General features: G+C 36.3%; 3 protein-coding genes across 3 annotated transcripts; all 3 read left to right on the plus strand.

Annotated features, from left to right (window-relative positions):
• The first annotated feature begins 13,267 nt into the window (after positions 1 to 13,267).
• On the plus strand, positions 13,268 to 60,061 carry LOC140171680 (uncharacterized). Its single transcript, XM_072194973.1, has 15 exons — positions 13,268 to 13,422; positions 20,799 to 20,909; positions 25,435 to 25,551; positions 26,666 to 26,785; positions 27,424 to 27,531; positions 29,949 to 30,053; positions 30,976 to 31,011; positions 35,595 to 35,651; positions 37,040 to 38,612; positions 41,638 to 41,999; positions 57,507 to 57,754; positions 58,273 to 58,386; positions 58,603 to 58,741; positions 59,045 to 59,338; positions 59,929 to 60,061. The coding sequence occupies exons 1-15, from the start codon at positions 13,347 to 13,349 to the stop codon at positions 59,970 to 59,972; spliced, it is 3,504 nt and encodes a 1,167-aa protein (XP_072051074.1). The 5' UTR covers positions 13,268 to 13,346; the 3' UTR covers positions 59,973 to 60,061.
• LOC140171681 (uncharacterized) lies at positions 59,926 to 79,311 on the plus strand. Its single transcript, XM_072194974.1, has 12 exons — positions 59,926 to 60,187; positions 61,151 to 61,300; positions 62,158 to 62,338; positions 63,139 to 63,207; positions 64,600 to 64,659; positions 65,736 to 66,035; positions 66,986 to 67,045; positions 70,832 to 71,125; positions 71,257 to 71,331; positions 75,590 to 75,667; positions 76,368 to 76,639; positions 77,471 to 79,311. The coding sequence occupies exons 1-12, from the start codon at positions 60,053 to 60,055 to the stop codon at positions 77,768 to 77,770; spliced, it is 1,974 nt and encodes a 657-aa protein (XP_072051075.1). The 5' UTR covers positions 59,926 to 60,052; the 3' UTR covers positions 77,771 to 79,311.
• A 14,570-nt stretch (positions 79,312 to 93,881) lies between these two features.
• LOC140172224 (uncharacterized) lies at positions 93,882 to 97,367 on the plus strand. The gene is made up of 6 exons (XM_072195535.1): positions 93,882 to 94,143; positions 94,507 to 94,608; positions 94,835 to 94,976; positions 95,480 to 95,688; positions 96,760 to 96,861; positions 97,185 to 97,367. Exons 1-6 carry the CDS (start codon positions 93,973 to 93,975, stop codon positions 97,338 to 97,340), a joined length of 882 nt encoding a protein of 293 aa, XP_072051636.1. The 5' UTR covers positions 93,882 to 93,972; the 3' UTR covers positions 97,341 to 97,367.
• The last annotated feature ends 7,630 nt before the right edge of the window (positions 97,368 to 104,997 follow it).

Consider the following 104,997-nt stretch of genomic DNA (forward strand, 5'->3'; position numbering starts at 1 on the left):
GCTTCAAATTAATTATGCCTTTACCCTCAAGAAACTTAAAAATAAAATGAGCTCAATGAATGATTGTACCTTCAACTTGGTGCACATGACCATGATCACCGTCCATTTTCTCTTTCCATCACGAGTGTCCAAATACAAGATGCAACTAAAGTATTGGTTAATATCACAAAATAGCCATAATCATGTATGCAACATGTATATTTACAGAGCTCTATATCTCTATTGCAACGCGTGATATAGCAAATGACTAAATGAAAAGCTTGCACAGACAGTCAGGGTCATGTCATATATTCATTGTGTAAAGATATGAATAGTAACCCGTGCATTTTGTTTACACACTGAATAATAATTTCGTTCCACTTGCATGGGTTTCGTGACCTGGAATTGCCACAGGCCAGCCACGCGGTTTTAAAATATGGACATTTAAAAAAAAAAAAAAAAAAAAGGGGGATCCAAACTTTCTGTGTTCCCCAATTACCCTGTGTACAACTTAACGGAAACACCACAGGGGAAAGAAAATAAAATCGCTAAATATTGTTCTACCCATAATATATTATTTTCAATCAATTGAGAATCAAAATTACACGTACACGTAGAAGAAAACATTGGCGTAAAACACGCAACATCTCAATTGTGATGTGATCAAACAAAATCAGTCGGAAGTCGGATATATTGATCTTCACATAAAATAGGAAAAAACAAAGATAATAATTTCTTTTGTTGCATATTGTTTTGGAAACACTTCAACTGCTCATATCTTTGGAACTAAATGTTCAATTTCAATGGAGTTTTCTGCAAAATGTAGCTAGTTTGCAAATGCTTGATATAATCGATTAAGAACCTGAATATTCAATATACCGATTTTGCTTGATCACACCACAATTTTGTCTTATACTGTAAAATCAATTATGTTGCATATTATAATTGAAGACCGAATTAAAAAGACTAGTTTGCCTCTGACGTCAGAGCAAAATCACGGCGTGATTGGTTGCTGACCTGCGCAGTACGGCATTTTTGGTCTGGTTGACAAGACGTCATGCTAGTCTTTTTAATTCGATCTGCAATTATAATAACATGTATACCACCATAAAATATTCATATAGGTTAATAAATGAGTGTCACTTGTTGTGAGTTTGTACAAAATAATGCACGCGTACTGAGATGTCGATGCCGAAGGGGGGCAGTGCATTAGACGTATCAACATCTCAGAACAAGTGCATTATTTATTTCTCGAGCAACTAGTGATACGCATTTATTAATCTATTTAATACACGAAAAAAATCCCGTGATTTTTGCTATTTTTAAAACAAAATTGTCACTAAAAATGTTGGAAAATGCAAGCAAATATAAATACATCCACCCGCAAGAAAAATGAACGCGTCCGAAAGCACTGCGGGATACTACGCGGAGTGCGCGCCCGAGCAATTATACACTGAATATTTATGCACGGCTAGTAATTTATTAACGTTTGCTCTGATTGGTTCACACTATCTAGGAGTGTATGAACATGCATTTAAATATTATACGGAAATTTGCATGGTAATGATGAAATTGTATTGCTAAAAGGCGAGCTAAAAGGAAAGTAAATAGTTAAGTTCACTTGACGAACTTTACCCTCATTAACTATGAACGCGCTGCAGAAGTGAACACGGATAACCTCTATTGTAACACTAGATAGAGGAGGCGCATAGCTACACACGGCCCTGCAAAGTGCTAGTACTTCAAAGTGTTCATAGTTCTGGTCGCTAGGGTTCAACTCCCCGCACAGGCATAGAATACTACGTAATATGTATCATGTTCGCTTCCATCTAGCGATCAATAACCTGAAAACCCCATATGTATTCCAATTCAATGCACAAGCTCATACACCTGTGGTTCTTTGATGTAACTGCTTACAATAGAAACACTGATCAATAATGAACGTTGGTCAAAAGACGAGCTTACTGAAGTGAAAAATTATGTACATGCAGAATCATCTTTTATGCATATTGCCTTGCAAATCATAAAAAGAGATTACTTGATCAACTCAAATAATTTTATTAGCGTTATTTATAAACCATATTTCAATATTTCTAAATGTTTTATATGTCTTTTGACCTAGAAATGTATGAATTTGATGCGAAATCGTGATGAAAAATAATGTTTTATCGGTCAGATTCAGAAAGAGAAAATCTCATTACACTCGTTAATTACATCATAATCCAAACATAGATGTTCAAGTTCATAAAGAATGTTACAAACTGTTATATGTTTGCTATTTTGTATTACTCTGTAGGGAATGTGTTTTATCGTTAAAATCGGATATGAAAAACTATCATAAGTACAGCACAAACGGGCATCACTATTTGTGTGCATAATACAAATTTACGAATTATATAGAAGTGACATATGACACTTATAAAAGCTGTATCTTGAAAAGGAGATTACTCTGATGCTAGAATTTCGGCATGGAAACTCATGTGAAATGAAGAAAAATATTTCTGATTGATTTTATGTGTCTTTTGAGCTTTAAATGTTTCAAAATGTCAAAATCAACAAAATTCGATTAATTATGATGTCATCAACATGACATTAATATTCATGAGGAATAATTATTGCTCCCTCAATTAAGAAATGATTAACAAATGGTTGGATTTCATCGCACGACCTTCTAGTAACTGTATCTAGAAATTTATGATAGTTACTTGCCCATTTTTGCGGGAAACAAGCTTTTTCTATGGTTACTGACCAGCTCATTAGCGCGGTTCATCAGACATTGGGACATTCTTTACCGTGAGATTACCGCCCTCTGTTGATGACAGGGCTTCGAACTCTTATCAAGACGATATAAGAAATGCAGGGTACATCCAAGGTCAAAGGTCTTTTAATCCATATTTGGCGTTGTTCTGGGACTGATTATATTTCGCATTACTTTGTTGAGTTTTATGTATCACATGCATTTTGATGATTGATGCAAATTAAATATGAATGAATGAATGAATGAATGAATGAATGAATGAATGAATGAATGAATGAATGAAAAGAACTTCTTTTTAGCCTGTTTCAACACAAAAGTGAAAAAGTTCGTAAAATTGTTTTGACTCGAGTCATTATTATAGAGGTTATCCACGTTACTCATGTGTGACTTTTAACAAGAGGCGCTGGTTCCCGTATACTATTCCTCATTCAAACCTGTTCAATGCACGACCTCGGAGTTACTTGCATGACTTTGGCGGGCTATTTTGAAACAGTGATGGCTGCACATGCAGGTACTTCTTTTGAAAGTCATAAACAAGGTATAGAAGTCGCTGATAGGATATGCAGCTTGTAGAATGTGAAACAGCTTCAACAATGGTTCGCTGCATAATGGTAAAAATAGCCTTGACCTAAAAAATCGTGAGAGGTACCATATTTACGGATTCGGGCTAAATTTAAAATTAATATAAAACGTTTGTTTTTTTTGATCGATTACAAAATTAATTTTTGTCGTATAAAGAAATTGTATCTGGTGTGAATTACACTACAGTTTTTATTCCTACAAGGAGATACGAAACGCATTATAGAGGTACAAAATTGATACGAGCGAATACGAGAAAATCCCATAGACTTTACACGTGCCGACGAGAAGATACGAAACGCATTATAGAGGTACAAAATTGATACGAGCGAATACGAGAAAATCCCATAGACTTTACACGTGCCGACGAGGAGATACGAAACGCATTATAGAGGTACAAAATTGATACGGTTTTATTTTTTCTCTGCTTTATTATCCTTAAAAGTATTTGCGGGTTAATCTTCGTTGCCTTCGTCCATGGCAGACTCCTCGACGTTTTCTTCGTCATCGTACTGAAACATCCCGTCAAATTTAGATCGATGTTTGGCCATCGTTCTCTTCACGGCTTTGTCCACCTCGATCCCTTTGTCCATTTTTTCCTCGAGATCGTCCGTGATATCCGTATAAACGTTGTCGTCTTTGAGACGGGCGTGGTTCCGCAGGAACGTGCGGTACTGTTCGAAAAAGTCGCGTTTGACGGCCCATACGGTCTTAAGGTAGGCCTTTTCCCTGGCCATCTCCGGGTCCATGCCCTCCTCGACGTACTTTCCGTATTTTTCTCTCCTCATATCTTCCGTAGCTTCTTTAGCTCCCTGGTACCATTCCTTATAAGCCTCGTTATCTTCCAGTTCGTCGCTAGAAGACTCTCGGTCCGAGCCCTCGTGATCTTCGCCCTCTGAGTCGTCGGAACTTTCCTCCTCCTCCTCATCTTCTACTTCTTCTTCTTCAGGGTGCACGTGTCGCTCGTGTCTTTGAAGATCGTACTTGCGTGAGAATGTCCTATCGCTATCGCACCGCACGGCCCTGCATTTCTTATATCGTCTTGATAAGAGTTCGAAGCCCTGTCATCAACAGAGGGCGGTAATCTCACGGTAAAGAATGTCCCAATGTCTGATGAACCGCGCTAATGAGCTGGTCAGTAACCATAGAAAAAGCTTGTTTCCCGCAAAAATGGGCAAGTAACTATCATAAATTTCTAGATACAGTTACTAGAAGGTCGTGCGATGAAATCCAACCATTTGTTAATCATATTTCTTAATTGAGGGAGCAATAATTATTCCTCATGAATATTAATGTCATGTTGATGACATCATAATTAATCGAATTTTGTTGATTTTGACATTTTGAAACATTTAAAGCTCAAAAGACACATAAAATCAATCAGAAATATATTTCTTCATTTCACATGAGTTTCCATGCCGAAATTCTAGCATCAGAGTAATCTCCTTTTCAAGATACAGCTTTTATAAGTGTCATATGTCACTTCTATATAATTCGTAAATTTGTATTATGCACACAAATAGTGATGCCCGTTTGTGCTGTACTTATGATAGTTTTTCATATCCGATTTTAACGATAAAACACATTCCCTACAGAGTAATACAAAATAGCAAACATATAACAGTTTGTAACATTCTTTATGAACTTGAACATCTATGTTTGGATTCTGATGTAATTAACGAGTGTAATGAGATTTTCTCTTTCTGAATCTGACCGATAAAACATTATTTTTCATCACGATTTCGCATCAAATTCATACATTTCTAGGTCAAAAGACATATAAAACATTTAGAAATATTGAAATATGGTTTATAAATAACGCTAATAAAATTATTTGAGTTGATCAAGTAATCTCTGTTTATGATTTGCAAGGCAATATGCATAAAAGATGATTCTGCATGTACATAATTTTTCACTTCAGTAAGCTCGTCTTTTGACCAACGTTCGTTATTGATCAGTGTTTCTATTGTAAGCAGTTACATCAAAGAACCACAGGTGTATGAGCTTGTGCATTGAATTGGAATACATATGGGGTTTTCAGGTTATTGATCGCTAGATGGAAGCGAACATGATACATATTACGTAGTATTCTATGCCTGTGCGGGGAGTTGAACCCTAGCGACCAGAACTATGAACACTTTGAAGTACTAGCACTTTGCAGGGCCGTGACCGGGAACAATCGTAAGATTTAAAAGTATTCATGTTGACTCTTTGAATGTTAAGATCGAAATGACCAAATGTTTAAACATGACTAGCTTATATTAGGTTTTGCGTTACGCATTTCTTTGCGCATTTTGACGCATTTGGTTACGCAATCCATTACGCATTGACGCATTTGGTTACGCAATCCATTACGCATTGACGCATTTGGTTACGCAATCCATTACGAATTGACGCATTTGGTTACGCATTTTACGCAATCCATTACGCATTGACGCATTTGGTTACGCATTTTACGCAATCCATTACGCATTGACGCATTTTTACGCAATTCGTTGGGTAATCTACGCATCAACGCGCAACGAAAAAGCGTAAGGGCGTAATGAAAATGCGTAAATTACGCAGCGAATTGCGTAAAAATGCGTCAATGTGTAATGGATTGCGTAAAATGCGTAACCAAATGCGTCAATGCGTAATGGATTGCGTAAAATGCGTAACCAAATGCGTCAATGCGTAATGGATTGCGTAACAAAATGCGTCAATGCGTAATGGATTGCGTAACCAAATGCGTCAATGCGTAATGGATTGCGTAACCAAATGCGTCAAAATGCGCAAAGAAATGCGTAACGCAAAACCTAATATAAGCTAGTCATGTTTAACCATTTGGTCATTTCGATCTTAACATTCAAAGAGTCAACATGAATACTTTTAAATCTTACGATTGTTCCCGGTGCGATAGGACATTCTCACGCAAGTACGATCTCCAAAGACACGAGCGACACGTGCACCCTGAAGAAGAAGAAGTAGAAGATGAGGAGGAGGAGGAAAGTTCCGACGACTCAGAGGGCGAAGATCACGAGGGCTCGGACCGAGAGTCTTCTAGCGACGAACTGGAAGATAACGAGGCTTAGGAATGGTACCAGGGAACTAAAGAAGCTACGGAAGATATGAGGAGAGAAAAATACGAACAGTACGTCGAGGAGGGCATGGACCCGGAGATGGCCAGGGAAAAGGCCTACCTTAAGACCGTATGGGCCGTCAAACGCGACTTTTTCGAACAGTACCGCACGTTCCTGCGGAGCCACGCCCGTCTCAAAGACGACAACGTTTATACGGATATCACGGACGATCTCGAGGAAAAAATGGACAAAGGGATCGAGGTGGACAAAGCCGTGAAGAGAACGATGGCCAAACATCGATCTAAATTTGACGGGATGTTTCAGTACGATGACGAAGAAAACGTCGAGGAGTCTGCCATGGACGAAGGCAACGAAGATTAACCCGCAAATACTTTTAAGGATAATAAAGCAGAGAAAAAATAAAACCGTATCAATTTTGTACCTCTATAATGCGTTTCGTATCTCCTCGTCGGCACGTGTAAAGTCTATGGGATTTTCTCGTATTCGCTCGTATCAATTTTGTACCTCTATAATGCGTTTCGTATCTTCTCGTCGGCACGTGTAAAGTCTATGGGATTTTCTCGTATTCGCTCGTATCAATTTTGTACCTCTATAATGCGTTTCGTATCTCCTTGTAGGAATAAAAACTGTAGTGTAATTCACACCAGATACAATTTCTTTATACGACAAAAATTAATTTTTGTAATCGATCAAAAAAAAAAAAACGTTTTATACTAATTTTAAATTTAGCCCGAATCCGTAAATATGGTACCTCTCACGATTTTTTAGGTCAAGGCTATTTTTACCATTATGCAGCGAACCATTGTTGAAGCTGTTTCACATTCTACAAGCTGCATATCCTATCAGCGACTGCTATACCTTGTTTATGACTTTCAAAAGAAGTACCTGCATGTGCAGCCATCACTGTTTCAAAATAGCCCGCCAAAGTCATGCAAGTAACTCCGAGGTCGTGCATCGAATTGGTTTGAATGAGGAATACTACGGGAACCAGCGCCTCTTGTTAAAAGTCACACATGAGTAACGTGGATAACCTCTATAATAATGACTCGAGTCAAAACAATTTTACGAACTTTTTCACTTTTGTGTTGAAACAGGCTAAAAAGAAGTTCTTTTCATTCATTCATTCATTCATTCATTCATTCATTCATTCATTCATATTTAATTTGCATCAATCATCAAAATGCATGTGATACATAAAACTCAACAAAGTAATGCGAAATATAATCAGTCCCAGAACAACGCCAAATATGGATTAAAAGACCTTTGACCTTGGATGTACAACAGCATGTTATGATCTAATGGGAAACTGTGCACATCAACAAACACCATTTCTATCAAAAAGGCAACGTCTGATAAAATTTGAAACCACATAAATTACTAGAGTTGGTTCTTCTCTTGGATTTGGACCAAGCTTTAGAATATCGAATGTTGCGTTTTGATATAAAACAAACCAGAAATTTATCACCCATTGTAAAAGATATGGAACATGTACCGAATACATGTACATACATTGGCTGACCTTGTGGATTTCCTGGCCCAGCCATGCTAACCACATAAGGAGATTATACGATTAACCTAGTGCAGCTATTGTCATAGCAGGGTATTATTATGTAATACTCCTGATCCATATTTGGCGTTCTCTTGGACTGATAATACAATCAAGAATCAATCGTATAATTAAGTACCAATACAATATCAAGTAGTTACAATTAAATCAATATAATATAAATCAATACAATAACATAATAATGCATGCTTAAACAGACTACATTTGATAGTAGTAGTATTAGTAGTAGTAGTAGTAGTAGTAATAATGATAATAATAATAATAATAATAATAATAATAATAATAATAATAATAATAATTATAATAATAATAATAATAATAATACTAATAATAATAATAATAATAATAATTCGGTGGGTACTATTGTAAGAATGCAAGCAGTATAGAAGACAAAGGGAACACAATACAAAAGAGGGGATAGCAGTGAAGTAAAATTAGAAATTAAAAATCAAACTCTTTAATCAAGTATTTTACGTCATAACAGTAACGGGTTTGTCAACAGTGCATCAAAACCTTTAGAATAGTTCTATTTTTATGAAAATTATGGCTCCTGCTATCCCAATCGGCTTCAAAACATAATATTTTATCTAAATAATGAAAAAGTCTGATTTCTGATTTCTCAATCTAATTGTCATTTTTCTGAATGTAATGATTAGTAGGCTTATAAAATTATATACTTCTGCGCAGCTATGAAGAATTGGACATGGTATCGTACAGGATGTCCCTGAAAGAACTGTATCGTCGGAAACAGTTTTTCGGGGGGGGGTGTTGGGGGTATTTTAACGCATACACCAAACATAACCAAATAACCGATGTGTTTTAAGGATTGTATCAGCTATCACTTGTTGGAATTGACAGCTCCGTTATTGAAATAAAAGAATTTTACGAAACTACCTCATTTTCTATCCATTTCACGGAGTGAAATATCTATAAAACACAATAGACGCCTCATTCGCTGATGATGCGCAGTGGTTAGCACCCCGAATACAGATCATCGATTGATATTTGAATCCGTGGAAAGCTTTGAAAATGAGGAAGTTTCGTAAAAAAGTAAGATCAAATAAAGGAGAAAGTAAGTATAATCATAATTTTATAATCATAACTTTTATTTAGTGATGTATTATTGTACTTATGAATTTAAAATAAATTAAGGGCTGGGGTATGAACGTTTGGACAGTATTTATTTTGGGACATTAGAGCACATCAGACATATCGAATTGCATTCTGAATACGAAGAATGTCATTCTGATATCAAATAATTTTGATTTTTTGAAATTCGCAATTTAATACACATTTTATGGCAAATCATTAAAATTGATATTTTTGATATTTAACAGTACTTGAAGTAAACTTTACAAATCTGATGATTTATACTTAAAGTGTATGTAGGTGGGATGAAAAGCCGACGATCAATTGAAAATTTTGACCTTTCGTATTGAAGATATGGATTTTTTTTCTCAAAACACCAATAAAAATTAGGTCTTTTGGGAAAAAAATCCATATATTCAATATGAAAGGTCAAATTTTTCAATTGACCGTCGGCTTTTCATCCCTGCTACACACACTTTAAGAATATGTCATTAGATTTATATAATTTACTTCGAGGACTGTTATATATCAAAAATTTGAAAAATATCAAATTTTTATAATTTGTCATAAAATTTGTATTATATTGTGATTTTCAAAAATGAAAATTATTTGATATCAGAAAGACATGCTTCGTATTCAGAATGCAATTGATAGGTCTGAGGTGCTCTCATGTCCCACAAAAAATACTGTCGAAACGCAATAAACGCTCATGTTAGATCCCTTAATGAAATAACTTAATTACCTACCTATTCACAACCAGGTATCCATGTTATATCTATTAGATCTATCCAATTGCAAAAATCTATCCAATTGCCAAAATTGAGATATACGTTCAGTGCTATATATAAATGGCACAAAAATAGATTGCAATGGTATGAGATAAACAAATATCAAGGCCAAGTTTTCAAATTGAATATCAAAGAAATCCAGCTGTACGAGAAAACTTGCCGACAAAATTAGAGGAATAATAAAAGATGAACAAAAAAATATCAACATCTTCATTGTAAAACGTATTTTGTCTACATATTTCCCTTTGTATGATCCTACATTTTTTCTAAATTTACTCCTGGCACATATCATTTTGAAACAGATCCTTGTATTGCAATATAGGCTTATAAAAACACAAATAAGATTAACCCCAGTAAACAATCCAATTGAGTAAAAAGACCATACAGAGGATCCCACTACTTCAATGGTTTGTGTATGTGCCGTAAAAACATGTCTAGAAGTAGTTGATAATGTGGTATTGAGCGGCTCTGCTATTGTTTTATATTTTGTATTTTTAAAAATTGGCAAATGAACACAGAATCGTGACAAGGGGTGGTAACTAAGGTAACTATATATCCGTAAAGTATTCGGTAAAATGCTGTACGTGATTGCAAGAATAAACCATACACCTGATATATACTTGGTTTTGTACGACGGACGCACGACTTTCAATGTATGAATACAAGCCCAATACCTTTCAGTACTTATCAGCGTGGAAAAAAATAATGATGATTCAATTGAAAAGATTGCTGAAAATCCTGCAACTCTACAGAAGATACTTCTGTGCCATTCTATTGCATAAAGTGGAAAAGTTTCTCCATAATATAAATCAGCAAAAACAATCGCGAAAATATAAAAGCCCATTGTTAAGTTGCAAAATGCGAGAATTGTAATAAAAAATATTTCGTTCACTTTAAACGTATTTCGCGATTTTACACTAAATATCAGCATAAATCCATTTTGCAACAATGATAAAACTCCGACTATATATAAGAACACTCTATGCCATGTTTTTAGGATCAATGATCCACATTGTGAAAAGGGGGACTCTATTCTTTTCGGAATACAATTTGCAGAGGTAACAGAGCAGCATAAAGACTCATCGTCTACATAAATGTACGTACTGTTATTTAACAAATTCAAGGCGCTTTTTATCAGATGTTCGAAACTATTGTCAGTCACATCAAGAAATTCAAGTTTTGATAATTGTTTGAATACATCTGCAGGTAAGCTGGTCAACATATTTCCATGCAGGACCAACGCTCGCAAATCCCGTAAATCATTAAAGAGGGTTTCGTCAAGTATAGATATGTGATTTGCAGCTAAATCAAGTATCTGTAATTCATCTAATCCGCTAATGATGCTAGAGTTAAGTTGATGAAGTGTGTTATCGTGTAGATCTAGAGTAGATAAAGTTATAAACCAACTGAAACAACCTGGTGTCAGTTCAATCAGAAAATTGATGCTTAAATTAAGAGTGCGAAGACTTTTAAGACCATCAAATGATTTCAGATGAATTGATGATAAATGATTATTACTTACATCTAATATTTTCAACTCAACGCAGTTATTAAAGGAACCAGGTGCGATATCATTTATTTGGTTATTTTTCAGTGAGAGTAAAATCAAATTACTTGAATTGATAAAACTACTCGCGTCAATTGATACAATATTGTTGCTTTCAAGAAACAGTACTTGTAGGTTTACAACGCCATCGAATTCATTTCCTTTGAGTTCGGATATCATATTTTCATTTAGATAAATATGTTGCAAGCTAGTCAAACCATAAAATGTACCGCTATTGATTTCTGACAATTTGTTGTGCGACAGGTCGAGAATAAGCAAATCCTTGAGTCCACTGAATGCCTCTTGTTGAAGTTCTGATATCGCATTTTCAGCCAAAAAAAGGATATTCCCATCTTCAAATTTCATAAAGAATGTTGGCTGCACGTATCTTATCATCTTTTTGGAAAGGTCAAGGGCGTTCAAATTACTTGCCGTGTCAATACCAGAAGAAGAGTTAAGTTGCGAATTATAAACGAGAAAGATACTCGTGTTCAATTCCTTGTCTGGACAGTTCACTTCGAAACTGTGATGGGAAAAACTACATGAACAGTTTGACAAGCAATCTGGAAAAACAAACAGAATAGCATCGCTGGAGGACGAAAAGGTTAATATTGGCAGCTCCTTAAGTTCATATGTTACAAATGCTAATTTCAAAGACGGACTTTCCTCCATTAGTTCATCAAATGTTACTCTTTTGTGTCCAACGTAGTGTACAGATTCGTATTCATTGAGACTCGAACACTTAGCGTCATAATAATTGGAGAAATTACGTTCAGGATGAAAAGATTGCAGTTTTATTTTAGCAAATGTATTTGAATGATGGATTTCCAGTCGACCACTATCAAAAATGGCGGTACACGTGTCTGGTGTTTCAGTCATTGCAATCACATTTCCGTTCATGCAGCAAGTATCGTTGAGTTCATGAACAATGTAGAGAAAATTGTTTCTTGCCCAATCAGACCGAACCTCTAAAATTGCATGTATTGACATTTGTGGAACAGTCGTGATCTTGACGTTTTGGCAGCCATCGCTATGGTTTAAATGTAGCCAATATGGCATACTGTCATACAAGTGAACTGGGTGAATATCACAAAGTAGGCTCACATCTGCATTTAATCCTGCAGACAGCAGACTACCACAGCATAAACTATTGTAGAATAACCACAGCCAACAAAGTGTGGAAAAAATCTTGTGTAAACTTTGACAGGCTATATTCGACGCCATCGTTTGCACGTTGTGTGCAACTGAACAACAACTGAATTGATGTTTCACGAAGTTGATTTAAAAAAAAAGGTAGCTGCCTGCGTCGAGTATCGCTCTTACGCTCGTTTTTTTGCTGTTGTCGAACAACCACCAAAATATCTCCTCCAATGTCAACACGATATGATTATTACTATGCTTATGAGCCAAGTGACGAAGGTACCCAACCATATTATGATTACAAGGTGTTCCATAAAACATTTAGCATTGATCATGTTGATGCACCACATTTAACGGTTTATCACTACACTTTGTCCTAAGCGTCATCCTCCTTAAATAATTAACAGCTATATATATTCTGACATTTACTACGAAAAATAATGATTTGTGCATCCAGTAGAAGACGATCCTGCAGAGAAAGCAATAGTCGAGGATAGATATATTTGACGACCCAGTATGACCGTGACGTTGTGTATTAATGCATTTTTATCTTTAAATAATAGAGGTGGGTATGTAGTTTTGGGACATATTGTATAGTCTCGTGACAAAAATGCCGATTATTTTATCAAGTAAAAGTTTACGGGTCAATTATTACATTGAAATGTGACAAAGCTGGTTATGAACTTCTACTCTGACGTATGCCGTTGAACTTTCTTTCATTACGTACATTTTGATGAAGAATACTATGTCAGAATGTTAGACCTGTTGTGTGTAAAGAATAGGCTAATTTGATTTGAAGTCCACGCAATTCACTGTAAAAATGTATGGATATCAGCGCAGTTTTGCTCATATCGCAGTTCTTGTACTTATTGTCTCTGGGGCACAAGGAGAGAAAGGTAGGAAGAGATATGGTTTTGATTAACAATATTGTAAAAGATGGCGTTTGGAGTCTTATTTCTTACCAAGGTCATTGTGTTCGTTCTGATGAAAACTAACAAAATAATTACCCAGGTAAATACTGTGCTATACTTTTCAAACGTTCAAGTTGCGCCGGCAATTTTGAGTATATATGCTGGCAACTTATATATTTCATTTAATTTGAATTCGATTCTGCTATTTGCCATGCAGAATTTTGAAAGGACCAAAAAATTGCCCCATGGGATCGTACGGTGGCAAAATTTAATATATTCCATATACGAGTGGATATTATTCCAATTATACAGCGTGTCCCAAAAGTAACTTAACATTGTGAATTTGCAATATCTCAAATAGTTCCTACTTGATACCAAAATGGATAACATATTCACATAGATTGATCTTTTAGAATTATTCTGATACCAAAAACAGCATTATTGATGACCCCTTGACTTTACTGTGCGACTGTACATTATGTGTGTATCAAACCCACAAAGCAAGCTCATATGTTCTTTGTTCAAGTATATGAATGATGTGCTTCCCTGAACGATAGAGTTGGTTCACTCACTGCACACGCTACATTTTAGGTATGAACATTCGTGTAGCGTAAGCGTGACTGCTGTTTTAGATTATAATTAGGATCTATTGACAATATTAAACTTAAATTAACTTTAAAACAGTTGAAGTGAAGATGAAGTTTCCTATCGATCAACGGATTCAGATCGTATGGTTCTTAATTTGCCGAGACTAAGTCGGAGAAACTCACTCAAGCAAAGTTTAAGGAACATTTTAATGTAAATTATGCACCCATCTGAAATACAATCCAACTACTAGTGCAGAAACTCCTATCAACTGGATCTGTTCATGATCTATTGGGCAGGATGTGGAAGAACAGGAAGATCGGCTACAAACATCGATGTCATACGAAGAGCAGCAAAGCCCAAGACGATCAGTACGTCGACTTTCAATGGAGAACAGCGTACAACTGTTCATCGAATCCTCAGAAAAGATCTTTCCATATAAAAGCCAGAAAACACGAAATGAAGATTACGCATTAAAAACAAACAATCAATCAAACAAACATAGCAAAATTTAACAAAACAGATTTTAAAACGATAACACGTTATATCGTGTTATCACGTCTCAAATGCGTTTATAAAAGTGGGTTTTACGGTACGGTAGATATCCGTTAATTTCATACCAAAGGGTCATGACCACATAGGCATGTTTGGTATCAAAACATTTCTAAAAGAATTATCTACATACTGTGCAATTTTTGTAACAACACTATTAACCCAACGCAAGTTATGGCCAGTTTACAATGTTAAGTTACTTTTGGGACACCCTGTACTTTCAAGCATGTCACGTTATTCGCTTGGTCACATGGAGCACAAAAAGTCAACCAAACTACTCCAATTTGAGCTAATTTGTGTAAAATTACAAAAAAAAATTGTCGTATGGTTTATGAGGTGTTTTATTGAAATACGAGCAAACAAATTATGCCCAAACAAATTTTTGGCATATGGTCGAATCCAACCAAAAGTGTACACGGCATGTTCCGGGCCTTAACTTAAAAGTATTAATTAATTGCCTTCGTTTTTGTATTGGGTTTATTCGTTTAAAAACATCTACATCAGTTATGAAAAGCAGTCATTGGATTGAATCTATATTGATTTCTTGAAAGGTGTGTATTCAAAGATTGCCTGTTCAATTTTTCACATATTTGTACATAATTATGCATTTTTTGTGATAATTTTTTGAGTGGTATTTTTTTACATTACCTACGAATACAATTTTTCATAGCACTAGATATATCTTTAAAAATGGAAATCACTAATAAATGCGCGATTGATGTTCAATACTGAAATGCATTGCATTCGGACATCTTTATTATTTTGTTTAGCTGCCAGAAATCCTAAATGGCACAAAGGTAGGTTTGGTAAAAAATATGCATTACCTCCGAATACATGTTAAAAGCTCTGTCATTTCCACAAACTGAGAGAATAGTAAATTATATTTAAGCAATATGTGCATTGTAATGCACTCTTTAATACTACCAAGTTTCAATAGCCTGTATTTAACCATTTATGAGATATTAACAAAATAAGTAAGTATTCGTAGGTACCTTTCGGTAGCTGAATGTTGCCTACAAAATACAATTTGACATCATGACCCATGCCCACCTTGCAACACTGAATACAGCTTAATTGTTGAAAAATATGTACTGAAATAGACGACGGTCTGCTCATTTGAAAGAAAACTCAGACTCGAAGAAGATTAGAAGGGGATAAGTATTTGGATTTGTCAGCTGTCATGTGTGCTTCATTTTAAACGTTTACTGACCTTCTGATTTCTGAGTAATTTGTGTCCAAATTGATTTATTCGAAGGTAACTTTTGACGTTTTCGCTAACCCAGCAAACACAAAAACGTTTTAAAAACGTTTTAAATAAGTTATATTTTGGCTTTTGGTTTAGGTAAAAACGTTTTAATAACATTAAAATGTCGGGTTATATAAAGGTCGTGAAAACGTTTTGAAACGTTTTTCATGAAAACACACTACAACGATATTTTTTAAATGTTTTCAAAATGGTATTATAAACTATTTTTGCAAACATTTTTTACCAAACATTTTGTCAATACTTAAATAACATCATGTTAAAATATTTGCACCCAGCAAACACAGAAATGTTCTTAAAATGTATTTATCAAAACGTTTTAATAACATTTAAATGTCGGGTCATGAAAACGTTTTTAAAACGTTATTGAAAATATTTTGGGCAAACGTTTTTCGCAAAATATTTTTTCAACCCCAAAATAACATTTTGTTTAGAATGTTTTGCATTAAGTTTTCGAAAACGTTTTTGGAATGTTATTAAAACGTTTTTATACCCTTTATATAACCCGACATTTAAACTTTTTCTGTAAAACATTTTGTGTTTGCTGGGCAGTAGATTGTCAAAAAATGTTTTTTAATGTTATGAAAACGTTTTATACCCTTTAAATACCCTTTATATAACCCGACATTTAAACGTTTCCTGACAACCTTTTATAACCTTTTGCGAATGATGTCGAAAACGTTTTGTGTTTGCTGGGAAGGTTACCTAGGAATACCATGGACAAAAACGACTTTTCTCATTGTCTCATGATCTAGACAACACATTTGTGGACCCTTGTATAAAGCTAATTATAGTTACCCTCAAACGAAAGGCCACAAGACGTAACTGACTCCAAGATGGACTTCACAAGTCTGCAATAACGGTTTTAAGCGATTTGTGTGAAATTAAGCAAATTAAAGTCACTTTAGTGCCTTTGTTTCTTACTTCAATTCCTCTTTCAACCACTGTGAACCGACATTATAATTACATGATAGGGTCTCAAGTATCAATAAACGCACAAAGAGAAAATAATACATTTCAAAGTGCTTTATAAAATGAAGATTTGATTGCGATATCCACCAAAAGTCTAATTCTTACCTACAAATACTGAAATGTTACTTACGAATACAGCATAATACATGACATGTGTAATGAAGTGTCCCTACCAATGGAAATTAATTGTCAAAAACTTTAAGAGGTACCCCCGGACAATATTATTACCCATATACGGATTCATTCAACAATTATTTATTATGTAAATTTACTGTTTATCTACTTGTATATCAAAATGAAGTGTTCAAAATCTTGCTAAAAGCATCAAAAATTTGTAATCTAAGGTAATGGCATTTATTCATTTGTACGTACCATCTGAAAGAGATCTAAAAACTACCATTTTATTCATTCATTATCATAATAGCAAAATTTGAACCTCTAAACTCAATATAGATATGGTTAAATCGCTCGTGTTACCTACGAATACCCGGGTTTCTTCACCTATCATTTTATAAAGCGTTAGGTGTATGCGTATAATTCCTAATATTCCTGAAAACAGATATCCCACTCGTTCTTATACAATATGTAAACTGCTTCATACTCATTTGATAAGTAAAATACTGAAACTGACCTAAACTCCATTTTCAAAAATAAACTATTATAAATTGACTAAGATCATATTGATCGCGTTATTAAAATAAAAACAAATATTTTCTGGTTGAGCTAGCATTTTCCTGACGCCCTGTGGTCTACATTACACGAAAAAAACGTTAATTGGAATATTCCATTTGTTTTAGGTGGATTAGTATTGCGATAGTGAAAGCATCCTAGTGGTATTCGTAGGTAACATTGGGTTTTGATGTCACATTTACTATCACACGTCCTGGATTTATTTTTCAAGATTAGTGATGGCACTTTTGGTTCAACATGCCATCAATCAATGGGCAAAAGGAAAAAAATTGTGGAGACATTTTTATTTTAGACTTTTATTTTTGGCCCGTGGACACTTTTGGTTGAATTCAACCATATAAGCCCTTGAGCATAATGATCTGTAATAGTCAGTACTCAGGTCACGCTCAGCGCGTAGTTTAACCTCGATTTGTTTTCCATGGAGTCATTCAGGTTTTGAAATAGATCGTAAAGGGCTACACATAATTGCATTATATCATTTGCCGAATACCAAATACGGTAGGTGGAAATAAACTTATATTTCGGTTCGGTAGATTAAGGACCTCTGCGGCCATCATAATGTTATTCTGAAAATTATATCATTAAATGGTGAGTTTCGTCTTCGAAAAGTAACAAATTTCATCACTTTGTAGCTCAGTAAGAAAAAAAAACCAACAAAATATACATCGGATGAAATAGTGATCCTTTGGATAAATAAAATTTCGTGTACGTAAAGGCGCAAATCTCTTAAGAAAGTCAAGACCACGAAAGTCGCAGAACTGCTTCATTTCATAGCAGCAAAAAACCCACAAATACGCCATTTACAATACATGGTATTCACGCATTCCTAGTCGATCGGCATGGTTGGTCAAGCTTTATGAAGATCGCTTTATTATCTAGCCTCGAAATAGTTACAGCCATGAAGCTAGTAAATCCTGGAGGTGCCTATTTGATTTTCCGAAAGCTATTCATCGAAAGGTACCTTTTGTTCATGACAAAAGAGTTCCGCCATTAAATCGGTAACTGACCTGACAGCGTACACTTTACCAGGCAGAGTACTGTCAATAGGTGATCAAACGAAAGTCGCGTGAAAGCGCCTACTTGTTTGAAAGGTACTTTTTGTTATCATAAAGCCCAAGCATACTGCAGTTACTGTCCGTTTTCCTATACATAATACACAGTGCTCTTTCCCATTGACGCGTGACCTCTACAAATAGCCTACGTTAAAAGAATGGGGATATGCCTAGTTAACGTCGCTGTGTAAAAAATAACCGGCCAATATTAAAAGTACTCTTCTAAAATTCTAGACAATATAGTTTTGTAACATGTCCTAAATTTTTAGCTAATTTAGATGTTTGGAAATATTCGTACTTTGGTGTTTTAGGAATGATATGTAAACGACAGATAACACCAAAAAATATGAAGAAATTATTTCCAAACCGTGTTAAGTCTGCAAACCACCATGCTTCTCATTTTCAAGAACGCTGGTTAATAATAAGCAGAGTTTTGTCTCATTTCGTAAACAAAAGCCCACACAGAATTGTTCTCTAGCGCTCGCTTTATAATCGTTCACCCAACTGAAACTATAATCCCAGCCATTGCTCCATTGTACGTGTAAAAGCAGAAACATATGATGTGTGTATTTAACCAGAGAAGATATGATTTAATCAGTTGAGCTGCTTTCAATGAGTGTTATCTTGGTTTAATAGCTTTTAATGGGGTTTAAGTCCTGCAAAGGTCGAATTGAATTCTACTGTAGACATGACTGCATCATGGGGTGTGATTAAATAGCTACAAGCACAAAAGGCAAATTTTAGCCGCCGATGTACAGTTCGGTATCACCCACCTGACTTTAAATAAATTGAATGCTCTTGCTGATGATCGTTTCGATCTAATTTTATTTCAAGAAGGACCATACTGCAGTTACTGTCCGTTTTCCTATACACAATACACAGTGCTCTTTCCCATTGACGCGTGACCTTTACAAATAGCCCTACGTTAAAAGTATGGGGATATGACTAGTTAACGTCGCTGTATGAAAAATAACTGGCCAATATTAAAAGTACTCTTCTAAAGTTCTAGAAAATATAGTTTTTAACATGTCCTAAATTTTTAGCTAATTTAGATGTTTGGAAATATTCGTACTTTGGTGTTTTAGTTAATGTTATAGGTAATAGTACATTGCCTAGTTAACGTCGCTGTGTAAAAAATAACCGGCCAATATTAAAAGTACTCTTCTAAAATTCTAGACAATATAGTTTTGTAACATGTCCTGAATTTTTAGCTAATTTAGGTGTTTGGAGAGGTCGTACTTTTGTGTTTTAGGAAGGATATGTAAACGACAGATAACACCAAAAATATGAAGAAATTATTTCCAAACCGTGTTAAGTCAACAATCATTATGTTGCTCATTTTCAAGAATGCTGCTGGTTTACAAAAAGCACGCCATTGTTTCATTTCGTGAACAAAAGTACACATACCATTGTTTCCTTTCGTTTCCTTTATAATCGGTTACCCAACTGAAGCTATAATACGCAAACTTTATTGCGATATCGCACATGAAAACAGTCACATGTGCACAGCCAGAGAAGATCCGATTTAATCAGTTGAGCTGTTTCAATGAGTGTTATCTTGATTTAATAGCTTTTAATGGGGTTAAGTCCTGCAAAGGTCGAGATGAATTCTACTGTAGACATGACTGCATCATGCTCTACTTGAATGGAATAGTTTTACTATGAGACACACATCTGAGTTAGAGTAAACAAAAATCTTTGAAGGGCCAAAATAAAATATTCAGTGGTTTAAAAGCACTTTGAAGGTAGAACATAATTATGTACTTGATCAATTTGCATGAAAAAAAATACAGGAGAGAGGTATTGATGAACAGTATGATATTCCGTAACGTTTAGTAACAAATTCAGGGTTCCTAGTGCGGTGGGGCGTCCGGAGTGATACAAATTTAATGTTAACATTGAATGAATGCGAAAGTAAGAATATGCGTTTCTAGTAATTAATGCGTCGGACTCTACCTGAAACCTAGCCTGAGTCCAACGGCCTCCAATAATCCTCGCCAATTGAGGGGTGATACTGCTATTAATTTTTTTAGTGTCTGCCCGTTGTGTGTAACTTTATCAACAAGCATATCAGCAATATTACAAGGAATTAAATTAATGTAATGAGTATTCATGATAAACGTAAAAAATCTGATGGTGAATTTATCATTTAATAGATTAGTAAATCTTACACCGGGACAAAAGCAGATTATTATAACGAGCTATCATTATTGTTATGATGTCACTTTGATTTCTCGCCCTTACAGAACTATTTGAGGAGAACCTTCACGATGGATACATTGCAATTTCATTCTCTTTATTTGTTGTAGCGGTGATGATTTCAGCACTTCTTCTAGTTTCTCGCACTACTCGTAAAGGTAAGCTTTTTCCTCAAACAATCCAAAAATCTTGTGGACCGACAGATTTGCTGTTCCCTGACCTGGTGAAGTTCATCTCATTATCTTACTATTTCTAGGCTGATCATCTTTCTGTTAGTCAGTCGAAGTTTTATTATTCAGTGAATCCTTTAATATCATAATGCACACACTCAGAACAATACTGACCATCCTCTATTGTTATGCATAGTCTTGCTAAAAGTCGATCGATAATGCTGAAATCAAAACAATTCTGAGATACACCTTTTTGCTATGAAATTAATTTTCTCGGTCAAATAAAAAATAATAATTTAATTTTTTTCAGTAATGTCACTTATATAAAAACATCCATGACTGAAAATAAGCTCTGCAAAAATAAACATTTAAAACAAACCCGAGCATATAGGCCCAACCAGTTATCAGATTAGCTTGCCATTGTTAGGAATGAATAGAATAAATAACCTTAGTTCCAATGCAATGGTATTGCATTTCAATATAAAACATGATTAACAAATCGCCACTTGTATGCGCCTCATTGGGAGACATTTGGCTATTTCAGAAGCTTGTTTCATCGCCAATATGACAGACTTTTGCTTATAACTTGGCAACATGGTTAGTATACATTTCAATACAAGACTATTTTATGAGCCACTTACGCCTAGGCGTAAGTGCATATACACCAAACACAAGTCAATTGAAACCGTACAATTTACCGCGAATTTAGGACCGTAACTAACAAAAGGCTAGAATAAAAGATTGGTCACACCTGGGAGGCTACCACTTCAGAATAACAATGACTTACAAAAACGGATACGGAAACAGAAACTGAACAGATAAAACGACGGCATGTCCCTTTGCATTGAAAACAAGGATTACTCAAACCAGTAATTTGGTAGCCCGATACGCTGACGAAGTTACGTAATTAATGGGATTAATTACCATAGCAATATGTGAAAACAATTGTAAACATATCGCGCTGCACTACAAGCAGGTTACACTCATCACCTGTGTATGTCCGCAATCATAGATTAAATACAATACTGGTCTTTTCAAAGATACTAATCTTACAGGTGCAAGTGATTAGCATGATATGGTTCAATGCAGAGGTACCGCGTGAACATATCAGTGCAGCGCGATATGTTCAAAGTAATGTCAGTTAAAAACATATAGTGCTTGGATATAGCTTTTTAAAAAAATCTTCGTGTTAAAATTAGGTCCTGCCTCCCCCACCCAAATTTCTCTTTATACAATCTCGTTCCAAAATCATCCATGATTAATGTTATACACATGGGTACCTATAGTTTTTCTGTTATCTTATTGTTAATATGCTTCCTATGACGTATCTTCCATGGTATAATTATTTAGTGATTGTATCATTGTTTTTCCTTTGAAATTATTGGACTCGTATATACCTATTCCAATTCTATATTTTTCTTCTTATAGTGTATTATATTTTTGTAAACTACGGGGTGTCAACTAACTCACGCTATCGTTCTAGACTGGCATCCTCGTCTCTTTCATATGGTATTCCATTCACCTTCTATCATAATTATTATCATTATTATTATTATCAATATTACAATTATTATTATTTTCATTAATATTATTATTATTATCATCATTATTATTATATGTATAATATTTGGTGAATTTGCATGTTTGAGATGGAACCAATGAATCTGAAATCAGAAATCTGAGCAGAGTTTTAAGTACGACATTTTACTCAACATGGAAGGAGTAACCTGCAGCTATATGATGACACATCCAAAGTATTACTCAATATCAGTTGAGTCAAATACAGGTTGCTCAACAGTTGACATTTACTCAAATACAGAGCAAAATATTACTTCTTGTGAATTGAGTTGAGGTTTTACCACCCTCTTGAGCATTTTTGAGTAATAAAGGTCACAGTTCAACAGTTGAGTAAGGTTGAGTAACAGTTAACTCAACAAATGTTGAGTCATTTATTGACTCCTTTACTAAGTAAAATGTTTACTCAAAGGCATAGTAAAGTTGTTACTCAAATTTCGTTGAGTCAAGTTTACTCAACAAATGAGATGTGACCTTGAGATTGGAATTCCAATTTCCTTTCTCGCGAAGTAGAGCTAAGAGTAAAATTGTACGACCTTCTCTCCTTTGAGTCATTCCATGTCAACTCCTGGGATGTGCACCGCAGCACCTCTTCATTTTTTTTTTTTTTTTCTGTGTGGTGGTAGATATTGATGAGAAAGGTAAATCCTGAAATTTAGGGGGATCAGCGTAAAAAATGTGTCGCAACGCGAAAGACGATGTTTGGAGGTCCATAAATGTGTAAAGGAAACCTCCTACAACTTTGAAAAGTAAGTATCCTGGGGTACTTAATTGTGTAGAGTTCAAATCTGGCATCTGAAAACTTGTAAAACTTGAAAACTCCTTTACTTTAAAAGCTATAGGGCCCTCAAAATGCAACTTTGTCTATCCAGGACCAACTTCGGGGGATCAGAACTCCAAAAGTAAAAATAATCTTTCCGTCCATTTTTTTGCCAGTCGGAACCCTTTGGTAGGACATTACTCTTATCCAATATTGAGTCAATTAGAATAATTTTAGCTGAGATATTACCCATGCAAAACTCCAATAGTACATTTTTTGTACATTTTGACCCCCCTGAAAACCAATGTCAGACATTTTGCCCCACCATCAACTTCAGGTATGTTGAAAATATGTTCTTGCACAACATTTCTGAGAAATAGTGGCTTGGGGTCTTGATGACTTTGCTTTAAAAACATCAGTTAGGTTTGCCTACTCACATATGAGTCATTCCAGCCACATCAACAAAAAGGGTTGGTTGGTCAGTGGTCATCCCCTCAAATTTTGCTGAAAATCATTTCTAGCATACTTCTATGAGCATAATGAACACATAGAAAAAATGAATGCTCAAATCCAAGCGGTTTTGGAGATATGGCTTGTCAAAATTTGGCCCAGATCCCCACTTTTTGCTATAACTATCATGAAGTTGACATGCTAACCAACAGTAGAGACCTTGCGGAATGAAGTTACTTTAACTTTAACTTTAACGTCTAGAGGATTATAGAGGATTATGTATTCAAAACCACTCTGCCATTAAAGCCGCTTGAAGTTAAAGTTAACGCGAGAATCTATAGTGTGCCGTAAATTATGATGAAATACGTCATACTTTAGAACAATAGTTTGCCTATTTACTCATAGACTACATAATTACCACTTATGTATTATCTAGTTAATAGACCAATTATTGGAAATCTAATTTGGTTTGGGTAAAAAATATGCTACATGTTGCTGAAAATTACTGATTGAATTAAATCAAAATAAATTTTGTTCCAAACGTCACACTTGATATATAATTTTGTGTGTGCTCATGACGTACACCAAATCAGCTTGCGGAACCAAGTTTTTGGCTTGACTTCAACGCCAAGGGGATTAAGTTCCCGTAAAATGGTCTGGTTTTACTTGAGCCAGCAGTGTACGATACTTCTGGAAGAGTAAAGCAGGTGCATAACATTTTTATATATAACATGTCATAGGTTGTGCCTGGTAAGAGAGAGAGAGAGGGGGGGAGGGAGGATGCGAGGGGGGGCATTGGAAGTGGACAGGGAGGTGCTTTGCTGGTAGCCAAGGGGGTGGGGGGGGGGGGACATCTTCTCTTCCTTCTTGACCCTTCCCTTTTGGATGCTGGCCGCCGTGATATTTTACGCTTTTAGGCCTTTTTCTGCCATTTTAAGCCCATTTTTGTAAAAACGTTTCTCTTTGAGAATCGGCCCACGCCCTCCTAACAGAAAAAACCTGACAAAATCACTGGGGAGGGGGAAACAGGAGTGCGAGTGGGTAATTATAGGAGGATCAAGTTTGAGAGAGCGAGTACAGATAGAGGGGAGAAGGAGGGGAAAATAAGGAGAATGTAGGGAAGGGGAAACAGGAGGGGAAGGGGGAGAGAGATTCAGAAGGATGGGAAAGAAATAAAGAATATGTATTTCATTAGGCTTTGCGAAGTAAATTGGAATATGGAATTGACAAAGCTGACGAGCCTTTATTAAATAATATTATATATATATAGGCCTATAACTATCGTGAGAATATTAATTGAAACGTATAGGGCCTAGCTAGTTTCAAAATAATATGATAAGGAGATTAACGCTGGGTCCCGACATAATCCATGTTGAGTGGTATCGCGAGTTCATTCATGTTTACTCAAACGAAGCTCTTAAGGTAGAGTCTTTTGTCTTGAAGTGGGACTAATAACCATTTGACTAAACAAAAGAGAGACATTTGGATGTAGTTGGTAACAAGCTCTTACACATGCCCTTCTTTTGAACGCACATTGATACACATGTCCCGAGTTTAAGCAACAAGACGCTGTTGGTACAGAAACCAATCTGACGTTCGCGTTGAAGTGAATTTGAGCAAGAAATCCAATCAATATTTTTGAAGTTGCCGTTAAAGTTCCAGTAACTTCATTCCGCAAACTCTCTAGTAACTTAATATGCATTATTATTTCATCCGCTCTCCCACCAGCAATACGTTTGTTATTTTATCCGTGTCGAATCTGTTGGAACTGTGCTGCAATGTGTTTAAGGAGATACAAGCTTTATCGTGAAGACAAAACTCGAAGCAAAGGTCGCTACTATGCAGGTATTGGATTAGTAGCTATAACACACCCCACACACACACCTCCCACCCCACCACCCCCCCCCCCACACGACAAAGTTTGTTTCCAGTAGCAGGTCTGAAAAATGCAATCAATGTGCAATGCTGTTTTTTTATTTTTTATTTTTAATACAAAAAAACGTGTACAAAAAGAAACAAACACACGTAAACTTGGTATCCTTTTAACATTGATTAAAGTTAAAATTCTATTTGGGGGGGAGGTGATGGAATCTTACTGGGAGCGACAGGCTCTGATCTAAAAACAGTAACCAGGGTCAGCTCAGATGTATAAAATGCTTGGTGCTTATGAGAACAATATGTCAATCTATACCTTAACATCTGGTTGTTGTAAATCTAGATGATCGGAAATTTCCAAGACCCGCCTTCTTCTTCTTTAACGATTATCTCTTATAGACGGTCCAAAAGGCCCACTGGCTTTCGACTAGATAAGAGCCCAAATATATATATAATTGAATCTGTATTTATAAAAAAAAGAAATTAAAAAAAGATATGATAAAAAGTTGAAGAAACAAAATGTCTAAACAAGTTTCACACACATGATTTGGGATTTCCCTTTGTGCCGTTGGTTCTCAAATTCCATGTCATAGATTGAGCTCATGTATAGTGTGTTAATAAACCAGGAACCATCACAGTTCGTTGGTTAGTTAATGTCAGACTTGTTTGCTCCAGTGATTTATTAAAGATAAAAATTCCTTCACTGCTGATTGTCAATTATTTCTAGCTTGTTTCTTACATTTTCTTTCCTTTTTTCTGGTTTTAATGATTTTGAAACATGAATAAATATTTTAAAAAAACACGAAAAAAAAGCTCCCAGACAGCATTGCGTATGAGCTACTTGAAACAAAGTTTCTTGTTTGGCCTAAGACTGATAGCCTGAATATTTTTGTTCTTACCATACACTCCTACCTTAAGGACACCTTATGTCCGAAGTAACTAAATTAGTGGACTTATTAAAACCACCGTTTTTCATATTCAATTTCTTACCACTATGCTAATTTTTATTTACCTTTGTGCGTGAAAAAGTACCAACTTATCACACCATATTATGATATTTTCTCCCCAAATATAACCGCTATAGGACCAGTGAGAAAAGACCCGAAGTTCACTCGAGGCCAAAGTTACCATGGTTATGAAGGGCCAAGTTACGATTTACACAAGGTCAATTATACAAGAAAAGAACTGATAGAGCAACTATCTGGTAAGGATGCACTATATTTAAAACTATATCAGACAAAAAAATAAATCAATAAATCCAATTGCAAAAAATTGGCTAATTCATCCAAATTTTCAATAACCCAGTAGTCATATGTAACTCATGCCACTGAATTCAGCGCTTCTTTAGTCTTATACCTTAAAACGGTATTCAGGCAAATGTGCAGTGTCTTGTGTTGAGATAAAAATGAGCATCTGTAGTGAGAGTGAGTCATGATTATATGGATAGAGAGACTGTTTGATTCATATAGCTCCATATTGGGCTATATATATGGAGCCCCATGATCAGATCTATGTCCCAATTATGGCTGTCTCCCAATCAATCTATGGAGCCACTGTGACACCTCCATGCTGTAAGTGATGAATATGATCTTTAATTCGTGAAAAATAAATAAATAAATAAATAAATAAATAAATAAATAAATAAATAAATAAAATAAAATGACAAGTTGTTCATGCTCTCTATCGCATCTGGTCCATTGGAAACACTTTTAACCCATTGTCAAATTCAATATTTTTACCGCTATGTTCATTTTTATTTACCTTTGTGCGTGAAAAAAGTACCAACTTTATCACACCATACATGTATTATGATATTTTTTCCCTTTAATATAACCGCTATAGGACCAGTGAAGAAAGACCCGAAGATCACCCGAGGCCCAAGTTACGCTGGTTACGAAGAGCCAATTCGCGATTCAAACCAGTATTTTGAAGAACTAATAAGATTATCTGGTAAGGATGCATCAAATTTAAACCTATTCCAGACAGCAAAATAAATCCAGTTGCTCAAAAATGACCAGTTCATCCTCCAAATTTTCAATAACCCAGTAGTCACATGAAACTCATGCAACAGAATTCAGTGCTTCTTTGGTTTCTTTATTATTATATCTTAGAGTGGCATGCAGGCAAATGTGCAGTGACTTGTGCTAAGATATCAGCATCTCTACAGTCTGTCCACTCTGAAGTACAAAGATGCAATGCTCGCGTATTCAGCGCGTAAACAGTGCGCAGTGTTACGTCTCTGCTGAGGTATGCGTGCCTCCAATGTCGGCACAATGTGTGCGTCCGCGTCGGTACTTTGTACTTCAGAGTAGACTGACTGTAGTAAGAGTTAGTCGCCACTATGGATAGAGAGACTGTTCGATCCATAGAGTTACATATTGGTATAGACGAATCCAAGTAGCCAAGTCATGGTCAGGATTTGGTCGGACATCTTTGGGTAGCCGCTAGCACCAACCTGGTGTTTTGAGCGTCCGATTGTGCAAATAAAAGCCGCCTAACACCTAGAAAAGATGCAAGGACGAGGAGGGTTAATAGAATAATAGCTAATAATATATATAATGGAGATAATTCCGCAGGTAATCCCGTCGCATCCGTATTCATATACATAGTCCTTTTGCTCGCAAGTACATCAATGCATAGATACCGCGTATAGTTAATCCGATTATTATGTCACCTCAACAACGAATAGACCATGCTGTGTGTTTTGTCGAAGGGAACTGTATTGTGTTATTCTTTTGTCTACCTGTGTTTTCGCGGAAGGTGTAAAACGGGTGATGGAATGCAGTTTAAAATTTCCGCCAAGGCCGAATCATTTCACATTTTGAGTGCATTGTAGCCAACGGCTACCCAACTAAAGGCTGCTAGTCAGGTGTAGGAATGCGTGTATTTGGATTCGTCTATATATGGAGCTATATGGTTCGATCAAGGTAAACATCTCAAAAAAAGTAACTAACCCCCTTAAATAATGCCCATTATTAAAAAAAAAAAAGGGGGCTATTGTATTGCAAATCTGTAAAATGCGTTGGAAGTAGAATTTATATCTGCGTGTTTTGATATCTCATTTGATACGATAGCCCAGAAAACAATAAAACACCGGTCAATTTAATGTAGTGAGGTCCAGATTTGAAATTTTTACAATACAAAAACACTCAGATATCATCACACAGATTTCCTTCCATTACGCTGAATGCAAAATCAATAGAATTTACTGCAACTTTCAAATCTTGGGCTACATTGATTTAATTGTACGCTGTGACGTCAATATTTAGTCAATTGTTACAAATGAGGTGTCAAAATGTGCAGAAATAAATTCTGCTTCCAACGCATTTTACATATTTTTAATACAATCACCCGTTTTTGAATAATGGTCATTATTTAAGGGGTGTTAGTTACTTTTTGAGATGTTTATATTAGTATTGCATTGTATTTTGTTGCCAGGTTACGGAGTTTTGATTTTAGAAAGGTCCTCATCGTGTTTTCATTCATTCACCATTCATTCATTGCGTGAAACACTGTGTAGTGAAATGTAATAAATCTGTGTTTAAATTTTAGTGTGGAATCATATAAACAGTAGCGTAGCCAGTGGGGGAAGGGGGGGCAGAGAGCCTCCCCTAACAAAAAAAATAAAAGAGAAAAGTGCCCCTCAGAGAAAAATGAAAGAGAAAATCAGGAAGGCAAAGGAAAAGAAAAGGGGCAAGGACATAGGCGTAGATCCCGGGGGTGGGGTATAAATACCAGGAGGATGATCCATGCAATCATTCTCCCCAATGCTGACGCCTGTATGTGGGTTTTTGACCAACTTAACCTCATATTTGGCCATTTTAGCCCCCCCAAAGGCCACATTTTTGCGCGCTTCGCGCGAATTTTTCCCACTTTTGCGCCATATTTCAACAGTTTAGCTTCAAAATGGCAAATTTCTTTGACCTTTCCAATGGTACAATGCACAGTAATTTTCAATAATTTCTGAATAATGATTATAAATCCATATCACTTTACGATTTAATATGGCCAGAAACATTCTTGCTGCATCGTAACTCCAGGCCCTTGCAACTCCTATCATACACGTACCAGCGCGATACAAAAAGGTGTGGACACCGTCGGCTTCGGGCGCCGCCATTAGTATTGCTTATTGTTATAATTCATTTGTTTATGTTTCTTCTTATGTTTCTCTTATAACTATGACCATTTTATACATGTACCTTAATATTAACTGTCATGACTGTACCCGTTTGTTTGGTAAATTTGCATGAGATATTGATTAATTGAATAATTTCTAATTAATCCTTGGCGTCGCCATTACACAACATACACAAAAAAAGGTACCAATTTTACACCATATTGTTTTCCCCAAATTGTAACCATTATAGGACCAGTTAGAGAAGACTCGAAAGTCGTGCCATTGAAGTGTTACCAAGACCCAAGTATTAAACCAACATCCAAGTATACAACAGAACAACTAATAGGACAATCTGGTAAGGATGCATCAAATTTAAAACCTAGTCCAGACAGCATGATATATCTTTAAATCCAGTTGCAAAAATGGATACGGGTTAATCCATATTGTCTATGACCCAGTATCGATATAGTCACTTGTGCCCAACAGTAATCTTTGTTAAATATAACTCAATTTCCAATTTCCAACCTTTAGTTTATGAAACTCAAAGTGCTGCCCATGCCACCAACTTTTCCGCGCTGCATCGATTTATTTAAGACACTTCAAAATTCAGTGGCGGCGGGGAAGCATTAAAAACCAACAATCCAGATCCAACGTCTTGTACTTTAAAGTGTCGTCTTTAAAATGGTGCAAACATCATCAAAATCCGTTCACGTCTCTGAATTGGTATTGTACAAAATAGACTCATTAATTGTTTCGACCTTTCCAATGGGACAATGCACATTAAAAATAATTTCTGAATTGTAGTTTACAATGGAAGAAATAGAATTACATTGTTAACGACCAAATATTTCCATATGGTGGATGAACAAATAAACCAATCTCACAACGAATGTTGTTCACATCTTTCTCTTTGGGTTAACAATAATGTGAATATATCTGTTCAATTATTATTCCCATATTTCTCAAGCAAAAGCAGGGCTGGCTTTAAATTGAAATGGTTGAAATAATTGATTCTAAAGATATTGGTTCCATCGAAATGAAATGGTCTAGGCAAAATAAACAAAAATTGATAAATACCATTGTGATGTACCCTGAGTAATTTAATTTTGTTTACATTTAAAAGCTAATATTTTATGAAGGTTGAGAATCCCCTGTTAATGAGACACCCTGTATAAGTCGGCATTCTTTTTCTGATATAAAGTCTAATTTATCGAATTTTAAATATCTTTTCCTTCCATATTAAACGGATATACATGATAACACCAATCTATTTGAAGGACCAAGCCTATTAGATGACAATTCAGAGATTGTGGGTAAGTAGATTGAAACCCTAGCTGGGATTATTACGGTGTACCACGAGGGACATGTAAACTTCAATCACTTCATGCAAACTTCAATTACTTTTTGCAAACTTCAATCACTTTTTGCAAACTTCAATCACTTGTTTTGCTAACTTCAAACCCTTTTTTCACAAACTACAAACGCTTTTTTCGTTAAATTCAAACCCCTTTGTCGATAACTTCTAACTTCAAACCCGTTTTGCTAACATTAAACCCTTTTTCGCTAACTACAAACCCTTTATTTGCTTACTTCAAACCCTTTTTCGGTAACTTCAAGTTTAAACCCTTTTTTGTCTACATCAAACCCTTTTTAAGTAACTTCAAACCCTTTCAAAGACAACTGGTATGGCGACCCTATATAAACCCAAGTCACCCCAGTACAATGACAACTGGGCAACTACACATCGGATCACGCCACGCACCGACCGCCAGTCAGTGGTAAAGTCATTTTCGGCGCCGGGGTTTGACCCCGATTTGTTTTGCATGGAGTCATTTGGGTTTAGAATTAGATGGAAAAGAGGCACAAATAAATTGCAATATTACCTTTTCCAAATATCAAATTGTAAGAAATAAACACATATTTCGGCAGATAAAGGACCATTGCGTCCATACACACTGACGTTATTCTTAAAATTATGACATTTAATGGTGAGGTTTATAGTCAAAAAATGACACATATTTTGTATTATAGTTTGTAGCTATGTAACTAAACCCAACAAAATATAATAAATTTAGATATCGTATGAAAACTTGATCCTTTAGCTAAATAAAGTTTCGTGTACGTAAAGGCGAACATCTCTTAATAAGGCCACGCAAACCGTGGAACTGCTCGATTTCCCAGCAGCAAAAAAAACCCAAATACGCCATTTAAAATACACGGTGGTCCTCATTCTTAGTCGATCGGCATGGTTGGAGAGAGAATGTAGTTTCTCCCCCCCCCCCCCCCCAACAAAAACACAATCCCCTTCCCTAAAGATGAAAATGTCGGGTTACGCCACTGGCGCCTAGAGTCAGCAGTGGTATAACCAGAAAGGGGCATTCCCTTCACTGAGAAGCCATGCCTCACCAAATGAAGCACAGTGTCAACACCCTGTATTATAAATATTTTTTCCATACAGCTCAATACTCCGTTGGAATCAATATTCTATTATTGACACAGATAAAGAAAGTTTACATATGCATTGTGTTATAGGACATGCACCTGGAACTTAACTGAATGGGCTAAACGTGTTCCTTTATACCTATAAAGTATAATTGTAATTCTCAAAATTAAATATATCACAATTTTTACTTTGGATTTCAAAATCTTTACTTATAAAATGCAGTAAAGACATCCACAGCAAGCTGCAAGGCCCCGCTAATTAGTGTATTGCTTTTCGAGTTAGTGTACTGGAAACAAAACCCTGGTTTTACCTGAAAACAAATCGATTTTTCTTGTAATAGAAACATCATATGGGGTACTAGAGCATGCACAAATCGTAATAATGTGTAGAATATAGAAACTCTGTGGTATCTCATATGATAGTCATGGTATGCTTAGCCTGAGTCGCTCGGCCTATCTCGAACAAAATCGCCATGAGTAGCTGTTGAAAAACGAGAGGATTCGCTTTACTATCACGGGAAGCTATAGGGATGATGAAGATGTGTGAAGCACGGTAAGTAAAGATTCAATGGAGCATATGTAGTTTCCGCTCCATGTCAGTACTCTGACTGGTTACGCCATTGAGAGCCGGTTGACATTGACCAATAGAATGAAGTGTAAAGTTCCACCACACGCACTAATGCCACATTCTTATCCTTACAGGTCTTGTGGTCCCTGAGTGATGTAGTGAAGAGTGTTGCCCCCCTCCCAAAAAAAATGTAATAAATCTAGTTACGCCACTGGTGTCAAGTTCCACCTAATGCACAGCCGTAATATTATATTGTACGCTAGCGCCACATTGCTTTCTTATTGCGTATCATGAGTCTAGAAATTATTGACTGAAATTAGCGAAAAGTGCTTAAGTTAACGAAAGTGATTGAAGTAAGCAAAAACGATTGAAGTTTGCAAAAAGTGATTGAAATTTGCAAAAAGTGATTGAAGTTTGCATGTCCTTCGTGGAACAAGCACAAATAAACTCCTCAACAAAAGTTTGGAAAGTGTTTTCAAGCATCTGTATCTCCAATTATTTGTGACATATTCATATCGTGTTGCATATCACTGGATAGCTACAATACTCTCCTTTACAGTGACACCCCATTTGAAACAATAACATTTTTCACGGCTGAGTACATGCCTTGTGATTGTAGTGGGGTCTCAAAATGAATTTGCCAAATTGACCATTATTCTGTGCAGCAAGCTGCAATCTCATAACTTCACAAGCTGGGACCTAATGCAATCCTCCAAGATGACACCGCTCGTCCCGCATAGCCACGGTAGTCAACGAATACCTACAGAATATGTAAGTAGAGTCAAAATGGCCTGCCATCAGGCCAGACCCGGGGGCCAGACCGCAACCCGATTGAACACTTGTGGGACCAGCTTGATCGCGCTGTGCGTGCCAAAGAAGCCCATGAATGACCTGCGACGAATCCTTGTGGAAGAATGGAATTCCATCCCACAGTAACGTGTAACCAGGTCGGTGAGCAGCATGAGGAGAAGGTGCCTGACTATTGTGGCTGCCTGTGGTTTTTCCACCCGCTATTGAGGTTAGTGGCTAGCTTTGTTTGAGCACAGAATAATGGTCAATTTGGCAAATTCATTTTGAGACCCCACTACATTCACAAGGCGTGTACTCAGCCGTGAAAAATGTCGTTGTTTCAAATGGGGTGTCATTGTAAAGGAGAGTATTGTAGCTATCCAGTGATATGCAACACGATATGAATATGTTTCAAATAATTGGAGATACAGATGCTTGAAAAAACTTTCCAAACTTTCGTTGAGGAGTTTATTACATTTCTGGGATCCGTGGGGCCAGACGCATAATTTGACATGTTTGAAAGTGCAATTGGAATAAAATTAATTTTTGCCCCCTATACGATCCTATGAGGGTCACTGTCTCAAAATATTGCTTGGCAGACAACAGATTCGAGTTCAGCATACCCAAATTAATAAATCAATCTAGTGTTGAGCGTTGTACGTCATAGAGCATTATTTTTATAACGATTTATTTACTTAAGGGATCTGGAATGAACGTTTTGAGCGTTTCGACAGTATTTTTTGTGGGACATGAGAGCACATCAGACATATCGAATTGCATTCTGTATAAAGAAGAATGTCTTTCTGATATCAAATAATTTTCAGTTGTTGAAATTCACGATATAGTACAAATTTTATGACAAATTATTAAAATTTGATATTTTTCACACTTTTGATATATAACAGTCCTCGAAGTAAACTTTATAAATCTAATGATATATTCTTAAAGTGTATGTAGCAGGGAGGAAAAGCCGACGGAAAATTTTGACCTTTCATATTGATTTAGATTTTTTCCCAAAAAGACCTAATTTTTTTTGGTGTTTTGGGGAAAAATCCATATCTTCAATACGAAAGGTCAAAATTTTAAATTGATCGTCGGCTTTTCATCCCACCTACATACACTTTAAGTATAAATCACCAGATTTATAAAGTTTACTTCGAGTACTGTTAATATCAAAAATATCAATTTTTAATCATTTGCCATAAAATTTCAAAAAATCAAAATTATTTGATATCAGAAGGACATTCTTCGTATTCAGAATGCAATTCGATATGTCTGATGTGCTCTAATGTCCCACAATAAATACTGTACAAACGTTCATACCCCATCCCTTAAGGTAAGCAACTATTTTAAACTGTTGCGATTTGGTAGTTCAGAGCATCTTGCAAATGACAGTGAGGTATTGCATTGATCATTTCATAGCGAGTGTGTAGAAGAATTCAAATATCACAGATATATTTTTGTAGGTCCTGTTGTTCTTGAGTTATGTTGTAAAGAAGATTGAACACTTTTGTAAAACGTACATAACCCATTACCAACAATAAATCAAGCAAGTTTTCAAAGTATATGATTTGTAGAATGAACTTTTCCAAAACATCAAAGTGTTATTTTTCAATAAAATATTGATTTATATAATAAAAAGTATTGATTAGCAGTGACGTTGCTTACGAAACCATAATGGCGTCTTCTTTCAGCTTAGTGTTTGCAATCCTCCGGTCACATGAGCACACACTGGGTGGCCAAGTATCAACATCGTATTTTCTGCTTTTCGTAGGAGTTTGGGGATTTTGAGTCCAATATCAATTTACACGTATGCAATATTCAAAGTTCCACATCGTTTTTATTTAGCAACCATGGTCTTATTTGGACCTTAATTTGCAGATTATACTTAGCAGAAGATCGGAGTTAACTATATGAAAGGCATTACAGTCTTGGAAAAAGGTTTCAAAACGGGTTTCAAAAGGGCTCTTAAATGTCCTACGGTGAAAATTCTAGAACTTGAACCTTGAATTTGTGCTTTTGTTGGTAATCAAGGAATAATATTCGTCACTATAAGAAACTTTGTTTTATTAAATTAAAAACACGTTTTTGTTCCAGATCATACGGATATACTTATGCCCAACCTATTTGAAAGAGTGAACCTATTGCAAGATAGTAAGTACGAAATGTCAGGATGACGGCCAATATGTAGCTTATGGTAAAGGTCCCAGCAAACACAAACACGTTTTTAAAACGTTTTAAATAAGTTATATTTTGGCTTTTGGTTTAGGTAAAACGTTTTAATAACATTAAAATGTCGGGTTATATAAAGGTCATGATAACGTTTTAAAACGTTTTGTATGAAAACACACTACAACAATATTTTTTAATGTTTTCAAAAATGTTATTTTAAACTATTTTTGCAAACATTTTTGCCAAATATTTTGTCAATACTTAAATAACATTGTGTTAAAATATTTGAACCCAGCAAACACAGAAATGTTCTTAAAATGTTTTTTCAAAACCTTTTAATAACATTTAAATGTCGGGTTATATAAAGGTCATGAAAACGTTTTTAAAACGTTATTGCAAATATTTTGGGCAAACATTTGTCGCAAAATATTTTTTCAACCCCAAAATAACATTCTGTTTAGAATGTTTTGTATCAAGTTTTCAAGAATGTTTTTGGAATGTTATTAAAACGTTTTTATACCCTTTATATAACCCGACATTTAAACGTTTTATGTAAAATATTTTTGTTTGCTGAGCAGTAGATTATCAAAAAATGTTTTTTGAGGTTATGAAAACGTTTTATACTCTTAATATACCCTTTATATAACCCGACATTTAAACGTTTTCTGACAACCTTTTATAACCTTTTATGTTTGCTGGGGGTAGACCGATGGTAAAGAAGAATATTGATTATACCAGGAAAAATACAAGATGTTTCATTATAGTACTCAAATAATTGTTTTGTAATTCTAGGGGCGAGTTGCATTGTTAGGGGCGAGTTACGAATTATAACATTTTTTATAACATTATAAATAGGTTATAAACATGTTTTTGTTTTGGTCAAAACGTTTTGATAAGAAACATATTTTGGATTTTTGGTTGCCAAAACCAAGTAAATTTTTCACTCACTACTATATTTCGTCGTACACATCAGAGGACTTCATCAGGTATGACTGATATGGTCATCTGATTCACTTCCCCGGCAAACAAGCTTGAGTAGTTTCCAGTGCTCCTTGTTCCTTAATCTCTTTTGCAGACTTCAGTATATCGTACACATGACTTAGAGGTAAGATGTATGTGCCCCTCTCTGTTTAAGTCTTGGTGCCCGTTTCCTTATTCCCATTGCTTTCCGAAATTCTCTAGACCTTTTGCCGTGCTCCCGCCCAAGAATCTTACATTCTTTCCAGTCTATAACATAGTTAGCTCTTGCAATGTGATCCAAAAAGAAGACAATAATCTATGTATAATGTTTATAATAATAAACAATTCATTGTTTTTCTTGGATTAATATTTAACTGAGCGACATAATATTTATATTTTTGACACTACAGGCCAATCGGAAACCTCTTTGTTATTTCCATTGCCATTTCCGACCTTGAGGATAATGATTAAACTTGGGAAGTTTGCACTAGATTGGTGTCTTCAAAGTGACGATGATTACGAGACCGAATTTGAAATGGAAGATGAAGAAGAAGAGCTGAATTCTCTGTGTGAGATAGGATTTCTCTCCAATCATGGAGCTTTTTATACATTTAGAATAAAATCTTTCCAAGAAGAATGTGCTGGAGAATATCTCGCCAATCTGGCCAATTCACCCGCTGAACATCTTCTAAGTTATAACGATATATTACAAGCATTAGATTACACGTCCTTGATACGTATCCACAGAGTTCTTCGGACAGCATGTACTTCAAGTAGAATGGCATGTTTTAGGATAATTCTGAGAATCGTGAAGATTTACCAACAGAACTCAAGCAACGGTGGTGATGATGATGACAAAGAAATGATTATGGAGAATCTTATTTTATTATGTTTGCAGCTGATCTTTGAAGGAAAGTATAGAGATGAATTCCATTCGGTTTTGATAACACTATTTCCCAGAAGTTGTATACAACTTTCCAAATTATCATTGACAGGTGCATTGGCTTACTTTCTTCGAAACCACGACGTTAACGCATTAAAAGTTACATCTACACATCGAAAAGAGATGAAATCTTCAGAAACTAACCTTTTGACTCTATTTCATGAAAAGGTCACAAGTCGATACGTGTCCATGAAAAAGAGGTTGAATTTCCACGAGTCGATGGATATTCAAACGTTATTCAAATCATTTAAGTTTTCAAACTTAATATCTTTAGTTTTGGAAGGAGTAAATCTTCGTGGTCAACTTGCTTACTTAATGAGAATCATTGGAAATGGTCACCTGCGATCACTTGAAGAACTGAGATTACCTTTTACTTATATAGATCAGGACGATGTACGCCAAATGGGGCCATTGGTAAGACTTGATAAGCTACAGGTCATCGATATATCGAACAATAAAGGTGGTTCTGGTTTACGCGTTGTGATAGATGCACTATGTGGAAAACGTCTACAAGAATTGGACATTTCTGACATGGATGCACCACCAGCAGCATTGAGCTATGTATTAAAGAAACTTTGCGGATTCAGTCATCTACAAAGAGTAAACTTGAAAGGTAACCAAATGAGTGAAAAAAATGGCAAGAATTTAGTGGCTGCTTTGAAAACAACATGCACTTTGACAAAGCTAAGCCTGTCGATTAGTAATATGCCTTCATACTTGATGTCAGAACTCGGAAAAGTCTTGCAATCTTTACAAAGTTTGCATAGCCTAAGTATCTATGACTTCCTCCTTGATCCGAAGGAATTTTTCAACATGATGTTGAAATTAATACCAAAGCTCCCTGCATTGAAGAATCTTCTTTTGGATACTAACATGGACATACCGTTTTCAATGATGGATAAGATATGGAGTAACTTTGTTCATGTTCTTCGTGCTTCCAAAAGCATTAAGAGCTTGACACTTCTTGGAATTAGTGTTGAGCACAACAGTTTACTTGATATTCTACAGTTCTGCCACAAGAACAATTATGCTTACTTTGGGTGAGTATAGCATGTTTCAAAAACATTTATAATACAAGTTGTATTAAAAGATACCCGTCAAGAGCCATTACAGGCCTTATGGATAACGAACACACGGGGCCCGTAAGTAATGACGTGCATGATTTCATAAGCGGAGGACGCAGTGGTGTAAATTTCTTTAGGACATTGGGAGAGTGGTGGAGGCTGGATGAAAATCCTTTTAAATTTCTTTAACACTTGCTAAAAGAAGTGCTAAATAACGTAAAACAAATTCCGGCGAAGTGCGTAAAAATTGTTAAATATAACTTTGAATGGAGTAGTTGCGTGAAAAGGGGTAATGTTGCACTTTTTGCGCGAGAAATATTTGCAATTGTTTGTTAAAATTGCCAAAATATGACATTCAAATGAGGGATTGCTGGTGGGTAACTTGGGAGTTGCGTTTCAAAGCGCGAAAACAATTGCACTTTGTCGGTCAAATATGAGCTTACATTTGGTCAGAAGCATAAACAATATGCATTATGGGGATGATTGTATTAATCACACACTCGTCGAATATTGAGGGATTCACCTCACTCCTACGAAAATACGGAATAAAGCCTAATAATCTCACCGTAAAACTTAAAGCGGTACAATTCATCTCCCATTAAAAAAATATGTTCCCACGATTACAAGATAATTATAGTGAAAATAACTTAAAGCGGTACAATTCATCTCCCATTAAAAAAATATGTTACCACGATTACAAGATAATTATAGTGAAAATAACTTAGAAAGTACGAGTGTTGCTAGGCATGTATCTTGTCTTCTTTTTTTACGAGCATGCTACATGATGCAGTCATGTCTACAGTAGAATTCATCTCGACCTTTGCAGGACTTTAACCCCATTAAAAGATATTAAACCAAGATAACACTCATTGAAGCAGCTCAACTGATTAAATCAGATCTTCTCTGGTTGTGCACAAGTGTCTGTTTTCAATGTGCGACATCGCAATAAAGCTGGTATTATAGCTTCAGTTGGGTAACCGATTATAAAGGAAACGAAAGGAAACAATGGTATGTGTACCTTTGTTCACGAAATGAGACAAAGACCTGCTTTTTGTTAACCAGCATTCTTCAAAATGAGCAACATAATGATTGTTGACTTAACACGGTTTGGAAATAATTTCTTCATATTTTTGGTGTTATCTGTCGTTTACATATCCTTCCTAAAACACAAAAGTGCGACCCTCTCCAAACATCTAAATTAGCTAAAAATTTAGGACATGTTACAAAACTATATTTTCTAGAACCTATTTAGAATAGTTAAAATGTAGCTTGTACCGTTTTTTGTGGCATCCTTCAGAAGTGAGCGGTCCGATACCAATATTTTCGGTCAAATCTCCATTCAATTAACACGGGGAGTTGGCTAACTATGCCTTGCCCTCACTCATATTTTACAAAAGTGCGACTATTTCTGAACATCTAACCTAGCTGTAATTTTAGGTCATGTTAGAGAAATATATTTGCTAGAAGTTTGGAGAATAGCTAAAATATTGGCTGGTTATTTTTCACACAGTGATGTTAACTAGGCAAGTGCCCATTCTTCCAACGTACATCATTTGTAGAGGTCACGCGTCAATGGTGAGAGCACTGTGTATTGTGTATAGGAAAACGGACAGTAACTGCAGTATGAATGTATCGTTTCTTGGTCTTTTTACGGGTCCATTAAATACTTTATAATTAACCTGTAAAGAGCAAAAAAAGTAGGAAAAAAGAGACGTTAACAGGCCCGTAAAAGTAAAAGAAGTGATACCTTAATGGGCCGTTAACGGTTCGGTTCGGATAGCGACGTTTTCACGTATTTTTGTTGGACCTGCATCAGACATATCGAATTGCATTTTGAATACGAGGAATGTCCTTCTGATATCAAATAATTTTGATATTTTGAAATTCGCGATATAATACACATTTTACGGCAAATGCTTAAAATTGATATTTTTTAAATTTAATAGTCCTCGAAGTAAATTGTATAAATCTAATGATATGCACTTAAAGTGTATGAAGCTGGGATGAACAGCCGTCCATCGTATAAAATTTTGACCTTTTGTATTGAAGATATAGGTTTTTCCCCAAAACACCAAAAAAATCTTTTTAGAAAAATGTAGATCTTAAAAATGCAAGGTCAAAATGTTCGATTGATCAACTTTTCATCCCACAGCCTACAGCTACACACACCTTAGAGTACATATAATTAGATTTAAAAAGTTTACTTCGAGGACGGTTCAATATCAAAAATATTAATATATTAATTTGTATTATGTCACGAATTTCAAATAATTAAACTTATTGGATATCAGAAGGACATTCCTCGTACTCAGAATGCAATTCGATATGTCTGATGTGCTCTCAGGTCCCACAAAAATACTGTGCAAACGTTGATATCCGATTCTTTACACAAAAAAAAGCTTTTAGGACTATAAGGCCAAAGGCCATTGGGGTATATTTTCTTTGCTTTATGTGCCCAATAAGGCACATTTGCTTTATTTCTGGCTGGCCCCCTAACACCCCGTACCAGGGTGTAACATAAGCCTACTCCTTTTAACATACCCCCTCCCTTTGTCGGTGATAATGAAATGATATATTAAAAGGGTTAATTGCCTGAAATTTGACAACTTCTCTGCAATCAACAGTTATGCATTCACTTTGTCTGATACAAAGACTCACTTTTCAGGAGAACCGTCAGTTTGCAGTGCTGGAACAAGTCTTCCGGTCTTTAAACCCATATTTACTTAAGTCCTATGTAATAAATATAATATTTAATTGCGTTATGTGCATAAAAATGTTACCTCTGTTATTTGATTAATAATTTTATATTTGCTATAAAAAATAAATAAAGTGTGATTGTCTGTCGCTTTGTCCTATTTTTCTTTTCTCCATGCTATCTGACTGACTGTTTCGGTCTGTCTTCGTGTCATGGTGCATGTTGGTCGATCTGTATATATTTGCCTCTATCTGTCTTATATTATCATATTTATGTTAAAGATTAATATTTGTATCACCAAAATAGGTACAGCAAACACCTTATCACTGGAAAACATTTTGCTATGAAGACTGGACTAACCACATTTGCACCAATCGCCACCATTTGCTATATCGATTCTTCAGGAGGCGAAGTAGCAATTTCCGATACAATAGGTCGACTGATAATTCCTGCGAATGCAATTGCACCGCACACTCTGATCAAGTTTAAAGTTGCTTTGGATGTGAAAGAAGATTACCCTCCGTTGAACGACGGGGAAATTATAGCAGGACCTTGTGTGGTAGTCGAGTCTTATCCGCAGTTGAAGTTCCTTAAACCTGTCCATTTGGTGTTAACTCACTATGCGAGATCATATGGCTTAAAAGTCTGGTATCAAACAACAGAAGCAGGTAAGTGTCCGTGCAGGTCAAAATTTGACCTGTTACCTTTTTGCTTATAACTCGAAAATGATACATCGCACAAAAATGTACAAGTATGCTTTTTCTGATTCCTAATGAGGCGTACATGTTTTAACACAGTCTATAAGCACTTTTGTAATTTGACCCTTTTACAAAGGGCCATGACTTTCCCCGCAGAACGGCTGGTCAGAGTACCTGTTTCCGTAGGTTTCTGTAACCAGCATACCTATGTACAAATTCTAATGATTTCTGCCATTAGCGAACTTCTCACTTGATCTGTGCAAAAACATATCCACCTCACTAAAAAGACGAATGGCATTATTGCTCAGTTGAAAAAATGACTAAGGGGAATTGGACAAAACAAAGAAAATAATAATTTTGCTCAGTTGAAAAACTGGCTAAGGGGAATTGGACAAAGCAAAGAAAATAATAACAAATTAGTGACTTTTAATTTAGGCTAGAAAATGTTGTCTCAAAGGGCCCGCGCGAGTCCTATTCAGCTGAAACGGCAAATTAGTTTAATGCTCAAAAATGCTATGTACTTTTAAACACTTGCAAATGACACTTAAATAATTTTTTTAATAAACCTTAACAAAGCCCAAACACAACAAACAAAACAGCATTCCGCATTCCGCATTACTTTTAGGTCTTTGAGACATAATTGTTTTGGCCTTACTCCCTGAGCCAATTTTGCCATGAAATGGCTTAGTATGCTATCGAGTAAACACAGTAAAATTGAAATTAAACTGGTGTAGGTTTAATTTGAAGCTTACATCAGATATTCAGATATCAGCACAAATAAATGTTTGTTTTGTTTTTTGAATATATTTGTTCACACCACTAAGCTTTCGCCATCTTGGGAATAGAAAAGACAATTTTTAAGCGGCTGATGTCAGACAGCAAGTTCTAACAATTTGCCCGGTTTTTTTTTCCTAGTTCTCTTTCGTAGCTCTTCTTCCCGTTAAATCAGTTATTCTTTGAGTTCATTACAGTAACCCACCTATATCTTAATATTCTTAGTGATATCTGTAATATTGTTTAAAGAATTAGAGAATAAAGGTATTGGATTTAGCCACTGGAGGGCATCTATCGTCTCACATAACACGGGCGAAGTCATTATTTGAAGTAAATTATTATTTACGCTAAAAATAATGATGTCGCCAGTGTTATATGAGACGATAGATGCACGACAGCGGCTAAAACAATACATTTATTCTCATTCTTAAACACTTCAATTCAAATAGAAATATCATAAGTATTACAAATTTCAATCAAATTAATTCCTATATTTTACAAGGAACTACCTAGAGCTTTAAATCGACCAGTCCCGTTGTTGCTTTGCGCCTCCGATAGGTCCAAATAATAGCGAGTACGCGTATCTCGTTGATGCACACGCACTGGCCCCTGTGATATCGTGTCATATCACACGGGTAAGAACCAATAAGATTGCAGGAACATTCTCAAGTGTTTAGTAATATATTATCAAGGTGTGTACCCTCAAGATTAATGACTCAAAAGCTTCATTCATCTTTTAAGGCCATATTATAACATTTGCTGATGAGGACGCTCTCAATATTTTTCAAAATTCTGTTTTTTACACAATTGTTATGTACTTCAGTAAACTAATATACCATGCAAAAATCAAGACTTTAGGTGCTGTAGTTTTGTCGAAATTCGAGATTTTTAATAAACCGCAGGAACCGTCGTTTTATTATTACGATGGAAATGTTAGTCGAACGCGTACACGTTGTGCATAACACGGTACGTACATGGCGTGCGGACAGTCGTGAAATATCAGAATAGCCGACATGACTTAAGTTCGAATGAGTGGCTCGCATTGGGGACATATGGTTAAATACCACTAATTATGTATTGCACGTGTTTCAATGGGAAAATGGCTAATTTCGGGTGATATTTTCTCATATTCAGAACTCTCACAGTTAAATGTCACTAATATCAGGTAAAACTATATGATTTTTCTTGTTTTAACGCATATGATTTTTCTTGTTTTAACGCACTGAACCGTAAGCACCTTAAAATGGCAGTGTGCCCTCGAAGCTGAAAGTTACAATATGGTAGGGCGAATATTGACTAAAAACAGAAGGCGTGCGTATGAATTTTGGTACTACATGTATTACAACAAAAATGTCATATAATGAGAGAAAATATACCATTTTGAAGTACTTTTTTGGCTATATAACTTGATCAATTTCAGCGATTTTAATGCAGTCTTTTCAGATGCCATGCAAAAAAAAAGTTATTCGTCGTATTTCCATGTATCGCCCAGGCCTAGTGGTATTTGTATTGCCTCATCTGTTTGGGCCCAAATTAAAAGAGGACATATCTGACAATGAAAACTAACATAAAATACAATTCTGTTCTTATGGAAATGTTATAATATGGCTTTAATATAGCATCATTTTCATAAAATTGATGGCGCCTTGCATGGCTGCTCCACTGACACATCGTCTCCGTTATTTATGAACTATATTTTGGTTTATGTGCCTTGTTTTGACATTTTGTGACTGTAACCTGTATTCGTGAGTACCCGTGCCAAAGTTTGAACTATTTTCATGCAATTATATAGCTGTCTACTTGAATATTTGAACAATTTTGCTGTCGCACATAGCTGGCCTATGTACGCTATTACGCCATTTGCAATATACTGTACCGGCCTATCAAGGGGGTGACACTAAATTCACGGTTGTTCTATTAGCAACGCAAAACCTATGAAAAATTCCGCTGGTTTACTAGCTAGAAAGTGAGGCCAGTTATCGATCCGTTATGAATAATTCATGTTCGACCCTTGGATCATGTTAATTGCTATTGGCAAATAACAACGTTGTTAGTTTTGCGAACTTTGCCTGTTCAATGAGAGTATAGCGCGCCCTCAATACATCTGGGCGCAAACCAGGCGAAAACGATCCAGTTTAATGAAATGGCGGACGGATATTCCCATCAGGCACCAGTGATATGTTTGTTTCAAAGAAAGTCTACTAATTTGATATGAAATGACATTTTGCAATAGCAAAGTCAAAATTAGGACTTGAGGTCAATAACATGAAGGAAATACGTGACAGAGGCAAGGTGTGAAACACAAGTAGTATTTGAAGTTAAAATAACCTTTGATACCCGACCTGACCTTCCATAGCTTTCCATCATGGCGCCTTATTCGTCTTTATGTATTTCTATATGCTCTCAAGTAAAATAAAATACCAATATGCACTAAGCAGACAGAATGTTACTTGGCTCCCAGCATGAATTATTGATTTTATACGGAGGTAAAGAAATACACAGTTGCCTGCAAGCCGTGCACCATACTCCAAATACTTCGGTAAATCTGAATAATGGTCACATGTAGACATATCATGTTTTCGGGAAATCACGTGGCAACATTTTAAGATTTCAGACTTGTTTACTAGTTAAATTGTCATTTGTACTGTTGATTATTTATCTTTGTTAATTAATATATATTTTAAATGCTGATAAATCGTGGTTGGCTGCCCATATTATATGTTAAATTCAATGTTTTATGAATATAATTCTACCACGCAGAGGGGTCACACAGCATAATTTCACACTACACGATTTAGCTAGATTTGGAGCTCTGCACTTCAAATTCACGTCAATTTCAAAGTTTATACACTTAATATATTTAATATAATACTTATTTTTTTGTTATAACAAAGTGGAACACGAAATGTACTAGCTTATTACCTATACAGAAAGGGGATTTATACACATTCACTCAGCAATTTGACATGCCTGGCGCATCAAGACATTCTCTGTCTGGATAACATGACTGTCGCCCTCAATACGTCTGGGCGCAAATTTAAATAACAATACGCTATTTACATATGAATGCGGCTTCATGCTAATGTCTAGTGCCGCTTCCAGGCCTATTCCGTGACTGTACTGTTATCAACCATTACATCGGTTGACCTCGACTTCTATGCAACATTAATCAAGCATCTGAAAGCATGTCGTACACCTACTCAAGAGAGGCACTTTTGAATATCGGTAGTCAATGCGTGAATAATGGTGTTGATCATAATGTTTGCGAAGTATTGAAAGACTGTAAGGTAGCCAAAGTTACACGCCGTGGTTGTAGAGCTGGCAGGAATAAACAGAGACTCATTAAAACGCATATTACTCCGCGTTTACCTGCGGTAAATCAAATCAAGGACAGTGGAGTTCGCCATGCTAATCTAAGAAAAGTGCCTATTCAGTATCGAAGTTACGTAATGTTACTATGTCAACGGGATCACGCGCTAGAGTAATGAACCACGATCGAAATGATCACCACATAAAGTATATGGCACTCGAAGGCATACTAAAGTAGCGTGATCCGGTAACCAAGAGAATTACGTAACCACTTCGATGCTGAATTGTCAGGCGGGTGAAAGTGCATAGGAACAATGCCGGAAACTACGTCACGCTATTGTTCGACTAAGGCTACATCATTTTTAACGCATGCGTGTTCGTCAATACAGCTTTAGTCTCCTCCACCTTCGCAACAGGGTACGTGGAGTGACTGGAATCACACTGACGGCGGAGGAGAATACTAGCTGGTCAGACAATTTAATTATATCAAGCATATAATACCTGTACAATCACCGTCATTTGATCGATTTACTACAGAATATATTGCATACACAAAATATAATTGTAAAATTGTAAACCTGTTAACTTATATATTTGTGTACTAAAGTATAAGGACACGTGAACAAAATCATGTCGAAGACAAAATGGCCGCTAATCCGCCTATTGTCTAGACCTAGGATACATATTTCACAAGAGGGCAGCAGTCTAGGATGCTTATCCCTTCGTATCGATCCCTGCTATTGTGACCGAGTCAAAATCTTGGGCTCTTCCCAAAGTTCCTCTTTGTAACCCTCGGTCATTAAATAATAAATGTGACGAGTTTAGTACTGTTATCCAAGAACTTGATGTTGACATTGCTGGTATATCAGAATCGTGGTTCAACGAAGATAATAAGCCCATATTGATCATTTTGAAATCAATAACTTAGTTCTTATTACCAAGAGTCGTACCGAAAAACGCGGGGGAGGAGTAGCGATATACGCCCGTGATGATCTGAGAGTACAAAGGGCTGACATCACTGTACCGGATAATTTGGAAGTGGTATGGGTGAAAGTTCGTCCCGAAAGACTACCTCGCAACATATCAGTACTATTCTACGCCATCATATATTCCCCACCCGATAGTCCTCTTCAAAATGAACTGATTGATCATTTGCTTGAAGGATTTGACACTATTCGCACTAAACATCCGTAAGCTGGGATCACTTTGTTTGGTGATACCAACCACCTTGATACCAACCAAATTTGTTATGGCAATGGTTTAATTCAAGTTGTTGACAAACCAACTCGCAAAGATGCAATTCTGGACAAAATAATCACCAATATGGCTGACTACTATCATGTGCCTGAAATGTGCTCTCCTATTGGAATGAGTGATCACTCGTCGGTCCTTTGGTCACCTAAAAATAATCGCACAAACTCAAATGCATCCCGGTCACGAGTCGTTCGACCAATGAGGGAGTCGTCAATCAGAGAGTTTGGACATTGAACCATCAATGGTCAGAAGTATATGACAAATCCAATACAGTTGACAAGTGTAATGCTTTCTATGACTCTCTCAATAATGCCATTGATACTCATCTGCCTACGAAGACTATCAAGCTTCATAACGATGATAAGCCTTGGATGTCAAGCTACATTAAGAGCCTCATCAGTGAGCGCCAGAAAGTGTTCCATTCAGAACATCGTTCAAGAAAGTGGAAGCGTCTTCGGAACAAAGTCAAGCGTGCTATATGTAAAGCAAAGAAAGACTATTATAGGAACCGTGTTCATAGGCAAAAACAAGCTAACCCTGCTCAATGGTATAAACAAATCAGAGTTATGACAAACCTTAATAAGACTGACTCAACTATCCAACCACCTCCAAATGTCAATTCCAACGACTGCAAAGCTGTTGCGGATAGCATCAATGATCACTTCGCTTCAATTTCTAAAGATCTGAAGCCTCTTGACATCGCGGAGTTACCAGCGTATAGACCGGATCCTAAGCCCTTCCCCATTGTTCAGGACTTCCAAGTTTATATTATGCTTCGTAAGACTAAAGCGGGTAAAGCTGGTGGTCCGGATGGTATTTCATCCAGGATAGTCAGAGACTTCGCGTATGAACTTAGCAAACCCTTAGCAAACATTCTGAATCAGTCTTATATAGAAGGGGTTTGCCCACCTCAGTGGAAGAGGGCAGTGGTGGTACCCATCCCCAAATCAAAACCTGCGGTGTGGGATAAACTAAGACCTGTGTCCCTCACATATCACTTCGCGAAAGTGGCTGAAGGCTTTATGGCAAATTGGCTGTTGGAAGACATGGAGAGCGGCATTGATCCAAACCAGTACGGAAATCGCAAGGGTGTCTCCACCACTCATTACTTGGTCAAGCTTTTAGATACTTTGCATGTGAACGCAGACAAACCTGGACACACAAGCACCGTTGCTATTACAGACTTCAGTAAAGCATTTGACCTAGTAGACCACCACATCCTCATGAACAAGTTAATCACCCTAGGCGTGCGCCCATCTTTTGTTACCTGGATTGCCAGCTTTTTAGTAGGGAACAATGTGTACGCTATCGCGGTCAAACTAGTGACTGGAAAAAGCTGAATGGTGGCGTGCCTCAGGGTACTCGCATTGGCCCACTCAGTTTCGTTGCAGTCGTAAATGACGCAGTTATTGATACCCCATTGGTAACATTGAAATACGTTGATCTATCAATTATAGAACCTAGATCGCGTGCTCAAACTTCCGTGCTGCAGGAGGCTCCTCTTACCATTTCTAATGTTCCCCTTCAAGTTGTTGAGTCAGCCAAAATTCTTGGCGTCAAAATCAGTTCCAATTTGAAATGGGACATTCAAGTGTCTGATATGCTTAAGAAGGCTAATGGTAGACTTTATATGCTGAAGTTATTGAAACACTTCAACTTACCCCGTGATGATCTTGTCACTATTTTCTCTGGCTTTGTAAGACCGCTGGAAGAATATGCTGCCCCCGTTTGGCACCCTGGTCTCACGGTTGCGCAAAGTGCCGATTTGGTAAGAGTTCAAAGAAGAGCGTGCAAGATCATCATGGGGAAGCAGTACACAACTTACAACGAAGCTCTTGAGATGTGTGGGATCAGTACATTAAGTGTGTTACGAGTGGTACTTGACTCAAGGCCAAAATCACCTTTTACCCAAATTCACACGAATGCACAACACAAATACACTGTTTGATTTTAAGCTAACAAATCTAAGTCTTTAATTGAAAATAGAGTATGCTTGGTACATATAACAACAATTACAATAAAATCACACAATCAGTTTTTATTATATCGGTACTTAACCAGCGGTCTTCTTGTTGGTGATTCTAGAGTTCTTGCAATGTTCTGGACGACTGATGTAATATATCCTTATTCACTTGTTCTGCGAAAATCAGCGAAGTCCATCGTACACTTGCATTTATAAATCCTTGCACATAAAATCCTCATACGAAAATGATGATGCTTCCTCCAATCTCCTTTGCGCTGCTATCTCCACAAATATATCTCCTTGCGCTGCTTTCTCCGCAATACCTCTTTGCGCTGCTTTCTCCAAAAATGGCGTTTCTTTCACCAATCACTCTTTTTCCAGGGAACAGGTTTCTTTAACACAGCTCCGCTGTTTTTGACAGATGCGTGGCCTTCACAAACTCAGCAAACTCCAGCAATTTGACAGAAGAACTTTTAATCCTTTGATGAGGAAGAGCACTTTTGTGTGCTCGCTGGCTTCTGCGTTGCTGTATTAAAATTAGCTCAATTATTGGCTATATAAACTGGTTAAAATGTACTTCTTTTTTGAAGCACGAAGACCATCACACACATGTGGAGTTTTCAATCTCACATGACATTCTGTAAAGTCCCAACAAAAGCCTTCAACTTTTTATATCAGTACTCATGCAAAAACCCATCATCTATTAATAAACCATTACTTCAATCATATTTTCACAACATTGCTGCAATCTTGGGATTTCCCAAGATTAATTATACACATTCACATTACATCACTTCCTGGGGGGCTTTCCTGATGGTGCAATAATGAACTGGGGCTTTCCAAGTTCCAAACATAGCTCTGACTTTGTTTACAAGAATCTGGCGGATTTCCAAAATACAAGGTGGGTCTCCCATCTCAGGAAATACTCTCAGCTTGTAAACAAAGTTAAATAATTAAATTAAATCAAATTACTCAGGGCACATCACACCCTCCCCCTTAAAAGAAGAAAGTTCGAATGTAATGAAAACTTTCTTAAATGTTTTCTTCTTTTACATCAACTTCAACATATTATCAACTTTGAGTATTTAACTCATCATACACAGTGACTACTTGTCACATACAACTGCCCTTTTAAAGGAAATTTTTGTTTGTCAGGTTTTATGCAATTCTGGACAGGGCATCAGCCATTACATTGTCTTTTCCTTAATATGTTTGATGTCCAGATTGTACTCTTGCAAGGTCAAACTCCACCTCACCAGTCTTTGGTTTTTGTTCTTCATCCTGTTGATGAAGGTGAGGGATTGTGATCTGTGAAAACAAGCACAGGGTATACTGTGGTACCCAAATACACATCAAAATGTAGCAATGCTAATAGCAATGCTAGACACTCCTTCTCAATTGTGGAGTAATTTCTCTGGTGCTTGTTGAATTTCCTTGAAAAGTAACAAATGGGGTGATCTATTTGATCTTCACCCTCTTGCATCACAACACCTCCACAGCCTATGTCACTGGCATCAACAGTCAACTTGAACTGCTTCTGAAAATCAGGTGCAGTAAGTACTGGTGAACTCATGAGTATTGATTTGACTTTGTGAAAAGCATTTTCACACTGTTCTGACCAAATGAATTTTGCATCTTTCTTCAACAAATCAGTCAAAGGACTTGCTATCTCTGAAAAGTTTGGACAGAACTTTCTATAATAGCCAACCATTCCTAGAAATCTCATGAGTGCCTTCTTGTTTACAGGTGTGGGGTATTGCTCAATTGCTTCAACTTTGGCTTTGATAGGTTTCACCTGACCTTGACCTACAACATATCCCAAGTATGTGACTGTGGCTGGCAAAACTCACTTTTACCAGGTTGACTGTCAATTGTACTTCTGACAGCTTCTTAAACAATTGATGGAGTTGTTCCATGTGTTGTTCCCAAGTTTGACTGTAAACAATCAAATCATCTACATACGCTTCACATCCCTCTATGTCTGCCACAATTTGGTTCACCATTCTCTGAAATGTTGCTGGGGCGTTTTTCAACCCGAATGGCATAACTTTGTATTGGTAAAGACCAAATGGTGTACAAAAAGCAGAAATCTCTTTGGCACGGTCTGTGAGCGGAACCTGCCAGTACCCTTTCAAAAGATCAAATTTGCTAACAAATTTTGCATTCCCAATTTTGTCTATGCAATCATCAATTCTTGGAATTGGGTACGAGTCTGTCTTTGAATGAACATTTGCAGCTCTCATGTCTGCGACCAATCGGTATGAACCATCAGGCTTGGGAACAAGAATACATGGTGAACTCCACTCACTACTACTTGGTTCTATGATATCATTGTCTAGCATATAATTAATCTCATTTTTGAGATGTTCCATTTTCAATGGATTGACTCTGTAAGGATGCTGCTTGATTGGTTTTGTATCACCAACATCTACATCATGAAATGCAGCATTTGTTCTACTTGGCGTATCAGGAAATATATTGTCAAATTTGTGAATCAAATTTGCAATTTGACTTTGTTGATCTTGAGAAAGATGACCTAACTTTGAGTCCAAATTAGTGAGCACATCAGAATTGTTCAATTTTACATTATACTCTTTGTGCTCCAGCTCTTTATCCTGGTCAAATGTGACATCAGAATTGTCATCTTTACTCTTGTCTACATTGGCGATTTTGTCTACATCGGCATGTTTGTCTACATTATCAGCATGTTTTACTGTACACACAGGTTTTGGAATGCCACTGTCACTTCTTTCAACATACTCTTTGAGCATATTTATGTGGCATAACTGCCTGCTCTTGCGTCTACCAGGAGTCTTGATAATATAATCTACTTCACCCACTTTTGACTCTACTTCACATGGACCATGATATCTGGCTTGTAATGGGTGTCCTGGAATTGGAAACAGTACTAGAACTTTGTCACCTGGTTTGAACACTCTCTCTTTGGCATGTTTATCATACCATTGTTTCATTTTGGCCTGACCCTGTTTCAAGTTTTCTTTGGCGATATCAGTTACTCTGTTAAGCCTATGCTTAAAATTGGAGACATAATCCAACAAATTGATATCTGATTTCTCATTGAGCCACTTTTCTTTCAACAACTTTAAGGGTCCGCGTACTGTGTGTCCAAACACTAACTCAAAAGGACTAAATCCTAAAGTTTCCTGAACAGCTTCCCTAGCAGCAAACAACAACAAGTGTACTCCCTCATCCCAGTCCCTCTGAAATTCCAAACAGTATGTCCTGATCATGTTTTTCAATGTTTGGTGGAACCTTTCTAATGCACCTTGTGATTCTGGATGGTAAGCACTTGAGGTATACTGCTCTATACCTAATTGATACATGACCTGTTGAAATACTCCAGAAGTAAAGTTTGATCCTTGATCTGACTGTATGGATTTGGGGAGCCCCACAAATGTGAAGAACTTAGTTAAAGCTTTCACTATAGTCACTGCTTTAATATTTCTCAATGGTATGGCTTCAGGAAAGCGTGTTGACGCGCACATAATTGTCAGAAGGTATTGATTACCTGACTTAGTCTTTGGTAGGGGGCCTACACAATCAATAATAACCCTACTAAATGGTTCATCAAAGGCTGGAATTGGCTTTAATGGAGCAGGAGGTATTTTCTGATTTGGCTTCCCTACTACTTGGCATATGTGACATGTTTTGCAATATTCAGAAACATCTTTTCTGAGAGTGGGCCACCAGAAATGTCTCAGAATTCTTTCATGAGTTTTCTTAACACCCAAATGCCCTGCCATGGGACTATCATGTGCTATGTTAATAACTTCAGTGTGGTAGACTTTTGGTACCACAATTTGGTGCACTACCTTCCACTCTTCATCGGCAGGTGCATCAAGAGGGCGCCATTTTCTCATTAGCACACCATCTTGTTTGTAAAAACAGACAGAATTTTGTTCTGCTTCTTCTAGGGTCAATGCCCTTTGATTGATCTCTTTGAGTTCTGGGTCATTTTGTTGCTCCAGAATCAGCTTGTCATGACTTAATGGGTCTTTCATGGTTTCCTCAATTTGTTCATGCTCAGAGGCTGTGTCATTTTGAGGGTCTTTTTATCCCCTGGAGAAGGAAGTTTATCTTCTTTCTCATTCAACTTTGACACAAAAGTGTCTTCCAAATTGTAGCCTATGTCATCAATTTGGTTGTCCTCAATTGTTTCTAATGAGGCCTTCTTACTCATTGCCCGTGTCACTGCACATGCAGGAAATATCTCCTCTTCCTCACTATTATCATCCTGTATACAGGGCTTATTCTGTGACTATTGGGTCAGGAAAAACCTTCCCCCTGCCAAATCATTTCCTAGCAACATGGACACTCCTTTGACTGGCAATTCATGTCTAACTCCTATGGTTACAGGACCAGAAACCAAGTCAGATGTCAAGTTAATTTTGTGGAGAGGTACACTAATTATTTCCATCCCAATACCCTGGATCAAAGCATTACCTGCTGAACTAGCCTCATTAAAGGGCAAAGTTCCTTCCAGAATCATAGACCGTGCACAACACGTATCTCGCACAATCTTGATGGGCTTTGGACTACCATTCTCACCAAGTGATACTACTCCCTCTAACACAAATGGTTCAAATTCTTCACACACCTTGTCTGTCTCACCTCCCTTTTGTGGGAATTCTTGTTTCTTGATTTGACTGACTTTTTTCTTCGACTCAAGTGACACTGCACATCCCACAGTATTACTAGCAGTTTGCTGCTGTTTTTGTGCGTCTTGTCTGCCTTTTAAGAAATAACACTGGGTCATCGTATGCCCTGGTCTCTTACAATGAGTACAAGTTACTTTGGCTTTAAATTCAGTCCCAAATTTTGCTCTGTTACCTGAACTCCCTGGGGTCCCTCTACCACCAGCACTATGCTGTGAATTAGACTGAGATCTCCCTTCTTGTGTACCACCCTGATTTGTTCTAGGTTGATTATGGCTGAACCTGTTTGAATAACTTCTGTTATGACTAAATCTACTCGCATTCAATTTGTGAGTTAAACCATAGTCGTCCGCCATTGTCGCCGCTTCGTTTAGCGTCTTAATTTTGCTAGCGCTTTCATCCAAATGGGTTTTAATGTCAACGTGGACACATTTCTTTAACTCTTCTATAAGAACCAATTGCTTAAGTTGGCCGAAATCATCTTTGACTTCTTTTGACCCAAGCCACCTGTCAAACATTTGTTCTTTTACTCTAGCAAATTCTACATGGGTTTGATCTGCTTGCTTTCTTGAATCTCTGAACTTTTGTCTGTATGCTTCAGGCACCAGTTCATAGGCCTTAAGGACTGCCTGTTTGACTTCTTCATAATTATTACACTTCTCTATTGGTAGAGCTGAGTAAGGTCGCCGGCCTTCCCCACAAAACTACTTTGTAACAGTAGGGTCCAGTGCTCTGGAGGCCATTTCAAATTTGTAGCTACCTTTTCAAAATGTTGAAAGTACTCGTCAACTTCTTTCTCTTTGAATTTAGGCACAAGCTTTACATACTTTGTAACATCAAAACCTGACTTTGACTTTGAGGAGAAACTTGATGAGTATTTGTCACCTAGCTTAGCCAACTTCTCTTGTTCAAACTCAATTTCTTTTTCTTTCAAATGTGCTTCCAGCGCCATCTTTTCATGGCGCGCTTTGTCTTCCATTGCCATTTTCTGTTTCTCAAGTTCCAATTTTGCCACCTTTTCCTTTTCTTCAATAAACATTTTCTGTTTTTCCATATCTAGCCTTTCTTGTTTTTCTTTATTTTCATTCTCTAACTTGATCATTTCCAGTTTTTCTTTTTGGTCCATTTCTATTTTCCTCAGTTCTAATTGAATTTCCAACTCTTTCAATTTAACTGCAGAGTCCCCACCGATTTCAGTTTCGACCTCTTTTCTCTTGCCCAAAATGGATTCATCAAAATACTCTTCATCAACTAAAACCTCAATCAAGACATTTTTGATTATTTGTCTTCTTGTAGTTTGCTTTACTTTCAAGTCATAATGTTTGGCAAGTGCTAATAAATCAGGCTTCTTCAACTTATCAAATTTCTCCCAATCTATAGTTTCAAGAAACTCTTCAGCTTTGAACTCTGCCATACTGTACTTTCACTTTCAAGACTCAGTAAATTAATGTCAACTTTTTTTTTACAGTGTAGTTCCCGGACGCGAGCCCCCAATTTTTGTTACGAGTGGTACTTGACTCAAGGCCAAAATCACCTTTTACCCAAATTCACACGAATGCACAACACAAATACACTGTTTGATTTTAAGCTAACAAATCTAAGTCTTTAATTGAAAATAGAGTATGCTTGGTACATATAACAACAATTACAATAAAATCACACAATCAGTTTTTATTATATCGGTACTTAACCAGCGGTCTTCTTGTTGGTGATTCTAGAGTTCTTGCAATGTTCTGGACGACTGATGTAATATATCCTTATTCACTTGTTCTGCGAAAATCAGCGAAGTCCATCGTACACTTGCATTTATAAATCCTTGCACATAAAATCCTCATACGAAAATGATGATGCTTCCTCCAATCTCCTTTGCGCTGCTATCTCCACAAATATATCTCCTTGCGCTGCTTTCTCCGCAATACCTCTTTGCGCTGCTTTCTCCAAAAATGGCGTTTCTTTCACCAATCACTCTTTTCCAGGGAACAGGTTTCTTTAACACAGCTCCGCTGTTTTTGACAGATGCGTGGCCTTCACAAACTCAGCAAACTCCAGCAATTTGACAGAAGAACTTTTAATCCTTTGATGAGGAAGAGCACTTTTGTGTGCTCGCTGTCTTCTTCGTTGCTGTATTAAAATTAGCTCAATTATTGGCTATATAAACTGGTTAAAATGTACTTCTTTTTTGAAGCACGAAGACCATCACACACATGTGGAGTTTTCAATCTCACATGACATTCTGTAAAGTCCCAACAAAAGCCTTCAACTTTTTATATCAGTACTCATGCAAAAAACCCATCATCTATTAATAAACCATTACTTCAATCATATTTTCACAACATTGCTGCAATCTTGGGATTTCCCAAGATTAATTATACACATTCACATTACATCACTTCCTGGGGGGCTTTCCTGATGGTGCAATAATGAACTGGGGCTTTCCAAGTTCCAAACATAGCTCTGACTTTGTTTACAATAATTTGGGGAATTCCAAAATACAAGGGGTTTCCCATCTCATGAAATACTTTCAGCTTGTAAACAAAGTTAAATAATTAAATTAAATCAAATTACTCAGGGCACATCACAAGTGTAAGAAGAGAGCAATTATGTTTGAATTTCTTTAAGTCACTCATGAACTCTGAGCAATTCAGTAGTTGGGTCCCACCTTCCCGAGGCAATGTTCATCAAAGGAATCTGAGGAATTCCAACAAATTGACCCTCCCTAGGTGCAGAACTGATCGTTGTAGAAAGAGTCCAATCTTGTATATGACTGATTTATGGAACAAAAAGGTGCCATAAGTCTTCTGTTCGTGCAATTCAGTTTTGAGACATTGGCTTGCCTGATTTTTAGGAGTGTTCTTAAATTGCTTTTTACATTCATACTGTTTATATTTAATATATTATTATCATACAGAGTGCAATATTCCTATTCAATGTCTTTTTATGTAGTTGCATGAATCTATTTTTAACCTTGGATTGGTTTTAAATGTAAGGGTGTGTGTGGGGATGTTGGGTGAGTGTGGGAGTGTAAGGTGTGCATCTTGTATGATTTGTGTGAGTTTGAGGGGGTGTTGCTAAGGGCGTATGCTGTGGGACGTGCGGGGGGGTGCATAGGTGTGAGTGTGCGGATGGGGTGTGTGGGGGTGTGCTTGGGATGTGTGGGGGTGTTTGTATGCGTGTATGGGACATATTTGCTGGTCAATGCTCATTTTGATATTTTTCGTAATTTCTCGTATTATTATTTTGATGTTGTTGAATTTGTATGTAAAATTGTTGCAATTCGGTTTTTTATACTGTGATGACAATTTATGAATAAACCTTTTATGAATGAATGAATGAATGAATGAATACCGATAAGACTGATATAAAATATTGCAACCCTTAACGTATAGGTGTATCAGAACTCAATACAAAATCATTGAATGGAGGTATTATACGCGGGTTTGTAACATAATTGTAGTTTAAGATCTTTAAATTGTCAGCCAAGTCTTACTTTGTTCCTTTTAGATTATTCATCAGTTGTTACCATCAGGGGGCAATGGAAAAGAATCTGTGACAGGGGAATTACTCTTGAGAATAGAGCCGAAGTTTGTGTGAATGATAACCAGGTCAAAATATCAATGACCCATTTGAGCGGTAAATGGGTTGCAGGGAGTTCAGGAATGCAACATACTCTAATGGCATTCTGTAAATCGGATCTGTTTTTCAGTACTACAGATGTGAGAGTGTATTCAGTTCGAGAAGACAAAATCTCGGTAAGTTACCATATAAACGATTATAATTAACACGAATACGTATTTGCTTATTGACTATGACTTATTGCAATAATGATTTCACGCTTACATAAACTTTGGAAAGGAGATTAAGTGAACCCTTTGCTGAGTTTTGTTGCACACATTGCAAAACTGTCTTTATAACCCATGTTCGCTCGCAGTTTCATGACATTGCAAGCACATATGGAACAGTCTCTCAGACAGCATAGTTATGTCAATGGGGTTTTTGTTTCAGTACCATGATGTAGATGAGGTTCTACATTGTATGCTGTGAAACATTGATTGGCCCTTCATTAGTATACATACTCTATACCTTGCAACTGTCAGCACGCAACTTGAAGGCTATATGGGCAAAAACGTTTACACAAAAATGGACATTATGAAATCTTAGTGTCTGTCGCTATGAGCATACACAATGATTGTAGAATCCATAATGTGTAGTATAATACGGTTATTCAATAAAGGCCTAATGTATCCTCCATATCAACTGTATTATTTAGGAAGTTGTAATCACAGAGGGTAGCAATGGTTTCAGAGAATGTTCGACTCGTCGCCAGCATGCCATAAACGGCTTCAAGAATGATCTTCGTATTCATGTCGAGGAACAGCAATACGTAAGTTACATGAACGTTTCTTCAAAATGAGTTTGAAATAACTAACTCCATTATGCGATGCCTCAACATATATTTTGTTAATTTCAAACTTTCGCACTTACCAGCTATACACCATCGATAGCATTATAGTGTGTGGTGTACAGAGCTAGCTACGTTTGGCGTGGCTGACGCTCTAACTCTCAAGAGCGGTCTGACGTATAACATTCCTTTTTATAGACTATTCCATGTGCCACGCTGAAGACAGGAGGAAGTTTGTCCAGATGTCAGTTTACAATTCCCACGAAACAGACGAAGATAGCACTGGAACAAATACCATCTGTTGCAACATATGAAGTACTCCTTGACTGCTACTCTGGTAAATATTTATTTCAGGTGCAGGCTTCACCACTCATTTTATTTACTTATTTACCTGTAGCCTTTTACTGTGTTTAGATTTTTGCTCCATACAAAAACATTTATTCTGAAAATTTTTATTAGCCAGAAAACAATGAATAAATTGAATTGAATTGAATTGAATTGAATTTAACTAACTGAATATCGGGCCCTGCATATAGGAATACCTTAATGTTTTTAAACAGAGGCTGAGCTTTAAACTTAGCCTTGTCCTCTACTCTGATACTCAATCGTAAATGATTTGCTTATCATAAATACATAATAGGAGTGAAGACGTCTACCTATATTGATGAACGTGGAGGTCAGATCAGTATAGACGATTCCTGTGCAAGACTCAAAATTCCAGCTGGAGCGCTGCCCAAAGGCCAAGGTAAACTGATCACTATTGGCCTTGACTGGATGCAAGAACCACCGCTGGAAGATAACCAATGGGTAATCGGACCATCCATGCAATGCGAGCCAGATGGTCTTCAGTTTGAAAAACCAGTCACTCTTTCACTTGAACATTCAGCAATCAACATTACTACGAGTGATGTCATTATTCTCTCCAAATCAAACGGTAAGTCCCTTGGCATTGTTCTCGTTGATTCGGACGTACTGGCTCACACAGAGTAGCGCGCAGCAGATGATGGTGGAAGCGATATCGCCATTTTTGACGTCGCCATTGGATTAACACATAATCCTGAAATCTTCACAAACAATTCTAAATTTGTTATGTGGTGTCAACGCACAATTATTAAATGCTAACCGTATATTTTGAATGGGGCTCTCAGCCCTGTATCTTCGTCAGCCTCGTATGTCACGTGTCGCGTGACCTATACCACCTGTAGCGCAGTGTCATAGGACACGCGCCCTCAATCGATTGAAAATTTAGAAACTCCCATAGAAAAATGTATTTATTTATTTATTTATTTATTTATTTATTTATTTATTTATTTATTTATTTATTTATTTATTTATTTATTAAATCAGGGTAATCTACATGCTTTCTGCAAGCATGGTAATGATTTTCAGTAAGGCCTAGAAAGAGTTTGCTAGGTGTTTGTAAAGGAACAGTAATTTGTATAATTATTTACACCATAAACCCATGGTTATTTCTTTTTAAATGTTTAATGATTTAATTGGGAAAAAGTGATATGGTTTTTACAGGACCGAGAAATACATGGCAAGTGTTGTATGACGAAAAAAGGTGAAGCAGCCATCCGTTTCAATCAAGTTGAAAGATAACGTGATCAAGCTTCGAGTCAAGCATTTTAGTTGGTACACACCATTGATGGAATTATTTAGAGGACAACGAAAGCCTGAGTATCGTATGGTAATGTTACCTTTCTTGGCACCAAAAAGCTTGTCCAAAGCCACACGGAAAGTAGTTCTCAGGATATATTCTGCCAAACAGGATGCTGAGCAGGTATATGGAGTTCACATTGTGTTTCTTGTAATAAAACGGGTTAAAATTGAGTTTAAACTTATTTTCCACTTATCACTGCTCATTCGAAGGTGACGGAGCTCAGTTAAAGCAACATTAAATCGCTTACATCTCCCCCGTTTGACGACCTTATACTGAAAGGCTTTTTACCAAAAATTTAATCTGATTCCGTGTTTTAATATTGATTTATCGGTTTGGATCAGAGGGTGTCGAAATTCAAGATTATTCTATTTATAATACCAACGCAAAATCTATGACAAATTTTACCTGTTTGCGGGCGAAAAATTGAGGTTACTGGTAAGCTCTCTATGAGTTATGAATAATTCATTATCGACCAATTTTTTTACGAAATTATTGTATGATAGGGTTGGCAAAATACAGTTTGCGAAAGTTTAGGGACTTCGCATGTTCATTGAGCTTGCTATTAGCGCCCCCACGAGGTCTCAGCACAGACCGGAAATCAGTGACCAATTCATGTCCAATCAGTCACATTTTAAATACAAGTTTCAAGGCAAAAGTATGCAAAATAATAGTACCCTGAACATTTATGCATGAAATTTTAGCAAAATATTGGCAAAAATTATATGTTAATGAGCTTCTCCGTTCATTTTAGCTCATGAACTTTATTGATTATTGATAAAAACAATAAGATACAAAGAAAATATAAATTTATATATTTTGACAACAGTATGTCCGATTTGTACGTAAACCCGGGATAATACGGCCTAAACCCCAGTTATATAATGACTAAATCGCTAAAACACAGGTAAACTACAAAAGACTAATTATCATGCATTCTCCTTTTTCGATCATGGTCAGCATGGTCAGATGAATTATTATATTTACATTTCCCATTCATAGGCTACACATGGGGTACAGCAAGACAAGAAACAACAATTTAAATTTTGTGCATCATCATTTAAACATCTGTATTTATTACCGTAGGAAGTAATTCGTTCCGAAGCTGGCTTTAACAGTGTTATGGCGGCGCCAAAAGTGCCATTTTTACTGGATCCAACTGAAGGCGATTTAATTTATCATGTGAAATTAGATATGTATTCATCCAGCAAATGGAACCAGCAAAAGGCCGATGAGGTAAATATATGTCTCTTAAGCCCAAGACAGTTTCCTTTTCATGTATTTTTCTTTCCCGTTCTTGGTTAGGGACTTGTTTTTATAGTTTTGATCACGTACGTGGTTTCCCCTTGTTGCTGCACAATTTTTGCTAGAAGCTGATATCAACATCTTTGCCCTTTGTCTTTGTCAGTTACCGAAAACTTTATATTTCAGTCAGAAATGGACATTATTTGCCAAACAATTTCTATTATATTGTCGATTTCAAACAATCTAAATTATTTAATATCAGAAGGACATTCCTCGTATTCAGAACGCAATTTGGTGTGTCTGATGTGCTCTCCGGTCCCACAAAATTACTCTGCAAACGTCGCTATTCAAGCCCTTAATAACCCTTACATGACCGTTGACAGTTATATGTTTATAAAAGTTTCACATTACTGGCTAAGCCCATCGGTTCTTCTTACTATACAGTCTGGTTTAAATCGAAGTAAGGCACAACATTTCTTTTGGTCTTATAGCGCTATCGGTGCCCGAAGAGGTACCGATGGCACTTTTTACCGTACCCTGAACATTTGTACATGTACAGTGCATTCGTTTTTTATTTAAATGAAAACAATAACACTATGCAGATGTTAATTATTATGCTTGATATAATTTAGTACATCACCAGGGAGTAATGTTAAGAGTCCTATAGGACCACATTCGATGTGGTGCCTAAGATTTTGGAGTTGGAGAGTGATGGGGAGAGAGGGCAGGTGGCTACATCGTCTGGCCTGATTAAAGAAACAAACAAAGTAATATTTTATCTTATTATGTGTATTACTTTGTTAAAAGTTAAGTTTATTTATCAAACATATTTTACCCTTTAAAAAAAGGTGGTACCCGCAAAGAAGTTTAAAAAGATGCAGTATTACACGTTTGGTTTTGGTTTTGAGAAAAATGTGGAAGTTGACTCGATCGATGGATGCCTGACAGGAAGCCAAGGTGACGACCCAGCATGTGTACCGAATACACATTTTTCCTACAACATGTATGGCAACACAAGTCAAGATGAGAGTACGTACTTGATAGGTATATTGGGTGTTCTAAACAACTATCGACAAAACAATATAGGGGTTAGGGAGTCATGATAGTAAACAGTCAAACGCAATTTGATTTTCTGAAGAAGTGTTATCGTAAACGACAACAGTTAAAATTTGGCTTCTTAGAAAGTTGCGATTTGCGCAAAAATTATTATTCTCTGCTTATAATAAAATTTAAAAAATAATTGGAATGGGTTTATTAAACAACCTCTGAGCGATTCACAAAAAACAAAACACACATTGAGGTATAGTGATATTAGTGTAAATTCAGCGAAGATGCACCCCTTTATAAGCATAATTATACAGTATGTCCCAATAAAAATTGATTGGCGACGTTCCTACATCTTCCAGCTATTTTATACGGACATTCGTACGTATATACAGCATCAGGCTGTACATCTAAACAAAGATAGCTATCAATTTCATACACAACCTTTTGAATAATAGCAAGCTATATGTTAAAACCCAAGTATAAGTTAACACGAGGTCTGCCGTCCAAAGGAAAAAATGTGACTACATAAACTTTGTAATCAATCACTGACCAATCAGTGATCTGATCAGCAATCAGATCCTGAGCAATCAGTGTAATCAGTTACAAACAGTCAGCAATCAATGATCAGTCAGCTGCCGAATCAGCTATCATGATCAGTGGTAGCAATCAGTGATCATCAATCAGTTACTGACCAATCAATTATCAGTTACTCACCGATCTGCAATCAGCGACCATGTGTTTAGAAATGTTGTTGTCACTATTTCACGTATTGAACGTTTCAGATTCAGACGAAGCTTCCGCAGCTAATCCAGATGTCAATGAAGATATGCCTTCAAGATCCTCAATGTCAGGTATATATTTATTTGACTTTCAATCAATCCCAGTTTGATAGAAAACCGGGGGGTACGCCTATAAGGGCCTATAATATGTTTATATAATGCGTGGAAGTAGGGAATACATTCACGAACACCAACAGACAACCCTTCATCGTACGATTACTCCGCCGGCTCGCTACACAATGTCCGGTTATTGTGATGCTTAGGATTCTTCATCGTCAAAAAAAAAACCACTCGTGTCTGTAGCTCATTGATTTCATGCTAAGGCTTTTACGTAATCAAGTGCCTGGTATCACTGATACATGTGTGGTTTGAAAGACAAAGGTACATTCTTTATATAATCGTAAAGAAATGTTCATGAGAATAATTAATATATGGGGTCAAAGACATAAAGGTCAACTTTCATTACATACTGACCAACCGTCGTAAATCAAAGATTATGCGCCGGTTAATGTTAAAGTATATGCGCCGTTTCTCATTAAGGCTATACACAATCTTGAACTGTTGTGATTTGGTAGTTCACAGCATCTTGCGAATGGTAGCGAGCTTTGGCAAAAATTGTATTGCTCAATTCTTAGCGAGTGTGTAGAAGAATTCAAATATCACAGATATACTTTTGTAGGTCCTGTGGTTCTTGAGTTATGTTGTAAAGAGGGCTGAAACAACAACACTTTTGCAAAAAGTACATAACTCATTAACAACAATAAATTAAGCACGTTTTCAAATCATATGATTTGTAGAATGACCTTTTGCAAAACATCAAAATGTTATTTTTCAATAATGTATTGATTTAGACAATGAAAATCGATTTTTTTTTGGCTGCTTCGACCAACAATACCCCATCTACCCTTAAGTAAATCAGACCACAGTTGGTATAATTTATATCGAGACTAATCAGCAGTTGTCTATATTGCTCGGTATTAAATGCTGACGGGTTGTCGCCAAGATATCGGTTTACCTCCTACTTGAACCAGTGGCGTATCGTCATAGGGGCACGGGGCACGTGCCCCCAATCGTTCTGAAATTTTAAACATCGCATAGGAAAATTGCCGAAAAACGGCTTGTGTCCCCCCCCCCCGGTGCCCCCCCCATGTGATGACCCACGCTACGCCACTGGCTTGAACCTCTATGTATCTGATCTGAATGATAACAATCATGCCTCATACATTCACACGGGTACATGAGTATTTTAGCTTCAGAGGCTAGATAAACGGCCTATAAAATCCATAAAAATCAGGTATTTATGTGCAAATAGAGTGCTTTCTACTTCATAAACTATTCCTCGTGGTTTGCCGTTATCGTTTTTATGCGGTTGGAGTAGAAAGAGGTTGGCGTGAAACTGTTACATTGATCTAGGTGAATTAGTTATTGCATGTGGTGACAATAATATGACATACATATTTTCAGACTCGGACATTCTACCGTCCTTTGACGAAAGGACAAAATTGCTTGTAAAAGCTAGAACAGGTGAGAATTCTCATTATTTTCAATTACTAATTTAGAACGATAAAGCTATGGGTTGATGTCAATGGGACACACGGCATGTAATGCTGGTAAATCGCGCGTGTGAGTCAAATAAGTAGGATTGTAACTTTCTATCCTCAAAGATTAGCATAAATTCCAGGATCAGCATTTACCTTAAAGTCATATTATAACATTTGCTGAGGAAAACGCCCTCAATTTTTTTGTTTTAATTCTGGTTTTTACACGATTGTAATGTACTATAGTGAATAACGACACCCTGCAAAAATCAAGACTTTAGGTGCTGTAGTTTTGTCAAAATTCGAGATTTTGAATAAAACGCTGGAACCGGCGGTTTAATATTACGATGGAAATAATAGTCGAACACGTATGCAAGGTACATACACGGCGTGCGGGATACACATACACACACACCCAGAGGATCGTACCGTATTACAAACGCGGGAATAACAGGCGCTAGTAGTAAATTCCAATTTTCTATGCTTTACCTCACTTGTTCGGCTCAAATTAAAAGGGGACATATCTGACCGTAAAAGCTAACATTTTATGGAAAATAAAATACTAATCTATTTTTACAGAAATGTTATAATATGGCTTTAAGTAGACCTTCACTCCTCAAATCTTGGTCCGTTAGGCATGATACTTTTCCTTGCAAAAATTTGATATCATCAGCGAAGATCCTTTTATATGATCAATAATTGCCGCAGTTGCGCCCTTATGCCCAGTGACCACTATGCCTTTTTCTCGGGCATCGCTGTTTTCTGATGGTTTCAGGATATGAATTTGAAAAGGGAGCTAAGAAGTAGACTGCAACATAGTTTTGAAAATCAGACATTGGTATCAATGAGCATAATAAATAAAGTACAAACTGCTTTGTAAGATAATACTGCGGCTGAATATCAAAACAGTGAACTATATATAATAGGGTAACGTGATATCATGACAATTTTTCATGACAATATCATGATGATTTGGCTTTATGCTTAAGTTAAGACACATCGGGATATTTATCTTTATTTAACGTGTGAATATTTTGTATTCCCATTTGCATATTTACACAGTCAATGTTGCCCAACAACGAGAAGTCAACAGAACGGTGTTAAATTCGGCTACTGAATTACTCTGTCAGGATCTAGAACCCGAACGCCTCCAGCACGAGTTACAATCAAAGGGTATTTTGAGTGCTAGAGACATAGAAAATATAAGCAGTCATGGACCATCTGATAAGAAAGTTGAGACACTGCTGAATATACTTAAATTGAAACCGTCGGGATACGATTGTTTCATGGAAGCTTTACGAGGAATTGACGCTCGTCTTCACGACTCCGTCAGACAAATAGAAATGGAATTCATCAATGCACGTATGTAACTACTTATCACAATACTTTAAGGGCTGGGGTATGAACGTTTGGACAGTATTTATTTTGGGACATCAGAGCACATCAGACATATCGAATTGCATTCTGAATACGAAGAATGTCATTCTGATATCAAATAATTTTGATTTTTTGAAATTCGCAATTTAATACACATTTTATGGCAAATCATTAAAATTGATATTTTTGATATTTAACAGTACTTGAAGTAAACTTTATAAATCTGATGATTTATACTTAAAGTGTATGTAGGTGGGATGAAAAGCCGACGATCAATTGAAAATGTTGACCTTTCGTATTGAAGATATGGATTTTTTTCCCCAAAACACCAAAAAAATTAGGTCTTTTTGGGAAAAAATCCATATCTTCAATATGAAAGGTCAAAATTTATAATTTACTTCGAGGACTGTTATATATCAAAATTTGAAAAATATCAAATTTTTATAATTTGTCATAAAATTTGTATTATATTGTGATTTTCAAAAATGAAAATTATTTGATATCAGAAAGACATGCTTCGTATTCAGAATGCAATTCGATAGGTCCGAGGTGCTCTCATGTCCCACAAAATATACTGTCGAAACGCAATAAACGCTCATTTTAGATCCCTTAAGGTACCCTATTAAATAGATAAGACTCCGATTAATAAACGGTGGCGATACATGTATGCACCATGCGAGTTCGAATCTCCTTGCATTCACGTATACCGTATACCGTATAATGATGTTCTCGTTACAAATTGTAATTGAACTTGAAATTCCTAGACATTTGGGAACGTAATCATGGTTGCGATGGACTTTGTAGCTGCAAGATGATTAGGGTTTTATTATTCGGATATTTGAAAAAAAATGGCATGCCTTGTCTTTTTGATTGAAGGCGATATAAAGATAACTTTTCGAAGTTTGTATGTTATATTTTCATCTTCAACAAAACAGGTAACATGCACGAGCAGGAAATTGGGTCACAGCAACGCCACCTATACCATGTTCTTCTTGGTAAGTGATCGCACAAACATTTATTGCCAATATCATCTGTGTCCCAAACTGACAAACTGGATGGAAAACTAAGTGCGGTAAAAGTTATTAAAAACATAATTGATAAAACTGATCATAGTAATTATATTAGGCACACAGTCAAAGGCTTTGTCTCAAAATCATAAGGTAGCTAGTGGTTGTGTTGTGAACCTGTGACCTTGGGCATGTGGCGTTCGCCTTGCGTGCCTCAGCCTACCCAAGTGTAACGGGAGCTGGTAGGGGATAATTACAATCTCAGTGCTGCGCAACTGTCAATAACTTGTGGAGCAAAATGATTTTTAATGTTTCACGGTGAAATATTTAGAGAATAAAGGTATTGTTTTTAACCGCTTGAGTGCATCTATCGTCTCATATAACACGGGCGACATCATTATTTTAAGTAAAACAACGAGTCGAAGCCGAGTTATTTTACGCCAAAAATAATGATGTCGCCCGTGTTATATGAGACGATAGATGCACGACAGCGGCTAAAAACAATACCTTTATTCTCATTCTTAAACACTTCAATTCAAATAAAAATATCATAAGTATTTAATTTTAAATTAAATCCTACATTTTGCAAGGAATTATACCTAGGGCTTAAAATCGATCAGTCCCGTTGTTGCTATGCGCCTCCGATTGGTTCAAATAGCGAGTACGCGTATCGCGTCGATGCACACGCGCTGACCCGTGTGATATCGTGTCATATCACACGGGTAAGAACCAATAAGATTGCAGGAACATTCTCAAGTGTTTAAGAATGTTGAAGTGTGCTGGTCCTACGGTGAATTGAACGATAAATCATCCGGGTAAATCATCAACATATTTATACACTGTAACAAAGGACCGTAAATTATCGGACGCCCGTATTTCGAAATTTCCCGTAATTTTACGGGAACCAGCCGTTATCCTACTTAAACTGAAAGTAAAATTTAAATTCCGTAATTTTACTGGCCCCGGTAAAATTACGGGAAAACTACTGGCAGCAAATTTTTCGGCAATCCCGTAATTTGTTGTAAGAGGGAGTTAGGGATACGCATGGGTTTGTAGTATTACATGTAGGTGTGTGGAGATATAGGTAGGCCTATGTGGTTCTGATCCCAAAAATTAGTTTTGCTTATTATATACCGTAGAAACCCGTCTATAAGGAATAGAAGCGACTGTGATGATAGCATATTTCACGCTAGCGCCCTCCACAATATTATATCATTATGGAATTTGAGCAAATCATTTACCGACACAAGCAGGTATACAATGTATTATTTTATCTTTATTTCGCATCTCACGAGCATAGCTCACTTGGCAAGGCATAAGACTTTGGTTCTTTAGATCGGAAGATGGTGAGTTCGAGCCTCATCACGGTCACACAAACTTTTATAAACAAAATATTGTTCAAACTTTTCATTTATATTTTCTTGCATTTTCTAAAGACTCCTTTCGTGATCATTTTTTTTCATATTTAGTTTAATTTATTCTATTGTTTTTCTTTTATTGTTTCTTTTCTTTGTCTTTTTTCTTGTTTAATTTTATTTTTCTTTATTTTTCTTTGATTCATATAATATTGGCAGGATAAGGAGAGGAGGAACTAAAGACCCATTCAGTGATTTGCTCATCCGGACGATCGTAAAAATCATCAAAATTCACCTTTGTCATTGTCATAGATGTGGTAACATAGCCTGCTAGTGGTTCAGCAGAAAACCGTGTGACACATAATATACATTTGGCTACATTTTATTATACGATAAATACCAATTTATTAAACATGGTAACAAATATTCTCTAGCAGATCGGTTATACGATGGAACTGGTAGGCATAGGCCTATTATAAATTCGGGATATTAAATATCTTCCTGACGAGACAGATCTGCGCATGTGGTCAAAGACGATTCCTTACTATATAGCCACAGACCGTCCGCTGGAATTAGTTGAATCGCTATGGCTGTTGGTCGGACCTCTCATCTCTCCACATCGATTGTGACCTATCCCCGACATTGCCCTTATGAACTCACATCCTCCTGTTTTATTTCAATACGCTGGTGAAGTTACGTAATAATCGGATTAACTACCATAGCAATAGGTGAAAACAATTTTGAATATACCGCGTTATACACTGATACGTTCAGGCGGTACCTCTTCATTGAACCATATCATGCTGCACCTGTAAGATCTTTGAAAAGACCAGTATTGTATTCAATCTATGATTGCAGACATACACAGTACAGGTGATGAGTGTAACCTGCTTGTAGCGCAGCGCGATATGTTCAAAATTGTTTTCACCTATTGCTATGGTAATTAATCCGATTAATTACGCAACTTCACCAGCGTATAATGGCCGAATAAATTCTGACCATCACTTGGCTTGTTGGATTCGTCTATACTACAATTCGCTGTCGAAGTGACGTAATAATCGCAATAACTACCATCAAGCAGATTGCACTAATCACCCGCGTATGTCACCAAACATAGATTGAATACCACTTTTTTCATAAATACTAATCTTACATGGCGAGTGATTAGCATTTCTTTGACAACAATGGTTTAATGCATAGGTGCCACGTGAACGATGAAGTGCAGGGCTATATATTCGAAATTGTATTCATCAATTGCTATGGTAGTTAATCCGATTAATTACGTCACATCGACAGCGAATAGCCTATAGTATGGGTTCAAGTGGAACAAAAATAGTGTATGTCCATTGCTAGCTATGGTAATTAATCATGTTAGTGTTTACATCACTACTTCGGTGAAGACAAGAGAAGTGTGCCTTCTCTACCAACGCCTGTGATATAACAGGTGCAAGCGAAACAAAATTGAATGACCAGAATAGTTTCCTTTGTCAGATGAATTGATTGAAGTTTTTGAAGACACTCTATTCTTGATGGGACAATAGATTCAAATATGGAATAATTATTATTCCTCATCTATTTTTTTTTATTGAAAAAACTGCAATTGTGGCAACAGAACAATATTTATTTTGATTTCATTTCAAGTAGAAACAAAATCGTGCTTAAGCCAAAAACGCACCCTACCTCAAGAATTGGGATGGCACAAAGGTGCAACATAGGTTTTTATTGCAAAGATGAGGACAGACAAGTAGTTACAACACATCTGTCTAACCGTGGGTTTCGCTATTATTTAGAATAAATGCTTTTACTAGTTTCTATAAAACCACAAAATTACTAAAAAAACTATAAAAAAACTAAAAAAAAAAAAAAAAAAAAAAAAAAACGCACCTAAAATTAAAAGTAGAAAAGTAGATTTGAAGAAAGATAAAAGAACATGTCAAAAAGTTAAAATTAAAATTAAACGAGAATGAAAAAAACGGAACCGGTGCCCGGACCATGCTCTCTTCAGCATGTCTTCAGTTCCAAAGTCTGACGCTCTATCAATTGAGCTATACGATCCTGATATACGAAACAGTCGTTATTATGTCAATACAATTGATTGGTGTTACAACATACTTAGATGGAATGCATAGCCACCCAGTGCCAGTATATATTTGCTCAAACTCCAAATACAACAAGCAACCAATTTTATTGAGGGCGTTTCTTAGGTATATCCTTGTAGACGGGGTTTTACGGTATTATATACGGGAAATTTCGAATTACGAGCGTTCTATCATTTACGGCCCTTTTTTTACAGTGTAGACCATGCAAAGCAGACCAAATACGAGCATGTTGTCAAGGGTTCTTTTCATCTAGCTTTTAATGGCAAAATATATAGTACTTGTTTTAATATTTGTTTTGATAAAACTCCTTAAATACCTAGCACTCCCACCTAGCAAACAACGTGACAAAGTGAGAGACATTTTCAGTTCTGCTACCGAGCTCCTATGTGATAATCTGCAACTGACAGAAGTGATACGGAAATTACAGGCTAATCGAGAGTTAGATGATAGCGATGTAGAGATCATAAATAGTATACCGGACCGTGCTGGAAGGGTGGAGAAGCTTCTTTCCATATTGAAAATGAAACCAGTGTCAGCATATTTGACATTTATGGAAGCGTTGGGGAATGTGGACAAAGAACTTTATTATGACGTTATCATGAAAATCATGCAGGGTAACTAATTATGTTATTTTGTCCTCTTTACGGTAAAGTAATTCTCTATAAACAATTTTACCTCATTTTACTTGCAATGTAAAACAGTAATGAATAATAGCCACTGTTATAACATTCATGAATTAATACAGATGGAATCTTTCCTAATGAAGCCAGTGGAGCCACACCCAGTACAAGACTTTCACACGATCCGCATCATGGTCATGGTAAGTTTAAAGGACGATTGAATTTTACTACTGCCAATTGCATGATAATGATTTGATTAAAATAAAGCCCAATACTGATTTCAATAAATTCGAAAATAAAAACTTTATTCTGTTAGTATAATATATGCTGCCTAAACGTAGTAAGCTTTGGCATTTTTAAATTCCAATGAAGAATGCGGTATCCCCTCATTTTTGCCCTCCAACTCAAACTCAGTCAGGATAAGTTCAAGATGTTTGAAACTTTCAAAACTTACATTAAATACACATAATGAAATGTTTGTACCAATGTAAAGTGTTTAAAATCACACAATTCGAACAACAAACACTTTTTCAATGAATGTCAACCGATATTTTGTTTGCTGAATCAATTAGAACGCTAGTCAATCCCTGACTATCATACAAGGCTCGCTCCGTCATTTAATTAGGCACTGGAACCGAACGAATTCACTGTTGAAATGAGCAAAATTGTCAGTTACACCTTTTAACTTTAATTCTTTTAAATTCTTATGTTAAACATAGGCATGAAAGTGTCTCTTTAGTGTAAGATTTTTATAGATCCGATTGATTTTTAATTGTACAGATCTGACCTTGGCAAATGAGATTTTCCCAACTTTCTAAAGCACATCATACGGGGCTATATTATAACAAAGTTTTGTTTTAGAATTTTGATTGCACCATTTTTTTATTGCACCATATTTTACCGTCCGACTGCCACATTTTCCAAATGAAAGCTAATGAACACGGTATACCAATGGGTTGATGATTCTGCATACCACAATAGAAATATCGATTATTTCTGGTGGTTGTATTCGAAATTAAGTACTGAGTTGGACATTTTGGCAATCGGAAGTGCAACATAGTGAAATCAAAACGAAAATTCTGACAAAACTATAATATATTGACCCGTACGATGTATCTTTGGGAAAAACTCTTTCCTTTAATATCAGGTCTGCATAAATTTTAAAAAACTCCTATTCTAAAAGACACAATTTCACATTAAAGGTATACATATATACATAAAGAATTTGGATTTGGTTGATACTACATAGCTTTACAGAGCTGTTTCGTAAGGGCCAATAGGCCCTCACTCATCAGAAACTTAAGGGGGTACTACACCCATTGATTTTTTTTGCATTTTTTGCATTTTGTGAAGAAATTACAAACAAAAATTGGACAAAGTGGTATGCAAAATGAAGGGGCAAATCTTCTCGTTTTATTGGTGGCATCGGTATCAACGTAGCTTACATGCTTTTAAAAGTAGAAGCCAAAAGGTCACCATCATCACTGATGATTTAAATTCACTTCATTTTGGAAAGCTAACAATCAACGGATTTCGTTAAAATTTTGGATATGTGTTGCTAACACGTTAGGGAAATAAAGTTGATATGTAAAATGGGAATAAGTGGTTCCTGATTTCTTTTATGACTTCATGAACTTGGTGCTCCACAACTATCAAAAAGGAACTGGTTAAAATGCTTCTATTTTCAATGTTGAGCTATATTTTGTATTTTTAACTTGCGACATTATTTCACTGAAACTTAATTAAGCCACAGGTAACAGGTTACCACAACCATACTACAGCAATGTTGAAAAAAATTGTATTTCTTGTCACCTATACCACCATATTGGGTAGTTTTCCGTAAGCTTAACGTTTGTGATTTTGGTAACTATTTTATATTTATTTGTGAAATCCGTCTCAACTAGGCATTCTAAATTGTACTCACCATTTACATCCCAAGGTATATTAGTATATCCACCTTGCACTTCTCGATATATATCCAGTTAAAGACAGAATATCAAAATTATTCCTCATGATGATATCACAAACTCTCACATGTGTATTCAAAATTGATGCTTAAATTTGACCTGAACAAATTGACCTATAACCTGACATACGGTGACCTAATAGCCTTTTCTTCTCCTAACAACACATTATAATATTATTGACTAATGACTATACATCCATTGTGTAAGTGTTTATATATTTTGCATGCACCACTAGATTTTCTATAGAGAGTATAACAAAGGATTTAATGTATTCTATTCATGTACCCTACTTGAACATGCTGAATAGAATAAATCATGGTTTGTTATGAAACACGCATCTGAGTAACTAGGATACAGTAAACAAAATATATATAGGGCTAAAATGACTTACTACAATTGTTTAAAAGCACTTTTTTTTCTTCTTTTTTTTCGTATTTTTTTTTATTCCACATGATCCGTGCATATATCGCCTAGTTATAAATGAAAAAATATTTATTTAGACCAATCAAACCAGTATATGGGTGTAGTACGCCCTTAATGCAGAATGAGGTATAAACTAAAATATACACAACACCAAGCTTCAAGAATAATTATGCATAAAAGGATTACATAATGTTACATAACATCAATAGACAACATGTCAAGTGCGCAAACCATAGAAGTCAATATGCCATAATTTCAAGTGCGCAATACCATAAAATTCAATACAGATTGTCTGAATAGACATCATAAAAAACTTGATCACAAAGGAATATAGGTGACGGATCCACTTCAATATGTCAAGTGGACAGGATCATATAAAAGTCAATGCAAATTGCTTGGTGATTCTGACATTATGGCTAAAAGGAACACAATACACTTGATTACTCAAAATGATATAAACTGTGGAACCAGGTAGACATCATAATAAGATAATGAACATTATGACACTTGATCATACACAAAAATGATATTGACTATAAAGGCTTATACACAAATTGCAAACAATCATCAATCAAATGATTAGTGTCTTTCAGAGTATATTGGTTTCAGAGTCAGGCAATTAATTATAATTACAGAGCAAATGTTTTTTGCGATGACGGCAGGTACTAACGAGTTCATTCCTTTTGTTTAAAGTAGATAGTTCAGGTTTGTAGATTATGAAGTACTTTTCTTCAATACACAAATTGCAACCATGGCCGGATTTGATCAGATTAATTTGGGGTATAGCACCAAAAATATACCTTTACCAAGCAAAAAGGATTATCTCAAAACGCGGATCACCAAGACTGAAAAATTCATGAGGAATATACGCTGGAAAACGTTCTTCTTTCTCAATCCTGACGCAGCAGCAGAACGCAAAAATACATATGGTTTCAGATCCACGAAGTCACCACCTCCAATTCCAGAGTTAAAAGATTTTGAGGACGGCATGCTGAATCTTGTTCAGAACATTGAATTCACAAATACTCGCAATGACTTCCAGAGAGAACTGTCTAAGGATGCCACCAGCATTATAAATTCTGACAAATTATATGTTGCTGCCGATAAGACGACAAACTTTTACAAACTTGCTCCAGACCAACTTGGGGTATAGCACCAAAAATATACCTTTACCAAGCAAAAAGGATTATCTCAAAACGCAATTTGCATTGACTTTTATATGATCCTGTCCACTTGACATATTGAAGTGGATCCGTCACTTATATTCCTTTGTGATCAAGTTTTTTATGATGTCTATTCAGACAATCTGTATTGAATTTTATGGTATTGCGCACTTGAAATTATGGCATATTGACTTCTATGGTTTGCGCACTTGACATGTTGTCTATTGATGTTATGTAACATTATGTAATCCTTTTATGCATAATTATTCTTGAAGCTTGGTGTTGTGTATATTTTAGTTTATACCTCATTCTGCATTAAGTTTCTGATGAGTGAGGGCCTATTGGCCCTTACGAAACAGCTCTGTAAAGCTATGTAGTATCAACCAAATCCAAATTCTTTATGTTTATGCTCCCCTAACGGGTTGAGCACTTTCCTTTTGGATGGTTTCAACTAACCTGAATTTAATTAGGTATACATATATATATATATATGCAAGCACTATAGTTTTATCTGATATTACTGGAAAAAATGAAAATTATTGTTTTTGATTTGACCGAAAAAATTTCAAAACAAAAAGGTGTGTCTCAGAATTGTGTTGATTTCAACGTGTATCGATCAACTTCCAGCACGACTATACATAACAATAAAGGGTGGTCAGTAGCGTTCTGAGTGGATTTGTACAAAATGAACCTGCGCGACAGCTCAGAAAAACAACATTTTTGTCTTATCGTCAGCCGCATTAAAACAAAACTATAAGACATCTCAAAGTATGTGTATTTTGGCAAAAATTATGCATGCTTTTAATTTCCGTCACTTTATATTTTTGACATTTATTCCAGCAGAGATCGCATTTGTTTTATATGACTATTATTTATATAATTTTTATGTTATCATTATTTGCTAGAACTGTTGGCACTACCTCCGCCAAGTAGTCCTGCCCGTCTGGATCAGCAGCAGTTAGAAATCAATAACAATCTTGAAGGTAAAGTTTTCTTGATACACGAAATATTGATTCTAAGGCTAAACAAAAACATCTGTATCCTGTACGTGCTTCAAAAACCAAGACAAGAAATGCTTTATCTTATTCCATTTTATTTTATTTTTGTTGTATAACAAATTATGGTACAATGTGCCTCATATTACTCATATTATTTTATTGTCAAATCAACTGTGAATTAGGCAAGATGTGAAAAATAGAACTTCTAGGAATATTAGGGATTGTCAATAAATGTTATTAATTATTTCATCTGGCTTGTAAACAAACATGGTGAAAACATTATCTCTCAGATATATTGTGCATAAAGGATATTAGTGGATTTCTCAAATAACATGCACGCTGGCTACACCTGATCAAACTATCATTTATTTTTGTTGAGCCTAAGCTAGAGTAATCAAAGGCAGAACCTTTGAGAACTCTTTATGAGTCTTTACAAAACACTCCAGTGAGGTTTATAGGGAAAATAATAATTGGTTCCGAAACACACTGCATGTGCAAAATCTTGAAAACAAAATATTATAACGATAAAGGAATGTAGATTATTGAAATATTATGCATTACAAGCGTTAAGAATGTATAAATCATTTTACATTATATAGGCTATTAATCATTCTAATAAAGGTTTTGACATGAGAAGGCAACGTAACTGAAGTTGCCCTGACATGTGATTATTTTGTTTTTCTAGGCACGTGTACATTTCCTTCGAGTCGGAGCATTCTAGAGCATTTAACAAAGTTTCTGGTCAGAAGTGGACCTTTGGAAGAGCAAGATGACCGATTACGAAACAATTGTGAGGAAAACGGTCTCAAATATCGTGGCATAACTCCTGGTAATGGGGACTGTTTCTTTGAGGCAGTTGCCGACCAACTTGAAAGAATAGACAATGAATATAGACCTATTGCGTCACATTTACGAGAAGACGTTTCGAACTATATGGTAAAACACAGAGTGTTGCAGGTGGGTAATGTTATAATATGTTACATAATATGTTACATTTCTCCAACCAGGTAGTACCACAATGGTAATATTATAGGCCCTACATGTTGGTTATTATGCCTCGCGGGGTACAACTTTCAATATTTGCAATATTGCTTATTCCTTAAACTTTAGTGACATATACATATGTAGCACAGTGATTGTTGTTGTTGCATGATTTTAAATAATATTCTTTAATATTAAATATTGGGGCACTGGATTTCCAAAGAAACATGCAAACGGAAGAGCATTTCCTTATAATTAATTATATTATTGAAATAAACAGTGCAATTAATTAGACTTATTTGTGACGTGTCATGTCAAAAGGAGACACTTTTGGGCAGGATCGTAAATGGAGAAAAGGTCAAAAATCTGTCCGGGGTGATCATTCACAATTTGGGTTTGTTGCGAATTTGTGATGTTATTAATGTTAAAGATATTGTCTGATATTTTAAGACCGGAATATAACCATGATAACTGGCATCTTGTATTTTTGAGACATTTTTCAAGGCAATTCCTATTCTCAACGTTGTCAATTATATTTTTAAATGCCGATATTTCAATTTCCAATTTTATAATACCATAACTTACGAACTCAATATCTTTGCTTAGGAATGTCCGATTTCATTGGAGAAAACGGCATTGTGTATCAAAATATCTCTATATTCATGATATGTAAAAACGTCAAAATTGATAACCTGCCCAAAAGTGTCTCTTTTTGAAATGACACGTCACATTTATTTAAACGCAATTATCATTCATTGTTTAATTTTGATCTATATGCATAATATGGCTGTTATTTTTGCATTTCAGGAACTTGATGGCGATGTAGATCTTGGTGCATATGTCAAAGATTGCGACTGGGAACTTTTCTGCAAAAATATGTCAAAACGTGGAGAATGGGCAAATCACGTTGTTGCAGTTTGTACGGCACATATGCTGCAAATTCCAATCTTCATTATCATGAGTTCACCTTCAAGCTCTAGTGATAATAATATTTTCCCAATTAAGGGTGGCCGCAATGCAGCACATCGAAAAAGGAATGATTCGATTTTGTTGGGCCACAGATGGGAAAATCATTATCAAAGTTTAGAGCCTATATCGGAGCGCTGAACTTTCGCTACTCTACTTCACAGCAACTAAACCTGACACAAATATACCATAGCAGTAATTTGGCGAACCTCGACAAATATCGTTATAAACAGAGTAAACGAGCATGAAGATTTTGGCCTTTGCTGTTTGCTATTTTTCTCTGAGTAATTTAATTTGATTATTCATCTTTGTTTACAATTTAAAGCTATTTCATGAGAAATTTTATAGCAAATGCGACTCTATTGGGAACCCGATTTTTTTTGTCAGTGGATCCGCCCATGATGTGGCCTGTCGACGCCCTAATGATACAGACCTATTATCACTAAGGCCCTACGTTCTACGTGACCTATAATAGTGGTGAACGGTATCGCCCAAAATGTACGACGGACGCTTTATAAACTTGTGTTATTTTTTTGCACTCTACAATTTTGGCGCCCGGGAATTTTGAATATCGCGTGTTGAGAGACGGATGTTTTTATTCGTTTTTATGGTCACTATGAGTTTGTTTTAAATAAAACCACGGGATTCGTGGTTGATAATTATTTGTCTTACATATAAGGCATAATGTTGTGATTGCCGTAGACTCCCTTTAAGGTTAGCAACTATCTTAAACTGCTGCGATTTGATAGTTCACAGCATCTCGCGATTGGTAGTAAGCTTTGGCACAAATTGCATTCATCATATCATAGCGAGTGTGTAGAAGAATTCAAATATCACATATATACTTTTGTAATTCCTGTGGTTCCTGAGTTATGTTCTAAAGAGGGCTGAAACAACAACACTTTTGCAAAACGTACATAACTCATTAACAACAATAAATCAAGCAAGTTTGATTTGTAGAATGAACTTTTGCAAAATATGAAAGTGTGGTTTTTTTTCAATAATATATTGCAGTAGCGCAGCCAGGGGGGGTCAGAAATTGAAAGAAAAAAGTGCCCCTCTGACAAAAAATGAAAGAGAAAATCTGGACATTGTCACAATAAAGCTATCCCGATCATGGCAAAAACAGTGTAAAACACGCGAATTTTCCGTCCCAATTTAGCCTTTTGGAAGCTCGAAGACATGTACGTACAGTCTCTCTAAAAACAAAACCGGTATGGTATGTATTGTATGATGCACATTTCGTCTGTGCCACCGAAATTTTATTTTGCCCCCCCACCAAATAAACTGGCTACGCCCCTGGTCTGTTGGTACTGTTTTACTTCAATTTTAGCAAGATTATATCAATATTGATTGCCTAGTATTCTTTTATTTCTTCACGCCATGTGCAATACTGTTTATTCAGATTCCCTAGTTTCCGTGCAATAAAGTTTGTGCAATTATAATCTTGGCTTTGGTGCCTGATTATATTTGTAATGTTTGCTAAAATATCAATACCTTATACATATATTTGTATATAAGTTACTCTAAATGTCCGATAATTTGACATTTTGTTTTATGTGTTTTGAATTTTGACATGTAATTCAAGGATCCTCAGTTGTGTGGCCTTTGCGCCTGTTAGGGGATTCGGTTTTACACCACATGTTGGTTTTAATGATTTTATCGTGCAATAAAGGACATAAACTAAACTAAACTGAAGCCTGGCCTATCTATCCGTTGTTTTTGCTAATATGTGCGAGTGGTGTCAAATGAAAGAGAAAAAAGTTTAGAATATAATAAAAAATATTGTCCCACCAAGGGGTGACACTCATCATAAGACTCCCGAGGGGTGTCAAATGAAAGAGAAAACGTAAAGAATATAATACAGATATAAACTTACCTAAACTTAACTAAACTTAAGCCTGGGCTATCTATCCGTTGTTTTTGCTAATATGGGCGAGTGGTGTCAAATGAAAGAGAAAAAAGTATAGAATGAGATAAAATATTTCCCAATCGGGGATGACACTCCTCATAAGACCCAGGTCAATATTCAAATAGGTCCCTTTCATATCTCAAAATGCCAAGAAGGTATGACCCCCGAGGGGTGTCAAATGAAAGAGAAAACGTAAAGAATATAATACAAATATTTTCCCTACTGGGGGTGACACTCCTCATAAGACCCGGGTCAATAGTCCTATTTTGGGTATTTTTAAGCAGGTATGACCCCGGGTGGTGTTAAGTGAAAGAGAAAAAAGTAAAGAATATAATGAAAATATATCCAACATCGGGGTGACACTCCTCATGTCACGAAACATGTAACAGTGGTATACTACAATATACTGCCAAAGATCCATGGTTCAGCTGTGTTGCGGTAACCGCTCTAATTTGTTTTGTTGTGTTTTGTCATTATTTATCCCAAAATGTTATCGAATCGTCTGCATGTAGCGTGTTATATGTTGAACTAGTTTAATAAAAAAATATATTCAAGAGTCTATGTGATATTTATGGAAACCCCATCGTGAATCATATACATGACCAAATCATGTATGTGAACGTGAAATCACCCATGAAAATCCCGCTCTCAACTAAATTGATATTAAGGGATCTGGAATGAGCGTTTTGAGCGTTTCGACAGTATTTTTGTGGGACATGAGAGCACATCAGACATATCGAATTGCATTCTGAATACGAAGAATGTCTTTCTGATATCAAATAATTTTCATTTTTGAAATTCACGATATAAATACAAATTTTATGACAAATTATAAAAATTTGATATTTTTCAAATTTTTGATATATAACAGTCCTCGAAGTAAATTTTTATAAATCTAATGATATATTCTTAAATTGTATGTAGCTGGGAGGAAAAGCCGACGATCAATAAGCCAAATCGCTATTGTAACTTCCGGGTTTTTTAGGACACTTTGCCCTTTGACCTATCTGGAAAATTCGGGTTTTGTGCGTACAAAATATAATTTAAAACTTGTTACTAGAATAAAAACAAACTTAAAAAACATTATTATTAAATGAATTAATTATTTAAATATTTTTAATGATAACATTATGACAATAATAAATAAATTATTAATAATTACAGCAATTTTCCTGATAGGTCAAAGGACAAAGTGTCCTAAAACTTCAAAAACTGTCCCACAATGCATTGCAAACTTCCAATGCCGATTGGGCTTATTGAAAATTTTGACCTTTCATATTGAAGATATGGATTTTTGTCCCAAAAAGACCTAATTTTTTTTGGTGTTTGGGGTAAAAAAATTCATATCTTCAATACGAAAGGTCAAAATTTTCAATTGATCGTCGGCTTTTCATCCCACCTACATACACTTTAAGTATGAATCATCAGATTTATAAAGTTTACTTCGAGTACTGTTAAATATCAAAAATATCAATTTTTAATCATTTGCCATAAAATGTGTATTACATTGCGAATTTCAAAAATCAAAATTATTTGATATCAGAAGGACATTCTTCGTATTCAGAATGCAATTCGATATGTCTGATGTGCTCTAATGTCCCACAATAAATACTGTCCAAACGTTCATACCCCAGCCCTTAAGGGCGTTGGCTCTAAAAATGTAGGTCTTGTTATGTAAATAGGACAATTTCACGCTCCATGACTTTCACGCTGGATCTCGGAGCTTGTTCCTTTGTTATGCTAAATCCTTTCCCTAATTTTTTGTGCACAAGATCCTTCCTATACAGGTGAATGCACATGAAAAGAATGTATCGCACGAGTATAACGTGCGATGTAAATATCGCAATAGTTGTGTAAAAAAATGTAATGTCGGGCAACCATTTTGTTTACACTCTCAGATGCCACGATTTAAGCCCCACAAGGCCGAATTTATCATTTGGCCAGATGGGCCCGAGCCCAGAGCCCCAAAATTACCCTGTGCATCTTCCGAAAATTTTGGGCACTTCGCGCACCCTGGGTCCTTATAACCTACAGCCTATAGCCAAATTCACCTTCATTTTGGGCTAAAATAGTCAACATTGAAAATGTCCTAGCAAATAGGGAACAAAAATAATATCCTCTTCTCCCTCTAAATTATATTTCTTCCGCCATCACTGGCGATCTTATGCGTAAACCAAATTGTATCTACTTGAGTGAACATGTCTCAATTCCTCGCGGTGAGTTTGGGGCCTCCAAATTTTGGCCTGGCCCAGGGCCCCCAAAACAGTAAGTCCGGCCCTGATGCCTCACTCCGCCCGCCTCACTATCGCAAGCGCAATGCAGCCTATTTCGAGAAAGAGTAGTCATAAATAACAAACTGAGCAATTTAACTGGCCATATGTTTTACTCTCAGCAAACATTGTTGGTGCGCAAAATTAACAGCGACACGTACACAACACATTATTCTTCAGGGAGGTAAATAACAGGAAATTGTCCATCCAGTAAATTATGTTACCCGTGGCCCAAAAATGCCCATCCAGTAAATTATTTTGCTGACAAAAATGGACACCTTCATAAAACTAGCACCATGATACATCTCATCAAATCAAGTTGCTTTTTGCAAGTGATGTTGAATAATGATAAAAGTATCTTTTCTTTTAAAACATCTGGCAAATGCATTTCCAATTAAACAATTGAATAAACCGCGCATTACCGGCACTTGGGGTAGTCAGCAGGGACCCATCGCGGGCAAACAAGCTTCACCACGCTCTCGATTTCGACTGAGTGTATTGTTTTGACATGACACGTCACAACTTTTGAAAATGCACCAACTTTTATATACTCGCATCAATCTTGGTCAATTAAGAGTGTTTGGTAGCAAATGAGGGTGCTTTTTCAAAATGACAGCCAGAATCCCATATACTGGCATTTCAATGTACACGGCGAATGAGCCGTAAATTCCTTCCCCGGTCAATTTTGTTTTATTTCGTGTTTAGAAAATTTACATCATAAGCTTTAAAATGGTATATCATTTGACATCAAACGATATCCAGAAGCGGGACTATGGTTTGTTAAACTTTTCTCCTTCAACAAAATGGTAGCTTCTTTCGTTTCTATAATGTTTCTCTTTTTCCACATTGCTGGCAATAAATATCAAACAGTCATATTAAATTAGCGGTCATTTCAAATCATCCCCAAGTCAACGAGGTTTAAGAAAGTTCTCTCATTGTTAATTGTTGGTTATACATACAAAATACTTTGCCTGGTAACCCACCACTTGAACAGGATTTAGCCAAAACAAACAAAGACCAGCGCTATCAAAAATTCTATAGCCATTTAAGGTAGAAGCTTCACTTCAACAATAGGATTATTGATTGGTGTTTGACTATCAAAATGAGAAGATGTCGCGCCAGCTTAAGTTACCGATGAATTTTACTCTGTAACTCAGAATACAATTTACGGCTCATTCGTGCTGTACGATCACATATGGTATTATATTGACTAAAGCTCACTTTTGTAAACGAAAAATATTGATAGATGGCGCTTTTTCAAAATGGTCGCCAAAATGCCTTAAAATCCCATATAATGACATTTAAATATCAATTTGAGGGCGCTTTTTGAAAAAATGACTGCCAAAAAACCTTTAAATGACAAAAATGTACTACAAATTTAGCTATTTTTTAAATTATTACCATAGCCTTTGTGTAATTTTAAACAGTAACCCAAATTGTGCTATTTGATTGATGATAGGTGCTGCTACAGAACTATTTACAAAATTGAACTCGAATAACCACTTAAAATAATTGACGTTGTATTTCTTTTTTCTTTTTCTCGACCAGTCATATAGACTGAAAATATGCACAACCTGTCTATACAAAGTTCATTTGAATTGCATCTTCCCTCTTAAATGGCATAAAACTCTTGTCCAGAGAAAAACATATTGAATGAGAAAAAAAAACAGGTTTTGAATGAGCGGTTTTTGCAGGTGCACTTCATTTATGCCGAGATATGACACAAAGAAAAAGTAATAACATATTTTATCATCCATTTCAGGTTGATTGTCACAATTTTCTGCACTGTTTTAGTCCCCTGGTGCATGCAACACGCAACGCCAATATAATGAGCGATGTTGAGTGGGGAGGGTTTCGATTCCTAGCCCAGGGCCTAATAAACGTTACGTGTGCAATTTCACTCAGTAACGCCATTTTGTTTACTACTAAGTAGGGTCCCTATTAACTCCACCAACTTGTCGCATGATTAAATTTAAATAGAATGATGAAAAAAAAGGGAAAAAACAGTTCGTCACGGCAAGGTCAAGGGTAAATGAATTAATATTATCTGCGAAATGTGAAACTGAACTTTATTGTGTACGGCGTATTATTTTCAACTAGTAACGATTTTAGAATTCATGCATTCGACATGTTCAAGCTAATATAAAGGTAAATAAAATAGCATTTTTTCTTTCAAATTACATGTCCTTTATTAATTCTGTATTCCAGACAGACAGACTGCATGTAATTTTCAATTGCACATTCTACAAAAGGTACGATGCACAACTAAACTGAAAATCATTATTTCAATTTGTTTTACGTAGATCGTCAACTTGGAAGGAATAATAATGGGACTAAAACAAGGATTTGTGTGCATACTTTGCGTGATTATGACGTATGTACTTTTGCCATGTGAAATGAAAACCCAGTGTCTAATTCGTAAGTACAATTTATTGTATTGATTTTTGTCCACTGATATTAGCGGCTAACCTTCGACGTCCAAGATGCAATCTTGGACGCAGGGTATAGACAGCTTTATTGGTCGGAAGAGGGGGGGGGGCAAATAAAAAAAATCGGGGACTAAGACCGGGACAATGTGCGTGTGTATAGCGCGCCAAAATGTTGTATTTTGAACAATGTTGGCCCATGGTCGGGGTGGAAAAGGCTTTATTGGGACAATGTGCGCACTTAGCCCGCAACAATGTTGCATTTTACACTATTTTAGCCCCATGAACGGGGTGAATTTTGGTGAAAACGGGCTCCTTGTCCGTTTTATTTTCCTTTGCTTTCCCGATTTTCTCTTTTATTTTTGGTCAGAAGGGTATAAAACCTTTTCTCTTTCTCTTTTTTGTCAGGGGGGACTACCTCATGCCACCCGTTACTGCTTGAACGTCAAGATGTAATCTTGGACGTCCGATAATTTAGTTTTACACTGAAAGCAGCCAATCACATGAAATCTTTGACGCCTAAGATTTTTTTGGACGTCCAAGCTTGATCATTTACCATGGTTCAGTGATGGACGGTATGGCCTATGTGAGAGCTCGATGACATCTTGGCGACTTTTATCCTCTTCCCAACTTGAATACACCAATAAAATAAATCACTGCACAAAATAAATAAATAAATAAATAAATAAATAAATAAATAAATAAATAAATAAATAAATAAATAAATAAATAAATAAATAAATAAATAAATAAATAAATAAATAAATAAATAAATAAATAAATAAATAAATAAATAAATAAAAATAAATCAGCTATGTCCCCTTCGGTTGTACTAATATTCGACTAATATGTGACCGTCCACGGCGAATGAGCCGTAAATCCATCCCCCCGTCAATTTTGTTTTATTTCGTGTTTAAAAATAAACATCATAAACTTAAAAATGGTATATCATTTGACTTCAAACGATATCCAGAAGCGGGGTTATGGTTTGATAAACTTTGCTCCTTCAACAAAATTATAGCTTTTTAAGTTTTTACATCTGTCATTTCAAATCATCACCAAGTCAACGAGGTTTAAGAAAGTTCTCTCATTGTTAATTGTTGGTTATGCATACCTGTACAAAATACAATGCCAGGTAACCCACCACTTGAACAGGATTTAGCAAAAGCAAACAAAGACCCGAGCTATTAAAAGTTCTATAGCCATCTAAGGTAGAAGCTTATTATCCACTTCAACAATAGGATTATTGATTAGTTTTTGACTATGAAAATGAGACGGATGTCGGGCCAGCTTAAGTTACCGATGAATATGACCTTCGTACACATTTTACACCGTAACTCAGAATACAATTTAGGGAATTTACGGCTCATTTGTGCTGCCTGGTCACATATTCCATCATCATAATAAAACGACGGTTCCTGCGTTTTATACAAAATCTCGGATTGTGACTAAACTACAGTACCTAGAGTCTTGATTTTTGCAGAGTATGTTAGTTTAATAAAGTACATTATAATTATGCAAAAACCAGTATTTTGAAAAATATTGAGGGCGTCTTTCTCAGCAAATGTTATAATATGGCTTTAACCCGGGGTATCAACACCTTTTACAACATACATGCAAAATACCTACCGGTCCTGTGACCATAACATCTCAGTGTGGCCATGGTTTCTTATCACTGTCACTGTTTGTATTGTATGTATGCCAATATGCTTACATACTGCAGTTACTGCACACAGTGCTCTCACCATTGAGGTGTGACCTCTACAAACAGTGTATGTTAGAGGTATAGGGCATTTCCTAATTAACGGCACTGTGTGAAAAATAACCGGCCAATATTTATTGTACTCTCTGAAATTCTAGGAAATATAGTTTTGTAACATGTCCTAAATTTTTAGCTAATTTAGATATTTGAAAATATTCGCACTTTGGTGTTTTAGTAGGGCACGGCAACTTTTAGTGACTATCACTCGCTTGTAGACCGCTATATTCCGAATGGCATTAAAGCTAAACCACTTGACGGATAGTTTTTGTACTTGATGTCAGTCAAGAATAATGTATACATTACATGTAGGCTAAAAACTGAGTATGTGGGGCATCTCCAAAATGTTCGTACCTCCCTGATAAGTAAATGACAGATAACAGCAAAAACAGCTCCCATATCTGTCCATAACTTTGGTCAGTGCAGCGAGCCAGGGGATTTCAAGTGGGTGATTATTGATTGGCAAGTGCCATATTTTGGGCATAAGTGCAGTCTCCCATTCAATGTGGATGATAGACTTTATCGGTTGATTCTGCTGGAATAGTTTCCTGTTAACCAGGTTTAAGTACTGCAAAGGTCGAATCATGTTTGCTATGCAGTATAACTGCATTATGAAAGGAGTAAGCAGCCGACATGGTCAGACACATACGCCTCAAGCCAATGTCAACAATGCGCATGGTTACATGAAAATGCGCACCAGCTTGTGCCCACTAGATCTGAAGGCACTGCTACTAAAGCCATTTGTAGTCAGAGGAGCTACCCGCACCAGCTTGCCAATGCCTTACCATGCTCTCATAGTACCACTTTCTAGAACCATATCTACTGGCAGGACCTTCCATCCACACCGCAGTTCACGTTTGGAATAGCCTACTATAAGATGGAGTCATATCTGACAAATGTTTATGATCCTTCAAGAGCAGAGTGCATAAGCATATCAATGATATATTATCATGTGTCTGATGCTTTACTGTACGCCTTCACTCATACTGTTCCCAGAGGATGATTTAAGCACTTCCCAGCAAGTCTTGCGGTTAGCACAGCTGTGTGAGTGAACATGACACCACTGCCCGCCCACTGCATACACACGTGCATGGCTAAATTTGAATTTGGACAGATATATTTACAATAAAAACACCTTCTAAAGGTTGGTCGATTTCACATTTTATGTTATCTACAGAAGCTGTGAATTATCCTTCATGCATACATTTAGATCTGAAATCGACCAAGTAATAATGACACACGGGCAATTCTAAAACAACATCTTTTGCACTGAGTTCAATGGGATTTGAGAAGTAAAGTGGCAGTTGAAACTCTAGTGATAACACTTTTACAGTGCATGATGGGGCTTCCTTAAATCATCCTCTGTACTGTTCCTAACCTGCTGTGAACCATTGATTGGCCCATGTGGTTTTCTTTTATAGTGCCTAGGTGCCTATATGTAAGTTCTTGATCTTATCATGGGCTATTGCTCACTATATCATTTCTATTTCTTTTAAATGACTTTTAGGGGCTTTAACACTAAAAGTGGTCCTTTGTTATTTTTTGTTTGTAATATGAATTTTCTTGGACATTTTTGCTATGAAAAATGGACCTTTTTTGTCGATTTGGGGTGTCAAACTACACCCTGGCTGGCCTGGTCATGGCAAGTACTTACCTTGACTCGAAATATATCTATCTTTCCACAGCTGATGTAGATGCGGACAGCATCCGATTGGTGTCATACACAGATGAACATGATAACCACACTTTGCATGCGAATGTTTCTTGGGATCCTCCGGTAAATGGAGAGAGCGACATTGGTGAGTATAAAAAAGGAAGATATTCAGGAGGCTACAATATATTTCTTTAAGTTAATACTTATAAAATTATATATTCCCGACCAATATGCCTACTTAAGGTTATAAATTATATATTCTCAACCTCCAAATTACTTCCTCAGGCTGGTAATTTTCTTCAGCCAAATCCTAACTTCAGGATAATATTTTTGTAATTGGCAATCAAAATTAGCACCCTACAATCAAATGATGTGCAACTCCTCTCTTTGTCTTTTCCCTTGGTATTTAAAATGTTTACATTCAAGTTCTTATTAAGTTAAATTGAATAGCTGCCAATTCCCCGGGGCCAATTCCTGCACAAAAAGCCAATCCCATAAAAGGCTTGTAACTAAGTCTTCTTTAGTCAAATACCAGAGTCAAATACGATGAACGTCAAACTTTTGTCCCTATGCCGTATCCCCATTCACGCCGGTTGACGGTATTCGTTTTAGCCATAATCACCGATATACGATGATGCAGTGACCTGTACAGATCTGGTAAAGTTTATAGATATTCATTTAAGCAGATATGTCTGTTCAATTTGTGGCAATGCATGGAATGGTTTATATTTGGTGGATACTTCCTCATGTTTTTATTTATCTTTGAATTGTACTTTTTTTAACTTTTTCTTTATCTATATAAATAAAGAAATACTCTCTAAATGTAAAAGAGTGAAAAACTCACTCCCCAAATTCATTTATAAAACCACTCAAAAAAGGTGAAAACCGTAAATTTCAACTCGTTCAAGTAGTTAAATGAAGGACAACACGTTTTTAGAGTTGTCCTTCATTTAACTCCTTGAAAGAATTAAAATTCACTCTTTTAGAGTCAATGGTTTTCACTCTCTTTAGGATGGTTTTAAAGTTAAAAAAACACATTCACTCTTTTTTTAGTGTTCTTATAAGTGAATCACTCTTTTGGGGAGTGAGTTTTTCACTCTTTTACATTTAAAAGAGTATGTAAAAAAGAAAAGAGTAAAATTCTAAAATGATCCATATTTTTGAGAGTAACAATAAAACTAAACAAATGAAGGGCACTTGATTTTCTGGATGTCTCTTTTTACCCTTGATTTAGAAGGTCAAATTGGGGAAAAAGTTGGTGACTAAACTTTTAGTCCTTTGGTCCTTCATGTTCGTTCTTTGTTCGTTGCACTCGGCCCGTGTTCGTTGCAAATACGTTCCTGTGAGGCCTTCACCACCGGATAGCATATTTTTGCATTCGGTGATGTACGTTGACCTAGACCGTCTTCGTGTCACACTACACCGGATCGGTATTCCGTATAAGAAACGGATGGGATTTTAGCAAATCCGTTAGTGTTCGTCAATGTTCGTTTTATGTTCTTCATATGTCCTGTTATTATCCGCCAAATGCGTTTCGTGTTAGGTGATGTTTGTTTAGTCCGTCGACAATACGTTTCAAGTTTTGTGCATGCACAAAACTTGAAACGGAGTGTGCTGAATACACATGTTCGGAAGTTGTCCGATGTGTGTTCGTACTGTTCTGTATATATACCCTGGGTTTGTTCGTTATTCTTTCGTTTATATACCGCGGGTGTTTGCAAGGTTTCGCAGGCGCTTGTGCCGGATGTAGGCCTATGGCGAACATGTGCATTGATCATGGGGGGAGGGGACTTTCTGAAGGGTGTGTGACGCAATATCATATTTCCCCCAGTACTTTAGTGACTGACAAGTAGAAAAAAGGGGAAAGGAGAGAAAAAAAAGAAAGTGAGAAAAATTGAAGAGAGAAGAGAAGAGAAAAGTTAAATTGCACGTAATTTAGTAGTAGGCCTATGCATGTAAGTAGTATTGAGGGAAGGGGGCACTTTCTGAAGGGTAGAGGACGCAATATCAAATTCCTACCAGTTTTAGTGATTGACAAAAAAGAAAAAAGAAGAGAAAACATGGAAAAGGTTAAATTGTATACGTTATTGAGTAGGCCCAGGATAGTAGTACTAGTAAGCCTAAGTAGGCCTATAGGCCTGTGATTATTATAGACAGTGCTTAAATGTGGTTCCTTGGCCCAAAAGCCTGTGAAAATTACTGCCGGCCAGTCCATATGCAGGGCCCGTGATATTTTGTCACCAAAGTCAGTATTTAAGACGGACTTATAGGTCTATTCCTGACTTTAACATATCAATCCATGCATGCTTTACCTGAATATACGAGTCTGAAGTCTTATATCTAAGTGTCAGTGGATCAGTGTAACATTTTAAATTTTGCAAATTCAAATCGGGCCTTCTTTGTTTTTTGTTTAAGGCAATAATAGTGTAAAAATGATGTACTAAAACACAATTTTCTATTTTTAAAACTAAATTTATACACAATAGGCCTAGTCCTAATAATGTAAAGAGGCCCTACAGTCCCCATGCAAATGGCTTCAATTGGACCTTCATTGTCAAAAATGGACAAGTCTTCCTTTTTGCTTCTGCTATGGACATCCACGTGTTATTTTTAAAACAATTGTTTATATTATAGGGCCTACAATAATGGTGAAAACTTTTTAATGGCTTCAATTAGGCTTTCGTTTCAAACTAAAATAGTACCCAATAATAGTGCTAAAATTGCCCTGATATATCAGATTTGTAGCCCTTTTGTACTTATTAGCCAATATTTGACCATTTTCGTCAAAATTTACCCCCTTAAAAGTTGTCTTTCCCCACTTTGTTCACCCTCTGAAAAAGTGCTTGCTACGTCACTGCCTCTAAGGGGTCAAAAACCCTCTCAAACACACTCTCCTCCCCCACTTTTCTGATAGGGTGGACGTCCCTGTTGGTGCACATGCGACGGATTCGCCGGTCATTTGTCGGACGTTGAACGATTGATTATTAGCGGCCACAACGCATAGAGAGACGAACGGGAATCGGACCCCCAAATCCGGACATTTGTCGGACGTTGACCCCCAAATCCGGTCATTTGTCGGACGTTGAACGATCGAAAATAAGACACCTGCAGGATTATTAGCGGCCACAACGCATAGAGAAACGAACGGGAATCGGACCCCCAAATCCGGTCATTTGTCGGACGTTGAACGATCGGATATAAGACGCCTGCAGGATTATTAGCGGCCACAACGCATAGAGCGACGAACGGGAATCGGACCCAAAATCCCACCGAATCTTCTGCCGGACTGGTGATTTTTAGCCAGTGTCTATATGTGTTCACAGATTTGGGGTCAAAGGTCATTAAGGGGTCACTTCGTAGCAGAGAACCGGTATGTTACGCACACATGAATTTAGGGTCAGAGTTTATTAAGGGGTCACTTCCTGTCTAAAACCAAATACCGTCAACAACTTTTATTAGCCTAGAAAAAACAGAAGAGCCGGTATGTTCACACATGAATTGTTGTTACTCAGTTTATATGTGGTATTTTTATTTGGGGTCAAAGGTCATTAAGGGGTCACTTCCGGTCTTAAACCATATACCTTCAATAATTCGTATTAGCCAAGAAAAACATACAACAGTGACGTAAATGTGACATTTTTTATTTGGGGTCAGAGGTCATTAAGGGGTTACTTCCGGTCTAAAACCAAATGCCGTCAACAATTTTATATGCCAGGGAAAACATAGCAGAGAGCCCGTGTGTTCACACATGAGTTGTTGTTACCCAGTGTATGTGTTTTTTTAATTTGGAATCAAAGGTCATTAAGGGGTCACTTCCGGTCCGAGACGAAATACTTTCAAATTGCATCTTCTGCTTCAAAGAACATAGCTGAGTGACGCTAATTGGACACATGAATTGACATAGCCATTGTCTATAGGATTTGGGTTCAAAGGTCATTAAGCCGGTCGGATTGTTTGTATTGTATGCAACACTAGTTCATTTGTTATTTGTTTTTTGGTTTTTTCGATGAATAATATGTCACTTATTTTAATAGGGCTGGATAGTATTTTTGTTTTTCTTTCAACAGATATTTACTGCCAACATGGCTACTACACCTCCGAGACGGAATTCAAAATCTTCTTCAAATAGTGATTCGAGATTGATTGAGCCAACATTAGGTATCCATAAAGGACAGTTGGGCTATTCCATTGGGAATTCATATGTCCCTATGGAAGATGAAGATATGACATTAATCTCCCACACAAGGAGTGTTGATTTTAAATGAAATTTTAGATTTGTCATTTTGTCATTAAAGGTTTACCCATGCATGTCAAAATGCAAATCAAATACCACGCTCTTTTAATTCTGCGCAGGAAGTGTACAATGATTCCTGTACGGGTTGCTTCAGGCCACATAATAAGCTGATACCATGCATCGGCTTTTGGGTGGTCAATTCGTAATTTGTCATTTTAAAAATTGCACGAATTTCCAAACAACGGTTCCTATGCTCACGATAATTAAACTTTTGATATCAAATTTGGTATCAACCTTCGAAGGAAAGTGAATAGAAAATTATTATATAAATTATTTTACCATAAACTCATCAGACTCTTATTAAATGGGGATGGCACTAGTGGTGACTTTTTAATTTGGCTGTGTTTACAAGTAAGCATTACAAATCATCCTTAAATTTATATACGCATGTGGAATTAAATTTGTTCAAAATTATTGTACCCCTAATCATGTATGTGCTTTTGTGACGGAAATACTTGTGAACTTCACATTTCGTTATTCTTATTTTTATTTCAAGATTGTTACAAAACAACAGGAGACTTGGAGTGTTGCCGCAGTAAGCGTAAGTGCAGATTTCTAACAACTTAGGGTATGGGCGAACTTGAAGTACAGGTATCTGTACCCCAAATCACAGCGACAGGTAGTCACTGGGCCGCCGAGTGCTAATATATATTTATTTTGGAAGGTTCGTGTTTGTGTGAAATCTTGGGGCGTTTTCCCAAAATTTGATATTTTTGGTGATATTTCAAAATAGTGACATGCCAAAGACAACTCTTTGGGCACATAGTTTGTCATTGTTATTGCAGTTCTTTTCCACATACCTACGTTGCCATCTGCTTGGGTGATTTAGTAATATTATATATTTTATGTCTGCAATTTGGCGTTTTCAATGCGTTTTAAAAGTATCATGAAATTAACGCAAATATCTAGTCACGCTGCTTTTCGAATTTTTACCTGATTGTCGGCTTTTGCAGGCAACAGAATGCAGATTGGCTCACGATAGATGTCGTATTCCTCTATGTGGAGCTATTGATGATAAAATTACTTTGAATTCCTTGTAACAAGATGATAACTTACCTCTGTTTATAGGGTTCGTCGCTGTGTCTGGAAAAGCCGTAGCCTTTAGCGCCGTATCAATATCTCGAAAAAGGGTACGACTAGCGAGAATGTGTTAATATTTCCCGCATGAAAGCTTGCGTCAGCGCCTAAATTATACTATTATTGATACGTTGGTTGCCCATTATCAAACATGTGCTGTGATTGGTGCTGCTCTTTGTATAATGCCAGAACTGATTAGCAAGCCGCCAATGGCCGACCTTGTTACAGACTCTTAATCTGTTATCATGGTTGGTTATAAGGCATACAGATAAAAGACTTATTGGTTTAACAGCTGGTCAATGGATAATCCGTCAGGGCACACACCAGTTTGACTGTGAAGTGAAATACCCATTATTGATTAACAATTATAAAGAGAGAGGTGGCCTATCTGCTGTGTATCTTGCAGGATATCAGTCAATGTGAGACATTAAATATTAAATGCGAGGATCACACAGGATACATGTCTAGGAGAACAGGACTCTGGTGTGTGAAGATCAATATGAGACAGGATTGCGATGCAATGGACTTCCAAATGAGATAAAGTATTATTCAGATTTCCTTTTACAAATTAAGCGTACTGCAAGCCGTCCAGCGCGTATTATTTGCACACGCTTCAATGCACACGCTTGACATCTCGCACGTTTTGCAGTTTGCAGTTTTTAAAGCTACATTGGCTAAGGAAATCACTAAATTTCTTTATTACAAAATATCATGTTTTGTATGCTTAACATCACTTAAAGTACTTTCAATATGATCATACTGGTACTACCAGTCTGACTGTCTTGCTATCATATGTGGTAGGTCACAGCATAAATAAATACATTGTATTGTATTATAATGGCTCACACAATTCTGCAAGAAGGTTCATTGCTAGCCATTATATTGTGTGTTATTAAGCAATCATCTTACATTGCAGCTATCCAAGTTGCCAGTGCTCCTTTGAATCCACAAATGACTTGCCTGGTACCATCAACCAATGATCAGACGATGATCGAGTCTGTATTTCTTGAATGGAATGCCCCTGTACAAATTGAACCTGGTGGGATATTAAGACGATTTTTAGTTCACCTGCTGGACAATGATAATTCAATAGTGGCGTCTGCAGACTATTCACTTTCCGAGGTAAGTGAGGTGTACAGAAAAAAGGAGAAAATTTGGTAACTTGCAGGGTTAACTTTGGCATATTTTGAACTGCCCATAACTTCTAAGTGATTCGATATGGAAACGTTCAAAGTAGTAATGACATATAAATGCATTCTAGAACATGGATACTGAAATGATCAACTATTCTACAGGGTCAACTAAATAATTAACTAACTGACTAAATAACAAATTAACTGACTAAATAACTAAATGCAAGGCTTGTCCACGTCTATATAGTATATTTTTCAGTGTTTTCATCTAGACATCATAATCTAATCTAAAGTAATAATAGTCTATCTTAGACACAATAGTTTAAGAAGGTGCATATTGTTGATTCACCAGGATGAAAAAGCCGCTGTACTATCATCAAATGCCGAGGTTTCATTCCAGGCGATTGTTTCAACATTCGTCACACTTTCACGACACGTAAACTACACATTGCAGGTAAGTTAATGTCAAGTGGTAAATGATATAAAATAATCATCATTGTCATCTTTGTCGTCGTCATTGTCATGTCGAATGACGCAGAAGATTATTAAACATGCACAGTCCAGTATTCACCGATTTCGATCCAGTGAAACGAACGTGAAGATAGAGAAAGAATATAAAATTCAGGTAAATTTTCAGTATAGACGGTAGATTAAAAGTTGTTTTGATGTAACATTTTCAGATACGAACTCGTGTTTATAATGTATCCGAAACTCCCGGATACGTTGTCGACGAATATGGAAAGGGAACACCCCTTGATGCCATTGGACCTATGGCAGAGGTCACTATCAATACACGTGAAGTTTCCGAGTGTAGTTTCAATGGTAAGATAAAATAAAGAGAGAGATGACCTATCTGCTGTATCCTAGCAGGACATCAATGTGAGACATTGAATATTAAATGCGAGGATCACATGCGATACATGTCTAGGAGAGCAGAACTCTGGTGTGTGAAGATCAATATGAGACAGGATTGCGATGCAATGGACTTCCAAATGAGATCTAATTATGCACTAGTGAATGCGGTATATTTTAAATGCTTTTCATGACGTGAGTCATGTGGTAACCGTGGAAGCGGTCAGGTGACGTGACCCTTTCCCATACTTCAGTTCTCCACAGAAAATACCAAATTGGTTGGAAGATCCATGTCTTGACCTCTTCATACATTAGGACCAGCAATGTGTGAATTTGAGATATTATTCAGATAGTATCTTTGTGTACATAATAATATGAAAAACAAGTTAATTAATTAATTAAGGTACCCAATAAGATTATAGTTAGTTGACGCATTAGGAACTTAATGTGTAATCAATCATCTTACATTGCAGCTATACAAGTTGCCAGTGCTCCAGTGAATCCACGAATGACTTGTCTGGTACCATCAATCAATGACCAGACAATGATTGAGTCTGCATTTGTTGAATGGAACGCCCCTGTACAAACTGAACCCGGTTGGATGTTAAGACGTTATTTAGTTCACCTGCTGGACAATGATAATTCAATAGTGGCGTCTGCTGACGACTATGTACTCTCCGAGGTTAGTGGTGTGAAAAGAAAGAAAAGGAGATTTTGGAACAAAACAGGATGGATAATGTAACGAAGGAAACATAAACACCGTAAAATGGGTAACTTTTGGCATTCATGGATAATTTTGGCAGATTTTAAATGCCCATTATAACTTTTCTAAGGGATTGGGCTTCGGTCATTTAAATTGAAGTATCATTTTGTTCGGAAACGTTCAAAATAATGACATAAATGAAATCGTGGAATTGACATTTTTTGGCAAAAATTAATAATACATTAATATTGTTGGAGAGATAAATATCTTTTGCAGGGTCAATTGTCACAGATATAATTATGTAAAGCTTGTTCCGTTTCCACAACTAGCATACCCTCACAATGTCAAAATTAATTATAATTGATTGTGTTAAAATATTTATGTGTGTTTAATTTCCCCTGCAAAATGAAAATACTGGGTTTTTTTTGTACTGTTCCCTGTTTTGCCAAATGAGTAACAGTGGAAATTTACATAGGAGGTTTTTACTGCCCAGCGACGATGTGTAAGGTTTGTTGGTGACAAATCTGCACCAACAAAACATTCACATTTTGATTTGCAACTCAAGTATTAAGTTCTTCATGTTCCGGGGGACTCACGTGGCTAGCCCGTAAGGCACCGGATGACCTTAAATCACACCAAACATTTTCTTGTGTGTTCAGTACGTGTTTGAATGCCATTATGTCCTTTATGGAGTAACAACGTGACCTTATTATAGAAATTCAAAATCCCCAACCCTTGCAAGACGACAGACATCTTTGACCGCTATTTTTCTGATACCATGTAGATCATTTGGCGACAATTCTAAAGTCATCAGTATATTCAAACGGATTTCCGTCTTTCCATCACAAGTTACACCTTCCATCCTATTTACAAGCCTAATCTTTCATGCAAAGAACATTTCCAACTAAATAAATAAATAATCAATAGATACAAGAGTTGCCCAAATCTATATGGTATATTCTTCTGACGTCCACTGCTATACATGTAATCAAGACATCTTAATCTAATCTAAAATAAGAATAGTCTAAAACGTTATGTTTGTTTCACCAGGATCAAAAAGCCGCTGTGCACTTTTCAAATGTCGAGGTTTTATTTAAGGCGATTGTTTCAACTTCCAATCCTATTTCACGAAACGCAAACTACAACTTACATGTAAGTTACTGACGTCAAGTGATAAAGTGAGGTTAAGTCATCGTCATCATTGTCATCATCATCATCATCATCATCGTTGTCGTCGTCGTCGTTGTCGTCGTCATCGTCATCATCATTATCATCATCGTCGTCGTCGTCTTCGTCATCATCATCATCATCATCATCACCAACAACAACAACAACAACAACATCTACATTATCATCATTGTCATCGTCGTCGTCTCGTCATTATCATCATCTCAGACGAAGTAGAAGACTAAAATACACAGCTCAGTGTTTACCTAAGAGTATGAAATATCGTTGTTTTGATGTAACATTTTCAGATACAAACTCGTTTTTACAATGTATCTGAAACTCCCGTATACATTGTCGGCGAAGATGGGAACAAAACGCCATTTGATGCCATTGGACCTAGGGCAGATGTCACTATCAATACACGTAAAGTTCCCGTTTGTAGTCCCAATGGTAAGATGAAATAAACGAAATACATAATAAATGTGACCTGCTACCACGAAATGAGCATAAAGTCACAAGTTGGTAGTTTCGAGACCCCATGGTTACTGCGTGGGTGTTCTTTGTTTCTTATGTATGCAATTGTTCAAGCCAGTAGTATGTCTTTTTGTCCTTTGTGAATAGGGGCACAATGAGCCATTCTCAAAGGACATGCTACTGGCTTGTTCAGGTGCGCAGCAAACAAAGGACATCAACTCAGTTAGCCAAGATGTCGCGAAACTACCAACTTGCGACTTAACGCTCATTTCGTGGCGACAGGTCACAAATAACACTAAACAAAGCAAGAAGATTGTGAAAATCAATATGAGATCAGAATCAGATGCAATGGACTTCTAAATGAGACAGAGTTATGCACGAGTCAATTTGGTATGTTGACACTAGATATATTTCATTCGGCTTCATTCTTTGTATTTACTCCTTCAACTCTCTTTCCTTCTTTCTTTCTTTCTTTCTTGCTTTCTTTCTTTCTCTCTTTCTTTCCTTCTTTTCTCTCTCTCTCTCTCTCTCTCTCTTTTCTTTCTTTCTTTTTTTTTTTTATTTCTTTTTTATTTCTTTCTTTTTCTTTCTTTCTTTCTTTCTTTCTTTCTTTCTTTCTTTCTTTCTTTCTTTCTTTCTTTCTTTCTTTCTTTCTTTCTTTCTTTCTTTCTTTCTTTCTTTCTTTCTGCATTTCTGCATTTCTGCATTTCTGCATTTCTGCATTGCTGCATGTGTATCTGTCCTAATACTTCTATTCTATCTTGATAACTTTATTTTTCACCAGATCCTACAGGTCCATCTTTCAATTATATGCAAATTGTAGTCGGCGTGTTTTATGGTGCTATCGTATTAGCAATTATTTTTCTTATTATTTGGCGGTTTACAACTCGGCTTTGCGGCAAAGTGGAGGGAAAAGAGGAAAACGCTACTGAAACCATCAATTGAGACGAGCATACCTCGCAAGGTATGTCGCAATTGTTTATGACTCGCACCCCTAAGGCTGGATTCACAGCTGTATACGCCAAAATGACATTGTTTTTAAAAGTGTTTTTAGAATAAAAGATTTTAATGATTTTAAATTTATTGTACAGGCTAAGGAAGCCTGATTACCTTTTTGAAATAGCCGAGTGGGAGGGTTTTCATTGAAATATATTTGGTGTAACAACTGAAGCATCCATATAAAAGAATGTATAAATATTAACTGTACATCATGTATAACAATTCCTGATACCCAATCGCGGTGCAATTGATCTGGCAGTGTTTTAATTTGATATACGCCATTTTTTAGTGAAAATAAAGATTGATTACATGTGTATTAATTATTAAGTCATGGTCTCAGGGATATTATCATGATAATACTGCGCTGCTTCTACTTTTGAATTTCAGGAACTTGATGGTGATGTAGATCTTGCTGCACAGGAGCTTTTCTGTGACAAAAAAACGTGGAGAACGGGCCAATCACGTTGTAGCAGTTTTTAGGGCACATATACTGCAAATTCCAATCATTATTATCATAAGTGCACCTTCAGGCTCTTGTGATAGTAATATTTTACCGATTAAAGGTGACCCAATGCAGCACATCGACAAAAGCAAGATCCGATTTTGTTGGGCTATATAGTTGGGAAAATCACCGTCAACGTTTAGAGCCTATATCTGAGCGTTGAACTTTCGGACAACGTTTTGTTTTTCATGTAATTCAAGACGTACCTCGCTCGATGTCACTGGCAAGATAACTTTGCGCTACTCCAACGCATACAATTTGGTATCTTCTGATTGTATACTTTCATACCAACCTATAGAAAAGTAACACTAAGAAAAGATTTAGAAAAACTTTGAAATATGTGACCATCGAAACGCTCGTAAAATCGGCCTATGGTCAATTTTGTTTTCTTCCGTGTTTAGAAAATATATATCATAAGCTTTACAATGAAATATCATTTGACTTCAAACAATAGCCAGAAGCGGAGTTATGGCTTGTTTTAACACTTTGCTCCTTCAGTAAAAGGTACATTATTTGGGTCCAACAATATTTCTGTTTTTCCGCATCGCTGGTATTATATATCAAATTGTCATAATTGGCGGTCACTTCAAATCATCCCCAAGTCAACGAGGTTCAGGAATGTCCTCTCATCGTTGATTGTTAGTTAACCCACCACTTGAACAGGATTTGGCCAGAGTAAACAAAGACTAGGGCTATTTACTAACTCTATACATAAGTATAAGCTTATTATCCTCTTCAACAATACGATTAAAGATTGGCGTTTGACTGACACTAAAATGAGAAACATGTAGGTCAAACATTAGGTCAATATGAATACAACCTTTATGCACATTTTGCACTGTAACTCGAAATACAATTTGCCGACTTTACGAGCGGTTTAAGATGGATGGTCACATATGTAATGATATCCCTGACCATTGATATCTTGTATCCATTTTTTAATCTTTTTAGATCCATCAAAAGCGCCCCTGCTGGTCGGTTGTACTATTTTACTTTAATTTTAGCTCTATTACATTTATTTTTATTCCTTCACACCATGTGCCATACTGTCTGTCGGATTCCCTAGTTTATTCAATAATGATTTTAGGTTTTTTTATATTTGTATGTTTGCTAAAATATTTTGCTACGTATATTGCATATACATTAGAGAGATTGCTATTTCCAAACGTAGGTATCGGACGTACGTTGATCTATTTCAAAACCACTCTCCTGTATCGAAGCGTGCTCACGTATTTAGCCAGTTTTGAAGATTTTCCACGTGCGAAATAAACGTAGATACATCATTGAAAATGCACAAAATTTGTCCAATTCACAATATGTTAAAGACAGTCAATGATAATGAACATGCGAAGGAAAGTCTAATTACTATTATGATCCTTTTTGTTTGTAACAAATCATTATAATAAAGGTAGAGCGATGTGTTGAAAATCGACTAAATTTATACGCGATGTCCATACGCAGAGATTGCCCATTGAAATGTGTGTGATACTTTGCGTACAAAAAATGACATTGCGATTTCCCATTTTGGATTCCAACGTAGTATGGAACGCAGATGCTACGTTGAAATATGCTAATTTCACCTCATGAAGAAGTTCATGCAACGCGCCCAACATTCAGGACGAAAAAGTCTCATTTCGGAAGTAAGGTCATGATATATAGATGTAGTGATCTTTAATCTACCAAAATATATGTTTTTTTGGAAACTATAATATTTGGGGAGCACAAAAATACAATAACGTTTAAGCAGCATGTTAAGTCAAAATTTTAGTCAAAATCAAAAGCGGGCTGTTTGAATTAGGCAGCGACTCCGTAGCCTACGCTTACTGTTAATTTTTCAATCACTATGTCCTCTGTCGACCTAGATTAGATTAGATCAGATTTATAGTCTTTATTCCATCCGACATATTCTCCTTCATGACGAATGAGCACAATCCAGGTTGGAACCGAGACTAGCAATATTTAACACCGTATTAACGTACGTAAAAACGTACGTTCCACGTGCTGCGTTTGGAGCATCGTAATCTCTCTATTATGTTACTCCAAATGTACGGTAATCGGAAAATTTTAACTTGTATAAATTTGACTTTTGCATTTTGTTTTAGCGATTTTTGTTTCTTTTGCGGATTCCCTTTTACACCGCATGTTGGTTTTTGATGTTTTAGTTTTTATTGTGCAATAAAAGAAATAAACTAAATTAAATCTATCAGGTTTTGTTGTCGTTTTTTCTTTGTTTATTTTTGTGTTTGTTTTTTGGGGGTGTTTGTTTTATTTTCTGATTTGGTGGCGCTTTAAGCTATTTAGGCTACATACGTTGACCTGGTGTTGGGAAGTCTGTCGTGTGGTGTTAATGAAGAGTATCTTCTTTTCTCAATTATTCTTTGATATTCACTTGATCATCAAACAATAATCATAATGAAATAATTAAATGCGATTACTTATACATAAACTAAAAACTATTCACCCTTTGCGCGGAATGGGTGTCTATGCAAGGCACTCAAACACAGGTCATGTTTTCATTAAAGACACTTCAGATTCGGCAAATCTTTGAAGCCAGTTTTCAGATATGACTTACTGGAGGACATGTCTTTGTGTCTTAAATTGTGTTTTTTAGATTTATTTTCTTTAATTTCTTTTGTTGCAGGCCGCTAAATATGCGTTTACAATGTATAAATAGGAACGTGTATAGCAAGCCATTGGACCCATTACGTATTGCGGCAATAAGCAAAGCGTTGCTTTCAATAAGCAACGCGTTGTTAAATCAGCCAATAGAAAGGGAGCTTTTGGCAACGCGTTGCCTTCGAAAACAACGCGTTGCTTCCAAAGCAATGCGTTGTTTTCATTGCTCAACTCACTAGGTCGGCAATGCGTTGTGTAGGTTGGCCAATCATCTCAACGCTTTCAAGAGCTGCTGACTTCGATGTTTCTGATGATAATAGGTGTATGTAACACACATCGATCTGCACCTGTAAGCGAAGAGAATATTTTAGGATCACTGCCTTCACTTAATGGACATTTAATAAGTATACATGTTCAGTACGTGTGAAAAATAAAGCATTTGAACAGCACCAGTCATGTTTTCACGTTTAACCCAGGTACATCCCATGTAGTAAATACCATTATTGTAACATGCTGTATAGTTGACGGAGAAGGTCGCTCCAACCATGCTCCAACGGGTCACTACACGCAATCGCTGTGTGTATAAGGCGAAGGTCATTGTCCTTTGTTGTTATCTTGAACGGGCCGGTTATGAATGTTATGATGTACATGTTGTACATATACTTACAATCTCTGATATAATTATTAATATATCCCTACCATGCATGTGTTCCAATTAACATAGGCCTATGCATAAATTTAGGATTATTATATGGGAAACAATGAATACAGAAAGCATAGAAACCACGTGGTATCATCGACGACGAGTCTTCTATAAGATTCACTGTGATTGGCGCTCTTCGCAACACGCTCTAAAATGAAAGCAACGCGTTGCTTTTGGCATCTTTAAACAACGCGTTGTTTTGGAAAGCAACGCGTTGTCAAAAGCTATGTTCCTATTGGCTGGTTTAACAACGCGTTGTTTATTGAAAGCAACGCGTTGCCGCAATACGTAATGGGACCAATGGCTTGCTATAAACGTGTTGACTCTACGTATATTTATTGGTGGATATGTTCGAAAACGGTTAGCATGGTTATCAAGAAGGAAAATCTTACCAATTATCATTTTGTATTTTATAATCTTTTATTATTTACTATTGTTTACAATGTTTTCAAAGATGAGAATTACATCCAAACGGCTGCTTTCCAACATATCATATCATATTGTTACCTTAGAGTGTTATAATTGCTTAATAATGATCGACAACGGAAACAGCTTTGGCCGATATAAATAGACATGTGCAAATAACATTGACCGACTAGATGTCATTTTACTGATGTTAAAATTTATTCATTCATATCGTAACAAAATACATAAAATATAAAACTATAATTAGTTGCACCGAGATTTATAATAATCCTGATAATACTATAACCAGATCTATGTCATCTTCACTTATGCTACTTGAATATTCCAATCGCAAAATGTACCCATCCAATTAAAATATATAAACATAGGCTTTGCCTGGTTGTTCAATTGAATAAGAACAGTTCATTGCATCCGGGCATTGAACCTATACGAGAATCACACTCGTGTGAACGTACGAACATTACATGAACATGTTCGCACAGAAACATACAACCCTTATACCTCAGTTACCTCAATATTCTTACGCACACACCCCCACATAATGGCAAGGGCTGGTGCAATAATTATGTGTACTCCGGGTGGTGAATTAAAAGGGGAAAAATGTTTTGGCAGGTTAAAAAGGGTGCAAGCGATTTTTTGCAGAGACGTTTTGGGCTCCGTTTCTATATTACGCATTACGCCCTACAAAGGTGTAGGAAAACATTAGGAACACGTTCAAGTATTATCCAAAATCTTGCATGGAGGTGGCAAAAATATTTTGGCACGTCAAAATGGTGCGAGCGATTTTTGGCAGACAATTTTGAGAATTCACCACCCCGGGTTAATTGAACAGCTCCTAAGTATGGCCTACTAGCACATACCACGATTAACCTCTGGCTATTCAGCTCTGGCTAATCTTAACTAATGTATAAACTTAAGTATAAAGTGAAAAAGAAATAAAACATTTGACATCTTTTTTGCACATAATTGATGGGTTTCCTACATTTACACAAAAACATAATTATTTCAATAAGTGGTATACATACGGTCTTTTCAAGTTATGAGTTTCAGGATTGATTTTGGTTTTGGTCACGTGGTTTCCTATTATCATACCTAAGCTCTTGCTTTACGTCATTACCGATACCTTTGTCTGTACCCTTTGTTAGAAACCTAAACCTTGTAGAAAGCAGTTTCGGTTTTCATTTTTTTAGTTTGTAACATTAACGTGTGAGCGCAGAATATCAGGTTACCTAGATCAAAATATACAAAAGAAGTTTTTAAATTTCGTAGTGCAATATTCATGAGCAGAGAAGTCGAACAATTCAATCTACATTTGAAAGCGTGGTTTAGATCAGCTAATAATCCTATGATGAAAAAATACACACCATCGAAATAATTCCACCGAGATTAGAAAAGAAAAGACACTCGGGTGTCTATTCATTATTCGGCAGAAAAAAAACATTCGGCATTAATTACGTTTTTACTGCCTCGGACACATTATTTTGGTGTAAGGATTTTAGCATTACCCTTTATTTCTTAAGTGAAGTGCATGTCTATTTGAGCTGCACTCTTCTAATTGAATAATGGATGGTGATGGTTTTAATCTCTGTTCCACAAGGCTCCGTCCCAGGACCACAATGGTTTACAATCTATACCTTCCCAGTTTGTCATATTGTGCAAAAACATAATAATATAATTAATGTTATCATATTCATGCTGATGGTACTCAGCTGTATCTTACATTTAAACCCTCACAAAAAGCTGCTGATAAGAGTATAAAACGTATTGAACAATGTATTACTAAAATTCGTCTCCGGATGAAACACAACTTGCTTAAATTAAATGATGATAAGACAAAATTATGTTAATTGGATCACGCCAACAACTCTCCAAAGTCTCCATTTCACACATTGTACCTTCTTCACAGGCTCGTAACCTTGGATTTACCTTTGATTCTACTATGTCACTAAAACCACGTGTCTCGAATGCCATTCGTTATGCATCTTTTTTGCATTCGTAACATTGGAAGAATCCGGCGATATCTTATTCGTCACGCGACTGAGCAAATAGTACATTCATTCATAACTTCTCGCTTGGATAATTGCAATTTTCTTCTTTATGGTTAGTCACATGATGCCCGGGTCCTCACATTAACAAAGAAATTTTGCAACATCACCCGTCTTGAAGGAATTACATTGGCTTCCGGTCACCAAATTAATGCTCATTGTCTTCAAATTTCTTAACGGAAATGCACCTGATTATTTAACTGTACTATTGAAAACTTTATAATCCATCACGCAGTTTGCACTCAAAATCAAAAAAGTCGAAACCACTTCTCTGTGAACCAAAATCAAAACATAAATGGAGTGACATATCTTTTGCATTTGCAGCACCGCGTTTATCCTGTTTATGAAATTCACTT

The sequence above is a fragment of the Amphiura filiformis genome, chromosome 15, assembly GCF_039555335.1.
Source record: "Amphiura filiformis chromosome 15, Afil_fr2py, whole genome shotgun sequence".
Classification (NCBI taxonomy): Eukaryota; Metazoa; Echinodermata; class Ophiuroidea; order Amphilepidida; family Amphiuridae; genus Amphiura; species Amphiura filiformis.

What these genes read in the sequence shown, in the direction of transcription:
- LOC140171681 (XM_072194974.1), top strand. Translation starts at nt 60,053, where the DNA reads ATGGAATTATTTAGAGGACAACGAAAGCCTGAGTATCGTATGGTAATG. An exon ending in ACCAGCAAAAGGCCGATGAG is followed by an intron (nt 61,301 to 62,157) that starts GTAAATATATGT and finishes CTTTAAAAAAAG; the next exon opens with GTGGTACCCGCAAAGAAGTT. An exon ending in CCTATACCATGTTCTTCTTG is followed by an intron (nt 67,046 to 70,831) that starts GTAAGTGATCGC and finishes TTAAATACCTAG; the next exon opens with CACTCCCACCTAGCAAACAA.
- LOC140172224 (XM_072195535.1), top strand. Translation starts at nt 93,973, where the DNA reads ATGACTTGCCTGGTACCATCAACCAATGATCAGACGATGATCGAGTCT. An exon ending in CAGACTATTCACTTTCCGAG is followed by an intron (nt 94,144 to 94,506) that starts GTAAGTGAGGTG and finishes TTGATTCACCAG; the next exon opens with GATGAAAAAGCCGCTGTACT. An exon ending in ACGACTATGTACTCTCCGAG is followed by an intron (nt 95,689 to 96,759) that starts GTTAGTGGTGTG and finishes TTGTTTCACCAG; the next exon opens with GATCAAAAAGCCGCTGTGCA.
- LOC140171680 (XM_072194973.1), top strand. Translation starts at nt 13,347, where the DNA reads ATGTATGGATATCAGCGCAGTTTTGCTCATATCGCAGTTCTTGTACTT. An exon ending in TGGGGCACAAGGAGAGAAAG is followed by an intron (nt 13,423 to 20,798) that starts GTAGGAAGAGAT and finishes TCGCCCTTACAG; the next exon opens with AACTATTTGAGGAGAACCTT. An exon ending in AACAATTATGCTTACTTTGG is followed by an intron (nt 38,613 to 41,637) that starts GTGAGTATAGCA and finishes TCACCAAAATAG; the next exon opens with GTACAGCAAACACCTTATCA.